The sequence below is a fragment of the Gorilla gorilla genome, chromosome 15 (assembly GCF_029281585.2).
Source record: "Gorilla gorilla gorilla isolate KB3781 chromosome 15, NHGRI_mGorGor1-v2.1_pri, whole genome shotgun sequence".
Classification (NCBI taxonomy): Eukaryota; Metazoa; Chordata; class Mammalia; order Primates; family Hominidae; genus Gorilla; species Gorilla gorilla.
Window position 1 is genome coordinate 53,130,483 of NC_073239.2, and position 144,179 is coordinate 53,274,661.

Here is a 144,179-nt window from a genome sequence, read left to right on the forward strand (position 1 = left end):
CCATTCCAATCCATTCCATTCTACTCTGGTTGATTCCATTCCATTCCATTCCATTCCATTCCATTCCCTTCCATTCCATTCCATTCGGTTCCTTTCGATTCCATTCGATTCCATTCCATTTCACTCAATTCCATTCCGTTCCGTTCCGTTCCGTTCCGTTCTATTCAGGTTGATTCCATTCTATTCCACTCCATTCCATTCGATTCCACTCGATTCCATTCGATTCCATTCCATTCCATTCCATTCCATTCCATTCTATTCTATTGAATTCCATTCCATTCCATTCCATTCCATTCCATTCCATTCCATTCCATTCTACTCGGGTTGATTCCATTCCCTTCCATTCCATTCCATTCCATTCCATTGAATTCCATTCCATTCCACTCCATTCCTTTCCATTCCATTCCATTCCATTCCATTCCGTTCTACTCGGGTTGATTCCATTCCCTTCCATTCCATTCCATTCCATTCCATTCCATTCCATTCCATTCCATTCGATTCCATTCCATTCCATTCGATTCCATTCCATTCCATTCCATTCCATTCCATTCCATTCCATTACAATCCATTCCATTGTTCTCGGGTTGATTCCATTCCATTTCATTCCATTCCATTCTATTCCATTGAATTCCATTCCATTCCATTCCATTCCATTCCATTCCGTTCCGTTCCGTTCCGTTCCATTCCATTCCATTCCATTCCATTCCATTCCATTCCATTCCATTCGATTCCATTCGATTCCATTCGATTCCATTCCATTACATAACATTCCATTACATTCCATTCCATTCCATTCCATTCCATTCCTTTCCATTCCATTCCATTCCGTTCTACTCGTGTTGATTCCATTCCAGTCCATTCCATTCCATTCCATTCCATTATATTCCATTGAATTCCATTCCATTCCATTCCATTCCATTCCATTCCATTCCATTCCATTCCATTCCATTCCATTCCGTTCTACTCGGGTTGATTCCATTCCATTCCACCCCATTCCATTCCATTCCATTCCATTCCATTCCATTCCATTCCATTCCATTCCATTCCATTCGATTCCATTCCATTCCATTCCATTCCATTCCATTCCATTCCATTCATTCCGTTCCATTCCATTCGATTCCATTCGATTCCATTCGATTCCATTCCATTCCATTCCATTCCATTCATTCCATTCCATTCCATTCCATTCCATTCCTTTCCATTCCAATCCATTCCGTTCTACTCGGGTTGATTCCATTCCATTCCATTCCATTGCATTCCATTCCATTCCATTCCATTCGATTCAATTCCATTCCATTCCATTCTATTCCATTCCATTCCATTCTATTCCATTGAATTCCATTCCATTCCATTCCATTCCATTCCATTCCATTCCATTCCATTCCATTCCGTTCCATTCCATTCCATTCCATTCCATTCCGTTCTACTCGGGTTGATTCCATTCCATTCCATTCCATTCCATTCCATTCCATTCAATTCCATTCCATTCGATTCCATTCCGTTCCATTCCATTCCATTCCATTCCATTCCATTCCACTCCATTCCATCCGATTCCATTCTATTCCATTCCATTCCATTCTATTCCATTCCATTCCATTTCATTCTATTCCATTGAATTCCATTCCATTCCATTCCATTCCATTCCAATCCACTCCATTCTACTCGGGTTGATTCCATTCCATTCCATTCCATTCCATTCCATTCCATTCCATTCCGTTCCATTCCATTCCATTGCATTCCATTCCATTCCATTCCTTTCGATACCATTCCATTCCATTCCATTTAATTCCATTCCATTCGAATCAATTCCATTCCATTCCATTCCATTCCATTCCATTCCATTCCATTCCATTCCATTCCATCCCATTCCATTCCATTCCGTTCAACTCGGGTTCATTCCATTCCATTCCATTCCATTCCATTGAATTCCTTTCCATTCCATTCCATTCCATTCCATTCCATTCCATTCCATTCCATTCCAATCCATTCCATTCTACTCTGGTTGATTCCATTCCATTCCATTCCATTCCATTCAATTCCCTTCCATTCCATTCCATTCGGTTCCTTTCGATTCCATTCGATTCCATTCCATTTCACTCAATTCCATTCCGTTCCGTTCCGTTCCGTTCCGTTCTATTCAGGTTGATTCCATTCTATTCCACTCCATTCCATTCGATTCCATTCGATTCCATTCGATTCCATTCCATTCCATTCCATTCCATTCCATTCTATTCTATTGAATTCCATTCCATTCCATTCCATTCCATTCCAATCCATTCCATTCTACTCGGGTTGATTCCATTCCATTCCATTCCATTCCATTCCATTCCATTCCATTCCCTTCTTTCCATTCCATTCGGTGCCATTCGATTCCATTCGATTCCATTCCATTTCACTCCATTCCATTCGGTTCCGTTCCATTCCGTTCCGTTCCGTTCCGTTCCGTTCCATTCCTTTCCGTTCTACTCGGGTTGATTCCATTCTATTCCACTCCATTCCATTCGATTTCATTCGATTCCATTCGATTCCATTCCATTCGATTCCATTCCATTCCATTCCATTCCATTTCATTTTTTCCATTGAACTCCATTCCATTCCATTCCATTCCACTCCATTCCAATCCATTCCAATCTTCACGGGTTGATTCCATTCCATTCCATTCCATTCGATTCCATTCCATTCCATTCCATTCCATTCCATTCCATTCCATTCCATTCCATTCCATTCGATTCTATTGCATTCCATTCCATTCCATTCCATTCCATTCCATTTCATTTTTTCCATTGAATTCCATTCCATTCCATTCCATTCCATTCCAATCCATTCCAATCTACTCGGGTTGATTCCATTCCATTCCATTCCATTCCATTCCATTCGATTCCATCCCATTCCATTCCATTCCATTCCGTTCGATTCCATTCCATTCCATTCGATTCCATTCGATTCCATTCGATTCCATTCCATTACATAACATTCCATTACATTCCATTCCATTCCATTCCATTCCATTCCTTTCCATTTTATTCCATTAAGTTCTACTCGTGTTGATTCCATTCCAATCCATTCCATTCCATTCCATTCCATTATATTCCATTGAATTCCATTCCATTCCATTCCATTCCATTCCATTCCATTCCATTCCATTCCATTCCATTCCGTTCTACTCGGGTTGATTACATTCCATTCCCCTCCATTCCATTCCATTCCATTCCATTCCATTCGATTCCATTCCATTCCATTCCATTCGATTCCATTCCATTCCATTCCATTCCATTCCATTCCATTCCATTCCATTCCATTCCGTTCCATTCCATTCGATTCCATTCGATTCCATTCGATTCCATTCCATTCCATTCCATTCCATTCATTCCATTCCATTCCATTCCATTCCTTTCCATTCCAATCCATTCCGTTCTACTCGGGTTGATTCCATTCCATTCCATTCCATTCGATTCAATTCCATTCCATTCCATTCTATTCCATTCCATTCCATTCTATTCCATTGAATTCCATTCCATTCCATTCCATTCCATTCCATTCCATTCCATTCCATTCCATTCCATTCCATTCAGTTCTACTCGGGTTGATTCCATTCCATTCCATTCCATTCCATTCCATTCCATTCCATTCCATTCGATTCCATTCCATTCCATTCCATTCCATTCCATTCCATTCCATTCCACTCCATTCCATCCGATTCCATTCTATTCCATTCCATTCCATTCTATTCCATTCCATTCCATTTCATTCTATTCCATTGAATTCCATTCCATTCCATTCCATTCCATTCCAATCCACTCCATTCTACTCGGGTTGATTCCATTCCATTCCATTCCATTCCATTCCATTCCATTCCATTCCATTCCATTCCATTGCATTCCATTCCATTCCATTCCTTTCGATACCATTCCATTCCATTCCATTTCATTCCATTCCATTCGAATCAATTCCATTCCATTCGATTCCATTCCATTCCATTCCATTCCATTCCATTCCATTCCATTCCATTTCATTTTTTCCATTGAATTCCATTCCATTCCATTTCATTCCATTCCAATCCATTCCATTCTACTCTGGTTGATTCCATTCCATTCCATTCCATTCCATTCCATTCCCTTCCATTCCATTCCATTCGGTTCCTTACGATTCCATTCGATTCCATTCCATTTCACTCAATTCCATTCCGTTCCGTTCCGTTCCATTCCGTTCTATTCAGGTTGATTCCATTCTATTCCACTCCATTCCATTCGATTCCATTCGATTCCATTCGATTCCATTCCATTCCATTCCATTCCATTCCATTCTATTCTATTGAATTCCATTCCATTCCATTCCATTCCATTCCATTCCATTCCAATCCATTCCATTCTACTCGGGTTGATTCCATTCCATTCCTTTCCATTCCATTCCCTTCTTTCCATTCCATTCGGTGCCATTCGATTCCATTCGATTCCATTCCATTTCACTCCATTCCATTCGGTTCCGTTCCGTTCCGTTCCGTTCCGTTCCGTTCCGTTCCATTCCATTCCGTTCTACTCGGGTTGATTCCATTCTATTCCACTCCATTCCATTCGATTTCATTCGATTCCATTCGATTCCATTCCAATCCATTCCATTCCATTCCATTCCATTCCATTTCATTTTTTCCATTGAATTCCATTCCATTCCATTCCATTCCACTCCATTCCAATCCATTCCAATCTTCTCGGGTTGATTCCATTCCATTCCATTCCATTCGATTCCATTCCATTCCATTCCATTCCATTCCATTCCATTCCATTCCATTCCATTCGATTCTATTGCATTCCATTCCATTCCATTCCATTCCATTCCATTCCATTCCATTCCATTTTTTCCATTGAATTGCATTCCATTCCATTCCATTCCATTCCAATCCATTCCAATCTACTCGGGTTGATTCCATTCCATTCCATTCCATTCCATTCCATTCCATTCCATTCCATTCCATTCCATTCCATTCCATTCCATTCGATTCCATTCCATTCCATTCCATTCCATTCCATTCCATTCCATTCGATTCCATTCCATTCCATTCCATTCCATTGCATTCCATTCGATTCCATTCGATTCCATTCCATTCCGTTCTACTCGGGTTGATTCCATTCCATTCCATTCCATTCCATTCCATTCCATTCCATTCCATTCCATTCGATTCCATTCCATTCCATTCCATTCCATTCCATTCCATTCCATTCCATTCCATTACAATCCATTCCATTCTTGTCGGGTTGATTCCATTCCATTTCATTCCATTCCATTCTATTCCATAGAATTCCATTCCATTCCATTCCATTCCATTCCATTCCATTCCATTCCGTTCCATTCCATTCGATTCCATTCCATTCCATTCCATTCCATTCGATTCCATTCGATTCCATTCGATTCCATTCCATTCCATTACATTCCATTACATTACATTCCATTCCATTCCATTCCATTCCATTCCATTCCTTTCCATTCCGTTCTACTAGTGTTGACTCCATTCCAATCCATTCCACTCCATTCCATTCCATTCCATTCCATTCTATTCCATTATATTCCATTGAATTCCATTCCATTCCATTCCATTCGGTTCAATTCCATTCCATTCCATTCTATTCCATTCCATTCCATTCTATTCCATTGAATTCCATTCCATTCCATTCCATTCCATTCCATTCCATTCCATTCCATTCCATTCCATTCCATTCTACTCGGGTTGATTCCATTCCATTCCATTCCATTCCATTCCATTCCATTCCATTTCATTCCAGTCCATTGCATTCGATTCCATTCGATTCCATTCCATTTCATTGCATTCCATTCCATTCCATTCCATTCCATTCCATTCCATTCCATTCCATTCCATTTCATTCCGTTCCATTCCTTTCTAGTCGGGTTGATTCCATTCCATTCCATTCCATTACATTCTATTCCATTGAATTCCATTCCATTCCATTCCATTCCATTCCATTCCATTCCACTCCATTCCATTCCATTCCATTCCATTCCATTCCATTCCATTCCTTTCCATTCCATTCCATTCCGTTCTACTCGGGTTGATTCCATTCCATTCCATTCCATTCCATAGAATTCCATTCCATTCCATTCCATTCCATTCCATTCCATTCCATTCCATTCCGTTCTACTCGTGTTGATTCCATTCCATTCCATTCCATTCCATTCCATTCCATTCCATTCCATTCCATTCCATTCCATTCCACTCAATTCCATTCCATTCCATTCCATTCCATTCCATTCCATTCCATTCCATTCCATTCCATTCCATTCCATTCCGTTCTACTCGGGTTGATTACATTCTATTCCATTCCATTCCATTCGATTCCATTCAATTCCATTCGATTCCATTCCATTCCATTCCATTCCATTCCATTGAATTCCATTCCATTCCATTCCATTCCATTCCATTCCATTCCATTCCATTCCCTTCTACTCGGGTTGATTCCATTCCATTCCATTCCATTCCATTCCATTCCATTCCATTCCATTCCATTCCATTCCATTCGATTCCATTCGATTCCATTCGATTCCATTCCATTCCATTCCATTCCATTCCATTCCATTCCAATCCATTACATTCTACTAGGGTTGATTCCATTCCATTCCAGTCCATTCCATTCCATTCCGTTCCATTCCATTCCATTCGGTTCCATTCGATTCCATTCGATTCCATTCCATTTCACTCCATTCCATTCCGTTCCGTTGCATTCCGTTCCGTTCCGTTCCATTCCGTTCCATTCCATTCCGTTCTACTCGAGTTGATTCCATTCTCTTCCACTCCATTCCATTCGACTCCATTCTATTCCATTCGATTCCATTCCATTCCATTCCATTCCATTCCATTCCATTCCATTCCATTCCATTTCATTCTATTCCATTGAATTCCATTCCATTCCATTCCATTCCATTCGATTCCATTCGATTCCATTCGATTCCATTCCATTCCATTCCATTCCATTCCATTCCATTCCATTCCATTCTATTCCATTGAATTCCATTCCATTCCATTCCATTCCATTCCTTTCCATTCCATTCTATTCCATTGAATTCCATTCCATTCCATTCCATTCCAATCCATTCCATTCTACTCGGGTTGATTCCATTCCATTCCATTCCATTCCATTCCACTCCATTCCATTCCATTCCATTCCATTCCATTCCATTCCATTCCATTCCATTCCATTCGATTCCATTCCATTCCATTCCATTCCATTCCATTCCATTCCATTCCGTTCCATTCCATTCCATTCGATTCCATTCGATTCCATTCGATTCCATTCCATTCCATTCCATTCCATTCATTCCATTCCATTCCATTCCATTCCATTCCTTTCCATTCCAATCCATTCCGTTCTACTCGGGTTGATTCCATTCCATTCCATTCCATTGCATTCCATTCCATTCCATTCCATTCGATTCAATTCCATTCCATTCCATTCTATTCCATTCCATTCCATTCTATTCCATTGAATTCCATTCCATTCCATTCCATTCCATTCCATTCCATTCCATTCCATTCCATTCCATTCCATTCCGTTCTACTCGGGTTGATTCCATTCCATTCCATTCCATTCCATTCCATTCCATTCAATTCCATTCCATTCGATTCCATTCCGTTCCATTCCATTCCATTCCATTCCATTCCATTCCACTCCATTCCATCCGATTCCATTCTATTCCATTCCATTCCATTCTATTCCATTCCATTGCATTTCATTCTATTCCATTGAATTCCATTCCATTCCATTCCATTCCATTCCAATCCACTCCATTCTACTCGGGTTGATTCCATTCCATTCCATTCCATTCCATTCCATTCCATTCCGTTCCATTCCATTCCATTGCATTCCATTCCATTCCATTCCTTTCGATACCATTCCATTCCATTCCATTTCATTCCATTCCATTCGAATCAATTCCATTCCATTCCATTCCATTCCATTCCATTCCATTCCATTCCATTCCATTCCATCCCATTCCATTCCATTCCGTTCAACTCGGGTTCATTCCATTCCATTCCATTCCATTCCATTCCATTCCATTGAATTCCATTCCATTCCATTCCATTCCATTCCATTCCATTCCATTCCATTCCATTCCATTCTATTCCATTCCATTCCATTCCATTCCATTCCAATCCATTCCATTCTACTCTGGTTGATTCCATTCTATTCCATTCCATTCCATTCCATTCCCTTCCATTCCATTCCATTCGGTTCCTTTCGATTCCATTCGATTCCATTCCATTTCACTCAATTCCATTCCGTTCCGTTCCGTTCCGTTCCGTTCTATTCAGGTTGATTCCATTCTATTCCACTCCATTCCATTCGATTCCATTCGATTCCATTCGATTCCATTCCATTCCATTCCATTCCATTCCATTCCATTCCATTCCCTTCTTTCCATTCCATTCGGTGCCATTCGATTCCATCGATTCCATTCCATTTCACTCCATTCCATTCGGATCCGTTCCGTTCCGTTCCGTTCCGTTCCGTTCCGTTCCATTCCATTCCGTTCTACTCGGGTTGATTCCATTCAATTCCACTCCATTCCATTCGATTCCATTCGGTTCCATTCGATTCCATTCCATTCCATTCCATTCCATTCCATTCCATTCCATTTCATTTTTTCCATTGAATTCCATTCCATTCCATTCCATTCCATTCCATTCCAATCCATTCCAATCTACTCGGGTTGATTCCATTCCATTCCATTCCATTCCATTCCATTCCATTCCATTCCATTCCATTCGATTCCATTCCATTCCATTCCATTCCATTCGATTCCATTCCATTCCATTCCATTCCATTCCATTCCATTCCATTCCATTCCATTCGATTCCATTCGATTCCATTCCATTCCATTCCATTCCATTCCATTCCATTCCATTTCATTTTTTCCATTGAATTCCATTCCATTCCATTCCATTCCATTCCAATCCATTCCAATCTACTCGGGTTGATTCCATTCCTTTCCATTCCATTCCATTCCATTCCATTCCATTCCATTCCATACCATTCCATTCAATTCCATTCGATTCCATTCGATTCCATTCGTTTCCATTCCATTCCATTCCATTCCATTCCATTCCATTCCATTCCATTCCATTCCATTCTATTCCATTGAATTCCATTCCATTCCATTCCATTCCATTCCATTCCATTCCATTCCATTCCCTTCCATTCCGTTCTACTCGGGTTGATTCCATTCCATTCCATTCCATTCCATTCCATTCCATTCGATTCCATTCGATTCCATTCCATTCCATTCCGTTCCATTCCATTCCATTCCAATCCATTCTATTCTACTCGGGTTGATTCCATTCCATTCCATTCCATTCCATTCCATTCCATTCCCTTCCATTCCATTCCATTCCATTCCATTCGATTCCATTCGATTCCATTCCATTTCACTCCATTCCGCTCCTTTCCGTTCCGTTCCATTCCGTTCCGTTCCATTCCATTCCTTTCTACTCGGGTTGATTCCATTCTATTCCACTCCATTCCATTCGATTCCATTCGATTCCATTCGATTCCAGTCCATTCCATTCCATTCCATTCCATTCCATTCCATTTCATTCCATTCCATTCCATTCCATGCCATTCCTTTCCATTCCATTCCATTCCATTCCATTCCGTTCTACTCGGGTTGATTCCATTCCATTCCATTCCATTCCATTCCATTCCATTCCATTCCATTCGATTCAATTCCATTCCTTTCCATTCTATTCCATTCCATTCCATTCCATTCCATTGAATTCCATTCCATTCCATTCCATTCCATTCCATTCCATTCCATTCCATTCCATTCAATTCCATTCCATTCCATTCCATTCCATTCCATTCCATTCCTTTCTACTCGGGTTGATTCCATTCCATTCCATTCCATTCCATTCCATTCCATTCGTTTCCATTCCATTCCATTCCATTCAATTCCATTCCATTCCATTCCATTCTATTCCATTGAATTCCATTCCATTCCATTCCATTCCATTCCATTCCATTCCCTTAAATTCCGTTCTACTCGGGTTGATTCCATTCCATTCCATTCCATTCCATTCGATTCCATTCGATTCCATTCGATTCCATTCCATTCCATTCCATTCCATTCCATTCCATTCCATTCCATTCCATTCCAATCCATTCTATTCTACTCGGGTTGATTCCATTCCATTCCATTCCATTCCATTCCATTCCATTCCATTCCCTTCCATTCCATTCCATTCGGTTCCATTCGATTCCATTCGATTCCATTCCATTTCACTCCATTCCGCTCCTTTCCGTTCCGTTCCATTCCGTTCCGTTCCATTCCATTCCTTTCTACTCGGGTTGATTCCATTCTATTCCACTCCATTCCATTCGATTGCATTCGATTCCATTCGATTCCATTCCATTCCATTCCATTCCATTCCATTTCATTCCATTCCATTCCATTCCATGCCATTCCATTCCATTCCATTCCATTCCATTCCGTTCTACTCGGGTTTATTCCATTCCATTCCATTCCGTTCCATTCCATTCCATTTCTTTGAATTCCATTCCATTCCATTCCATTCCATTCCGTTCTACTCGGGTTGATTCCATTCCATTCCATTCCATTCCATTCCATTCCATTCCATTCCATTCCATTCCATTCCATTTCATTCTATTCCATTGAATTCCATTCCATTCCATTCCATTCCATTCCAATCCATTCCATTCTACTCGGGTTGATTCCATTCCATTCCATTCCATTCCATTCCATTCCATTCCATTCCATTCCATTCCATTCCATTCCATTCCATTCCGTTCTACTCGTGTTCATTCCATTCAATTCCATTCCATTCCATTCTATTCCATTGAATTCCATTCCATTCCATTCCATTCCATTCCATTCCATTCCATTCCATTCCATTCCGTTCTACTCGGGTTGATTCCATTCCCTTCCATTCCATTCCATTCCATTCCATTTAATTCCATTCCATTCCATTCCATTCCTTTCCATTCCATTCCATTCCGTTCCACTCGGGTTGATTCCATTCCATTCCATTCCATTCCATTCCATTCCATTCCATTCCATTCCATTCCATTCCATTACAATCCATTCCATTCTTCTCGGGTTGATTCCATTCCATTTCATTCCATTCCATTCTATTCCATGGAATTCCATTCCATTCCATTCCATTCCATTCCATTCCATTCCATTCCATTCCATTCCATTCCCTTCCATTCCTTTCTACTCGGGTTGATTCCATTCCAATCCATTCCATTCCATTCCTTTCCATTCGATTCCATTCGATTCCATTCCATTCCATTCCATGCCATTCCATTCCATTCCATTCCATTCCATTCCATTCCGTTCTACTCGGGTTGATTCCATTCCATTCCATTCCATTCCATTCCATTCCATTCCATTCGACTCAATTCCATTCCTTTCCATTCTATTCCATTCCATTCCATTCCATTCCATTGAATTCCATTCCATTCCATTCCATTCCATTCCATTCCATTCCATTCCATTCTATTCCATTCCATTCCATTCCATTCCATTCCATTCCATTCCATTCCATTCCTTTCTACTCGGGTTGATTCCATTCCATTCCATTCCATTCCATTCCATTCCATTCCCTTCCATTCCATTCCATTCGGTTCCATTCGATTCCATTCGATTCCATTCCATTTCACTCCATTCCGCTCCTTTCCGTTCCGTTCCATTCCGTTCCGTTCCATTCCATTCCTTTCTACTCGGGTTGATTCCATTCTATTCCACTCCATTCCATTCGATTGCATTCGATTCCATTCGATTCCATTCCATTCCATTCCATTCCATTCCATTTCATTCCATTCCATTCCATTCCATGCCATTCCATTCCATTCCATTCCATTCCATTCCGTTCTACTCGGGTTGATTCCATTCCATTCCATTCCGTTCCATTCCATTCCATTTCTTTGAATTCCATTCCATTCCATTCCATTCCATTCCGTTCTACTCGGGTTGATTCCATTCCATTCCATTCCATTCCATTCCATTCCATTCCATTCCAGTCCATTCCATTCCATTCCATTTCATTCTATTCCATTGAATTCCATTCCATTCCATTCCATTCCATTCCAATCCATTCCATTCTACTCGGGTTGATTCCATTCCATTCCATTCCATTCCATTCCATTCCATTCCATTCCATTCCATTCCATTCCATTCCGTTCTACTCGTGTTCATTCCATTCAATTCCATTCCATTCCATTCTATTCCATTGAATTCCATTCCATTCCATTCCATTCCATTCCATTCCATTCCATTCCATTCCATTCCGTTCTACTCGGGTTGATTCCATTCCCTTCCATTCCATTCCATTCCATTCCATTTAATTCCATTCCATTCCATTCCATTCCTTTCCATTCCATTCCATTCCGTTCCACTCGGGTTGATTCCATTCCATTCCATTCCATTCCATTCCATTCCATTCCATTCCATTCCATTCCATTCCATTCCATTCCATTACAGTCCATTCCATTCTTCTCGGGTTGATTCCATTCCATTTCATTCCATTCCATTCTATTCCATGGAATTCCATTCCATTCCATTCCATTCCATTCCATTCCATTCCATTCCATTCCGTTCCATTCCATTCGATTCCATTCCATTCCATTCCCTTCCATTCGATTCCATTCGATTCCATTCGATTCCATTCCATTCCATTCCATTCCATTCCATTCCATTCCATTCCATTCCATTCCATTCCATTCCTTTCCATTCCATTCCATTCCGTTCTACTCGTGTTGATTCCATTCCAATCCATTCCATTCCATTCCATTCCATTCCATTCCATTCCATTCCATTCCATTCCATTCCATTATATTCCATTGAATTCCATTCCATTCCATTCCATTCCATTCCATTATATTCCATTGAATTCCATTCCATTCCATTCCATTCCATTCCATTCCATTCCATTCCATTCCATTCCATTCCCTTCCATTCCATTCCATTCGGTTCCATTCGATTCCATTCGATTCCATTCCATTTCACTCCATTCCGCTCCTTTCCGTTCCGTTCCATTCCGTTCCGTTCCATTCCATTCCTTTCTACTCGGGTTGATTCCATTCTATTCCACTCCATTCCATTCGATTGCATTCGATTCCATTCGATTCCATTCCATTCCATTCCATTCCATTCCATTTCATTCCATTCCATTCCATTCCATGCCATTCCATTCCATTCCATTCCATTCCATTCCGTTCTACTCGGGTTTATTCCATTCCATTCCATTCCGTTCCATTCCATTCCATTTCTTTGAATTCCATTCCATTCCATTCCATTCCATTCCGTTCTACTCGGGTTGATTCCATTCCATTCCATTCCATTCCATTCCATTCCATTCCATTCCATTCCATTCCATTCCATTTCATTCTATTCCATTGAATTCCATTCCATTCCATTCCATTCCATTCCAATCCATTCCATTCTACTCGGGTTGATTCCATTCCATTCCATTCCATTCCATTCCATTCCATTCCATTCCATTCCATTCCATTCCATTCCATTCCGTTCTACTCGTGTTCATTCCATTCAATTCCATTCCATTCCATTCTATTCCATTGAATTCCATTCCATTCCATTCCATTCCATTCCATTCCATTCCATTCCATTCCATTCCGTTCTACTCGGGTTGATTCCATTCCCTTCCATTCCATTCCATTCCATTCCATTTAATTCCATTCCATTCCATTCCATTCCTTTCCATTCCATTCCATTCCGTTCCACTCGGGTTGATTCCATTCCATTCCATTCCATTCCATTCCATTCCATTCCATTCCATTCCATTCCATTCCATTACAATCCATTCCATTCTTCTCGGGTTGATTCCATTCCATTTCATTCCATTCCATTCTATTCCATGGAATTCCATTCCATTCCATTCCATTCCATTCCATTCCATTCCATTCCATTCCATTCCATTCCCTTCCATTCCTTTCTACTCGGGTTGATTCCATTCCAATCCATTCCATTCCATTCCTTTCCATTCGATTCCATTCGATTCCATTCCATTCCATTCCATGCCATTCCATTCCATTCCATTCCATTCCATTCCATTCCGTTCTACTCGGGTTGATTCCATTCCATTCCATTCCATTCCATTCCATTCCATTCCATTCGATTCAATTCCATTCCTTTCCATTCTATTCCATTCCATTCCATTCCATTCCATTGAATTCCATTCCATTCCATTCCATTCCATTCCATTCCATTCCATTCCATTCTATTCCATTCCATTCCATTCCATTCCATTCCATTCCATTCCATTCCATTCCATTCCATTCCTTTCTACTCGGGTTGATTCCATTCCATTCCATTCCATTCCATTCCATTCCATTCCCTTCCATTCCATTCCATTCGGTTCCATTCGATTCCATTCGATTCCATTCCATTTCACTCCATTCCGCTCCTTTCCGTTCCGTTCCATTCCGTTCCGTTCCATTCCATTCCTTTCTACTCGGGTTGATTCCATTCTATTCCACTCCATTCCATTCGATTGCATTCGATTCCATTCGATTCCATTCCATTCCATTCCATTCCATTCCATTTCATTCCATTCCATTCCATTCCATGCCATTCCATTCCATTCCATTCCATTCCATTCCGTTCTACTCGGGTTGATTCCATTCCATTCCATTCCGTTCCATTCCATTCCATTTCTTTGAATTCCATTCCATTCCATTCCATTCCATTCCGTTCTACTCGGGTTGATTCCATTCCATTCCATTCCATTCCATTCCATTCCATTCCATTCCAGTCCATTCCATTCCATTCCATTTCATTCTATTCCATTGAATTCCATTCCATTCCATTCCATTCCATTCCAATCCATTCCATTCTACTCGGGTTGATTCCATTCCATTCCATTCCATTCCATTCCATTCCATTCCATTCCATTCCATTCCATTCCATTCCGTTCTACTCGTGTTCATTCCATTCAATTCCATTCCATTCCATTCTATTCCATTGAATTCCATTCCATTCCATTCCATTCCATTCCATTCCATTCCATTCCATTCCATTCCGTTCTACTCGGGTTGATTCCATTCCCTTCCATTCCATTCCATTCCATTCCATTTAATTCCATTCCATTCCATTCCATTCCTTTCCATTCCATTCCATTCCGTTCCACTCGGGTTGATTCCATTCCATTCCATTCCATTCCATTCCATTCCATTCCATTCCATTCCATTCCATTCCATTCCATTCCATTACAGTCCATTCCATTCTTCTCGGGTTGATTCCATTCCATTTCATTCCATTCCATTCTATTCCATGGAATTCCATTCCATTCCATTCCATTCCATTCCATTCCATTCCATTCCATTCCGTTCCATTCCATTCGATTCCATTCCATTCCATTCCCTTCCATTCGATTCCATTCGATTCCATTCGATTCCATTCCATTCCATTCCATTCCATTCCATTCCATTCCATTCCATTCCATTCCATTCCTTTCCATTCCATTCCATTCCGTTCTACTCGTGTTGATTCCATTCCAATCCATTCCATTCCATTCCATTCCATTCCATTCCATTCCATTCCATTCCATTCCATTCCATTCCATTCCATTATATTCCATTGAATTCCATTCCATTCCATTCCATTCCATTCCATTATATTCCATTGAATTCCATTCCATTCCATTCCATTCCATTCCATTCCATTCCATTCCATTCCATTCCTTTCCATTCCCTTCCATTCTATTCTATTGAATTACGTTCCATTCCATTCCATTCCATTCCTATCCATTCCATTCTACTCGGGTTGATTCCATTCCATTCCATTCCATTCCATTCCATTCCATTCCATTCAATTCCATTCCATTCCATTCCATTCCAATCCATTCCATTCTACTCGGGTTGATTCCATTCCATTCCATTCCATTCCATTCCATTTCATTCCAGTCCATTCCATTCGATTCCATTCCATTCCATTCCATTGCATTCCATTCCATTCCATTCCATTCCATTCCATTCCATTCCTTTCTACTCGAGGTGATTCCATTCCATTCCATTCCATTCCATTCCATTCCATTGAATTCCATTCCATTCCATTCCATTCCATTCCATTCCATTCCATTCCATTCCGTTCTACTCGGGTTGATTCCATTCGATTCCATTCCTTTCCATTCCATTCCATTCCCTTCCTTTCCATTCCCTTCCATTCTCTTCTATTTGATTACATTCCATTCCATTCCATTCCATTCCTATCCATTCCATTCTACTCGGGTTGATTCCATTCCATTCCATTCCATTCCATTCCATTCCATTCCATTCCATTCCATTCCATTCCATTCCATTCCATTCCGTTCTACTCGGGTTCATTCCATTCCATTCCATTCCATTCCATTCCATTCCATTGCATTCCATTATATTCCATTCCATTCCATTCCGTTCTACTCGGGTTGATTCCATTCCATTCCATTCCATTCCATTCGATTCCATTCGGTTCCATTCGATTCCATTCCATTCCATTCCATTCCATTCCATTCCATTCCATTTCATTTTTTCCATTGAATTCCATTCCATTCCATTCCATTCCATTCCATTCCAATCCATTCCAATCTACTCGGGTTGATTCCATTCCATTCCATTCCATTCCATTCCATTCCATTCCATTCCATTCCATTCCATTCCATTCGATTCCATTCCATTCCATTCCATTCCATTCCATTCCATTCCATTCCATTCCATTCCATTCCATTCCATTCCATTCGATTCCATTCGATTCCATTCCATTCCATTCCATTCCATTCCATTCCATTCCATTTCATTTTTTCCATTGAATTCCATTCCATTCCATTCCATTCCATTCCAATCCATTCCAATCTACTCGGGTTGATTCCATTCCTTTCCATTCCATTCCATTCCATTCCATTCCATTCCATTCCATTCCATTCAATTCCATTCGATTCCATTCGATTCCATTCGTTTCCATTCCATTCCATTCCATTCCATTCCATTCCATTCCATTCCATTCCATTCTATTCCATTGAATTCCATTCCATTCCATTCCATTCCATTCCATTCCATTCCATTCCATTCCCTTCCATTCCGTTCTACTCGGGTTGATTCCATTCCATTCCATTCCATTCCATTCCATTCCATTCGATTCCATTCGATTCCATTCCATTCCATTCCATTCCATTCCATTCCATTCCAATCCATTCTATTCTACTCGGGTTGATTCCATTCCATTCCATTCCATTCCATTCCATTCCATTCCCTTCCATTCCATTCCATTCCATTCCATTCCATTCGATTCCATTCGATTCCATTCCATTTCACTCCATTCCGCTCCTTTCCGTTCCATTCCATTCCGTTCCGTTCCATTCCATTCCTTTCTACTCGGGTTGATTCCATTCTATTCCACTCCATTCCATTCGATTCCATTCGATTCCATTCGATTCCAGTCCATTCCATTCCATTCCATTCCATTCCATTTCATTCCATTCCATTACATTCCATGCCATTCCTTTCCATTCCATTCCATTCCATTCCATTCCGTTCTACTCGGGTTGATTCCATTCCATTCCATTCCATTCCATTCCATTCCATTCCATTCCATTCCATTCGATTCAATTCCATTCCTTTCCATTCTATTCCATTCCATTCCATTCCATTCCATTGAATTCCATTCCATTCCATTCCATTCCATTCCATTCCATTCCATTCCATTCCATTCCATTCCATTCCATTCCATTCCATTCCATTCCATTCCATTCCATTCCATTCCATTCCATTCCATTCCATTCCATTCCATTCCATTCCTTTCTACTCGGGTTGATTCCTTTCCATTCCATTCCATTCCATTCCATTCCATTCGTTTCCATTCCATTCCATTCCATTCAATTCCATTCCATTCCATTCCATTCTATTCCATTGAATTCCATTCCATTCCATTCCATTCCATTCCATTCCATTCCCTTAAATTCCGTTCTACTCGGGTTGATTCCATTCCATTCCATTCCATTCCATTCGATTCCATTCGATTCCATTCGATTCCATTCCATTCCATTCCATTCCATTCCATTCCATTCCATTCCAATCCATTCTATTCTACTCGGGTTGATTCCATTCCATTCCATTCCATTCCATTCCATTCCATTCCGTTCCCTTCCATTCCATTCCATTCGGTTCCATTCGATTCCATTCGATTCCATTCCATTTCACTCCATTCCGCTCCTTTCCGTTCCGTTCCATTCCGTTCCGTTCCATTCCATTCCTTTCTACTCGGGTTGATTCCATTCTATTCCACTCCATTCCATTCGATTGCATTCGATTCCATTCGATTCCATTCCATTCCATTCCATTCCATTCCATTTCATTCCATTCCATTCCATTCCATGCCATTCCATTCCATTCCATTCCATTCCATTCCGTTCTACTCGGGTTTATTCCATTCCATTCCATTCCGTTCCATTCCATTCCATTTCTTTGAATTCCATTCCATTCCATTCCATTCCATTCCGTTCTACTCGGGTTGATTCCATTCCATTCCATTCCATTCCATTCCATTCCATTCCATTCCATTCCATTCCATTCCATTTCATTCTATTCCATTGAATTCCATTCCATTCCATTCCATTCCATTCCAATCCATTCCATTCTACTCGGGTTGATTCCATTCCATTCCATTCCATTCCATTCCATTCCATTCCATTCCATTCCATTCCATTCCATTCCATTCCGTTCTACTCGTGTTCATTCCATTCAATTCCATTCCATTCCATTCTATTCCATTGAATTCCATTCCATTCCATTCCATTCCATTCCATTCCATTCCATTCCGTTCTACTCGGGTTGATTCCATTCCCTTCCATTCCATTCCATTCCATTCCATTTAATTCCATTCCATTCCATTCCATTCCTTTCCATTCCATTCCATTCCGTTCCACTCGGGTTGATTCCATTCCATTCCATTCCATTCCATTCCATTCCATTCCATTCCATTCCATTCCATTCCATTACAATCCATTCCATTCTTCTCGGGTTGATTCCATTCCATTTCATTCCATTCCATTCTATTCCATTGAATTCCATTCCATTCCATTCCATTCCATTCCATTCCATTCCATTCCATTCCATTCCATTCCCTTCCATTCCTTTCTACTCGGGTTGATTCCATTCCATTCCATTCCATTCCATTCCATTCCATTCGATTCCATTCGATTCCATTCCATTCCATTCCATGCCATTCCATTCCATTCCATTCCATTCCATTCCATTCCGTTCTACTCGGGTTGATTCCATTCCATTCCATTCCATTCCATTCCATTCCATTCCATTCGATTCAATTCCATTCCTTTCCATTCTATTCCATTCCATTCCATTCCATTCCATTGAATTCCATTCCATTCCATTCCATTCCATTCCATTCCATTCCATTCCATTCCATTCCATTCCATTCCATTCCATTCCATTCCATTCCATTCCATTCCTTTCTACTCGGGTTGATTCCATTCCATTCCATTCCATTCCATTCCATTCCATTCCCTTCCATTCCATTCCATTCGGTTCCATTCGATTCCATTCGATTCCATTCCATTTCACTCCATTCCGCTCCTTTCCGTTCCGTTCCATTCCGTTCCGTTCCATTCCATTCCTTTCTACTCGGGTTGATTCCATTCTATTCCACTCCATTCCATTCGATTGCATTCGATTCCATTCGATTCCATTCCATTCCATTCCATTCCATTCCATTTCATTCCATTCCATTCCATTCCATGCCATTCCATTCCATTCCATTCCATTCCATTCCGTTCTACTCGGGTTGATTCCATTCCATTCCATTCCGTTCCATTCCATTCCATTTCTTTGAATTCCATTCCATTCCATTCCATTCCATTCCGTTCTACTCGGGTTGATTCCATTCCATTCCATTCCATTCCATTCCATTCCATTCCATTCCATTCCATTCCATTCCATTCCATTTCATTCTATTCCATTGAATTCCATTCCATTCCATTCCATTCCATTCCAATCCATTCCATTCTACTCGGGTTGATTCCATTCCATTCCATTCCATTCCATTCCATTCCATTCCATTCCATTCCATTCCATTCCGTTCTACTCGTGTTCATTCCATTCAATTCCATTCCATTCCATTCTATTCCATTGAATTCCATTCCATTCCATTCCATTCCATTCCATTCCATTCCATTCCATTCCATTCCGTTCTACTCGGGTTGATTCCATTCCCTTCCATTCCATTCCATTCCATTCCATTTAATTCCATTCCATTCCATTCCATTCCTTTCCATTCCATTCCATTCCGTTCCACTCGGGTTGATTCCATTCCATTCCATTCCATTCCATTCCATTCCATTCCATTCCATTCCATTCCATTCCATTCCATTCCAATCCATTCCATTCTTCTCGGGTTGATTCCATTCCATTTCATTCCATTCCATTCTATTCCATGGAATTCCATTCCATTCCATTCCATTCCATTCCATTCCATTCCATTCCATTCCATTCCATTCCGTTCCATTCCATTCGATTCCATTCCATTCCATTCCCTTCCATTCGATTCCATTCGATTCCATTCGATTCCATTCCATTCCATTCCATTCCATTCCATTCCATTCCATTCCATTCCATTCCTTTCCATTCCATTCCATTCCGTTCTACTCGTGTTGATTCCATTCCAATCCATTCCATTCCATTCCATTCCATTCCATTCCATTCCATTCCATTCCATTCCATTCCATTCCATTCCATTCCATTATATTCCATTGAATTCCATTCCATTCCATTCCATTCCATTCCATTATATTCCATTGAATTCCATTCCATTCCATTCCATTCCATTCCATTCCATTCCATTCCATTCCATTCCATTCCTTTCCATTCCCTTCCATTCTATTCTATTGAATTACGTTCCATTCCATTCCATTCCATTCCTATCCATTCCATTCTACTCGGGTTGATTCCATTCCATTCCATTCCATTCCATTCCATTCCATTCCATTCCATTCCATTCAATTCCATTCCATTCCATTCCAATCCATTCCATTCTACTCGGGTTGATTCCATTCCATTCCATTCCATTCCATTCCATTCCATTCCATTTCATTCCAGTCCATTCCATTCGATTCCATTCCATTCCATTCCATTGCATTGCATTCCATTCCATTCCATTCCATTCCATTCCATTCCTTTCTACTCGAGGTGATTCCATTCCATTCCATTCCATTCCATTCCATTCCATTGAATTCCATTCCATTCCATTCCATTCCATTCCATTCCATTCCATTCCATTCCATTCCATTCCATTCCATTACAATCCATTCCATTCTTCTCGGGTTGATTCCATTCCATTTCATTCCATTCCATTCTATTCCATTGAATTCCATTCCATTCCATTCCATTCCATTCCATTCCATTCCATTCCATTCCATTCCATTCCCTTCCATTCCTTTCTACTCGGGTTGATTCCATTCCATTCCATTCCATTCCATTCCATTCCATTCGATTCCATTCGATTCCATTCCATTCCATTCCATGCCACTCCATTCCATTCCATTCCATTCCATTCCATTCCGTTCTACTCGGGTTGATTCCATTCCATTCCATTCCATTCCATTCCATTCCATTCCATTCGATTCAATTCCATTCCTTTCCATTCTATTCCATTCCATTCCATTCCATTCCATTGAATTCCATTCCATTCCATTCCATTCCATTCCATTCCATTCCATTCCATTCCATTCCATTCCATTCCATTCCATTCCATTCCATTCCATTCCTTTCTACTCGGGTTGATTCCATTCCATTCCATTCCATTCCATTCCATTCCATTCCCTTCCATTCCATTCCATTCGGTTCCATTCGATTCCATTCGATTCCATTCCATTTCACTCCATTCCGCTCCTTTCCGTTCCGTTCCATTCCGTTCCGTTCCATTCCATTCCTTTCTACTCGGGTTGATTCCATTCTATTCCACTCCATTCCATTCGATTGCATTCGATTCCATTCGATTCCATTCCATTCCATTCCATTCCATTCCATTTCATTCCATTCCATTCCATTCCATGCCATTCCATTCCATTCCATTCCATTCCATTCCGTTCTACTCGGTTTGATTCCATTCCATTCCATTCCGTTCCATTCCATTCCATTTCTTTGAATTCCATTCCATTCCATTCCATTCCATTCCGTTCTACTCGGGTTGATTCCATTCCATTCCATTCCATTCCATTCCATTCCATTCCATTCCATTCCATTCCATTCCATTCCATTTCATTCTATTCCATTGAATTCCATTCCATTCCATTCCATTCCATTCCAATCCATTCCATTCTACTCGGGTTGATTCCATTCCATTCCATTCCATTCCATTCCATTCCATTCCATTCCATTCCATTCCATTCCATTCCATTCCGTTCTACTCGTGTTCATTCCATTCAATTCCATTCCATTCCATTCTATTCCATTGAATTCCATTCCATTCCATTCCATTCCATTCCATTCCATTCCATTCCATTCCATTCCGTTCTACTCGGGTTGATTCCATTCCCTTCCATTCCATTCCATTCCATTCCATTTAATTCCATTCCATTCCATTCCATTCCTTTCCATTCCATTCCATTCCGTTCCACTCGGGTTGATTCCATTCCATTCCATTCCATTCCATTCCATTCCATTCCATTCCATTCCATTCCATTCCATTCCATTCCATTCCATTACAATCCATTCCATTCTTCTCGGGTTGATTCCATTCCATTTCATTCCATTCCATTCTATTCCATGGAATTCCATTCCATTCCATTCCATTCCATTCCATTCCATTCCATTCCATTCCATTCCATTCCGTTCCATTCCATTCGATTCCATTCCATTCCATTCCCTTCCATTCGATTCCATTCGATTCCATTCGATTCCATTCCATTCCATTCCATTCCATTCCATTCCATTCCATTCCATTCCATTCCTTTCCATTCCATTCCATTCCGTTCTACTCGTGTTGATTCCATTCCAATCCATTCCATTCCATTCCATTCCATTCCATTCCATTCCATTCCATTCCATTCCATTCCATTATATTCCATTGAATTCCATTCCATTCCATTCCATTCCATTCCATTATATTCCATTGAATTCCATTCCATTCCATTCCATTCCATTCCATTCCATTCCATTCCATTCCATTCCATTCCTTTCCATTCCCTTCCATTCTATTCTATTGAATTACGTTCCATTCCATTCCATTCCATTCCTATCCATTCCATTCTACTCGGGTTGATTCCATTCCATTCCATTCCATTCCATTCCATTCCATTCCATTCAATTCCATTCCATTCCATTCCATTCCAATCCATTCCATTCTACTCGGGTTGATTCCATTCCATTCCATTCCATTCCATTCCATTCCATTTCATTCCAGTCCATTCCATTCGATTCCATTCCATTCCATTCCATTGCATTGCATTCCATTCCATTCCATTCCATTCCATTCCATTCCTTTCTACTCGAGGTGATTCCATTCCATTCCATTCCATTCCATTCCATTCCATTGAATTCCATTCCATTCCATTCCATTCCATTCCATTCCATTCCATTCCATTCCGTTCTACTCGGGTTGATTCCATTCGATTCCATTCCTTTCCATTCCATTCCATTCCCTTCCTTTCCATTCCCTTCCATTCTCTTCTATTTGATTACATTCCATTCCATTCCATTCCATTCCTATCCATTCCATTCTACTCGGGTTGATTCCATTCCATTCCATTCCATTCCATTCCATTCCATTCCATTCCATTCCATTCCATTCCATTCCGTTCTACTCGGGTTCATTCCATTCCATTCCATTCCATTCCATTCCATTCCATTGCATTCCATTATATTCCATTCCATTCCATTCCGTTCTACTCGGGTTGATTCCATTCCATTCCATTCCATTCCATTCGATTCCATTCGATTCCATTCGATTCCATTCCATTCCATTCCATTCCATTCCATTCCATTCCAATCCATTCTATTCTACTGGGGTTGATTCCATTCCGTTCCATTCCATTCCATTCCATTCCATTCGAATCAATTCCATTCCATTCCATTCCATTCCATTCCATTCCATTCTTTCCGTTCTACTCGGGTTGATTCCATTCCATTCCATTCCATTCCATTCGATTCCATTCGATTCCATTCGATTCCATTCCATTCCACTCCATTCCATTCCATTCCAATCCATTCCATTCTACTCGGGTTGATTCCATTCCATTCCATTCCATTCCATTCCATTCCATTCCATTCCCTTCTTTCCATTCCATTCGGTGCCATTCGATTCCATTCGATTCCATTCCATTTCACTCCATTCCATTCGGTTCCGTTCCGTTCCGTTCCGTTCCGTTCCGTTCCGTTCCATTCCATTCCGTTCTACTCGGGTTGATTCCATTCTATTCCACTCCATTCCATACGATTCCATTCGATTCCATTCGATTCCATTCCATTCCATTCCATTGCATTCCATTCCATTCCATTCCATTCCATTCGATTCCAATCGATTCCATTCCATTCCATTCCATTCCATTCGATTCCATTCCATTCCGTTCCATTCCATTGCGTTCCATTCCATTCGATTCCATTCGATTCCATTCCATTCCATTCCATTCCATTTCATTTTTTCCATTGAATTCCATTCCATTCCTTTCCATTCCATTCCAATCCATTCCAATCTACTCGGGTTGATTCCATTCCTTTCCATTCCATTCCATTCCATTCCATTCCATTCTTTCCGTTCTACTCGGGTTGATTCCATTCCATTCCATTCCATTCCATTCGATTCCATTCGATTCCATTCGATTCCATTCCATTCCACTCCATTCCATTCCATTCCAATCCATTCCATTCTACTCGGGTTGATTCCATTCCATTCCATTCCATTCCATTCCATTCCCTTCTTTCCATTCCATTCGGTGCCATTCGATTCCATTCGATTCCATTCCATTTCACTCCATTCCATTCGGTTCCGTTCCGTTCCGTTCCGTTCCGTTCCGTTCCGTTCCGTTCCATTCCATTCCGTTCTACTCGGGTTGATTCCATTCTATTCCACTCCATTCCATACGATTCCATTCGATTCCATTCGATTCCTTTCCATTCCATTCCATTCCATTCCATTCCATTCCATTCCATTCCATTCCATTCCATTCCATTCGATTCCATTCCAATCCATTCCAATCCATTCCATTCCATTTCATTTTTTCCATTGAATTCCATTCCATTCCTTTCCATTCCATTCCAATCCATTCCAATCTACTCGGGTTGATTCCATTCCTTTCCATTCCATTCCATTCCATTCCATTCCATTCCATTCCATTCGATTCCATTCGATTCCATTCGATTCCATTCCATTCCATTCCATTCCATTCCATTCAATTCCATTCCATTCCATTCCGTTCTACTCGGGTTCATTCCATTCCATTCCATTCCATTCCATTCTATTCCATTGAATTCCATTCCATTGAATTGCATTCCATTCCATTCCATTCCATTCCATTCCATTCCGTTCTACTCGGGTTGATTCCATTCCATTCCATTCCATTCCATTCCATTCCATTCCATTCCAGTCCATTCCATTCTACTCGGGTTGATTCCATTCCATTCCATTCCATTCCATTGCATTCCATTCCCTTCCATTAAATTCCATTCGGTTCCATTCGATTCCATTTGATTCCATTCCGTTTCACTCCATTCCATTCTGTTCCGTTCCGTTCCGTTCCGTTCCGTTCCGTTCTATTCGGGTTGATTCCATTCTATTCCACTCCATTCCATTCGATTCCATTCGATTCCCTTCGATTCCATTCCATTCCATTCCTTTCCATTCCTTTCCATTCCCTTCCATTCTGTTCTATTGAATTACATTCCATTCCATTCCATTCCATTCCTACCCATTCCATTCTACTTGTGTTGATTCCATTCCATTCCATTCCTTTCCATTCCATTCCATTAAATTCCATTCCATTCCATTCCATTCCATTCCATTACATTACATTCCGTTCTACTCGGGTTCATTCCATTCCATTCCATTCCATTCCATTCCATTCCATTCCATTCCATTCCGTTCTACTCGCGTCCATTCCATTCCTTTGCATTCCATTCGATTCCATTCCATTCCATTCGATTCCAATCCATTCCATTCCATTCCAATCCATTCCATTCTACTCGGGTTGATTCCATTGCATTCCATTCCATTCCATTCCATTCCATTCCATTCCATTCCATTCCATTTCATTCCAGTCCATTCCATTCGATTCCATTCCATTCCATTCCATTTCATTGCATTCCATTCCATTCCATTCCATTCCATTCCATTCCTTTCTACTCGAGTTGATTCCATTCTATTCCATTCCATTCCATTCGATTCCATTCAATTCCATTCTATTCCATTCCATTCCATTCCATTCTATTCCATTCCATTCCATTCCATTCCATTGAATTCCATTGCATTCCATTCCATTCCATTCCATTCCATTCCATTCCATTCCATTCCATTCCATTCCATTCCATTCCATTCCGTTCTACTCGGGTTGATTCCATTCCATTCCATTCCATTCCATTCCATTCCATTCCATTCCATTCGATTCCATTCGATTCCATTCGATTCCATTCCATTCCATTCCATTCCATTCCATTCCATTCCATTTCATTTTTTCCATTGAATTCCATTCCATTCCATTTCATTCCATTCCAATCCATTCCAATCTACTCGGGTTGATTCCGTTCTATTCCATTCCATTGCATTCCATTCCATTCCATTCCATTCCATTCGATTCCATTCGATTCGATTCCATTCCATTCCATTCCATTCCATTCCATTCCATTCCATTCCATTCCATTCCATTCGATTCCGTTCGATTCCATTCCATTCCATTCCATTCCATTCCATTCCATTCCGTTCTAATCGGGTTGATCCCATTCGATTCCATTCCTTTCCATTCCATTCCATTCCATTCCTTTCCATTCCCTTCCATTCTCTTCTATTGAATAACATTCCATTCCATTCCATTCCATTCCTATCCATTCCATTCTACACGGGTTGATTCCATTCCATTCCATTCCATTCCATTCCATTCCATTCCATTCCATTCCATTCCATTCCATTACATTCCAGTCCATTCTATTCGATTCCATTCCATTCCATTCCATTTCATTGCATTCCATTCCATTCCATTCCATTCCATTCCATTCCGTTCTACTCGGGTTGATTCCATTCCATTCCATTCCATTCCATTCGATTCCATTCGATTCCATTCGATTCCATTCCATTCCATTACATTATATTCCATTCCATTCCAATCCATTCCATTCTACTCGGGTTGATTCCATTCCATTCCATTCCATTCCATTCCATTCCCTTCCATTCCATTCCATTCGGTTCCATTTGATTCCATTCGATTCCATTCCATTCCATTCCAATCCATTCCATTCTACTCGGGTTGATTCCATTCCATTCCATTCCAGTCCATTCCATTCCTTTCCATTTCATTCCAGTCCATTCCATTCGATTCCATTCCATTCCTTTCCAATTCATTGCATTCCATTCCATTCCATTCCATTCCATTCCATTCCATTCCATTCCATTCCATTCCATTCCATTCCATTCCATTCCTTTCTACTCGGGTTGATTCCATTCTATTCCATTCCATTCCATTCAATTCCATTCGATTCCATTCGATTCCATTCCATTCCATTCCATTCCATTCCATTCTAGTCCATTGAATTCCATTCCATTCCATTCCATTCCATTCCATTCCATTCCATTCCATTCCATTCCATTCCATTCAATTCCATTCCATTCCATTCCGTTCCATTCCATTCCGTTCTACTCGGGTTGATTCCATTCCACTCCATTCCATTCCATTCGATTCCATTCGATTCCATTCGATTCCATTCCATTCCATTCCATTCCATTCCATTCCAATCCATTCTATTCTACTCGGGTTGATTCCATTCCATTCCATTCCATTCCATTCCATTCCATTCCATTCCCTTCCATTCCATTCCATTCGGTTCCATTCGAGTCCATTCGATACCATTCCATTTCACTCCATTCCATTCCTTTCCGTTCCGTTCCATTCCGTTCCGTTCTATTCCATTCCTTTCTACTCGGGTTGATTCCATTGTATTCCACTCCATTCCATTCGATTCCATTCGATTCCTTTCGATTCCATTCCATTCCATTCCATTCCATTCCATTCCATTCCATTTCATTCCATTCCATTCCATGCCATTCCATTCCATTCCATTCCATTCCATTCCGTTCTACTCGGGTTGATTCCATTCCATTCCATTCCGTTCCATTCCATTCCATTTCTTTGAATTCCATTCCATTCCATTCCATTCCATTCCGTTCTACTCGGGTTGATTCCATTCCATTCCATTCCATTCCATTCCATTCCATTCCATTCCATTCCATTCCAATCCATTCCATTCTACTCGGGTTGATTCCATTCCATTCCATTCAATTCCATTCCATTCCATTCCATTCCATTCCATTCCATTCCATTTCATTCTATTCCATTGAATTCCATTCCATTCCATTCCATTCCATTCCAATCCATTCCATTCTACTCGGGTTGATTCCATTCCATTCCATTCCATTCCATTCCATTCCATTCCATTCCATTCCGTTCCATTCCATTCCATTCCATTCCATTCAATTCCATTCCATTCCATTCCGTTCTACTCTGGTTCATTCCATTCCATTCCATTCCATTCCATTCCATTCTATTCCATTGAATTCCATTCCATTCCATTCCATTCCATTCCATTCCATTCCATTCCATTCTACTCGGGTTGATTCCATTCCCTTCCATTCCATTCCATTCCATTCCATTGAATTCCATTCCATTCCACTCCATTCCTTTCCATTCCATTCCATTCCATTCCATTCCGTTCTACTCGGGTTGATTCCATTCCATTCCATTCCATTCCTTTCCATTCCATTCCATTCCATTCCATTCCATTCCATTCGATTCCATTCCATTCCATTCCATTCCATTCCATTCCATTCCATTACAATCCATTCCATTGTTCTCGGGTTGATTCCATTCCATTTCATTCCATTCCATTCTATTCCATTGAATTCCATTCCATTCCATTCCATTCCATTCCATTCCGTTCGGTTCCATTCCGTTCCATTCCATTCCATTCCATTCCATTCCATTCCATTCCATTCCATTCGATTCCATTCGATTCCATTCGATTCCATTCCATTACATAACATTCCATTACATTCCATTCCATTCCATTCCATTCCATTCCTTTCCATTCCATTCCATTCCGTTCTACTCGTGTTGATTCCATTCCAATCCATTCCATTCCATTCCATTCCATTATATTCCATTGAATTCCATTCCATTCCATTCCATTCCATTCCATTCCATTCCATTCCATTCCATTCCATTCCATTCCATTCCATTCCATTCCATTCCATTCCATTCCATTCCATTCCATTCCGTTCTACTCGGGTTGATTCCATTCCATTCCACTCCATTCCATTCCATTCCATTCCATTCCATTCCATTCCATTCCATTCCATTCCATTCGATTCCATTCCATTCCATGCCATTCCATTCCATTCCATTCCATTCCATTCCATTCCGTTCCATTCCATTCGATTCCATTCGATTCCATTCGATTCCATTCCATTCCATTCCATTCCATTCATTCCATTCCATTCCATTCCATTCCATTCCTTTCCATTCCAATCCATTCGGTTCTACTCGGGTTGATTCCATTCCATTCCATTCCATTGCATTCCATTCCATTCCATTCCATTCGATTCAATTCCATTCCATTCCATTCTATTCCATTCCATTCCATTCTATTCCATTGAATTCCATTCCATTCCATTGCATTCCATTCCATTCCATTCCATTCCATTCCATTCCATTCCATTCCATTCCATTCCGTTCTACTCGGGTTGATTCCATTCCATTCCATTCCATTCCATTCCATTCCATTCAATTCCATTCCATTCGATTCCATTCCGTTCCATTCCATTCCATTCCATTCCATTCCATTCCACTCCATTCCATCCGATTCCATTCTATTCCATTCCATTCCATTCTATTCCATTCCATTCCATTTCATTCTATTCCATTGAATTCCATTCCATTCCATTCCATTCCATTCCAATCCACTCCATTCTACTCGGGTTGATTCCATTCCATTCCATTCCCTTCCATTCCATTCCATTCGGTTCCTTTCGATTCCATTCGATTCCATTCCATTTCACTCAATTCCATTCCGTTCCGTTCCGTTCCGTTCCGTTCTATTCAGGTTGATTCCATTCTATTCCACTCCATTCCATTCGATTCCATTCGATTCCATTCGATTCCATTCCATTCCATTCCATTCCATTCCATTCTATTCTATTGAATTCCATTCCATTCCATTCCATTCCATTCCATTCCAATCCATTCCATTCTACTCGGGTTGATTCCATTCCATTCCATTCCATTCCATTCCATTCCATTCGATTCCATTCGATTCCATTCGATTCCATTCCATTCCATTCCATTCCATTCATTCCATTCCATTCCATTCCATTCCTTTCCATTCCAATCAATTCCGTTCTACTCGGGTTGATTCCATTCCATTCCACTCCATTCCATTCCATTCCATTCCATTCCATTCCATTCCATTCCATTCCATTCCATTCCATTCCATTCCATTCCATTCCATTCCATTCCGTTCCATTCCATTCGATTCCATTCGATTCCATTCGATTCCATTCCATTCCATTCCATTCCATTCATTCCATTCCATTCCATTCCATTCCTTTCCATTCCAATCAATTCCGTTCTACTCGGGTTGATTCCATTCCATTCCATTCCATTGCATTCCATTCCATTCCATTCCATTCGATTCAATTCCATTCCATTCCATTCTATTCCATTCCATTCCATTCTATTCCATTGAATTCCATTCCATTCCCTTCCATTCCATTCCATTCCATTCCATTCCATTCCATTCCATTCCATTCCATTCCATTCCGTTCTACTCGGGTTGATTCCATTCCATTCCATTCCATTCCATTCCATTCCATTCCATTCGATTCCATTCCATTCCATTCCATTCCATTCCATTCCATTCCATTCCATTCCATTCCACTCCATTCCATCCGATTCCATTCTATTCCATTCCATTCCATTCTATTCCATTCCATTCCATTTCATTCTATTCCATTGAATTCCATTCCATTCCATTCCATTCCATTCCAATCCACTCCATTCTACTCGGGTTGATTCCATTCCATTCCATTCCATTCCATTCCATTCCATTCCATTGCATTCCATTCCATTCCATTCCTTTCGATACCATTCCATTCCATTCCATTTCATTCCATTCCATTCGAATCAATTCCATTCCATTCCATTCCATTCCATTCCATTCCATTCCATTCCATTCCATCCCATTCCATTCTATTCCGTTCAACTCGGGTTCATTCCATTCCATTCCATTCCATTCCATGGAATTCCATTCCATTCCATTCCATTCCATTCCATTCCATTCCATTCCATTCCATTCCATTCCATTCCATTCCATTCCATTCTATTCCATTCCATTCCATTCCATTCCATTCCATTCCATTCCAATCCATTCCATTCTACTCTGGTTGATTCCATTCCATTCCATTCCATTCCATTCCATTCCCTTCCATTCCATTCCATTCGGTTCCTTTCGATTCCATTCGATTCCATTCCATTTCACTCAATTCCATTCCGTTCCGTTCCGTTCCGTTCCGTTCTATTCAGGTTGATTCCATTCTATTCCACTCCATTCCATTTGATTCCACTCGATTCCATTCGATTCCATTCCATTCCATTCCATTCCATTCCATTCTATTCTATTGAATTCCATTCCATTCCATTCCATTCCATTCCATTCCATTCCATTCCATTCTACTCGGGTTGATTCCATTCCCTTCCATTCCATTCCATTCCATTCCATTGAATTCCATTCCATTCCACTCCATTCCTTTCCATTCCATTCCATTCCATTCCATTCCGTTCTACTCGGGTTGATTCCATTCCATTCCATTCCATTCCATTCCATTCCATTCCATTCCATTCCATTCCATTCGATTCCATTCCATTCCATTCGATTCCATTCCATTCCATTCCATTCCATTCCATTCCATTCCATTACAATCCATTCCATTGTTCTCGGGTTGATTCCATTCCATTTCATTCCATTCCATTCTATTCCATTGAATTCCATTCCATTCCATTCCATTCCATTCCATTCCGTTCCGTTCCGTTCCGTTCCATTCCATTCCATTCCATTCCATTCCATTCCATTCCATTCCATTCGATTCCATTCGATTCCATTCGATTCCATTCCATTACATAACATTCCATTACATTCCATTCCATTCCATTCCATTCCATTCCTTTCCATTCCATTCCATTCCGTTCTACTCGTGTTGATTCCATTCCAGTCCATTCCATTCCATTCCATTCCATTATATTCCATTGAATTCCATTCCATTCCATTCCATTCCATTCCATTCCATTCCATTCCATTCCATTCCATTCCATTCCATTCCGTTCTACTCGGGTTGATTCCATTCCATTCCACTCCATTCCATTCCATTCCATTCCATTCCATTCCATTCCATTCCATTCCATTCCATTCCATTCGATTCCATTCCATTCCATTCCATTCCATTCCATTCCATTCCATTCCATTCATTCCGTTCCATTCCATTCGATTCCATTCGATTCCATTCGATTCCATTCCATTCCATTCCATTCCATTCATTCCATTCCATTCCATTCCATTCCATTCCTTTCCATTCCAATCCATTCCGTTCTACTCGGGTTGATTCCATTCCATTCCATTCCATTGCATTCCATTCCATTCCATTCCATTCGATTCAATTCCATTCCATTCCATTCTATTCCATTCCATTCCATTCTATTCCATTGAATTCCATTCCATTCCATTCCATTCCATTCCATTCCATTCCATTCCGTTCCATTCCATTCCATTCCATTCCATTCCGTTCTACTCGGGTTGATTCCATTCCATTCCATTCCATTCCATTCCATTCCATTCCATTCAATTCCATTCCATTCGATTCCATTCCGTTCCATTCCATTCCATTCCATTCCATTCCATTCCACTCCATTCCATCCGATTCCATTCTATTCCATTCCATTCCATTCTATTCCATTCCATTCCATTTCATTCTATTCCATTGAATTCCATTCCATTCCATTCCATTCCATTCCAATCCACTCAATTCTACTCGGGTTGATTCCATTCCATTCCATTCCATTCCATTCCATTCCATTCCATTCCATTCCGTTCCATTCCATTCCATTGCATTCCATTCCATTCCATTCCTTTCGATACCATTCCATTCCATTCCATTTAATTCCATTCCATTCGAATCAATTCCATTCCATTCCATTCCATTCCATTCCATTCCATTCCATTCCATTCCATTCCATCCCATTCCATTCCATTCCGTTCAACTCGGGTTCATTCCATTCCATTCCATTCCATTCCATTGAATTCCTTTCCATTCCATTCCATTCCATTCCATTCCATTCCATTCCATTCCATTCCAATCCATTCCATTCTACTCTGGTTGATTCCATTCCATTCCATTCCATTCCATTCAATTCCCTTCCATTCCATTCCATTCGGTTCCTTTCGATTCCATTCGATTCCATTCCATTTCACTCAATTCCATTCCGTTCCGTTCCGTTCCGTTCCGTTCTATTCAGGTTGATTCCATTCTATTCCACTCCATTCCATTCGATTCCATTCGATTCCATTCGATTCCATTCCATTCCATTCCATTCCATTCCATTCTATTCTATTGAATTCCATTCCATTCCATTCCATTCCATTCCAATCCATTCCATTCTACTCGGGTTGATTCCATTCCATTCCATTCCATTCCATTCCATTCCATTCCATTCCCTTCTTTCCATTCCATTCGGTGCCATTCGATTCCATTCGATTCCATTCCATTTCACTCCATTCCATTCGGTTCCGTTCCGTTCCGTTCCGTTCCGTTCCGTTCCGTTCCATTCCTTTCCGTTCTACTCGGGTTGATTCCATTCTATTCCACTCCATTCCATTCGATTTCATTCGATTCCATTCGATTCCATTCCATTCGATTCCATTCCATTCCATTCCATTCCTTTTCATTTTTTCCATTGAACTCCATTCCATTCCATTCCATTCCACTCCATTCCAATCCATTCCAATCTTCACGGGTTGATTCCATTCCATTCCATTCCATTCGATTCCATTCCATTCCATTCCATTCCATTCCATTCCATTCCATTCCATTCCATTCCATTCGATTCTATTGCATTCCATTCCATTCCATTCCATTCCATTCCATTTCATTTTTTCCATTGAATTCCATTCCATTCCATTCCATTCCATTCCAATCCATTCCAATCTACTCGGGTTGATTCCATTCCATTCCATTCCATTCCATTCCATTCGATTCCATCCCATTCCATTCCATTCCATTCCGTTCGATTCCATTCCATTCCATTCGATTCCATTCGATTCCATTCGATTCCATTCCATTACATAACATTCCATTACATTCCATTCCATTCCATTCCATTCCATTCCTTTCCATTTTATTCCATTAAGTTCTACTCGTGTTGATTCCATTCCAATCCATTCCATTCCATTCCATTCCATTATATTCCATTGAATTCCATTCCATTCCATTCCATTCCATTCCATTCCATTCCATTCCATTCCATTCCATTCCGTTCTACTCGGGTTGATTACATTCCATTCCCCTCCATTCCATTCCATTCCATTCCATTCCATTCCATTCCATTCCATTCCATTCGATTCCATTCCATTCCATTCCATTCCATTCCATTCCATTCCATTCCATTCCATTCCGTTCCATTCCATTCGATTCCATTCGATTCCATTCGATTCCATTCCATTCCATTCCATTCCATTCATTCCATTCCATTCCATTCCATTCCTTTCCATTCCAATCCATTCCGTTCTACTCGGGTTGATTCCATTCCATTCCATTCCATTCGATTCAATTCCATTCCATTCCATTCTATTCCATTCCATTCCATTCTATTCCATTGAATTCCATTCCATTCCATTCCATTCCATTCCATTCCATTCCATTCCATTCCATTCCATTCCATTCAGTTCTACTCGGGTTGATTCCATTCCATTCCATTCCATTCCATTCCATTCCATTCCATTCCATTCGATTCCATTCCATTCCATTCCATTCCATTCCATTCCATTCCATTCCACTCCATTCCATCCGATTCCATTCTATTCCATTCCATTCCATTCTATTCCATTCCATTCCATTTCATTCTATTCCATTGAATTCCATTCCATTCCATTCCATTCCATTCCAATCCACTCCATTCTACTCGGGTTGATTCCATTCCATTCCATTCCATTCCATTCCATTCCATTCCATTCCATTCCATTCCATTGCATTCCATTCCATTCCATTCCTTTCGATACCATTCCATTCCATTCCATTTCATTCCATTCCATTCGAATCAATTCCATTCCATTCGATTCCATTCCATTCCATTCCATTCCATTCCATTCCATTCCATTTCATTTTTTCCATTGAATTCCATTCCATTCCATTTCATTCCATTCCAATCCATTCCATTCTACTCTGGTTGATTCCATTCCATTCCATTCCATTCCATTCCATTCCCTTCCATTCCATTCCATTCGGTTCCTTACGATTCCATTCGATTCCATTCCATTTCACTCAATTCCATTCCGTTCCGTTCCGTTCCATTCCGTTCTATTCAGGTTGATTCCATTCTATTCCACTCCATTCCATTCGATTCCATTCGATTCCATTCGATTCCATTCCATTCCATTCCATTCCATTCCATTCTATTCTATTGAATTCCATTCCATTCCATTCCATTCCATTCCATTCCAATCCATTCCATTCTACTCGGGTTGATTCCATTCCATTCCTTTCCATTCCATTCCCTTCTTTCCATTCCATTCGGTGCCATTCGATTCCATTCGATTCCATTCCATTTCACTCCATTCCATTCGGTTCCGTTCCGTTCCGTTCCGTTCCGTTCCGTTCCGTTCCATTCCATTCCGTTCTACTCGGGTTGATTCCATTCTATTCCACTCCATTCCATTCGATTTCATTCGATTCCATTCGATTCCATTCCAATCCATTCCATTCCATTCCATTCCATTCCATTTCATTTTTTCCATTGAATTCCATTCCATTCCATTCCATTCCACTCCATTCCAATCCATTCCAATCTTCTCGGGTTGATTCCATTCCATTCCATTCCATTCGATTCCATTCCATTCCATTCCATTCCATTCCATTCCATTCCATTCCATTCCATTCGATTCTATTGCATTCCATTCCATTCCATTCCATTCCATTCCATTCCATTCCATTCCATTTTTTCCATTGAATTGCATTCCATTCCATTCCATTCCATTCCAATCCATTCCAATCTACTCGGGTTGATTCCATTCCATTCCATTCCATTCCATTCCATTCCATTCCATTCCATTCCATTCCATTCCATTCGATTCCATTCCATTCCATTCCATTCCATTCCATTCCATTCCATTCGATTCCATTCCATTCCATTCCATTCCATTGCATTCCATTCGATTCCATTCGATTCCATTCCATTCCGTTCTACTCGGGTTGATTCCATTCCATTCCATTCCATTCCATTCCATTCCATTCCATTCCATTCCATTCGATTCCATTCCATTCCATTCCATTCCATTCCATTCCATTCCATTCCATTCCATTACAATCCATTCCATTCTTGTCGGGTTGATTCCATTCCATTTCATTCCATTCCATTCTATTCCATAGAATTCCATTCCATTCCATTCCATTCCATTCCATTCCATTCCATTCCGTTCCATTCCATTCGATTCCATTCCATTCCATTCCATTCCATTCGATTCCATTCGATTCCATTCGATTCCATTCCATTCCATTACATTCCATTACATTACATTCCATTCCATTCCATTCCATTCCATTCCATTCCTTTCCATTCCGTTCTACTAGTGTTGACTCCATTCCAATCCATTCCATTCCATTCCATTCCATTCCATTCCATTCTATTCCATTATATTCCATTGAATTCCATTCCATTCCATTCCATTCGGTTCAATTCCATTCCATTCCATTCTATTCCATTCCATTCCATTCTATTCCATTGAATTCCATTCCATTCCATTCCATTCCATTCCATTCCATTCCATTCCATTCCATTCCATTCCATTCCATTCTACTCGGGTTGATTCCATTCCATTCCATTCCATTCCATTCCATTCCATTCCATTTCATTCCAGTCCATTGCATTCGATTCCATTCGATTCCATTCCATTTCATTGCATTCCATTCCATTCCATTCCATTCCATTCCATTCCATTCCATTCCATTCCATTTCATTCCGTTCCATTCCTTTCTAGTCGGGTTGATTCCATTCCATTCCATTCCATTACATTCTATTCCATTGAATTCCATTCCATTCCATTCCATTCCATTCCATTCCATTCCACTCCATTCCATTCCATTCCATTCCGTTCTACTCGGGTTGATTCCATTCCATTCCATTCCATTCCATAGAATTCCATTCCATTCCATTCCATTCCATTCCATTCCATTCCATTCCATTCCGTTCTACTCGTGTTGATTCCATTCCATTCCATTCCATTCCATTCCATTCCATTCCATTCCATTCCATTCCATTCCATTCCATTCCACTCAATTCCATTCCATTCCATTCCATTCCATTCCATTCCATTCCATTCCATTCCATTCCATTCCATTCCATTCCGTTCTACTCGGGTTGATTACATTCTATTCCATTCCATTCCATTCGATTCCATTCAATTCCATTCGATTCCATTCCATTCCATTCCATTCCATTCCATTGAATTCCATTCCATTCCATTCCATTCCATTCCATTCCATTCCATTCCATTCCCTTCTACTCGGGTTGATTCCATTCCATTCCATTCCATTCCATTCCATTCCATTCCATTCCATTCCATTCCATTCCATTCGATTCCATTCGATTCCATTCGATTCCATTCCATTCCATTCCATTCCATTCCATTCCATTCCAATCCATTACATTCTACTAGGGTTGATTCCATTCCATTCCAGTCCATTCCATTCCATTCCGTTCCATTCCATTCCATTCGGTTCCATTCGATTCCATTCGATTCCATTCCATTTCACTCCATTCCATTCCGTTCCGTTGCATTCCGTTCCGTTCCGTTCCATTCCGTTCCATTCCATTCCGTTCTACTCGAGTTGATTCCATTCTCTTCCACTCCATTCCATTCGACTCCATTCTATTCCATTCGATTCCATTCCATTCCATTCCATTCCATTCCATTCCATTCCATTCCATTCCATTCCATTTCATTCTATTCCATTGAATTCCATTCCATTCCATTCCATTCCATTCGATTCCATTCGATTCCATTCGATTCCATTCCATTCCATTCCATTCCATTCCATTCCATTCCATTCCATTCTATTCCATTGAATTCCATTCCATTCCATTCCATTCCATTCCTTTCCATTCCATTCTATTCCATTGAATTCCATTCCATTCCATTCCATTCCAATCCATTCCATTCTACTCGGGTTGATTCCATTCCATTCCATTCCATTCCATTCCACTCCATTCCATTCCATTCCATTCCATTCCATTCCATTCCATTCCATTCCATTCCATTCGATTCCATTCCATTCCATTCCATTCCATTCCATTCCATTCCATTCCATTCCATTCCATTCGATTCCATTCGATTCCATTCGATTCCATTCCATTCCATTCCATTCCATTCATTCCATTCCATTCCATTCCATTCCATTCCTTTCCATTCCAATCCATTCCGTTCTACTCGGGTTGATTCCATTCCATTCCATTCCATTGCATTCCATTCCATTCCATTCCATTCGATTCAATTCCATTCCATTCCATTCTATTCCATTCCATTCCATTCTATTCCATTGAATTCCATTCCATTCCATTCCATTCCATTCCATTCCATTCCATTCCATTCCATTCCATTCCATTCCGTTCTACTCGGGTTGATTCCATTCCATTCCATTCCATTCCATTCCATTCCATTCAATTCCATTCCATTCGATTCCATTCCGTTCCATTCCATTCCATTCCATTCCATTCCATTCCACTCCATTCCATCCGATTCCATTCTATTCCATTCCATTCCATTCTATTCCATTCCATTGCATTTCATTCTATTCCATTGAATTCCATTCCATTCCATTCCATTCCATTCCAATCCACTCCATTCTACTCGGGTTGATTCCATTCCATTCCATTCCATTCCATTCCATTCCATTCCGTTCCATTCCATTCCATTGCATTCCATTCCATTCCATTCCTTTCGATACCATTCCATTCCATTCCATTTCATTCCATTCCATTCGAATCAATTCCATTCCATTCCATTCCATTCCATTCCATTCCATTCCATTCCATTCCATTCCATCCCATTCCATTCCATTCCGTTCAACTCGGGTTCATTCCATTCCATTCCATTCCATTCCATTCCATTCCATTGAATTCCATTCCATTCCATTCCATTCCATTCCATTCCATTCCATTCCATTCCATTCTATTCCATTCCATTCCATTCCATTCCATTCCAATCCATTCCATTCTACTCTGGTTGATTCCATTCTATTCCATTCCATTCCATTCCATTCCCTTCCATTCCATTCCATTCGGTTCCTTTCGATTCCATTCGATTCCATTCCATTTCACTCAATTCCATTCCGTTCCGTTCCGTTCCGTTCCGTTCTATTCAGGTTGATTCCATTCTATTCCACTCCATTCCATTCGATTCCATTCGATTCCATTCGATTCCATTCCATTCCATTCCATTCCATTCCATTCCATTCTATTCTATTGAATTCCATTCCATTCCATTCCATTCCATTCCAATCCATTCCATTCTACTCGGGTTGATTCCATTCCATTCCACTCCATTCCATTCCATTCCATTCCATTCCCTTCTTTCCATTCCATTCGGTGCCATTCGATTCCATTCGATTCCATTCCATTTCACTCCATTCCATTCGGTTCCGTTCCGTTCCGTTCCGTTCCGTTCCGTTCCGTTCCGTTCCATTCCTTTCCGTTCTACTCGGGTTGATTCCATTCTATTCCACTCCATTCCATTCGATTTCATTCGATTCCATTCGATTCCATTCCATTCCATTACATTCCATTCCATTCCATTTCATTTTTTCCATTGAATTCCATTCCATTCCATTCCATTCCACTCCATTCCAATCCATTCCAATCTTCACGGGTTGATTCCATTCCATTCCATTCCATTCCATTCCATTCCATTCCATTCCATTCGATTCTATTGCATTCCATTCCATTCCATTCCATTCCATTCCATTCCATTCCATTTCATTTTTTCCATTGAATTCCATTCCATTCCATTCCATTCCATTCCAATCCATTCCAATCTACTCGGGTTGATTCCATTCCATTCCATTCCATTCCATTCCATTCCATTCGATTCCATTCCATTCCATTCCATTCCATTCCATTCGATTCCATTCGATTCCATTCCATTCCATTCCATTCCATTCGATTCCATTCCATTCCATTCCATTCCATTGCATTCCATTCGATTCCATTCGATTCCATTCCATTCCGTTCTACTCGGGTTGATTCCATTCCATTCCATTCCATTCCATTCCATTCCATTCCGTTCCGTTCCATTCCATTCCATTCCATTCCATTCCATTCCATTCCATTCGATTCCATTCGATTCCATTCCATTACATAACATTCCATTCCATTCCATTCCATTCCATTCCATTCCATTCCTTTCCATTCCATTCCATTCCTTTCTACTCGTGTTGATTCCCTTCCAATCCATTCCATTCCATTCCATTCCATTATATTCCATTGAATTCCATTCCATTCCATTCCATTCCATTCCATTCCATTCCATTCCATTCCATTCCATTCCGTTCTACTCGGGTTGATTCCATTCCATTCCACTCCATTCCATTCCATTCCATTCCATTCCATTCCATTCCATTCCATTCCATTCGATTCCATTCCATTCCATTCCATTCCATTCCATTCCATTCCATTCCATTCCGTTCCATTCCATTCGATTCCATTCGATTCCATTCGATTCCATTCCATTCCATTCCATTCCATTCCATTCATTCCATTCCATTCCATTCCATTCCTTTCCATTCCAATCCATTCCGTTCTACTCGGGTTGATTCCATTCCATTCCATTCCATTGCTTTCCATTCCATTCCATTCCATTCGATTCAATTCCATTCCATTCCATTCTATTCCATTCCATTCCATTCTATTCCATTGAATTCCATTCCATTCCATTACATTCCATTCCATTCCATTCCATTCCATTCCATTCCGTTCTACTCGGGTTGATTCCATTACGTTCCATTCCATTCCATTCCATTCCATTCCATTCCATTCGATTCCATTCCATTCCATTCCATTCCATTCCATTCCATTCCATTCCACTCCATTCCATCCGATTCCATTCTATTCCATTCCATTCCATTCTATTCCATTCCATTCCATTTCATTCTATTCCATTGAATTCCATTCCATTCCATTCCATTCCATTCCAATCCACTCCATTCTACTCGGCTTGATTCCATTCCATTCCATTCCATTCCATTCCATTCCATTCCATTCCATTCCATTCCATTGCATTCCATTCCATTCCATTCCTTTCGATACCATTCCATTCCATTCCATTTCATTCCATTCCATTCGAATCAATTCCATTCCATTCCATTCCATTCCATTCCATTCCATTCCATTCCATTCCATTCCATTCCATTCCATCCCATTCCATTCCATCCCATTCCATTCCATTCCGTTCAACTCGGGTTCATTCCATTCCATTCCATTCCGTTCCATTCCATTGAATTCCATTCCATTCCATTCCATCCCATTCCATTCCATTCCATTCCATTCCATTCCATTCCATTCCATTCCATTCCATTCTATTCCATTCCATTCCATTCCATTCCATTCCATTCCATTCCAATCCATTCCATTCTACTCTGGTTGATTCCATTCCATTCCATTCCATTCCATTCCCTTCCATTCCATTCCATTCGGTTCCTTTCGATTCCATTCGATTCCATTCCATTTCACTCAATTCCATTCCGTTCCGTTCCGTTCCGTTCCGTTCTATTCAAGTTGATTCCATTCTATTCCACTCCATTCCATTCGATTCCATTCGATTCCATTCGATTCCATTCCATTCCATTCCATTCCATTCTATTCTATTGAATTCCATTCCATTCCATTCCATTCCATTCCATTCCAATCCATTCCATTCTACTCGGGTTGATTCCATTCCATTCCATTCCATTCCATTCCATTCCATTCCCTTCTTTCCATTCCATTCGGTGCCATTCGATTCCATTCGATTCCATTCCATTTCACTCCATTCCATTCGGTTCCGTTCCGTTCCGTTCCGTTCCGTTCCGTTCCGTTCCATTCCATTCCGTTCTACTCGGGTTGATTCCATTCTATTCCACTCCATTCCATTCGATTTCATTCGATTCCATTCGATTCCATTCCATTCCATTCCATTCCATTCCCTTCCATTCCATTTCATTTTTTCCATTGAATTCCATTCCATTCCATTCCATTCCACTCCATTCCAATCCATTCCAATCTTCTCGGGTTGATTCCATTCCATTCCATTCCATTCGATTCCATTCCATTCCATTCCATTCCATTCCATTCCATTCCATTCCATTCCATTTCATTTTTTCCATTGAATTGCATTCCATTCCATTCCATTCCATTCCAATCCATTCCAATCTACTCGGGTTGATTCCATTCCATTCCATTCCATTCCATTCCATTCCATTCCATTCCATTCCATTCCATTCCATTCCATTCGATTCCATTCGATTCCATTCCATTCCATTCCATTCCATTCGATTCCATTCCATTCCATTCCATTCCATTGCATTCCATTCGATTCCATTCGATTCCATTCCATTCCGTTCTACTTGGGTTGATTCCATTCCATTCCATTCCATTCCATTCCATTCCATTCCATTCCATTCCATTCCATTCGATTCCATTCCATTCGATTCCATTCCATTCCAATCCATTCCATTCCATTCCATTACAATCCATTCCATTCTTGTCCGGTTGATTCCATTCCATTTCATTCCATTCCATTCTATTCCATAGAATTCCATTCCATTGCATTCCATTCCATTCCATTCCATTCCATTCCGTTCCATTCCATTCGATTCCATTCCATTCCATTCCATTCCTTTCGATTCCATTCGATTCCATTCGATTCCATTCCATTCCATTACATTCCACTACATTCCATTCCATTCCATTCCATTCCATTCCATTCCATTCCATTCCTTTCCATTCCGTTCTACTCGTGTTGACTCCATTCCAATCCATTCCATTCCATTCCATTCCATTCCATTCCATTCCATTCCATTATATTCCATTGAATTCCATTCCATTCCATTCCATTCCATTCCATTCCATTCCATTCCATTCCATTCCATTCCATTCCATTCGATTCAATTCCATTCCATTCCATTCTATTCCATTCCATTCCATTCTATTCCATTGAATTCCATTCCATTCCATTCCATTCCATTCCATTCCATTCCATTCCATTCCGTTCTACTCGGGTTGATTCCATTCCATTCCATTCCATTCGATTCCATTCCATTCCATTCCATTCCATTCGATTCCATTCCATTCCATTCCATTCCATTCCACTCCATTCCATCTGATTCCATTCTATTCCATTCCATTCCTTTCAATTCCATTCCATTCCATTTCATTATATTCCATTGAATTCCATTCCATTCCATTCCATTCCATTCCATTCCATTCCATTCCATTCCATCCCATTCCTTTCCATTCCGTTCAACTCGGGTTCATTCCATTCCATTCCATTCCGTTCCATTCCATTGAATTCCATTCCATTCCATTCCATCCCATTCCATTCCATTCCATTCCATTCCATTCCATTCCATTCCATTCCATTCCATTCCATTCTATTCCATTCCATTCCATTCCATTCCATTCCATTCCAATCCATTCCATTCTACTCTGGTTGATTCCATTCCATTCCATTCCATTCCATTCCCTTCCATTCCATTCCATTCGGTTCCTTTCGATTCCATTCGATTCCATTCCATTTCACTCAATTCCATTCCGTTCCGTTCCGTTCCGTTCCGTTCTATTCAGGTTGATTCCATTCTATTCCACTCCATTCCATTCGATTCCATTCGATTCCATTCGATTCCATTCCATTCCATTCCATTCCATTCCATTCTATTCTATTGAATTCCATTCCATTCCATTCCATTCCATTCCATTCCAATCCATTCCATTCTACTCGGGTTGATTCCATTCCATTCCATTCCATTCCATTCCATTCCCTTCTTTCCATTCCATTCGGTGCCATTCGATTCCATTCGATTCCATTCCATTTCACTCCATTCCATTCGGTTCCGTTCCGTTCCGTTCCGTTCCGTTCCGTTCCGTTCCATTCCATTCCGTTCTACTCGGGTTGATTCCATTCTATTCCACTCCATTCCATTCGATTTCATTCGATTCCATTCGATTCCATTCCATTCCATTCCATTCCATTCCCTTCCATTCCATTTCATTTTTTCCATTGAATTCCATTCCATTCCATTCCATTCCACTCCATTCCAATCCATTCCAATCTTCTCGGGTTGATTCCATTCCATTCCATTCCATTCGATTCCATTCCATTCCATTCCATTCCATTCCATTCCATTCCATTCCATTCCAATCCATTCCAATCTACTCGGGTTGATTCCATTCCATTCCATTCCATTCCATTCCATTCCATTCCATTCCATTCCATTCCATTCCATTCCATTCGATTCCATTCGATTCCATTCCATTCCATTCCATTCCATTCGATTCCATTCCATTCCATTCCATTCCATTGCATTCCATTCGATTCCATTTGATTCCATTCCATTCCGTTCTACTTGGGTTGATTCCATTCCATTCCATTCCATTCCATTCCATTCCATTCCATTCGATTCCATTCCATTCGATTCCATTCCATTCCATTCCATTCCTTTCCATTCCATTACAATCCATTCCATTCTTGTCCGGTTGATTCCATTCCATTTCATTCCATTCCATTCTATTCCATAGAATTCCATTCCATTGCATTCCATTCCATTCCATTCCATTCCATTCCGTTCCATTCCATTCGATTCCATTCCATTCCATTCCATTCCATTCGATTCCATTCGATTCCATTCGATTCCATTCCATTCCATTACATTCCATTACATTCCATTCCATTCCATTCCATTCCATTCCATTCCATTCCATTCCTTTCCATTCCTTTCTACTCGTGTTGACTCCATTCCAATCCATTCCATTCCATTCCATTCCATTCCATTCCATTCCATTCCATTCGATTCAATTCCATTCCATTCCATTCGATTCAATTCCATTCCATTCCATTCCATTCCATTCCATTCCATTCTATTCCATTGAATTCCATTCCATTCCATTCCATTCCATTCCATTCCATTCCATTCCATTCCATTCCGTTCTACTCGGGTTGATTCCATTCCATTCCATTCCATTCGATTCCATTCCATTCCATTCCATTCCATTCCATTCCATTCTATTCCATTCCATTCCATTCCATTCCACTCCATTCCATCTGATTCCATTCTATTCCATTCCATTCCTTTCAATTCCATTCCATTCCATTTCATTATATTCCATTGAATTCCATTCCATTCCATTCCATTCCATTCCAATCCACTCCATTCTACTCGGGTTGATTCCATTCCATTCCATTCCATTCCGTTCCATTCCATTCCATTCCATTGCATTCCATTCCATTCCATTCCTTTCGATACCATTCCATTCCATTCCATTCCATTCCATTCCATTCCATTCCGTTCTACTCGGGTTGATTCCATTCCATTCAATTCCATTCCATTCCATTCCATTCCATTCCATTGTATTCCATTCCATTCCATTCCATTCCATTCCAATGCATTCCATTCCATTCCATTCCATTCCATTCCATTCCATTCCGTTCTACTCGGGTTGATTCCATTCAATTCCATTCCATTCCATTCCATTCCATTCCATTCCCTTCCATTCCATTCCATTCTGTTCCATTCCACTCCATTTGATTCCATTCCATTTCACTCCATTAAATTCCGTTCCGTTCCGTTGCGTTCCGTTCCGTTCCGTTCCGTTCTATTCGTGTTGATTCCACTCTATTCCACTCCATTCCATTCGATTCCATTCGATTCCATTCGATTCCATTCCATTCCATTCCATTCCATTCCATTCCTTTCCATTCCCCTCCATTCCATTCTATTGAATTACATTCCATTCCATTCCATTCCATTCCTATCCATTCCATTCTACTCGGGTTGATTCCATTCCATTCCATTCCATTCCATTCCATTCCATTCCATTCCATTCCGTTCTACTAGGGTTCATTCCATTCCATTCCATTCCATTCCATTCCATTCCATTCCATTCCGTTCTACTCGCGTCCATTCCATTCATTTCCTTTCCTTTCGATTCCATTCCATTCCATTCGATTCCATTCCATTCCATTCCATTCCAATCCATTCCATTCTACTCGGGTTGATTCCATTCCATTCCATTCCATTCCATTCCATTCAATTCCATTCCATTCCATTTCATTCCAGTCCATTCCATTCGATTCCATTCGATTCCATTCCATTTCATTTCATTCCATTCCATTCCATTCCATTCCATTCCATTCCATTCCATTCCATTTCATTCCGTTCCATTCCTTTCTACTCGGGTTGATTCCATTCCATTCCATTCCATTCCATTCTATTCCATTGAATTCCATTCCATTCCATTCCATTCCATTCCAATCCATTCCATTCCATTCCATTCCATTCCATTCCATTCCATTCCATTCCATTCCATTCCATTCCGTTCCATTCCATGGAATTCCATTCCATTCCATTCCATTCCATTCCATTCCATTCCATTCCTTTCCATTCCATGGAATTCCATTCTACTCGGGTTGATTCCATTCCATTCCATTCCATTCCATAGAATTCCATTCCATTCCATTCCATTCCATTCCATTCCATTCCGTTCTACTCGTGTTGATTCCATTCCATTCCATTCCATTCCATTCCATTCCATTCGATTCCATTCCATTCCATTCCATTCCATTCCACTCAATTCCATTCCATTCCATTCCATTCCATTCCATTCCGTTCCATTCCGTTCCATTCCATTCCGTTCTACTCGAGTTGATTCCATTCTCTTCCACTCCATTCCATTCGACTCCATTCTATTCCATTCGATTCCATTCCATTCCATTCCATTCCATTCCATTCCATTCCATTCCATTTCATTCTATTCCATTGAATTCCATTCCATTCCATTCCATTCCATTCCAATCCATTCCATTCTACTTGTGTTGATTCCATTCCATTCCATTCCATTCCATTCCATTCCATTCCATTCCATTCCATTCCATTCCAATCCATTCGATTCCATTCCACTCCATTCCATTCCATTCCATTCCATTCCATTCCATTCCATTCCATTCCATTCCATTCCATTCCATTCCATTCCTTTCCGTTCCATTCGATTCCATTCCGTTCCATTCCATTCCATTCGATTCCATTCGATTAAATTCCATTCCATTCCATTCCATTCCATTCCATTCCATTCCATTCCATTCCATTCCATTCCTTTCGATTCAATTCCATTCCATTCCATTCCATTTCATTCCATTCCATTCCGTTCTACTCCGGTTCATTCCATTCCATTCCATTCCATTCCATTCCATTCCGTTCTACTCGGGTCCATTCCGTTCCATTCCATTCCATTCCATTGCATTGCATTTGATTCCATTCCATTCCATTCCAATCCATTCCATTCTACTCGGGTTTATTCCAATCCATTCCATTCCATTCAATTCCATTCCATTCCCTTCCATTCCATTGCATTCAGTTCCTTTCGATTCCATTCGATTCCATTCCATTTCACTCCATTCCATTCCGTTCCGTTCCGTTCCGTTCCGTTCCGTTCTATTCGGGTTGATTCCATTCTATTCCACTCCATTCCATTCGATTCCATTCGATTCCATTCGATTCCATTCCATTCCATTAAATTCCATTCCATTCCATTCCATTCCATTCTATTCTATTGAATTCCATTCCATTCCATTCCTTTCCATTCCATTCCATTCCGTTCCCTTCTTTCCATTCCATTCGGTTCCGTTCGATTCCATTCGATTCCATTCCATTTCACTCCATTCCGTTCCGTTCCGTTCCGTTCCGTTCCGTTCCGTTCCGTTCCATTCCATTCCATTCTACTCGGGTTGATTCCATTCTATTCCACTCCATTCCATTCGATTCCATTCGATTCCATTCGATCCTATTCCATTCCATTCCATTCCATTCCATTTCATTTTTTCCATTGAATTCCATTCCATTCCATTTCATTCCATTCCAATCCATTCCAATCTACTCGGGTTGATTCCATTCCATTCCATTCCATTCCATTCCATTCCATTCCATTCCTTCCATTTCATTCAGTTCGATTCGATTCCATTCCATTCCATTCCATTCGATTCCATTCCATTCCATTCCATTCCATTCCATTCCATTCCATTCCATTCCATTCGATTCCATTCGATTCCATTCCATTCCATTCCATTCCATTCAATTCAATTCAATTCCATTCCATTCCGTTCTACTCGGGTTCATTGCATTCCATTCCATTCCATTCCATTCCATTCTATTCCATTGAATTCCATTCCATAGAATTCCATTCCATTCCATTCCATTCCATTCCATTCCATTCCATTCCATTCCATTCCATTCTACTCGGGTTGATTCCATTCCATTCCATTCCATTCCATTCCATTCCATTCCATTCCAGTCCATTCCATTCTACTCGGGTTGATTCCATTCCATTCCATTCCATTCCATTGCATTCCATTCCCTTCCATTCCATTCCATTCGGTTCCATTCGATTCCATTTGATTCCATTCCATTTCACTCCATTCCATTCCGTTCCGTTCCGTTCCGTTCCGTTCTATTCGGGTTGATTCCATTCTATTCCACTCCATTCCGTTCGATTCCATTCGATTCCATTCGATTCCATTCCATTCCATTAGATTCCATTCCATTCCTTTCCATTCCCTTCCATTCTATTCTATTGAATTACATTCCATTCCATTCCATTCCATTCCTACCCATTCCATTCTACTCGGGTTGATTCCATTCCATTCCATTCCTTTCCATTCCATTCCATTAAATTCCATTCCATTCCATTCCATTCCATTCCATTCCATTCCATTCCGTTCTACTCGGTTTCATTCCATTCCATTCCATTCCATTCCATTCCATTCCATTCCACTCCATTCCATTCCATTCCATTCCATTCCATTCCATTCCGTTCTACTCGCGTCCATTCCATTCCTTTCCATTCCATTCGATTCCATTCCATTCCATTCGATTCCATTCCATTCCATTCCATTCCAATCCATTCCATTCTACTCGGGTTGGTTCCATTCAATTCCATTCCATTCCATTCCATTCCATTCCATTCCATTCCATTCCATTCCATTCCATTCCATTCCATTCCATTCCATTTCATTCCAGTCCATTCCATTCGATTCCATTCCATTCCATTCCATTTCATTGCATTCCATTCCATTCCATTCCATTCCATTCCATTCCATTCCATTCCATTCCATTCCATTCCATTCCATTCCTTTCTACTCGAGTTGATTCCATTCCATTCCATTCCATTCCATTCCATTCTATTCCATTGAATTCCATTCCATTCCATTCCATTCCATTCCATTCCATTCCACTCCACTCCACTCCATTCCATTCCATTCCATTCCATTCCATTCCATTCCATTCCATTCCATTCCATTCCATTCCATTCCATTCCGTTTTACTCGGGTTGATTCCATTCCATTCCATTCCATTCCATTCCATTCCATTCCATAGGATTCCATTCCATTCCATTCCATTCCATTCCATTCCATTCCATTCCATTCCATTCCATTCCATTCCATTCCATTCCGTTCTACTCGGGTTGATTCCATTCCATTCCATTCCATTCCATTCCATTCCATTCCATTCCATTCCATTCCATTCCATTCCATTCCATTCCATTCCATTCGATTCCATTCCATTCCATTCCATTATATTCCATTCCATTCCAATCCATTCCATTGTACTCGGGTTGATTCCATTCCATTCCATTCCATTCCATTCCATTCCCTTCCATTCCATTCCATTCGGTTCCATTTGATTCCATTCGATTCCATTCCATTCCATTCCAATCCATTCCATTCTACTCGTGTTGATTCCATTCCATTCCATTCCAGTCTATTCCATTCCTTTCCATTTCATTCCAGTCCATTCCATTCGATTCCATTCCATTCCATTCGATTCCTTTCTACTCGGGTTGATTCCATTCTATTCCATTCCATTCCATTCGGTTCCATTCCATTCCATTCGATTCCTTTCTACTCGGGTTGATTCCATTCTATTCTATTCCATTCCATTCGATTCCATTCGATTCCATTCCATTCCATTCCATTCCATTCCATTCCATTCCATTCCATTCCATTCCATTCTATTCCATTGAATTCCATTCCATTCCATGCCATTCCATTCCGTTCCATTCCATTCCATTCCATTCCATTCCATTCCATTCCATTCCATTCCGTTCTACTCGGGTTGATTCCATTCCATTCCATTCCATTCGATTCCATTCGATTCCATTCGATTCCATTCCATTCCATTCCATTCCATTCCATTCCATTCCAATCCATTCCATTCTACTCGGGTTGATTCCATTCCGTTCCATTCCATTCCCTTCCATTCGATTCCATTCGGTTCCATTCGATTCCATTCGATTCCATTCCATTCCATTCCATTCCATTCCATTCCATTCCATTCCATTCCATTCCAATCCATTCCATTCTACTCGGGTTGATTCCATTCCATTCCATTCCATTCCATTCCACTCCCTTCCATTCCATTCCATTCGATTCCATTCGATTCCATTCGATTCCATTCCATTCCATTCCATTCCATTCCATTCCATTCCATTCCATTCCTTTCCATTCCATTCCACTCCGTTCTACTCGTGTTGATTCCATTCCAATCCATTCCATTCCATTCCATTCCATTCCATTCCATTCCATTCCATTATATTCCATTGAATTCCATTCCATTCCATTCCATTCCATTCCATTCCATTCCATTCCATTCCATTCCATTCCATTCCATTGCATTCCATTCCATTCCATTCCATTCCATTCCATTCCATTCCATTCCATTCCATTCCATTCCATTCCATTCCATTCAACTCCATTCCATTCCATTCCGTTCTACTCGGGTTCATTCCATTCCATTCCATTCCATTCTATTCCATTGAATTCCATTCCATTGAATTCCATTCCATTCCATTCCATTCCATTCCATTCCATTCCATTCCATTCCGTTCTACTCGGGTTGATTCCATTCCATTCCATTCCATTCCATTCCATTCCATTCCATTCCAGTCCATTCCATTCTACTCGGGTTGATTCCATTCCATTCCATTCCATTCCATTGCATTCCATTCCCTTCCATTCCATTCCATTCGGTTCCGTTCGATTCCATTTGATTCCATTCCATTTCACTCCATTCCATTCCGTTCCGTTCCGTTCCGTTCCGTTCCGTTCTATTCGGGTTGATTCCATTCTATTCCACTCCATTCCGTTCGATTCCATTCGATTCCATTCGATTCCATTCCATTCCATTCCATTCCATTCCATTCCATTCCATTCCATTCCATTCCATTCCATTCCATTCCGTTCTACTCGGGTTGATTCCATTCCATTCCATTCCATTCCATTCCATCCCATTCCATTCCATTCCATTCCATTCGATTCCATTACATTCCATTCCATTCCATTCCATTCCATTCCATTCCACTCAATTCCATCCGATTCCATTCTATTCCATTCCATTCCATTCTATTCCATTCCATTCCATTTCATTCTATTCCATTGAATTCCATTCCATTCCATTCCATTCCATTCCAATCCACTCCATTCTACTCGGGTTGATTCCATTCCATTCCATTCCATTCCATTCCATTCCATTCCATTCCATTGCATTCCATTCCATTCCATTCCTTTCGATACCATTCCATTCCATTCCATTTCATTCCATTCCATTCGAATCAATTCCATTCCATTCCATTCCATTCCATTCCATTCCGTTCCATTCCATTCCATCCCATTCCATTCCATTCCGTTCAACTCGGGTTCATTCCATTCCATTCCATTCCATTCCATTCCATTCCATTGAATTCCATTCCATTCCATTCCATTCCATTCCATTCCATTCCATTCCATTCCATTCTATTCCATTCCATTCCATTCCATTCCATTCCATTCCAATCCATTCCATTCTACTCTGGTTGATTCTATTCCATTCCATTCCATTCCATTCCATGCCCTTCCATTCCATTCCATTCGGTTCCTTTCGATTCCATTCGATTCCATTCCATTTCACTCAATTCCATTCCGTTCCGTTCCGTTCCGTTCCGTTCTATTCAGGTTGATTCCATTCTATTCCACTCCATTCCATTCGATTCCATTCGATTCCATTCGATTCCATTCCATTCCATTCCATTCCATTCCATTCTATTCTATTGAATTCCATTCCATTCCATTCCATTCCATTCCAATCCATTCCATTCTACTCGGGATGATTCCATTCCATTCCATTCCATTCCATTCCATTCCATTCCATTCCCTTCTTTCCATTCCATTCGGTGCCATTCGATTCCATTCGATTCCACTCCATTTCACTCCATTCCATTCGGTTCCGATCCGTTCCATTCCGTTCCGTTCCGTTCCATTCCATTCCGTTCTACTCGGGTTGATTCCATTCTATTCCACTCCATTCCATTCGATTTCATTCGATTCCATTCGATTCCATTCCATTCGATTCCTTTCCATTCCATTCCATTCCATTTCATTTTTTCCATTGAATTCCATTCCATTCCATTCCATTCCACTCCATTCCAATCCATTCCAATCTTCTCGGGTTGATTCCATTCCATTCCATTCCATTCGATTCCATTCCATTCGATTCCATTCCATTCCATTCCATTCCATTCCATTCCATTCCATTCCATTCCATTCGATTCTATTGCATTCCATTCCATTCCATTCCATTCCATTCCATTCCATTTCATTTTTTCCATTGAATTCCATTCCATTCCATTCCAATCCATTCCAATCTACTCGGGTTGATTCCATTCCATTCCATTCCATTCCATTCCATTCCATTCCATTCCATTCCATTCCATTCCATTCGATTCCATTCGATTCCATTCCATTCCATTCCATTCCATTCGATTCCATTCCATTCCATTCCATTCCGTTGCATTCCATTCGATTCCATTCGATTCCATTCCATTCCGTTCTACTCGGGTTGATTCCATTCCATTCCATTCCATTCCATTCCATTCCTTTCCATTCAATTCGATTCCATTCCATTCCATTCCATTCCATTCCATTCCATTCCTTTCCATTCCATTACAATCCATTCCATTCTTGTCGGGTTGATTCCATTCCATTTCATTCCATTCCATTCTATTCCATAGAATTCAATTCCATTCCATTCCATAGAATTCCATTCCATTCCATTCCATTCCATTCCATTCCATTCCATTCCATTCCGTTCCATTCCATTCGATTCCATTCCATTCCATTCCATTCCATTCGATTCCATTCGATTCCATTTCATTCCATTACATTCCATTCCATTCCTTTCCATTCCATTCCATTCCATTCCATTCCATTCCATTCCTTTCCATTCCGTTCTACTCGTGTTGACTCCATTCAAATCCATTCCATTCCATTCCATTCCATTCCATTCCATTCCATTCCATTCCATTCCATTCCATTATATTCCATAGAATTCCATTCCATTCCATTCCATTCCATTCCATTCCATTCCATTCCATTCCATTCGATTCAATTCCATTCCATTCCATTCTATTCCATTCCATTCCATTCTATTCCATTGAATTCCATTCCATTCCATTCCATTCCATACCATTCCATTCCATTCCATTCCATTCCATTCCATTCCATTCCATTCCGTTCTACTCGGGTTGATTCCATTCCATTCCATTCCATTCCATTCCATTCCATTCCATTCCATTCCATTCGATTCCATTCCATTCCATTCCATTCCTTTCCACTCCATTCCATCTGATTCCATTCTATTCCATTCCATTCCTTTCAATTCCATTCCATTCCATTTCATTATATTCCATTGAATTCCATTCCATTCCATTCCATTCCATTCCAATCCACTCCATTCTACTCGGGTTGATTCCATTCCATTCCATTCCATTCCATTCCATTCCATTCCATTCCATTCCATTCCATTCCTTTGCATTCCATTCCATTCCATTCCTTTCGATACCATTCCATTCCATTCCATTCCATTCCATTCCATTCGAATCAATTCCATTCCATTCCATTCCATTCCATTCCATTCCATTCCATTCAATTCCATTCCGTTCTACTCGGGTTGATTCCATTCCATTCAATTCCATTCCATTCCATTGTATTCCATTCCATTCCATTCCATTCCATTCCAATGCATTCCATTCCATTCCATTCCATTCCATTCCATTCCATTCCGTTCTACTCGGGTTGATTCCATTCAATTCCATTCCATTCCATTCCATTCCATTCCATTCCATTCCCTTCCATTCCATTCCATTCTGTTCCATTCCACTCCATTTGATTCCATTCCATTTCACTCCATTAAATTCCGTTACGTTCCGTTCCGTTCCGTTCCGTTCCGTTCCGTTCTATTCGGGTTGATTCCACTCAATTCCACTCCATTCCATTCGATTCCATTCGATTCCATTCGATTCCATTCCATTCCATTCCATTCCATTCCATTCCTTTCCATTCCCCTCCATTCCATTCTATTGAATTACATTCCATTCCATTCAATTCCATTCCTATCCATTCCATTCTACTCGGGTTGATTCCATTCCATTCCATTCCATTCCATTCCATTCCATTCCATTCCATTCAATTCCATTCCGTTCTACCAGGGTTCATTCCATTCCATTCCATTCCATTCCATTCCATTCCATTCCATTCCGTTCTACTCGCGTCCATTCCATTCCTTTCCATTCCTTTCGATTCCATTCCATTCCATTCGATTCCATTCCATTCCATTCCATTCCAATCCATTCCATTCTACTCGGGTTGATTCCATTCCATTCCATTCCATTCCATTCCATTTCATTCCAGTCCATTCCATTCGATTCCATTCGATTCCATTCCATTTCATTGCATTCCATTCCATTCCATTCCATTCCATTCCATTCCATTCCATTCCATTTCATTCCGTTCCATTCCTTTCTACTCGGGTTGATTCCATTCCATTCCATTCCATTCCATTCTATTCCATTGAATTCCATTCCATTCCATTCCATTCCATTCCATTCCATTCCATTCCACTCCATTCCATTCCATTCCATTCCATTCCATTCCATTCCATTCCATTCCATTCCATTCCATTCCGTTCCATTCCATTGAATTCCATTCCATTCCATTCCATTCCATTCCATTCCATTCCATTCCATTCCTTTCCATTCCATTCCATTCCGTTCTACTCGGGTTGATTCCATTCCATTCCATAGAATTCCATTCCATTCCATTCCATTCCATTCCATTCCATTCCATTCCATTCCATTCCATTCCATTCCATTCCGTTCTACTCGTGTTGATTCCATTCCATTCCATTCCATTCCATTCAATTCCATTCGATTCCATTCCATTCTATTCCATTCCATTCCTTTCAATTCCATTCCATTCCATTTCATTATATTCCATTGAATTCCATTCCATTCCATTCCATTCCATTCCAATCCACTCCATTCTACTCGGGTTGATTCCTTTCCATTCCATTCCATTCCATTCCATTCCATTCCATTCCATTCCATTGCATTCCATTCCATTCCATTCCTTTCGATACCATTCCATTCCATTCCATTCCATTCCATTCCATTCGAATCAATTCCATTCCATTCCATTCCATTCCATTCCATTCCATTCCATTCAATTCCATTCCGTTCTACTCGGGTTGATTCCATTCCATTCAATTCCATTCCATTCCATTCCATTCCATTCCATTCCATTGTATTCCATTCCATTTCATTCCATTCCATTCCAATGCATTCTATTCCATTCCATTCCATTCCATTCCATTCCATTCCATTCCATTCCGTTCTACTCGGGTTGATTCCATTCAATTCCATTCCATTCCATTCCATTCCATTCCATTCCATTCCATTCCCTTCCATTCCATTCCATTCTGTTCCATTCCACTCCATTTGATTACATTCCATTTCACTCCATTAAATTCCGTTCCGTTCCGTTCCGTTCCGTTCCGTTCCGTTCCGTTCTATTCGGATTGATTCCACTGTATTCCACTCCATTCCATTCGATTCCATTCGATTCCATTCGATTCCATTACATTCCATTCCATTCCATTCCATTCCTTTCCATTCCCCTCCATTCCATTCTATTGAATTACATTCCATTCCATTCCATTCCATTCCTATCCATTCTATTCTACTCGGGTTGATTCCATTAAATTCCATTCCATTCCATTCCATTCCATTCCATTCCATTCCATTCAATTCCATTCCGTTCTACTAGGGTTCATTCCATTCCATTCCATTCCATTCCATTCCATTCCATTCCATTCCATTCCATTCCATTCCATTCCATTCCGTTCTACTCGCGTCCATTCCATTCCTTTCCATTCCTTTCGATTCCATTCCATTCCATTCGATTCCATTCCATTCCATTCCATTCCAATCCATTCCATTGTACTCGGGTTGATTCCATTCCATTCCATTCCATTCCATTCCATTCCCTTCCATTCCATTCCATTCGGTTCCATTTGATTCCATTCGATTCCATTCCATTCCATTCCAATCCATTCCATTCTACTCGTGTTGATTCCATTCCATTCCATTCCAGTCTATTCCATTCCTTTCCATTTCATTCCAGTCCATTCCATTCGATTCCATTCCATTCCATTCGATTCCTTTCTACTCGGGTTGATTCCATTCTATTCCATTCCATTCCATTCGGTTCCATTCCATTCCATTCGATTCCTTTCTACTCGGGTTGATTCCATTCTATTCCATTCCATTCCATTCGATTCCATTCGATTCCATTCGATTCCATTCCATTCCATTCCATTCCATTCCATTCCATTCCATTCCATTCCATTCTATTCCATTGAATTCCATTCCATTCCATGCCATTCCATTCCGTTCCATTCCATTGCATTCCATTCCATTCCATTCCATTCCATTCCGTTCTACTCGGGTTGATTCCATTCCATTCCATTCCATTCGATTCCATTCGATTCCATTCGATTCCATTCCATTCCATTCCATTCCATTCCATTCCATTCCAATCCATTCCATTCTACTCGGGTTGATTCCATTCCATTCCATTCCATTCCCTTCCATTCGATTCCATTCCGTTCCATTCGATTCCATTCGATTCCATTCCATTCCATTCCATTCCATTCCATTCCACTCCATTCCAATCCAATCAATTCCATTCTACTCGGGTTGATTCCATTCCATTCCATTCCATTCCATTCCACTCCCTTCCATTCCATTCCATTCTATTCCATTCGATTCCATTCGATTCCATTCCATTCCATTCCATTCCATTCCATTCCATTCCTTTCCATTCCATTCCATTCCGTTCTACTCGTGTTGATTCCATTCCAATCCATTCCATTCCATTCCATTCCATTCCATTCCATTCCATTCCATTATATTCCATTGAATTCCATTCCATTCCATTCCATTCCATTCCATTCCATTCCATTCCATTCCATTCCATTCCATTCCATTCCATTGCATTCCATTCCATTCCATTCCATTCCATTCCATTGCATTCCATTCCATTCCATTCAACTCCATTCCATTCCATTCCGTTCTACTCGTGTTCATTCCATTCCATTCCATTCCATTCTATTCCATTGAATTCCATTCCATTGAATTCCATTCCATTCCATTCCATTCCATTCCATTCCATTCCATTCCATTCCGTTCTACTGGGGTTGATTCCATTCCATTCCATTCCATTCCATTCCATTCCATTCCATTCCATTCCAGTCCATTCCATTCTACTCGGGTTGATTCCATTCCATTCCATTCCATTCCATTGCATTCCATTCCCTTCCATTCCATTCCATTCGGTTCCGTTCGATTCCATTTGATTCCATTCCATTTCACTCCATTCCATTCCGTTCCGTTCCGTTCCGTTCCGTTCCGTTCTATTCGGGTTGATTCCATTCTATTCCACTCCATTCCGTTCGATTCCATTCGATTCCATTCGATTCCATTCCATTCCATTCCATTCCATTCCATTCCATTCCATTCCATTCCGTTCTACTCGGGTTGATCCCATTCGATTCCATTCCTTTCCATTCCATTCCATTCCATTCCTTTCCATTCCCTTCCATTCTCTTCTATTGAATAACATTCCATTCCATTCCATTCCATTCCTATCCATTCCATTCTACACGGGTTGATTCCATTCCATTCCATTCCATTCCATTCCATTCCATTCCATTCCATTCCATTCCATTCCATTCCATTCCATTCCATTCCATTCCATTCCGTTCTACTCGGGTTCATTCCATTCCATTCCATTCCATTCCATTCCATTCCATTCCATTCCATTCCGTTCTTCTCGCGTCCTTTCCGTTCCTTTCCATTCCATTCGATACCATTCCATTCCATTCGATTCCATTCCATTCCATTCCATTCCAATCCATTCCATTCTACTCGGGTTGATTCCATTCCATTCCATTCCATTCCATTCCATTCCATTCCATTCCATTCCATTCCATTCCATTCCATTCCATTACATTCCAGTCCATTCTATTCGATTCCATTCCATTCCATTCCATTTCATTGCATTCCATTCCATTCCATTCCATTCCATTCCATTCCGTTCTACTCGGGTTGATTCCATTCCATTCCATTCCATTCCATTCGATTCCATTCGATTCCATTCGATTCCATTCCATTCCATTACATTATATTCCATTCCATTCCAATCCATTCCATTCTACTCGGGTTGATTCCATTCCATTCCATTCCATTCCATTCCATTCCATTCCATTCCATTCCATTCGGTTCCATTTGATTCCATTCGATTCCATTCCATTCCATTCCAATCCATTCCATTCTACTCGGGTTGATTCCATTCCATTCCATTCCAGTCCATTCCATTCCTTTCCATTTCATTCCAGTCCATTCCATTCGATTCCATTCCATTCCTTTCCAATTCATTGCATTCCATTCCATTCCATTCCATTCCATTCCATTCCATTCCATTCCATTCCATTCCATTCCATTCCATTCCATTCCATTCCTTTCTACTCGGGTTGATTCCATTCTATTCCATTCCATTCCATTCAATTCCATTCGATTCCATTCGATTCCATTCCATTCCATTCCATTCCATTCCATTCTAGTCCATTGAATTCCATTCCATTCCATTCCATTCCATTCCATTCCATTCCATTCCATTCCATTCAATTCCATTCCATTCCATTCCGTTCCATTCCATTCCGTTCTACTCGGGTTGATTCCATTCCACTCCATTCCATTCCATTCCATTCCATTCCATTCCATTCGGTTCCATTCGAGTCCATTCGATACCATTCCATTTCACTCCATTCCATTCCTTTCCGTTCCGTTCCATTCCGTTCCGTTCTATTCCATTCCTTTCTACTCGGGTTGATTCCATTGTATTCCACTCCATTCCATTCGATTCCATTCGATTCCTTTCGATTCCATTCCATTCCATTCCATTCCATTCCATTCCATTCCATTCCATTTCATTCCATTCCATTCCATGCCATTCCATTCCATTCCATTCCATTCCATTCCGTTCTACTCGGGTTGATTCCATTCCATTCCATTCCGTTCCATTCCATTCCATTTCTTTGAATTCCATTCCATTCCATTCCATTCCATTCCGTTCTACTCGGGTTGATTCCATTCCATTCCATTCCATTCCATTCCATTCCATTCCATTCCATTCCATTCCAATCCATTCCATTCTACTCGGGTTGATTCCATTCCATTCCATTCAATTCCATTCCATTCCATTCCATTCCATTCCATTCCATTCCATTTCATTCTATTCCATTGAATTCCATTCCATTCCATTCCATTCCATTCCAATCCATTCCATTCTACTCGGGTTGATTCCATTCCATTCCATTCCATTCCATTCCATTCCATTCCATTCCGTTCCATTCCATTCCATTCCATTCCATTCAATTCCATTCCATTCCATTCCGTTCTACTCGGGTTCATTCCATTCCATTCCATTCCATTCCATTCCATTCTATTCCATTGAATTCCATTCCATTCCATTCCATTCCATTCCATTCCATTCCATTCCATTCTACTCGGGTTGATTCCATTCCCTTCCATTCCATTCCATTCCATTCCATTGAATTCCATTCCATTCCACTCCATTCCTTTCCATTCCATTCCATTCCATTCCATTCCGTTCTACTCGGGTTGATTCCATTCCATTCCATTCCATTCCTTTCCATTCCCTTCCATTCCATTCCATTCCATTCGATTCCATTCCATTCCATTCCATTCCATTCCATTCCATTCCATTACAATCCATTCCATTGTTCTCGGGTTGATTCCATTCCATTTCATTCCATTCCATTCTATTCCATTGAATTCCATTCCATTCCATTCCATTCCATTCCATTCCGTTCGGTTCCATTCCGTTCCATTCCATTCCATTCCATTCCATTCCATTCCATTCCATTCCATTCCATTCGATTCCATTCGATTCCATTCGATTCCATTCCATTACATAACATTCCATTACATTCCATTCCATTCCATTCCATTCCATTCCTTTCCATTCCATTCCATTCCGTTCTACTCGTGTTGATTCCATTCCAATCCATTCCATTCCATTCCATTCCATTATATTCCATTGAATTCCATTCCATTCCATTCCATTCCATTCCATTCCATTCCATTCCATTCCATTCCATTCCATTCCGTTCTACTCGGGTTGATTCCATTCCATTCCACTCCATTCCATTCCATTCCATTCCATTCCATTCCATTCCATTCCATTCCATTCCATTCCATTCCGTTCCATTCCGTTCCATTCCATTCGATTCCATTCGATTCCATTCGATTCCATTCCATTCCATTCCATTCCATTCATTCCATTCCATTCCATTCCATTCCATTCCATTCCTTTCCATTCCAATCCATTCGGTTCTACTCGGGTTGATTCCATTCCATTCCATTCCATTGCATTCCATTCCATTCCATTCCATTCGATTCAATTCCATTCCATTCCATTCTATTCCATTCCATTCCATTCTATTCCATTGAATTCCATTCCATTCCATTCCATTCCATTCCATTCCATTCCATTCCATTCCATTCCATTCCATTCCATTCCATTCCATTCCATTCCATTCCATTCCATTCCGTTCTACTCGGGTTGATTCCATTCCATTCCATTCCATTCCATTCCATTCCATTCCATTCAATTCCATTCCATTCGATTCCATTCCGTTCCATTCCATTCCATTCCATTCCATTCCATTCCACTCCATTCCATCCGATTCCATTCTATTCCATTCCATTCCATTCTATTCCATTCCATTCCATTTCATTCTATTCCATTGAATTCCATTCCATTCCATTCCATTCCATTCCAATCCACTCCATTCTACTCGGGTTGATTCCATTCCATTCCATTCCATTCCATTCCATTCCATTCCATTCCGTTCCATTCCATTCCATTGCATTCCATTCCATTCCATTCCTTTCGATACCATTCCATTCCATTCCATTTCATTCCATTCCATTCGAATCAATTCCATTCCATTCCATTCCATTCCATTCCATTCCATTCCATTCCATTCCATCCCATTCCATTCCATTCCGTTCAACTCGGGTTCATTCCATTCCATTCCATTCCATTCCATTCCATTCCACTGAATTCCATTCCATTCCATTGAATTCCATTCCATTCCATTCCATTCCATTCCATTCCATTCCATTCCATTCCATTCCATTCCAATCCATTCCATTCTACTCTGGTTGATTCCATTCCATTCCATTCCATTCCATTCCATTCCATTCCCTTCCATTCCATTCCATTCGGTTCCTTTCGATTCCATTCGATTCCATTCCATTTCACTCAATTCCATTCCGTTCCGTTCCGTTCCGTTCCGTTCTATTCAGGTTGATTCCATTCTATTCCACTCCATTCCATTCGATTCCATTCGATTCCATTCGATTCCATTCCATTCCATTCCATTCCATTCCATTCTATTCTATTGAATTCCATTCCATTCCATTCCATTCCATTCCATTCCAATCCATTCCATTCTACTCGGGTTGATTCCATTCCATTCCATTCCATTCCATTCCATTCCATTCCATTCCCTTCTTTCCATTCCATTCGGTGCCATTCGATTCCATTCGATTCCATTCCATTTCACTCCATTCCATTCGGTTCCGTTCCGTTCCGTTCCGTTCCGTTCCATTCCGTTCCATTCCTTTCCGTTCTACTCGGGTTGATTCCATTCTATTCCACTCCATTCCATTCGATTTCATTCGATTCCATTCGATTCCATTCCATTCGATTCCATTCCATTCCATTCCATTCCATTTCATTTTTTCCATTGAATTCCATTCCATTCCATTCCATTCCACTCCATTCCAATCCATTCCAATCTTCACGGGTTGATTCCATTCCATTCCATTCCATTCGATTCCATTCCATTCCATTCCATTCCATTCCATTCCATTCCATTCCATTCCATTCGATTCTATTGCATTCCATTCCATTCCATTCCATTCCATTCCATTTCATTTTTTCCATTGAATTCCATTCCATTCCATTCCATTCCATTCCAATCCATTCCAATCTACTCGGGTTGATTCCATTCCATTCCATTCCATTCCATTCCATTCGATTCCATTCCATTCCATTCCATTCCATTCCATTCCATTCGATTCCATTCGATTCCATTCCATTCCATTCCATTCCATTCGATTCCATTCCATTCCATTCCATTCCATTGCATTCCATTCGATTCCATTCGATTCCATTCCATTCCGTTCTACTCGGGTTGATTCCATTCCATTCCATTCCATTCCATTCCATTCCATTCCGTTCCATTCCATTCCATTCCATTCCATTCCATTCCATTCCATTCCATTCGATTCCATTCGATTCCATTCGATTCCATTCCATTACATAATATTCCATTCCATTCCATTCCATTCCATTCCTTTCCATTCCATTCCATTCCGTTCTACTCGTGTTGATTCCATTCCAATCCATTCCATTCCATTCCATTCCATTATATTCCATTGAATTCCATTCCATTCCATTCCATTCCATTCCATTCCATTCCATTCCATTCCATTCCATTCCATTCCATTCCATTCCATTCCGTTCTACTCGGGTTGATTCCATTCCATTCCACTCCATTCCATTCCATTCCATTCCATTCCATTCCATTCCATTCGATTCCATTCCATTCCATTCCATTCCATTCCATTCCATTCCATTCCATTCCGTTCCATTCCATTCGATTCCATTCGATTCCATTCGATTCCATTCCATTCCATTCCATTCCATTCATTCCATTCCATTCCATTCCATTCCTTTCCATTCCAATCCATTCCGTTCTACTCGGGTTGTTTCCATTCCATTCCATTCCATTGCATTCCATTCCATTCCATTCCATTCGATTCAATTCCATTCCATTCCATTCTATTCCATTCCATTCCATTCTATTCCATTGAATTCCATTCCATTCCCTTCCATTCCATTCCATTCCATTCCATTCCATTCCATTCCATTCCATTCCATTCCATTCCGTTCTACTCGGGTTGATTCCATTCCATTCCATTCCATTCCATTCCATTCCATTCCATTCCATTCGATTCCATTCCATTCCATTCCATTCCATTCCATTCCATTCCATTCCACTCCATTCCATCCGATTCCATTCTATTCCATTCCATTCCATTCTATTCCATTCCATTCCATTTCATTCTATTCCATTGAATTCCATTCCATTCCATTCCATTCCATTCCAATCCACTCCATTCTACTCGGGTTGATTCCATTCCATTCCATTCCATTCCATTCCATTCCATTCCATTCCATTCCATTGCATTCCATTCCATTCCATTCCTTTCGATACCATTCCATTCCATTCCATTTCATTCCATTCCATTCGAATCAATTCCATTCCATTCCATTCCATTCCATTCCATTCCATTCCATTCCATTCCATCCCATTCCATTCCATTCCGTTCAACTCGGGTTCATTCCATTCCATTCCATTCCATTCCATTCCATTGAATTCCATTCCATTCCATTCCATTCCATTCCATTCCATTCCATTCCATTCCATTCCATTCCATCCCATTCCATTCCATTCCGTTCAACTCGGGTTCATTCCATTCCATTCCATTCCATTCCATTCCATTGAATTCCATTCCATTCCATTCCATTCCATTCCATTCCATTCCATTCCATTCCATTCCATTCCATTCCATTCCAATCCATTCCATTCTACACTGGTTGATTCCATTCCATTCCATTCCATTCCATTCCATTCCCTTCCATTCCATTCCATTCGGTTCCTTTCGATTCCATTCGATTCCATTCCATTTCACTCAATTCCATTCCGTTCCGTTCCGTTCCGTTCCGTTCTATTCAGGTTGAATCCATTCTATTCCACTCCATTCCATTCGATTCCACTCGATTCCATTCGATTCCATTCCATTCCATTCCATTCCATTCCATTCTATTCTATTGAATTCCATTCCATTCCATTCCATTCCATTCCATTCCATTCCATTCCATTCTACTCGGGTTGATTCCATTCCCTTCCATTCCATTCCATTCCATTCCATTGAATTCCATTCCATTCCACTCCATTCCTTTCCATTCCATTCCATTCCATTCCATTCCGTTCTACTCGGGTTGATTCCATTCCATTCCATTCCATTCCATTCCATTCCATTCCATTCCATTCCATTCCATTCCATTCCATTCCATTCGATTCCATTCCATTCCATTCGATTCCATTCCATTCCATTCCATTCCATTCCATTCCATTCCATTCCATTCCATTACAATCCATTCCATTGTTCTCGGGTTGATTCCATTCCATTTCATTCCATTCCATTCTATTCCATTGAATTCCATTCCATTCCATTCCATTCCATTCCATTCCGTTCCGTTCCGTTCCGTTCCATTCCATTCCATTCCATTCCATTCCATTCCATTCCATTCCATTCGATTCCATTCGATTCCATTCGATTCCATTCCATTACATAACATTCCATTACATTCCATTCCATTCCATTCCATTCCATTCCTTTCCATTCCATTCCATTCCGTTCTACTCGTGTTGATTCCATTCCAGTCCATTCCATTCCATTCCATTCCATTATATTCCATTGAATTCCATTCCATTCCATTCCATTCCATTCCATTCCATTCCATTCCATTCCATTCCATTCCATTCCATTCCATTCCGTTCTACTCGGGTTGATTCCATTCCATTCCACTCCATTCCATTCCATTCCATTCCATTCCATTCCATTCCATTCCATTCCATTCCATTCCATTCGATTCCATTCCATTCCATTCCATTCCATTCCATTCCATTCCATTCCATTCCATTCCGTTCCATTCCATTCGATTCCATTCGATTCCATTCGATTCCATTCCATTCCATTCCATTCCATTCATTCCATTCCATTCCATTCCATTCCATTCCTTTCCATTCCAATCCATTCCGTTCTACTCGGGTTGATTCCATTCCATTCCATTCCATTGCATTCCATTCCATTCCATTCCATTCGATTCAATTCCATTCCATTCCATTCTATTCCATTCCATTCCATTCTATTCCATTGAATTCCATTCCATTCCATTCCATTCCATTCCATTCCATTCCATTCCATTCCGTTCCATTCCATTCCATTCCATTCCATTCCGTTCTACTCGGGTTGATTCCATTCCATTCCATTCCATTCCATTCCATTCCATTCAATTCCATTCCATTCGATTCCATTCCGTTCCATTCCATTCCATTCCATTCCATTCCATTCCACTCCATTCCATCCGATTCCATTCTATTCCATTCCATTCCATTCTATTCCATTCCATTCCATTTCATTCTATTCCATTGAATTCCATTCCATTCCATTCCATTCCATTCCAATCCACTCCATTCTACTCGGGTTGATTCCATTCCATTCCATTCCATTCCATTCCATTCCATTCCGTTCCATTCCATTCCATTGCATTCCATTCCATTCCATTCCTTTCGATACCATTCCATTCCATTCCATTTAATTCCATTCCATTCGAATCAATTCCATTCCATTCCATTGCATTCCATTCCATTCCATTCCATTCCATTCCATTCCATCCCATTCCATTCCATTCCGTTCAACTCGGGTTCATTCCATTCCATTCCATTCCATTCCATAGAATTCCATTCCATTCCATTCCATTCCATTCCATTCCATTCCATTCCATTCCATTCCAATCCATTCCATTCTACTCTGGTTGATTCCATTCCATTCCATTCCATTCCATTCAATTCCCTTCCATTCCATTCCATTCGGTTCCTTTCGATTCCATTCGATTCCATTCCATTTCACTCAATTCCATTCCGTTCCGTTCCGTTCCGTTCCGTTCTATTCAGGTTGATTCCATTCTATTCCACTCCATTCCATTCGATTCCATTCGATTCCATTCGATTCCATTCCATTCCATTCCATTCCATTCCATTCTATTCTATTGAATTCCATTCCATTCCATTCCATTCCATTCCAATCCATTCCACTCTACTCGGGTTGATTCCATTCCATTCCATTCCATTCCATTCCATTCCATTCCCTTCTTTCCATTCCATTCGGTGCCATTCGATTCCATTCGATTCCATTCCATTTCACTCCATTCCATTCGGTTCCGTTCCGTTCCGTTCCGTTCCGTTCCGTTCCATTCCTTTCCGTTCTACTCGGGTTGATTCCATTCTATTCCACTCCATTCCATTCGGTTTCATTCGATTCCATTCGATTCCATTCCATTCGATTCCATTCCATTCCATTCCATTCCATTTCATTTTTTCCATTGAACTCCATTCCATTCCATTCCATTCCACTCCATTCCAATCCATTCCAATCTTCACGGGTTGATTCCATTCCATTCCATTCCATTCGATTCCATTCCATTCCATTCCATTCCATTCCATTCCATTCCATTCCATTCCATTCGATTCTATTGCATTCCATTCCATTCCATTCCATTCCATTCCATTTCATTTTTTCCATTGAATTCCATTCCATTCCATTCCATTCCATTCCAATCCATTCCAATCTACTCGGGTTGATTCCATTCCATTCCATTCCATTCCATTCCATTCGATTCCATTCCATTCCATTCCATTCCATTCCATTCGATTCCATTCCATTCCATTCGATTCCATTCGATTCCATTCGATTCCATTCCATTACATAACATTCCATTCCATTCCATTCCATTCCATTCCATTCCATTCCTTTCCATTTTATTCCATTAAGTTCTACTCGTGTTGATTCCATTCCAATCCATTCCATTCCATTCCATTCCATTATATTCCATTGAATTCCATTCCATTCCATTCCATTCCATTCCATTCCATTCCATTCCATTCCATTCCATTCCATTCCGTTCTACTCGGGTTGATTCCATTCCATTCCCCTCCATTCCATTCCATTCCATTCCATTCCATTCCATTCCATTCCATTCGATTCCATTCCATTCCATTCCATTCCATTCCATTCCATTCCATTCCATTCCATTCCATTCCATTCCATTCGATTCCATTCGATTCCATTCGATTCCATTCCATTCCATTCCATTCCATTCATTCCATTCCATTCCATTCCATTCCTTTCCATTCCAATCCATTCCGTTCTACTCTGGTTGATTCCATTCCATTCCATTCCATTCGATTCTATTCCATTCCATTCCATTCTATTCCATTCCATTCCATTCTATTCCATTGAATTCCATTCCATTCCATTCCATTCCATTCCATTCCATTCCATTCCATTCCATTCCATTCAGTTCTACTCGGGTTGATTCCATTCCATTCCATTCCATTCCATTCCATTCCATTCCATTCCATTCGATTCCATTCCATTCCATTCCATTCCATTCCATTCCATTCCATTCCACTCCATTCCATCCGATTCCATTCTATTCCATTCCATTCCATTCTATTCCATTCCATTCCATTTCATTCTATTCCATTGAATTCCATTCCATTCCATTCCATTCCATTCCAATCCACTCCATTCTACTCGGGTTGATTCCATTCCATTCCATTCCATTCCATTCCATTCCATTCCATTCCATTCCATTCCATTCCATTGCATTCCATTCCATTCCATTCCTTTCGATACCATTCCATTCCATTCCATTTCATTCCATTCCATTCGAATCAATTCCATTCCATTCGATTCCATTCCATTCCATTCCATTCCATTCCATTCCATTCCATTCCATTCCATTCCATTTCATTTTTTCCATTGAATTCCATTCCATTCCATTTCATTCCATTCCAATCCATTCCATTCTACTCTGGTTGATTCCATTCCATTCCATTCCATTCCATTCCATTCCCTTCCATTCCATTCCATTCGGTTCCTTTCGATTCCATTCGATTCCATTCCATTTCACTCAATTCCATTCTGTTCCGTTCCGTTCCGTTCCGTTCTATTCAGGTTGATTCCATTCTATTCCACTCCATTCCATTCGATTCCATTCGATTCCATTCGATTCCATTCCATTCCATTCCATTCCATTCCATTCTATTCTATTGAATTCCATTCCATTCCATTCCATTCCATTCCATTCCAATCCATTCCATTCTACTCGGGTTGATTCCATTCCATTCCTTTCCATTCCATTCCCTTCCTTCCATTCCATTCGGTGCCATTCGATTCCATTCGATTCCATTCCATTTCACTCCATTCCATTCGGTTCCGTTCCGTTCCGTTCCGTTCCGTTCCGTTCCGTTCCATTCCATTCCGTTCTACTCGGGTTGATTCCATTCTATTCCACTCCATTCCATTCGATTTCATTCGATTCCATTCGATTCCATTCCAATCCATTCCATTCCATTCCATTCCATTCCATTTCATTTTTTCCATTGAATTCCATTCCATTCCATTCCATTCCACTCCATTCCAATCCATTCCAATCTTCTCGGGTTGATTCCATTCCATTCGATTCCATTCGATTCCATTCCATTCCATTCCATTCCATTCCATTCCATTCCATTCCATTCCATTCCATTCCATTCGATTCTATTGCATTCCATTCCATTCCATTCCATTCCATTCCATTCCATTCCATTCCATTTTTTCCATTGAATTGCATTCCATTCCATTCCATTCCATTCCAATCCATTCCAATCTACTCGGGTTGATTCCATTCCATTCCATTCCATTCCATTCCATTCCATTCCATTCCATTCCATTCCATTCCATTCGATTCCATTCCATTCCATTCCATTCCATTCCATTCCATTCCATTCGATTCCATTCCATTCCATTCCATTCCATTGCATTCCATTCGATTCCATTCGATTCCATTCCATTCCGTTCTACTCGGGTTGATTCCATTCCATTCCATTCCATTCCATTCCATTCCATTCCATTCCATTCCATTCGATTCCATTCCATTCCATTCCATTCCATTCCATTCCATTCCATTCCATTCCATTACAATCCATTCCATTCTTGTCGGGTTGATTCCATTCCATTTCATTCCATTCCATTCTATTCCATAGAATTCCATTCCATTCCATTCCATTCCATTCCATTCCATTCCATTCCGTTCCATTCCATTCGATTCCATTCCATTCCATTCCATTCCATTCGATTCCATTCGATTCCATTCGATTCCATTCCATTCCATTCCATTCCATTACATTACATTCCATTCCATTCCATTCCATTCCATTCCATTCCTTTCCATTCCGTTCTACTAGTGTTGACTCCATTCCAATCCATTCCATTCCATTCCATTCCATTCCATTCCATTCTATTCCATTATATTCCATTGAATTCCATTCCATTCCATTCCATTCGGTTCAATTCCATTCCATTCCATTCTATTCCATTCCATTCCATTCTATTCCATTGAATTCCATTCCATTCCATTCCATTCCATTCCGTTCTACTCGGGTTGATTCCATTCCATTCCATTCCATTCCATTCCATTCCATTCCATTTCATTCCAGTCCATTGCATTCGATTCCATTCGATTCCATTCCATTTCATTGCATTCCATTCCATTCCATTCCATTCCATTCCATTCCATTCCATTCCATTCCATTCCATTTCATTCCGTTCCATTCCTTTCTACTCGGGTTGATTCCATTCCATTCCATTCCATTCCATTCTATTCCATTGAATTCCATTCCATTCCATTCCATTCCATTCCATTCCACTCCATTCCATTCCATTCCATTCCATTCCATTCCATTCCATTCCATTCCATTCCATTCCATTCCATGGAATTCCATTCCATTCCATTCCATTCCATTTCATTCCATTCCATTCCATTCCATTCCTTTCCATTCCATTCCATTCCGTTCTACTCGGGTTGATTCCATTCCATTCCATTCCATTCCATAGAATTCCATTCCATTCCATTCCATTCCATTCCATTCCATTCCATTCCATTCCATTCCGTTCTACTCGTGTTGATTCCATTCCATTCCATTCCATTCCATTCCATTCGATTCCATTCCATTCCATTCCATTCCATTCCACTCAATTCCATTCCATTCCATTCCATTCCATTCCATTCCATTCCATTCCATTCCATTCCGTTCTACTCGGGTTGATTACATTCTATTCCATTCCATTCCATTCGATTCCATTCAATTCCATTCGATTCCATTCCATTCCATTCCACTCCATTCCATTGAATTCCATTCCATTCCATTCCATTCCATTCCATTCCATTCCATTCCATTCCCTTCTACTCGGGTTGATTCCATTCCATTCCATTCCATTCCATTCCATTCCATTCCATTCCATTCCATTCCATTCCATTCCATTCGATTCCATTCGATTCCATTCCATTCCATTCCATTCCATTCCATTCCATTCCAATCCATTACATTCTACTAGGGTTGATTCCATTCCATTCCAGTCCATTCCATTCCATTCCGTTCCATTCCATTCCATTCGGTTCCATTCGATTCCATTCGATTCCATTCCATTTCACTCCATTCCATTCCGTTCCGTTGCATTCCGTTCCGTTCCGTTCCATTCCGTTCCATTCCATTCCTTTCTACTCGAGTTGATTCCATTGTCTTCCACTCCATTCCATTCGACTCCATTCTATTCCATTCGATTCCATTCCATTCCATTCCATTCCATTCCATTCCATTCCATTCCATTCCATTTCATTCTATTCCATTGAATTCCATTCCATTCCATTCCATTCCATTCGATTCCATTCGATTCCATTCGATTCCATTCCATTCCATTCCATTCCATTCCATTCCATTCCATTCTATTCCATTGAATTCCATTCCATTCCATTCCATTCCATTCCTTTCCATTCCATTCTATTCCATTGAATTCCATTCCATTCCATTCCATTCCAATCCATTCCATTCTACTCGGGTTGATTCCATTCCATTCCATTCCATTCCATTCCACTCCATTCCATTCCATTCCATTCCATTCCATTCCATTCCATTCCATTCCATTCCATTCGATTCCATTCCATTCCATTCCATTCCATTCCATTCCATTCCATTCCATTCCATTCCATTCCATTCGATTCCATTCGATTCCATTCGATTCCATTCCATTCCATTCCATTCCATTCATTCCATTCCATTCCATTCCATTCCATTCCTTTCCATTCCAATCCATTCCGTTCTACTCGGGTTGATTCCATTCCATTCCATTCCATTGCATTCCATTCCATTCCATTCCATTCGATTCAATTCCATTCCATTCCATTCTATTCCATTCCATTCCATTCTATTCCATTGAATTCCATTCCATTCCATTCCATTCCATTCCATTCCATTCCATTCCATTCCATTCCATTCCATTCCGTTCTACTCGGGTTGATTCCATTCCATTCCATTCCATTCCATTCCATTCCATTCAATTCCATTCCATTCGATTCCATTCCGTTCCATTCCATTCCATTCCATTCCATTCCATTCCATTCCATTCCACTCCATTCCATCCGATTCCATTCTATTCCATTCCATTCCATTCTATTCCATTCCATTGCATTTCATTCTATTCCATTGAATTCCATTCCATTCCATTCCATTCCATTCCAATCCACTCCATTCTACTCGGGTTGATTCCATTCCATTCCATTCCATTCCATTCCATTCCATTCCGTTCCATTCCATTCCATTGCATTCCATTCCATTCCATTCCTTTCGATACCATTCCATTCCATTCCATTTCATTCCATTCCATTCGAATCAATTCCATTCCATTCCATTCCATTCCATTCCATTCCATTCCATTCCATTCCATCCCATTCCATTCCATTCCGTTCAACTCGGGTTCATTCCATTCCATTCCATTCCATTCCATTCCATTGAATTCCATTCCATTCCATTCCATTCCATTCCATTCCATTCCATTCTATTCCATTCCATTCCATTCCATTCCATTCCAATCCATTCCATTCTACTCTGGTTGATTCCATTCTATTCCATTCCATTCCATTCCATTCCCTTCCATTCCATTCCATTCGGTTCCTTTCGATTCCATTCGATTCCATTCCATTTCACTCAATTCCATTCCGTTCCGTTCCGTTCCGTTCCGTTCTATTCAGGTTGATTCCATTCTATTCCACTCCATTCCATTCGATTCCATTCGATTCCATTCGATTCCATTCCATTCCATTCCATTCCATTCCATTCTATTCTATTGAATTCCATTCCATTCCATTCCATTCCATTCCAATCCATTCCATTCTACTCGGGTTGATTCCATTCCATTCCATTCCATTCCATTCCATTCCATTCCATTCCCTTCTTTCCATTCCATTCGGTGCCATTCGATTCCATTCGATTCCATTCCATTTCACTCCATTCCATTCGGTTCCGTTCCGTTCCGTTCCGTTCCATTCCTTTCCGTTCTACTCGGGTTGATTCCATTCTATTCCACTCCATTCCATTCGATTTCATTCGATTCCATTCGATTCCATTCCATTCCATTCCATTCCATTCCATTCCATTTCATTTTTTCCATTGAATTCCATTCCATTCCATTCCATTCCACTCCATTCCAATCCATTCCAATCTTCACGGGTTGATTCCATTCCATTCCATTCCATTCCATTCCATTCCATTCGATTCTATTGCATTCCATTGCATTCCATTCCATTCCATTCCATTCCATTCCATTTCATTTTTTCCATTGAATTCCATTCCATTCCATTCCATTCCATTCCAATCCATTCCAATCTACTCGGGTTGATTCCATTCCATTCCATTCCATTCCATTCGATTCGATTCCATTCCATTCCATTCCATTCCATTCCATTCGATTCCATTCGATTCCATTCCATTCCATTCCATTCCATTCGATTCCATTCCATTCCATTCCATTCCATTGCATTCCATTCGATTCCATTCGATTCCATTCCATTCCGTTCTACTCGGGTTGATTCCATTCCATTCCATTCCATTCCATTCCATTCCATTCCGTTCCGTTCCATTCCATTCCATTCCATTCCATTCCATTCCATTCCATTCGATTCCATTCGATTCCATTCCATTACATAACATTCCATTCCATTCCATTCCATTCCATTCCATTCCATTCCTTTCCATTCCATTCCATTCCTTTCTACTCGTGTTGATTCCATTCCAATCCATTCCATTCCATTCCATTCCATTATATTCCATTGAATTCCATTCCATTCCATTCCATTCCATTCCATTCCATTCCATTCCATTCCATTCCATTCCATTCCGTTCTACTCGGGTTGATTCCATTCCATTCCACTCCATTCCATTCCATTCCATTCCATTCCATTCCATTCCATTCCATTCCATTCCATTCCATTCGATTCCATTCCATTCCATTCCATTCCATTCCATTCCATTCCATTCCATTCCGTTCCATTCCATTCGATTCCATTCGATTCCATTCCATTCCATTCCATTCCATTCATTCCATTCCATTCCATTCCATTCCTTTCCATTCCAATCCATTCCGTTCTACTCGGGTTGATTCCATTCCATTCCATTCCATTGCTTTCCATTCCATTCCATTCCATTCGATTCAATTCCATTCCATTCCATTCTATTCCATTCCATTCCATTCTATTCCATTGAATTCCATTCCATTCCTTTACATTCCATTCCATTCCATTCCATTCCATTCCATTCCGTTCTACTCGGGTTGATTCCATTCCGTTCCATTCCATTCCATTCCATTCCATTCCATTCCATTCGATTCCATTCCATTCCATTCCATTCCATTCCATTCCATTCCATTCCACTCCATTCCATCCGATTCCATTCTATTCCATTCCATTCCATTCTATTCCATTCCATTCCATTTCATTCTATTCCATTGAATTCCATTCCATTCCATTCCATTCCATTCCAATCCACTCCATTCTACTCGGCTTGATTCCATTCCATTCCATTCCATTCCATTCCATTCCATTCCATTCCATTCCATTCCATTGCATTCCATTCCATTCCATTCCTTTCGATACCATTCCATTCCATTCCATTTCATTCCATTCCATTCGAATCAATTCCATTCCATTCCATTCCATTCCATTCCATTCCATTCCATTCCATTCCATTCCATTCCATCCCATTCCATTCCATTCCGTTCAACTCGGGTTCATTCCATTCCATTCCATTCCGTTCCATTCCATTGAATTCCATTCCATTCCATTCCATCCCATTCCATTCCATTCCATTCCATTCCATTCCATTCCATTCCATTCCATTCCATTCTATTCCATTCCATTCCATTCCATTCCATTCCATTCCAATCCATTCCATTCTACTCTGGTTGATTCCATTCCATTCCATTCCATTCCATTCCCTTCCATTCCATTCCATTCGGTTCCTTTCGATTCCATTCGATTCCGTTCCATTTCACTCAATTCCATTCCGTTCCGTTCCGTTCCGTTCCGTTCTATTCAGGTTGATTCCATTCTATTCCACTCCATTCCATTCGATTCCATTCGATTCCATTCGATTCCATTCCATTCCATTCCATTCCATTCCATTCTATTCTATTGAATTCCATTCCATTCCATTCCATTCCATTCCATTCCAATCCATTCCATTCTACTCGGGTTGATTCCATTCCATTCCATTCCATTCCATTCCCTTCTTTCCATTCCATTCGGTGCCATTCGATTCCATTCGATTCCATTCCATTTCACTCCATTCCATTTGGTTCCGTTCCGTTCCGTTCCGTTCCGTTCCGTTCCGTTCCATTCCATTCCGTTCTACTCGGGTTGATTCCATTCTATTCCACTCCATTCCATTCGATTTCATTCGATTCCATTCGATTCCATTCCATTCCATTCCATTCCATTCCCTTCCATTCCATTTCATTTTTTCCATTGAATTCCATTCCATTCCGTTCCATTCCACTCCATTCCAATCCATTCCAATCTTCTCGGGTTGATTCCATTCCATTCCATTCCATTCGATTCCATTCCATTCCATTCCATTCCATTCCATTCCATCCCATTCCATTCCATTTCATTTTTTCCATTGAATTGCATTCCATTCCATTCCATTCCATTCCAATCCATTCCAATCTACTCGGGTTGATTCCATTCCATTCCATTCCATTCCATTCCATTCCATTCCATTCCATTCCATTCCATTCCATTCCATTCGATTCCATTCGATTCCATTCCATTCCATTCCATTCCATTCGATTCCATTCCATTCCATTCCATTCCATTGCATTCCATTCGATTCCATTCGATTCCATTCCATTCCGTTCTACTTGGGTTGATTCCATTCCATTCCATTCCATTCCATTCCATTCCATTCCATTCCATTCGATTCCATTCCATTCGATTCCATTCCATTCCATTCCATTCCATTCCATTCCATTACAATCCATTCCATTCTTGTCCGGTTGATTCCATTCCATTTCATTCCATTCCATTCTATTCCATAGAATTCCATTCCATTGCATTCCATTCCATTCCTTTCCATTCCATTCCGTTCCATTCCATTCGATTCCATTCCATTCCATTCCATTCCATTCGATTCCATTCGATTCCATTCGATTCCATTCCATTCCATTACATTCCATTCCATTCCATTCCATTCCATTCCATTCCATTCCATTCCATTCCATTCCTTTCCATTCCGTTCTACTCGTGTTGACTCCATTCCAATCCATTCCATTCCATTCCATTCCATTCCATTCCATTCCATTCCATTCCATTCCATTATATTCCATTGAATTCCATTCCATTCCATTCCATTCCATTCCATTCCATTCCATTCCATTCGATTCAATTCCATTCCATTCCATTCTATTCCATTCCTTTCCATTCTATTCCATTGAATTCCATTCCATTCCATTCCATTCCATTCCATTCCATTCCATTCCATTCCGTTCTACTCGGGTTGATTCCATTCCATTCCATTCCATTCGATTCCATTCCATTCCATTCCATTCCATTCGATTCCATTCCATTCCATTCCATTCCATTCCACTCCATTCCATCTGATTCCATTCTATTCCATTCCATTCCTTTCAATTCCATTCCATTCCATTTCATTATATTCCATTGAATTCCATTCCATTCCATTCCATTCCATTCCATTCCATTCCATTCCATCCCATTCCATTCCATTCCGTTCAACGCGGGTTCATTCCATTCCATTCCATTCCGTTCCATTCCATTGAATTCCATTCCATTCCATTCCATCCCATTCCATTCCATTCCATTCCATTCCATTCCATTCCATTCCATTCCATTCCATTCTATTCCATTCCATTCCATTCCATTCCATTCCATTCCAATCCATTCCATTCTACTCTGGTTGATTCCATTCCATTCCATTCCATTCCATTCCCTTCCATTCCATTCCATTCGGTTCCTTTCGATTCCATTCGATTCCATTCCATTTCACTCAATTCCATTCCGTTCCGTTCCGTTCCGTTCCGTTCTATTCAGGTTGATTCCATTCTATTCCACTCCATTCCATTCGATTCCATTCGATTCCATTCGATTCCATTCCATTCCATTCCATTCCATTCCATTCTATTCTATTGAATTCCATTCCATTCCATTCCATTCCATTCCATTCCAATCCATTCCATTCTACTCGGGTTGATTCCATTCCATTCCATTCCATTCCATTCCATTCCATTCCATTCCCTTCTTTCCATTCCATTCGGTGCCATTCGATTCCATTCGATTCCATTCCATTTCACTCCATTCCATTCGGTTCCGTTCCGTTCCGTTCCGTTCCGTTCCGTTCCGTTCCATTCCATTCCGTTCTACTCGGGTTGATTCCATTCTATTCCACTCCATTCCATTCGATTTCATTCGATTCCATTCGATTCCATTCCATTCCATTCCATTCCATTCCCTTCCATTCCATTTCATTTTTTCCATTGAATTCCATTCCATTCCATTCCATTCCACTCCATTCCAATCCATTCCAATCTTCTCGGGTTGATTCCATTCCATTCCATTCCATTCGATTCCATTCCATTCCATTCCATTCCATTCCATTCCATTCCATTCCATTTCATTTTTTCCATTGAATTGCATTCCATTCCATTCCATTCCATTCCAATCCATTCCAATCTACTCGGGTTGATTCCATTCCATTCCATTCCATTCCATTCCATTCCATTCCATTCCATTCCATTCCATTCCATTCCATTCGATTCCATTCGATTCCATTCCATTCCATTCCATTCCATTCCATTCCATTCCATTCCATTCCATTCCATTGCATTCCATTCGATTCCATTCGATTCCATTCCATTCCGTTCTACTTGGGTTGATTCCATTCCATTCCATTCCATTCCATTCCATTCCATTCCATTCCATTCGATTCCATTCCATTCGATTCCATTCCATTCCATTCCATTCCTTTCCATTCCATTACAATCCATTCCATTCTTGTCCGGTTGATTCCATTCCATTTCATTCCATTCCATTCTATTCCATAGAATTCCATTCCATTGCATTCCATTCCATTCCATTCCATTCCATTCCGTTCCATTCCATTCGATTCCATTCCATTCCATTCCATTCCATTCGATTCCATTCGATTCCATTCGATTCCATTCCATTCCATTCCATTCCATTCCATTCCATTCCATTCCATTCCATTCCATTCCATTCCATTCCATTCCTTTCCATTCCGTTCTACTCGTGTTGACTCCATTCCAATCCATTCCATTCCATTCCATTCCATTCCATTCCATTCCATTCCATTCCATTATATTCCATTGAATTCCATTCCATTCCATTCCATTCCATTCCATTCCATTCCATTCCATTCCATTCGATTCAATTCCATTCCATTCCATTCTATTCCATTCCATTCCATTCTATTCCATTGAATTCCATTCCATTCCATTCCATTCCATTCCATTCCATTCCATTCCATTCCATTCCGTTCTACTCGGGTTGATTCCATTCCATTCCATTCCATTCGATTCCATTCCATTCCATTCCATTCCATTCCATTCCATTCCACTCCATTCCATCTGATTCCATTCTATTCCATTCCATTCCTTTCAATTCCATTCCATTCCATTTCATTATATTCCATTGAATTCCATTCCATTCCATTCCATTCCATTCCAATCCACTCCATTCTACTCGGGTTGATTCCATTCCATTCCATTCCATTCCATTCCATTCCATTCCATTCCATTGCATTCCATTCCATTCCATTCCTTTCGATACCATTCCATTCCATTCCATTCCATTCCATTCCATTCGAATCAATTCCATTCCATTCCATTCCATTCCATTCCATTCCATTCCGTTCTACTCGGGTTGATTCCATTCCATTCAATTCCATTCCATTCCATTCCATTCCATTCCATTGTATTCCATTCCATTCCATTCCATTCCATTCCAGTGCATTCCATTCCATTCCATTCCATTCCATTCCATTCCATTCCGTTCTACTCGGGTTGATTCCATTCAATTCCATTCCATTCCATTCCATTCCATTCCATTCCCTTCCATTCCATTCCATTCTGTACCATTCCACTCCATTTGATTCCATTCCATTTCACTCCATTAAATTCCGTTCCGTTCCGTTGCGTTCCGTTCCGTTCCGTTCCGTTCTATTCGTGTTGATTCCACTCTATTCCACTCCATTCCATTCGATTCCATTCGATTCCATTCGATTCCATTCCATTCCATTCCATTCCATTCCATTCCATTCCTTTCCATTCCCCTCCATTCCATTCTATTGAATTACATTCCATTCCATTCCATTCCATTCCTATCCATTCCATTCTACTCGGGTTGATTCCATTCCATTCCATTCCATTCCATTCCATTCCATTCCATTCCATTCCATTCCGTTCTACTAGGGTTCATTCCATTCCATTCCATTCCATTCCATTCCATTCCATTCCATTCCGTTCTACTCGCGTCCATTCCTTCATTTCCTTTCCTTTCGATTCCATTCCATTCCATTCGATTCCATTCCATTCCATTCCATTCCAATCCATTCCATTCTACTCGGGTTGATTCCATTCCATTCCATTCCATTCCATTCCATTCAATTCCATTCCATTCCATTTCATTCCAGTCCATTCCATTCGATTCCATTCGATTCCATTCCATTTCATTTCATTCCATTCCATTCCATTCCATTCCATTCCATTCCATTCCATTTCATTCCGTTCCATTCCTTTCTACTCGGGTTGATTCCATTCCATTCCATTCCATTCCATTCTATTCCATTGAATTCCATTCCATTCCATTCCATTCCATTCCAATCCATTCCATTCCATTCCATTCCATTCCATTCCATTCCATTCCATTCCATTCCGTTCCATTCCATGGAATTCCATTCCATTCCATTCCATTCCATTCCATTCCATTCCATTCCTTTCCATTCCATGGAATTCCATTCTACTCGGGTTGATTCCATTCCATTCCATTCCATTCCATAGAATTCCATTCCATTCCATTCCATTCCATTCCATTCCATTCCATTCCGTTCTACTCGTGTTGATTCCATTCCATTCCATTCCATTCCATTCCATTCCATTCGATTCCATTCCATTCCATTCCATTCCATTCCATTCTGTACCATTCCACTCCATTTGATTCCATTCCATTTCACTCCATTAAATTCCGTTCCGTTCCGTTGCGTTCCGTTCCGTTCCGTTCCGTTCTATTCGTGTTGATTCCACTCTATTCCACTCCATTCCATTCGATTCCATTCGATTCCATTCGATTCCATTCCATTCCATTCCATTCCATTCCATTCCATTCCTTTCCATTCCCCTCCATTCCATTCTATTGAATTACATTCCATTCCATTCCATTCCATTCCTATCCATTCCATTCTACTCGGGTTGATTCCATTCCATTCCATTCCATTCCATTCCATTCCATTCCATTCCATTCCATTCCGTTCTACTAGGGTTCATTCCATTCCATTCCATTCCATTCCATTCCATTCCATTCCATTCCGTTCTACTCGCGTCCATTCCTTCATTTCCTTTCCTTTCGATTCCATTCCATTCCATTCGATTCCATTCCATTCCATTCCATTCCAATCCATTCCATTCTACTCGGGTTGATTCCATTCCATTCCATTCCATTCCATTCCATTCAATTCCATTCCATTCCATTTCATTCCAGTCCATTCCATTCGATTCCATTCGATTCCATTCCATTTCATTTCATTCCATTCCATTCCATTCCATTCCATTCCATTCCATTCCATTTCATTCCGTTCCATTCCTTTCTACTCGGGTTGATTCCATTCCATTCCATTCCATTCCATTCTATTCCATTGAATTCCATTCCATTCCATTCCATTCCATTCCAATCCATTCCATTCCATTCCATTCCATTCCATTCCATTCCATTCCATTCCATTCCGTTCCATTCCATGGAATTCCATTCCATTCCATTCCATTCCATTCCATTCCATTCCATTCCTTTCCATTCCATGGAATTCCATTCTACTCGGGTTGATTCCATTCCATTCCATTCCATTCCATAGAATTCCATTCCATTCCATTCCATTCCATTCCATTCCATTCCATTCCGTTCTACTCGTGTTGATTCCATTCCATTCCATTCCATTCCATTCCATTCCATTCGATTCCATTCCATTCCATTCCATTCCATTCCACTCAATTCCATTCCATTCCATTCCATTCCATTCCATTCCATTCCATTCCATTCCATTCCATTCCATTCCGTTCTACTCGGGTTGATTACATTCTATTCCATTCCATTCCATTCGATTCCATTCAATTCCATTCGATTCCATTCCATTCCATTCCATTCCATTCCATTCCATTCCATTGAATTCCATTCCATTCCATTCCATTCCATTCCATTCCATTGAATTCCATTCCATTCCATTCCATTCCATTCCATTCCATTCCATTCCATTCCCTTCTACTCGGGTTGATTCCATTCCATTCCATTCCATTCCATTCCATTCCATTCCATTCCATTAGATTCCATTCGATTCCATTCGATTCCATTCCATTCCATTCCATTCCATTCCATTCCATTGCAATCCATTACATTCTACTAGGGTTGATTCCATTCCATTCCAGTCCATTCCATTCCATTCCGTTCCATTCCATTCCATTCGGTTCCATTCGATTCCATTCGATTCCATTCCATTTCACTCCATTCCATTCCGTTCCGTTCCATTCCGTTCCGTTCCGTTCCATTCCGTTCCATTCCATTCCGTTCTTCTCGAGTTGATTCCATTCTCTTCCACTCCATTCCATTCGACTCCATTCTATTCCATTCGATTCCATTCCATTCCATTCCATTCCATTCCATTCCATTCCATTTCATTCCATTCCATTTCATTCTATTCCATTGAATTCCATTCCATTCCATTCCATTCCATTCCAATCCATTCCATTCTACTTGTGTTGATTCCATTCCATTCCATTCCATTCCATTCCATTCCATTCCATTCCATTCCATTCCAATCCATTCGATTCCATTCCACTCCATTCCATTCCATTCCATTCCATTCCATTCCATTCCATTCCATTCCATTCCATTCCATTCCTTTCCGTTCCATTCGATTCCATTCCGTTCCATTCCATTCCATTCGATTCCATTCGATTAAATTCCATTCCATTCCATTCCATTCCATTCCATTCCATTCCATTCCATTCCATTCCATTCCTTTCGATTCAATTCCATTCCATTCCATTCCATTTCATTCCATTCCATTCCGTTCTACTCCGGTTCATTCCATTCCATTCCATTCCATTCCATTCCATTCCGTTCTACTCGGGTCCATTCCGTTCCATTCCATTCCATTCCATTGCATTGCATTTGATTCCATTCCATTCCATTCCAATCCATTCCATTCTACTCGGGTTTATTCCAATCCATTCCATTCCATTCAATTCCATTCCATTCCCTTCCATTCCATTGCATTCAGTTCCTTTCGATTCCATTCGATTCCATTCCATTTCACTCCATTCCATTCCATTCGATTCCATTCGATTCCATTCGATTCCATTCCATTACATAACATTCCATTACATTCCATTCCATTCCATTCCATTCCATTCCTTTCCATTCCATTCCATTCCGTTCTACTCGTGTTGATTCCATTCCAGTCCATTCCATTCCATTCCATTCCATTATATTCCATTGAATTCCATTCCATTCCATTCCATTCCATTCCATTCCATTCCATTCCATTCCATTCCATTCCATTCCGTTCTACTCGGGTTGATTCCATTCCATTCCACTCCATTCCATTCCATTCCATTCCATTCCATTCCATTCCATTCCATTCCATTCGATTCCATTCCATTCCATTCCATTCCATTCCATTCCATTCCATTCCATTCCGTTCCATTCCGTTCCATTCCATTCGATTCCATTCGATTCCATTCGATTCCATTCCATTCCATTCCATTCCATTCATTCCATTCCATTCCATTCCATTCCATTCCTTTCCATTCCAATCCATTCCGTTCTACTCGGGTTGATTCCATTCCATTCCATTCCATTGCATTCCATTCCATTCCATTCCATTCGATTCAATTCCATTCCATTCCATTATATTCCATTCCATTCCATTCTATTCCATTGAATTCCATTCCATTCCATTCCATTCCATTCCATTCCATTCCATTCCATTCCATTCCGTTCCATTCCATTCCATTCCATTCCATTCCGTTCTACTCGGGTTGATTCCATTCCATTCCATTCCATTCCATTCCATTCCATTCAATTCCATTCCATTCGATTCCATTCCGTTCCATTCCATTCCATTCCATTCCATTCCATTCCACTCCATTCCATCCGATTCCATTCTATTCCATTCCATTCCATTCTATTCCATTCCATTCCATTTCATTCTATTCCATTGAATTCCATTCCATTCCATTCCATTCCATTCCAATCCACTCCATTCTACTCGGGTTGATTCCATTCCATTCCATTCCATTCCATTCCATTCCATTCCGTTCCATTCCATTCCATTGCATTCCATTCCATTCCATTCCTTTCGATACCATTCCATTCCATTCCATTTAATTCCATTCCATTCGAATCAATTCCATTCCATTCCATTGCATTCCATTCCATTCCATTCCATTCCATTCCATTCCATCCCATTCCATTCCATTCCGTTCAACTCGGGTTCATTCCATTCCATTCCATTCCATTCCATTGAATTCCATTCCATTCCATTCCATTCCATTCCATTCCATTCCATTCCATTCCATTCCAATCCATTCCATTCTACTCTGGTTGATTCCATTCCATTCCATTCCATTCCATTCAATTCCCTTCCATTCCATTCCATTCGGTTCCTTTCGATTCCATTCGATTCCATTCCATTTCACTCAATTCCATTCCGTTCCGTTCCGTTCCGTTCCGTTCTATTCAGGTTGATTCCATTCTATTCCACTCCATTCCATTCGATTCCATTCGATTCCATTCGATTCCATTCCATTCCATTCCATTCCATTCCATTCTATTCTATTGAATTCCATTCCATTCCATTCCATTCCATTCCAATCCATTCCATTCTACTCGGGTTGATTCCATTCCATTCCATTCCATTCCATTCCATTCCATTCCCTTCTTTCCATTCCATTCGGTGCCATTCGATTCCATTCGATTCCATTCCATTTCACTCCATTCCATTCGGTTCCGTTCCGTTCCGTTCCGTTCCGTTCCGTTCCATTCCTTTCCGTTCTACTCGGGTTGATTCCATTCTATTCCACTCCATTCCATTCGATTTCATTCGATTCCATTCGATTCCATTCCATTCGATTCCATTCCATTCCATTCCATTCCATTTCATTTTTTCCATTGAACTCCATTCCATTCCATTCCATTCCACTCCATTCCAATCCATTCCAATCTTCACGGGTTGATTCCATTCCATTCCATTCCATTCGATTCCATTCCATTCCATTCCATTCCATTCCATTCCATTCCATTCCATTCCATTCCATTCGATTCTATTGCATTCCATTCCATTCCATTCCATTCCATTCCATTTCATTTTTTCCATTGAATTCCATTCCATTCCATTCCATTCCATTCCAATCCATTCCAATCTACTCGGGTTGATTCCATTCCATTCCATTCCATTCCATTCCATTCGATTCCATTCCATTCCATTCCATTCCATTCGATTCCATTCCATTCCATTCGATTCCATTCGATTCCATTCGATTCCATTCCATTACATAACATTCCATTCCATTCCATTCCATTCCATTCCATTCCATTCCTTTCCATTTTATTCCATTAAGTTCTACTCGTGTTGATTCCATTCCAATCCATTCCATTCCATTCCATTCCATTATATTCCATTGAATTCCATTCCATTCCATTCCATTCCATTCCATTCCATTCCATTCCATTCCATTCCATTCCATTCCGTTCTACTCGGGTTGATTCCATTCCATTCCCCTCCATTCCATTCCATTCCATTCCATTCCATTCCATTCCATTCCATTCCATTCGATTCCATTCCATTCCATTCCATTCCATTCCATTCCATTCCATTCCATTCCATTCCATTCCATTCGATTCCATTCGATTCCATTCGATTCCATTCCATTCCATTCCATTCCATTCATTCCATTCCATTCCATTCCATTCCTTTCCATTCCAATCCATTCCGTTCTACTCTGGTTGATTCCATTCCATTCCATTCCATTTGATTCTATTCCATTCCATTCCATTCTATTCCATTCCATTCCATTCTATTCCATTGAATTCCATTCCATTCCATTCCATTCCATTCCATTCCATTCCATTCCATTCCATTCCATTCAGTTCTACTCGGGTTGATTCCATTCCATTCCATTCCATTCCATTCCATTCCATTCCATTCCATTCGATTCCATTCCATTCCATTCCATTCCATTCCATTCCATTCCATTCCACTCCATTCCATCCGATTCCATTCTATTCCATTCCATTCCATTCTATTCCATTCCATTCCATTTCATTCTATTCCATTGAATTCCATTCCATTCCATTCCATTCCATTCCAATCCACTCCATTCTACTCGGGTTGATTCCATTCCATTCCATTCCATTCCATTCCATTCCATTCCATTCCATTCCATTCCATTGCATTCCATTCCATTCCATTCCTTTCGATACCATTCCATTCCATTCCATTTCATTCCATTCCATTCGAATCAATTCCATTCCATTCGATTCCATTCCATTCCATTCCATTCCATTCCATTCCATTCCATTCCATTTCATTTTTTCCATTGAATTCCATTCCATTCCATTTCATTCCATTCCAATCCATTCCATTCTACTCTGGTTGATTCCATTCCATTCCATTCCATTCCATTCCATTCCCTTCCATTCCATTCCATTCGGTTCCTTTCGATTCCATTCGATTCCATTCCATTTCACTCAATTCCATTCCGTTCCGTTCCGTTCCGTTCCGTTCTATTCAGGTTGATTCCATTCTATTCCACTCCATTCCATTCGATTCCATTCGATTCCATTCGATTCCATTCCATTCCATTCCATTCCATTCCATTCTATTCTATTGAATTCCATTCCATTCCATTCCATTCCATTCCATTCCAATCCATTCCATTCTACTCGGGTTGATTCCATTCCATTCCTTTCCATTCCATTCCCTTCCTTCCATTCCATTCGGTGCCATTCGATTCCATTCGATTCCATTCCATTTCACTCCATTCCATTCGGTTCCGTTCCGTTCCGTTCCGTTCCGTTCCGTTCCGTTCCATTCCATTCCGTTCTACTCGGGTTGATTCCATTCTATTCCACTCCATTCCATTCGATTTCATTCGATTCCATTCGATTCCATTCCAATCCATTCCATTCCATTCCATTCCATTCCATTTCATTTTTTCCATTGAATTCCATTCCATTCCATTCCATTCCACTCCATTCCAATCCATTCCAATCTTCTCGGGTTGATTCCATTCCATTCGATTCCATTCGATTCCATTCCATTCCATTCCATTCCATTCCATTCCATTCCATTCCATTCCATTCCATTCCATTCCATTCGATTCTATTGCATTCCATTCCATTCCATTCCATTCCATTCCATTCCATTCCATTCCATTTTTTCCATTGAATTGCATTCCATTCCATTCCATTCCATTCCAATCCATTCCAATCTACTCGGGTTGATTCCATTCCATTCCATTCCATTCCATTCCATTCCATTCCATTCCATTCCATTCCATTCCATTCCATTCCATTCCATTCGATTCCATTCCATTCCATTCCACTCCATTCCATTCCATTCCATTCGATTCCATTCCATTCCATTCCATTCCATTGCATTCCATTCGATTCCATTCGATTCCATTCCATTCCGTTCTACTCGGGTTGATTCCATTCCATTCCATTCCATTCCATTCCATTCCATTCCATTCCATTCCATTCGATTCCATTCCATTCCATTCCATTCCATTCCATTCCATTCCATTCCATTCCATTACAATCCATTCCATTCTTGTCGGGTTGATTCCATTCCATTTCATTCCATTCCATTCTATTCCATAGAATTCCATTCCATTCCATTCCATTCCATTCCATTCCATTCCATTCCGTTCCATTCCATTCGATTCCATTCCATTCCATTCCATTCCATTCGATTCCATTCGATTCCATTCGATTCCATTCCATTCCATTCCATTCCATTACATTCCATTCCATTCCATTCCATTCCATTCCATTCCATTCCTTTCCATTCCGTTCTACTAGTGTTGACTCCATTCCAATCCATTCCATTCCATTCCATTCAATTCCATTCCATTCTATTCCATTATATTCCATTGAATTCCATTCCATTCCATTCCATTCGGTTCAATTCCATTCCATTCCATTCTATTCCATTCCATTCCATTCTATTCCATTGAATTCCATTCCATTCCATTCCATTCCATTCCATTCCATTCCATTCCATTCCATTCCATTCCATTCCATTCCATTCCGTTCTACTCGGGTTGATTCCATTCCATTCCATTCCATTCCATTCCATTCCATTCCATTTCATTCCAGTCCATTGCATTCGATTCCATTCGATTCCATTCCATTTCATTGCATTCCATTCCATTCCATTCCATTCCATTCCATTCCATTCCATTCCATTCCATTTCATTCCGTTCCATTCCTTTCTACTCGGGTTGATTCCATTCCATTCCATTCCATTCCATTCTATTCCATTGAATTCCATTCCATTCCATTCCATTCCACTCCATTCCATTCCATTCCATTCCATTCCATTCCATTCCATTCCATTCCATTCCATTCCATGGAATTCCATTCCATTCCATTCCATTCCATTCCATTCCATTCCATTCCATTCCATTCCATTCCTTTCCATTCCATTCCATTCCGTTCTACTCGGGTTGATTCCATTCCATTCCATTCCATTCCATAGAATTCCATTCCATTCCATTCCATTCCATTCCATTCCATTCCATTCCATTCCGTTCTACTCGTGTTGATTCCATTCCATTCCATTCCATTCCATTCCATTCGATTCCATTCCATTCCATTCCATTCCATTCCACTCAATTCCATTCCATTCCATTCCATTCCATTCCATTCCATTCCATTCCATTCCATTCCATTCCATTCCATTCCGTTCTACTCGGGTTGATTACATTCTATTCCATTCCATTCCATTCCATTCCATTCAATTCCATTCGATTCCATTCCATTCCATTCCACTCCATTCCATTGAATTCCATTCCATTCCATTCCATTCCATTCCATTCCACTCCATTCCCTTCTACTCGGGTTGATTCCATTCCATTCCATTCCATTCCATTCCATTCCATTCCATTCCATTCCATTCCATTCCATTCCATTCCATTCGATTCCATTCGATTCCATTCCATTCCATTCCATTCCATTCCATTCCATTCCAATCCATTACATTCTACTAGGGTTGATTCCATTCCATTCCAGTCCATTCCATTCCATTCCGTTCCATTCCATTCCATTCGGTTCCATTCGATTCCATTCGATTCCATTCCATTTCACTCCATTCCATTCCGTTCCGTTGCATTCCGTTCCGTTCCGTTCCATGCCGTTCCATTCCATTCCGTTCTACTCGAGTTGATTCCATTCTCTTCCACTCCATTCCATTCGACTCCATTCTATTCCATTCGATTCCATTCCATTCCATTCCATTCCATTCCATTCCATTCCATTCCATTCCATTTCATTCTATTCCATTGAATTCCATTCCATTCCATTCCATTCCATTCGATTCCATTCGATTCCATTCGATTCCATTCCATTCCATTCCATTCCATTCCATTCCATTCCATTCTATTCCATTGAATTCCATTCCATTCCATTCCATTCCATTCCTTTCCATTCCATTCTATTCCATTGAATTCCATTCCATTCCATTCCATTCCAATCCATTCCATTCTACTCGGGTTGATTCCATTCCATTCCATTCCATTCCATTCCACTCCATTCCATTCCATTCCATTCCATTCCACTCCATTCCATTCCATTTCATTCCATTCCATTCCATTCCATTCCATTCCATTCCATTCGATTCCATTCCATTCCATTCCATTCCATTCCATTCCATTCCATTCCATTCCATTCGATTCCATTCGATTCCATTCGATTCCATTCCATTCCATTCCATTCCATTCATTCCATTCCATTCCATTCCATTCCATTCCTTTCCATTCCAATCCATTCCGTTCTACTCGGGTTGATTCCATTCCATTCCATTCCATTGCATTCCATTCCATTCCATTCCATTCGATTCAATTCCATTCCATTCCATTCTATTCCATTCCATTCCATTCTATTCCATTGAATTCCATTCCATTCCATTCCATTCCATTCCATTCCATTCCATTCCATTCCATTCCATTCCATTCCATTCCGTTCTACTCGGGTTGATTCCATTCCATTCCATTCCATTCCATTCCATTCCATTCAATTCCATTCCATTCGATTCCATTCCGTTCCATTCCATTCCATTCCATTCCATTCCATTCCATTCCACTCCATTCCATCCGATTCCATTCTATTCCATTCCATTCCATTCTATTCCATTCCATTGCATTTCATTCTATTCCATTGAATTCCATTCCATTCCATTCCATTCCATTCCAATCCACTCCATTCTACTCGGGTTGATTCCATTCCATTCCATTCCATTCCATTCCATTCCATTCCGTTCCATTCCATTCCATTGCATTCCATTCCATTCCATTCCTTTCGATACCATTCCATTCCATTCCATTTCATTCCATTCCATTCGAATCAATTCCATTCCATTCCATTCCATTCCATTCCATTCCATTCCATTCCATTCCATCCCATTCCATTCCATTCCGTTCAACTCGGGTTCATTCCATTCCATTCCATTCCATTCCATTCCATTGAATTCCATTCCATTCCATTCCATTCCATTCCATTCCATTCCATTCCATTCCATTCCATTCCATTCTATTCCATTCCATTCCATTCCATTCCATTCCAATCCATTCCATTCTACTCTGGTTGATTCCATTCTATTCCATTCCATTCCATTCCATTCCCTTCCATTCCATTCCATTCGGTTCCTTTCGATTCCATTCGATTCCATTCCATTTCACTCAATTCCATTCCGTTCCGTTCCGTTCCGTTCCGTTCTATTCAGGTTGATTCCATTCTATTCCACTCCATTCCATTCGATTCCATTCGATTCCATTCGATTCCATTCCATTCCATTCCATTCCATTCCATTCTATTCTATTGAATTCCATTCCATTCCATTCCATTCCATTCCAATCCATTCCATTCTACTCGGGTTGATTCCATTCCATTCCATTCCATTCCATTCCATTCCATTCCATTCCCTTCTTTCCATTCCATTCGGTGCCATTCGATTCCATTCGATTCCATTCCATTTCACTCCATTCCATTCGGTTCCGTTCCGTTCCGTTCCGTTCCATTCCTTTCCGTTCTACTCGGGTTGATTCCATTCTATTCCACTCCATTCCATTCGATTTCATTCGATTCCATTCGATTCCATTCCATTCCATTCCATTCCATTCCATTCCATTTCATTTTTTCCATTGAATTCCATTCCATTCCATTCCATTCCACTCCATTCCAATCCATTCCAATCTTCACGGGTTGATTCCATTCCATTCCATTCCATTCCATTCCATTCCATTCGATTCTATTGCATTCCATTCCATTCCATTCCATTCCATTCCATTCCATTCCATTTCATTTTTTCCATTGAATTCCATTCCATTCCATTCCATTCCATTCCAATCCATTCCAATCTACTCGGGTTGATTCCATTCCATTCCATTCCATTCCATTCCATTCGATTCCATTCCATTCCATTCCATTCCATTCCATTCGATTCCATTCGATTCCATTCCATTCCATTCCATTCCATTCGATTCCATTCCATTCCATTCCATTCCATTGCATTCCATTCGATTCCATTCGATTCCATTCCATTCCGTTCTACTCGGGTTGATTCCATTCCATTCCATTCCATTCCATTCCATTCCATTCCGTTCCGTTCCATTCCATTCCATTCCATTCCGTTCCGTTCCATTCCATTCCATTCGATTCCATTCGATTCCATTCCATTCCATTCGATTCCATTCGATTCCATTCCATTACATAACATTCCATTCCATTCCATTCCATTCCATTCCATTCCATTCCATTCCTTTCCATTCCATTCCATTCCTTTCTACTCGTGTTGATTCCATTCCAATCCATTCCATTCCATTCCATTCCATTATATTCCATTGAATTCCATTCCATTCCATTCCATTCCATTCCATTCCATTCCATTCCATTCCATTCCATTCCATTCCATTCCGTTCTACTCGGGTTGATTCCATTCCATTCCACTCCATTCCATTCCATTCCATTCCATTCCATTCCATTCCATTCCATTCCATTCGATTCCATTCCATTCCATTCCATTCCATTCCATTCCATTCCATTCCATTCCATTCCGTTCCATTCCATTCGATTCCATTCGATTCCATTCGATTCCATTCCATTCCATTCCATTCCATTCATTCCATTCCATTCCATTCCATTCCTTTCCATTCCAATCCATTCCGTTCTACTCGGGTTGATTCCATTCCATTCCATTCCATTGCTTTCCATTCCATTCCATTCCATTCGATTCAATTCCATTCCATTCCATTCTATTCCATTCCATTCCATTCTATTCCATTGAATTCCATTCCATTCCATTCCATTACATTCCATTCCATTCCATTCCATTCCATTCCGTTCTACTCGGGTTGATTCCATTCCGTTCCATTCCATTCCATTCCATTCCATTCCATTCCATTCGATTCCATTCCATTCCATTCCATTCCATTCCATTCCATTCCATTCCACTCCATTCCATCCGATTCCATTCTATTCCATTCCATTCCATTCTATTCCATTCCATTCCATTTCATTCTATTCCATTGAATTCCATTCCATTCCATTCCATTCCATTCCAATCCACTCCATTCTACTCGGCTTGATTCCATTCCATTCCATTCCATTCCATTCCATTCCATTCCATTCCATTCCATTCCATTGCATTCCATTCCATTCCATTCCTTTCGATACCATTCCATTCCATTCCATTTCATTCCATTCCATTCGAATCAATTCCATTCCATTCCATTCCATTCCATTCCATTCCATTCCATTCCATTCCATTCCATTCCATTCCATCCCATTCCATTCCATTCCGTTCAACTCGGGTTCATTCCATTCCATTCCATTCCGTTCCATTCCATTGAATTCCATTCCATTCCATTCCATCCCATTCCATTCCATTCCATTCCATTCCATTCCATTCCATTCCATTCTATTCCATTCCATTCCATTCCATTCCATTCCATTCCAATCCATTCCATTCTACTCTGGTTGATTCCATTCCATTCCATTCCATTCCATTCCCTTCCATTCCATTCCATTCGGTTCCTTTCGATTCCATTCGATTCGATTCCATTTCACTCAATTCCATTCCGTTCCGTTCCGTTCCGTTCCGTTCTATTCAGGTTGATTCCATTCTATTCCACTCCATTCCATTCGATTCCATTCGATTCCATTCGATTCCATTCCATTCCATTCCATTCCATTCCATTCTATTCTATTGAATTCCATTCCATTCCATTCCATTCCATTCCATTCCATTCCAATCCATTCCATTCCATTCCAATCCATTCCATTCTACTCGGGTTGATTCCATTCCATTCCATTCCATTCCATTCCATTCCATTCCCTTCTTTCCATTCCATTCGGTGCCATTCGATTCCATTCGATTCCATTCCATTTCACTCCATTCCATTTGGTTCCGTTCCGTTCCGTTCCGTTCCGTTCCGTTCCGTTCCATTCCATTCCGTTCTACTCGGGTTGATTCCATTCTATTCCACTCCATTCCATTCGATTTCATTCGATTCCATTGGATTCCATTCCATTCCATTCCATTCCATTCCCTTCCATTCCATTTCATTTTTTCCATTGAATTCCATTCCATTCCATTCCATTCCACTCCATTCCAATCCATTCCAATCTTCTCGGGTTGATTCCATTCCATTCCATTCCATTCGATTCCATTCCATTCCATTCCATTCCATTCCATTCCATTCCATTCCATTCCATTTCATTTTTTCCATTGAATTGCATTCCATTCCATTCCATTCCATTCCAATCCATTCCAATCTACTCGGGTTGATTCCATTCCATTCCATTCCATTCCATTCCATTCCATTCCATTCCATTCCATTCCATTCCATTCCATTCCATTCCATTCCATTCCATTCCATTCGATTCCATTCGATTCCATTCCATTCCATTCCATTCCATTCGATTCCATTCCATTCCATTCCATTCCATTGCATTCCATTCGATTCCATTCGATTCCATTCCATTCCATTCTACTTGGGTTGATTCCATTCCATTCCATTCCATTCCATTCCATTCCATTCCATTCCATTCGATTCCATTCCATTCGATTCCATTCCATTCCATTCCATTCCATTCCATTCCATTACAATCCATTCCATTCTTGTCCGGTTGATTCCATTCCATTTCATTCCATTCCATTCTATTCCATAGAATTCCATTCCATTGCATTCCATTCCATTCCATTCCATTCCATTCCGTTCCATTCCATTCGATTCCATTCCATTCCATTCCATTCCATTCGATTCCATTCGATTCCATTCGATTCCATTCCATTCCATTACATTCCATTACATTCCATTCCATTCCATTCCATTCCATTCCATTCCATTCCATTCCTTTCCATTCCGTTCTACTCGTGTTGACTCCATTCCAATCCATTCCATTCCATTCCATTCCATTCCATTCCATTCCATTCCATTCCATTCCATTATATTCCATTGAATTCCATTCCATTCCATTCCATTCCATTCCATTCCATTCCATTCCATTCCATTCGATTCAATTCCATTCCATTCCATTCTATTCCATTCCTTTCCATTCTATTCCATTGAATTCCATTCCATTCCATTCCATTCCATTCCATTCCATTCCATTCCATTCCGTTCTACTCGGGTTGATTCCATTCCATTCCATTCCATTCGATTCCATTCCATTCCATTCCATTCCATTCGATTCCATTCCATTCCATTCCATTCCATTCCACTCCATTCCATCTGATTCCATTCTATTCCATTCCATTCCTTTCAATTCCATTCCATTCCATTTCATTATATTCCATTGAATTCCATTCCATTCCATTCCATTCCATTCCATTCCATTCCATTCCATCCCATTCCATTCCATTCCGTTCAACGCGGGTTCATTCCATTCCATTCCATTCCGTTCCATTCCATTGAATTCCATTCCATTCCATTCCATCCCATTCCATTCCATTCCATTCCATTCCATTCCATTCCATTCCATTCCATTCTATTCCATTCCATTCCATTCCATTCCATTCCATTCCAATCCATTCCATTCTACTGTGGTTGATTCCATTCCATTCCATTCCATTCCATTCCCTTCCATTCCATTCCATTCGGTTCCTTTCGATTCCATTCGATTCCATTCCATTTCACTCAATTCCATTCCGTTCCGTTCCGTTCCGTTCCGTTCTATTCAGGTTGATTCCATTCTATTCCACTCCATTCCATTCGATTCCATTCGATTCCATTCGATTCCATTCCATTCCATTCCATTCCATTCCATTCTATTCTATTGAATTCCATTCCATTCCATTCCATTCCATTCCATTCCAATCCATTCCATTCTACTCGGGTTGATTCCATTCCATTCCATTCCATTCCATTCCATTCCATTCCATTCCCTTCTTTCCATTCCATTCGGTGCCATTCGATTCCATTCGATTCCATTCCATTTCACTCCATTCCATTCGGTTCCGTTCCGTTCCGTTCCGTTCCGTTCCGTTCCGTTCCATTCCATTCCGTTCTACTCGGGTTGATTCCATTCTATTCCACTCCATTCCATTCGATTTCATTCGATTCCATTCGATTCCATTCCATTCCATTCCATTCCATTCCCTTCCATTCCATTTCATTTTTTCCATTGAATTCCATTCCATTCCATTCCATTCCACTCCATTCCAATCCATTCCAATCTTCTCGGGTTGATTCCATTCCATTCCATTCCATTCGATTCCATTCCATTCCATTCCATTCCATTCCATTCCATTCCATTCCATTCCATTTCATTTTTTCCATTGAATTGCATTCCATTCCATTCCATTCCATTCCAATCCATTCCAATCTACTCGGGTTGATTCCATTCCATTCCATTCCATTCCATTCCATTCCATTCCATTCCATTCCATTCCATTCCATTCGATTCCATTCGATTCCATTCCATTCCATTCCATTCCATTCGATTCCATTCCATTCCATTCCATTCCATTGCATTCCATTCGATTCCATTCGATTCCATTCCATTCCGTTCTACTTGGGTTGATTCCATTCCATTCCATTCCATTCCATTCCATTCCATTCCATTCCATTCGATTCCATTCCATTCGATTCCATTCCATTCCATTCCATTCCTTTCCATTCCATTACAATCCATTCCATTCTTGTCCGGTTGATTCCATTCCATTTCATTCCATTCCATTCTATTCCATAGAATTCCATTCCATTGCATTCCATTCCATTCAATTCCATTCCATTCCGTTCCATTCCATTCGATTCCATTCCATTCCATTCCATTCCATTCGATTCCATTCGATTCCATTCGATTCCATTCCATTCCATTCCATTCCATTCCATTCCATTCCATTCCATTCCATTCCATTCCATTCCATTCCTTTCCATTCCGTTCTACTCGTGTTGACTCCATTCCAATCCATTCCATTCCATTCCATTCCATTCCATTCCATTCCATTCCATTCCATTATATTCCATTGAATTCCATTCCATTCCATTCCATTCCATTCCATTCCATTCCTTTCCATTCCATTCGATTCAATTCCATTCCATTCCATTCTATTCCATTCCATTCCATTCTATTCCATTGAATTCCATTCCATTCCATTCCATTCCATTCCATTCCATTCCATTCCATTCCATTCCATTCCGTTCTACTCGGGTTGATTCCATTCCATTCCATTCCATTCGATTCCATTCCATTCCATTCCATTCCATTCCATTCCATTCCATTCCACTCCATTCCATCTGATTCCATTCTATTCCATTCCATTCCTTTCAATTCCATTCCATTCCATTTCATTATATTCCATTGAATTCCATTCCATTCCATTCCATTCCATTCCAATCCACTCCATTCTACTCGGGTTGATTCCATTCCATTCCATTCCATTCCATTCCATTCCATTCCATTCCATTGCATTCCATTCCATTCCATTCCTTTCGATACCATTCCATTCCATTCCATTCCATTCCATTCCATTCGAATCAATTCCATTCCATTCCATTCCATTCCATTCCATTCCATTCCGTTCTACTCGAGTTGATTCCATTCCATTCAATTCCATTCCATTCCATTCCATTCCATTCCATTGTATTCCATTCCATTCCATTCCATTCCATTCCAGTGCATTCCATTCCATTCCATTCCATTCCATTCCATTCCATTCCGTTCTACTCGGGTTGATTCCATTCAATTCCATTCCATTCCATTCCATTCCATTCCATTCCCTTCCATTCCATTCCATTCTGTTCCATTCCACTCCATTTGATTCCATTCCATTTCACTCCATTAAATTCCGTTCCGTTCCGTTGCGTTCCGTTCCGTTCCGTTCCGTTCTATTCGTGTTGATTCCACTCTATTCCACTCCATTCCATTCGATTCCATTCGATTCCATTCGATTCCATTCCATTCCATTCCATTCCATTCCATTCCTTTCCATTCCCCTCCATTCCATTCTATTGAATTACATTCCATTCCATTCCATTCCATTCCTATCCATTCCATTCTACTCGGGTTGATTCCATTCCATTCCATTCCATTCCATTCCATTCCATTCCATTCCATTCCGTTCTACTAGGGTTCATTCCATTCCATTCCATTCCATTCCATTCCATTCCATTCCATTCCATTCCGTTCTACTCGCGTCCATTCCTTTCATTTCCTTTCCTTTCGATTCCATTCCATTCCATTCGATTCCATTCCATTCCATTCCATTCCAATCCATTCCATTCTAATCGGGTTGATTCCATTCCATTCCATTCCATTCCATTCCATTCAATTCCATTCCATTCCATTTCATTCCAGTCCACTCCATTCCATCTGATTCCATTCTATTCCATTCCATTCCTTTCAATTCCATTCCATTCCATTTCATTATATTCCATTGAATTCCATTCCATTCCATTCCATTCCATTCCATTCCATTCCATTCCATCCCATTCCATTCCATTCCGTTCAACGCGGGTTCATTCCATTCCATTCCATTCCGTTCCATTCCATTGAATTCCATTCCATTCCATTCCATCCCATTCCATTCCATTCCATTCCATTCCATTCCATTCCATTCCATTCCATTCTATTCCATTCCATTCCATTCCATTCCATTCCATTCCAATCCATTCCATTCTACTGTGGTTGATTCCATTCCATTCCATTCCATTCCATTCCCTTCCATTCCATTCCATTCGGTTCCTTTCGATTCCATTCGATTCCATTCCATTTCACTCAATTCCATTCCGTTCCGTTCCGTTCCGTTCCGTTCTATTCAGGTTGATTCCATTCTATTCCACTCCATTCCATTCGATTCCATTCGATTCCATTCGATTCCATTCCATTCCATTCCATTCCATTCCATTCTATTCTATTGAATTCCATTCCATTCCATTCCATTCCATTCCATTCCAATCCATTCCATTCTACTCGGGTTGATTCCATTCCATTCCATTCCATTCCATTCCATTCCATTCCATTCCCTTCTTTCCATTCCATTCGGTGCCATTCGATTCCATTCGATTCCATTCCATTTCACTCCATTCCATTCGGTTCCGTTCCGTTCCGTTCCGTTCCGTTCCGTTCCGTTCCATTCCATTCCGTTCTACTCGGGTTGATTCCATTCTATTCCACTCCATTCCATTCGATTTCATTCGATTCCATTCGATTCCATTCCATTCCATTCCATTCCATTCCCTTCCATTCCATTTCATTTTTTCCATTGAATTCCATTCCATTCCATTCCATTCCACTCCATTCCAATCCATTCCAATCTTCTCGGGTTGATTCCATTCCATTCCATTCCATTCGATTCCATTCCATTCCATTCCATTCCATTCCATTCCATTCCATTCCATTCCATTTCATTTTTTCCATTGAATTGCATTCCATTCCATTCCATTCCATTCCAATCCATTCCAATCTACTCGGGTTGATTCCATTCCATTCCATTCCATTCCATTCCATTCCATTCCATTCCATTCCATTCCATTCCATTCGATTCCATTCGATTCCATTCCATTCCATTCCATTCCATTCGATTCCATTCCATTCCATTCCATTCCATTGCATTCCATTCGATTCCATTCGATTCCATTCCATTCCGTTCTACTTGGGTTGATTCCATTCCATTCCATTCCATTCCATTCCATTCCATTCCATTCCATTCGATTCCATTCCATTCGATTCCATTCCATTCCATTCCATTCCTTTCCATTCCATTACAATCCATTCCATTCTTGTCCGGTTGATTCCATTCCATTTCATTCCATTCCATTCTATTCCATAGAATTCCATTCCATTGCATTCCATTCCATTCCATTCCATTCCATTCCGTTCCATTCCATTCGATTCCATTCCATTCCATTCCATTCCATTCGATTCCATTCGATTCCATTCGATTCCATTCCATTCCATTCCATTCCATTCCATTCCATTCCATTCCATTCCATTCCATTCCATTCCATTCCTTTCCATTCCGTTCTACTCGTGTTGACTCCATTCCAATCCATTCCATTCCATTCCATTCCATTCCATTCCATTCCATTCCATTCCATTATATTCCATTGAATTCCATTCCATTCCATTCCATTCCATTCCATTCCATTCCTTTCCATTCCATTCGATTCAATTCCATTCCATTCCATTCTATTCCATTCCATTCCATTCTATTCCATTGAATTCCATTCCATTCCATTCCATTCCATTCCATTCCATTCCATTCCATTCCATTCCATTCCGTTCTACTCGGGTTGATTCCATTCCATTCCATTCCATTCGATTCCATTCCATTCCATTCCATTCCATTCCATTCCATTCCATTCCATTCCACTCCATTCCATCTGATTCCATTCTATTCCATTCCATTCCTTTCAATTCCATTCCATTCCATTTCATTATATTCCATTGAATTCCATTCCATTCCATTCCATTCCATTCCAATCCACTCCATTCTACTCGGGTTGATTCCATTCCATTCCATTCCATTCCATTCCATTCCATTCCATTCCATTGCATTCCATTCCATTCCATTCCTTTCGATACCATTCCATTCCATTCCATTCCATTCCATTCCATTCGAATCAATTCCATTCCATTCCATTCCATTCCATTCCATTCCATTCCGTTCTACTCGAGTTGATTCCATTCCATTCAATTCCATTCCATTCCATTCCATTCCATTCCATTGTATTCCATTCCATTCCATTCCATTCCATTCCAGTGCATTCCATTCCATTCCATTCCATTCCATTCCATTCCATTCCGTTCTACTCGGGTTGATTCCATTCAATTCCATTCCATTCCATTCCATTCCATTCCATTCCCTTCCATTCCATTCCATTCTGTTCCATTCCACTCCATTTGATTCCATTCCATTTCACTCCATTAAATTCCGTTCCGTTCCGTTGCGTTCCGTTCCGTTCCGTTCCGTTCTATTCGTGTTGATTCCACTCTATTCCACTCCATTCCATTCGATTCCATTCGATTCCATTCGATTCCATTCCATTCCATTCCATTCCATTCCATTCCTTTCCATTCCCCTCCATTCCATTCTATTGAATTACTTTCCATTCCATTCCATTCCATTCCTATCCATTCCATTCTACTCGGGTTGATTCCATTCCATTCCATTCCATTCCATTCCATTCCATTCCATTCCATTCCGTTCTACTAGGGTTCATTCCATTCCATTCCATTCCATTCCATTCCATTCCATTCCATTCCATTCCGTTCTACTCGCGTCCATTCCTTTCATTTCCTTTCCTTTCGATTCCATTCCATTCCATTCGATTCCATTCCATTCCATTCCATTCCAATCCATTCCATTCTAATCGGGTTGATTCCATTCCATTCCATTCCATTCCATTCCATTCAATTCCATTCCATTCCATTTCATTCCAGTCCATTCCATTCGATTCCATTCGATTCCATTCCATTTCATTTCATTCCATTCCATTCCATTCCATTCCATTCCATTCCATTCCATTTCATTCCGTTCCATTCCTTTCTACTCGGGTTGATTCCATTCCATTCCATTCCATTCCATTCTATTCCATTGAATTCCATTCCATTCCATTCCATTCCATTCCAATCCATTCCATTCCATTCCATTCCATTCCATTCCATTCCATTCCATTCCATTCCGTTCCATTCCATGGAATTCCATTCCATTCCATTCCATTCCATTCCATTCCATTCCATTCCTTTCCATTCCATGGAATTCCATTCTACTCGGGTTGATTCCATTCCATTCCATTCCATTCCATAGAATTCCATTCCATTCCATTCCATTCCATTCCATTCCATTCCGTTCTACTCGTGTTGATTCCATTCCATTCCATTCCATTCCATTCCATTCCATTCGATTCCATTCCATTCCATTCCATTCCATTCCACTCAATTCCATTCCATTCCATTCCATTCCATTCCATTCCATTCCATTCCATTCCATTCCATTCCGTTCTACTCGGGTTGATTACATTCTATTCCATTCCATTCCATTCGATTCCATTCAATTCCATTCGATTCCATTCCATTCCATTCCATTCCATTCCATTCCATTCCATTGAATTCCATTCCATTCCATTCCATTCCATTCCATTCCATTGAATTCCATTCCATTCCATTCCATTCCATTCCATTCCATTCCATTCCATTCCCTTCTACTCGGGTTGATTCCATTCCATTCCATTCCATTCCATTCCATTCCATTCCATTCCATTCCATTCCATTCCATTAGATTCCATTCGATTCCATTCGATTCCATTCCATTCCATTCCATTCCATTCCATTCCATTGCAATCCATTACATTCTACTAGGGTTGATTCCATTCCATTCCAGTCCATTCCATTCCATTCCGTTCCATTCCATTCCATTCGGTTCCATTCGATTCCATTCGATTCCATTCTATTTCACTCCATTCCATTCCGTTCCGTTCCATTCCGTTCCGTTCCGTTCCATTCCGTTCCATTCCATTCCGTTCTTCTCGAGTTGATTCCATTCTCTTCCACTCCATTCCATTCGACTCCATTCTATTCCATTCGATTCCATTCCATTCCATTCCATTCCATTCCATTCCATTCCATTCCATTTCATTCTATTCCATTGAATTCCATTCCATTCCATTCCATTCCATTCCATTCCAATCCATTCCATTCTACTTGTGTTGATTCCATTCCATTCCATTCCATTCCATTCCATTCCATTCCATTCCATTCCATTCCATTCCAATCCATTCGATTCCATTCCACTCCATTCCATTCCATTCCATTCCATTCCATTCCATTCCATTCCATTCCATTCCATTCCATTCCTTTCCGTTCCATTCGATTCCATTCCGTTCCATTCCATTCCATTCGATTCCATTCGATTAAATTCCATTCCATTCCATTCCATTCCATTCCATTCCATTCCATTCCATTCCATTCCTTTCGATTCAATTCCATTCCATTCCATTCCATTTCATTCCATTCCATTCCGTTCTACTCCGGTTCATTCCATTCCATTCCATTCCATTCCATTCCATTCCGTTCTACTCGGGTCCATTCCGTTCCATTCCATTCCATTCCATTGCATTGCATTTGATTCCATTCCATTCCATTCCAATCCATTCCATTCTACTCGGGTTTATTCCAATCCATTCCATTCCATTCAATTCCATTCCATTCCCTTCCATTCCATTGCATTCAGTTCCTTTCGATTCCATTCGATTCCATTCCATTTCACTCCATTCCATTCCGTTCCGTTCCGTTCCGTTCCGTTCCGTTCTATTCGGGTTGATTCCATTCTATTCCACTCCATTCCATTCGATTCCATTCGATTCCATTCGATTCCATTCCATTCCATTAAATTCCATTCCATTCCATTCCATTCCATTCTATTCTATTGAATTCCATTCCATTCCATTCCTTTCCATTCCATTCCATTCCGTTCCCTTCTTTCCATTCCATTCGGTTCCGTTCGATTCCATTCGATTCCATTCCATTTCACTCCATTCCGCTCCGTTCCGTTCCGTTCCGTTCCGTTCCGTTCCGTTCCATTCCATTCCATTCTACTCGGGTTGATTCCATTCTATTCCACTCCATTCCATTCGATTCCATTCGATTCCATTCGATCCTATTCCATTCCATTCCATTCCATTCCATTTCATTTTTTCCATTGAATTCCATTCCATTCCATTTCATTCCATTCCAATCCATTCCAATCTACTCGGGTTGATTCCATTCCATTCCATTCCATTCCATTCCATTCCATTCCATTCCTTCCATTTCATTCAGTTCGATTCGATTCCATTCCATTCCATTCCATTCGATTCCATTCCATTCCATTCCATTCCATTCCATTCCATTCCATTCGATTCCATTCGATTCCATTCCATTCCATTCCATTCCATTCAATTCAATTCAATTCCATTCCATTCCGTTCTACTCGGGTTCATTGCATTGCATTCCATTCCATTCCATTCCATTCTATTCCATTGAATTCCATTCCATAGAATTCCATTCCATTCCATTCCATTCCATTCCATTCCATTCCATTCCATTCCATTCCATTCTACTCGGGTTGATTCCATTCCATTCCATTCCATTCCATTCCATTCCATTCCATTCCAGTCCATTCCATTCTACTCGGGTTGATTCCATTCCATTCCATTCCATTCCATTGCATTCCATTCCCTTCCATTCCATTCCATTCGGTTCCATTCGATTCCATTTGATTCCATTCCATTTCACTCCATTCCATTCCGTTCCGTTCCGTTCCGTTCCGTTCTATTCGGGTTGATTCCATTCTATTCCACTCCATTCCGTTCGATTCCATTCGATTCCATTCGATTCCATTCCATTCCATTAGATTCCATTCCATTCCTTTCCATTCCCTTCCATTCTATTCTATTGAATTACATTCCATTCCATTCCATTCCATTCCTACCCATTCCATTCTACTCGGGTTGATTCCATTCCATTCCATTCCTTTCCATTCCATTCCATTAAATTCCATTCCATTCCATTCCATTCCATTCCATTCCATTCCATTCCGTTCTACTCGGTTTCATTCCATTCCATTCCATTCCATTCCATTCCATTCCATTCCACTCCATTCCATTCCATTCCATTCCATTCCATTCCATTCCGTTCTACTCGCGTCCATTCCATTCCTTTCCATTCCATTCGATTCCATTCCATTCCATTCGATTCCATTCCATTCCATTCCATTCCAATCCATTCCATTCTACTCGGGTTGATTCCATTCAATTCCATTCCATTCCATTCCATTCCATTCCATTCCATTCCATTCCATTCCATTCCATTCCATTCCATTCCATTCCATTCCATTTCATTCCAGTCCATTCCATTCGATTCCATTCCATTCCATTCCATTTCATTGCATTCCATTCCATTCCATTCCATTCCATTCCATTCCATTCCATTCCATTCCTTTCTACTCGAGTTGATTCCATTCCATTCCATTCCATTCCATTCTATTCCATTGAATTCCATTCCATTCCATTCCATTCCATTCCATTCCATTCCATTCCATTCCATTCCATTCCATTCCATTCCATTCCATTCCGTTCTACTCGGGTTGATTCCATTCCATTCCATTCCATTCCATTCCATTCCATTCCATAGGATTCCATTCCATTCCATTCCATTCCATTCCATTCCATTCCATTCCATTCCATTCCATTCCATTCCGTTCTACTCGGGTTGATTCCATTCCATTCCATTCCATTCCATTCCATTCCATTCCATTCCATTCCATTCCATTCCATTCCATTCGATTCCATTCCATTCCATTCCATTATATTCCATTCCATTCCAATCCATTCCATTGTACTCGGGTTGATTCCATTCCATTCCATTCCATTCCATTCCATTCCCTTCCATTCCATTCCATTCGGTTCCATTTGATTCCATTCGATTCCATTCCATTCCATTCCAATCCATTCCATTCTACTCGTGTTGATTCCGTTCCATTCCATTCCAGTCTATTCCATTCCTTTCCATTTCATTCCAGTCCATTCCATTCGATTCCATTCCATTCCATTCGATTCCTTTCTACTCGGGTTGATTCCATTCTATTCCATTCCATTCCATTCGGTTCCATTCCATTCCATTCGATTCCTTTCTACTCGGGTTGATTCCATTCTATTCCATTCCATTCCATTCGATTCCATTCGATTCCATTCCATTCCATTCCATTCCATTCCATTCCATTCCATTCCATTCCATTCCATTCCATTCCATTCCATTCCATTCAACTCCATTCCATTCCATTCCGTTCTACTCGGGTTCATTCCATTCCATTCCATTCCATTCTATTCCATTGAATTCCATTCCATTGAATTCCATTCCATTCCATTCCATTCCATTCCATTCCATTCCATTCCATTCCGTTCTACTCGGGTTGATTCCATTCCATTCCATTCCATTCCATTCCATTCCATTCCAGTCCATTCCATTCTACTCGGGTTGATTCCATTCCATTCCATTCCATTCCATTGCATTCCATTCCCTTCCATTCCATTCCATTCGGTTCCGTTCGATTCCATTTGATTCCATTCCATTTCACTCCATTCCATTCCGTTCCGTTCCGTTCCGTTCCGTTCCGTTCTATTCGGGTTGATTCCATTCTATTCCACTCCATTCCGTTCGATTCCATTCGATTCCATTCGATTCCATTCCATTCCATTCCATTCCATTCCATTCCATTCCATTCCATTCCATTCCATTCCGTTCTACTCGGGTTGATTCCATTCCATTCCATTCCATTCCATTCCATCCCATTCCATTCCATTCCATTCCATTCGATTCCATTACATTCCATTCCATTCCATTCCATTCCATTCCATTCCACTCAATTCCATCCGATTCCATTCTATTCCATTCCATTCCATTCTATTCCATTCCATTCCATTTCATTCTATTCCATTGAATTCCATTCCATTCCATTCCATTCCATTCCAATCCACTCCATTCTACTCGGGTTGATTCCATTCCATTCCATTCCATTCCATTCCATTCCATTCCATTCCATTGCATTCCATTCCATTCCATTCCTTTCGATACCATTCCATTCCATTCCATTTCATTCCATTCCATTCGAATCAATTCCATTCCATTCCATTCCATTCCATTCCATTCCGTTCCATTCCATTCCATCCCATTCCATTCCATTCCGTTCAACTCGGGTTCATTCCATTCCATTCCATTCCATTCCATTCCATTCCATTGAATTCCATTCCATTCCATTCCATTCCATTCCATTCCATTCCATTCCATTCTATTCCATTCCATTCCATTCCATTCCATTCCATTCCAATCCATTCCATTCTACTCTGGTTGATTCCATTCCATTCCATTCCATTCCATTCCATTCCCTTCCATTCCATTCCATTCGGTTCCTTTCGATTCCATTCGATTCCATTCCATTTCACTCAATTCCATTCCGTTCCGTTCCGTTCCGTTCCGTTCTATTCAGGTTGATTCCATTCTATTCCACTCCATTCCATTCGATTCCATTCGATTCCATTCGATTCCATTCCATTCCATTCCATTCCATTCCATTCTATTCTATTGAATTCCATTCCATTCCATTCCATTCCATTCCAATCCATTCCATTCTACTCGGGATGATTCCATTCCATTCCATTCCATTCCATTCCATTCCCTTCTTTCCATTCCATTCGGTGCCATTCGATTCCATTCGATTCCACTCCATTTCACTCCATTCCATTCGGTTCCGATCCGTTCCATTCCGTTCCGTTCCGTTCCATTCCATTCCGTTCTACTCGGGTTGATTCCATTCTATTCCACTCCATTCCATTCGATTTCATTCGATTCCATTCGATTCCATTCCATTCGATTCCATTCCATTCCATTCCATTCCATTTCATTTTTTCCATTGAATTCCATTCCATTCCATTCCATTCCACTCCATTCCAATCCATTCCAATCTTCTCGGGTTGATTCCATTCCATTCCATTCCATTCGATTCCATTCCATTCGATTCCATTCCATTCCATTCCATTCCATTCCATTCCATTCCATTCCATTCGATTCTATTGCATTCCATTCCATTCCATTGCATTCCATTCCATTCCATTTCATTTTTTCCATTGAATTCCATTTCATTCCATTCCATTCCATTCCAATCCATTCCAATCTACTCGGGTTGATTCCATTCCATTCCATTCCATTCCATTCCATTCCATTCCATTCCATTCCATTCCATTCCATTCGATTCCATTCGATTCCATTCCATTCCATTCCATTCCATTCCATTCGATTCCATTCCATTCCATTCCATTCCGTTGCATTCCATTCGATTCCATTCGATTCCATTCCATTCCGTTCTACTCGGGTTGATTCCATTCCATTCCATTCCATTCCATTCCATTCCTTTCCATTCAATTCGATTCCATTCCATTCCATTCCATTCCATTCCATTCCATTCCATTCCATTCCATTACAATCCATTCCATTCTTGTCGGGTTGATTCCATTCCATTTCATTCCATTCCATTCTATTCCATAGAATTCAATTCCATTCCATTCCATAGAATTCCATTCCATTCCATTCCATTCCATTCCATTCCATTCCATTCCATTCCGTTCCATTCCATTCGATTCCATTCCATTCCATTCCATTCCATTCGATTCCATTCGATTCCATTTCATTCCATTACATTCCATTCCATTCCTTTCCATTCCATTCCATTCCATTCCATTCCATTCCATTCCTTTCCATTCCGTTCTACTCGTGTTGACTCCATTCAAATCCATTCCATTCCATTCCATTCCATTCCATTCCATTCCATTCCATTCCATTCCATTCCATTATATTCCATAGAATTCCATTCCATTCCATTCCATTCCATTCCATTCCATTCCATTCCATTCGATTCAATTCCATTCCATTCCATTCTATTCCATTCCATTCCATTCTATTCCATTGAATTCCATTCCATTCCATTCCATTCCATACCATTCCATTCCATTCCATTCCATTCCATTCCATTCCATTCCATTCCATTCCATTCCGTTCTACTCGGGTTGATTCCATTCCATTCCATTCCATACCATTCCATTCCATTCCATTCCATTCGATTCCATTCCATTCCATTCCATTCCATTCCACTCCATTCCATCTGATTCCATTCTATTCCATTCCATTCCTTTCAATTCCATTCCATTCCATTTCATTATATTCCATTGAATTCCATTCCATTCCATTCCATTCCATTCCAATCCACTCCATTCTACTCGGGTTGATTCCATTCCATTCCATTCCATTCCATTCCATTCCATTCCATTCCATTCCATTCCTTTGCATTCCATTCCATTCCATTCCTTTCGATACCATTCCATTCCATTCCATTCCATTCCATTCCATTCGAATCAATTCCATTCCATTCCATTCCATTCCATTCCATTCCATTCCATTCCATTCAATTCCATTCCGTTCTACTCGGGTTGATTCCATTCCATTCAATTCCTTTCCATTCCATTGTATTCCATTCCATTCCATTCCATTCCATTCCAATGCATTCCATTCCATTCCATTCCATTCCATTCCATTCCATTCCGTTCTACTCGGGTTGATTCCATTCAATTCCATTCCATTCCATTCCATTCCATTCCATTCCCTTCCATTCCATTCCATTCTGTTCCATTCCACTCCATTTGATTCCATTCCATTTCACTCCATTAAATTCCGTTACGTTCCGTTCCGTTCCGTTCCGTTCCGTTCCGTTCCGTTCCGTTCTATTCGGGTTGATTCCACTCAATTCCACTCCATTCCATTCGATTCCATTCGATTCCATTCGATTCCATTCCATTCCATTCCATTCCATTCCATTCCTTTCCATTCCCCTCCATTCCATTCTATTGAATTACATTCCATTCCATTCAATTCCATTCCTATCCATTCCATTCTACTCGGGTTGATTCCATTCCATTCCATTCCATTCCATTCCATTCCATTCCATTCCATTCAATTCCATTCCGTTCTACTAGGGTTCATTCCATTCCATTCCATTCCATTCCATTCCATTCCATTCCATTCCGTTCTACTCGCGTCCATTCCATTCCTTTCCATTCCTTTCGATTCCATTCCATTCCATTCGATTCCATTCCATTCCATTCCATTCCAATCCATTCCATTCTACTCGGGTTGATTCCATTCCATTCCATTCCATTCCATTCCATTCCATTTCATTCCAGTCCATTCCATTCGATTCCATTCGATTCCATTCCATTTCATTGCATTCCATTCCATTCCATTCCATTCCATTCCATTCCATTCCATTCCATTCCATTCCATTCCATTCCATTCCGTTCTACTCGGGTCCATTCCGTTCCATTCCATTCCATTCCATTGCATTGCATTTGATTCCATTCCATTCCATTCCAATCCATTCCATTCTACTCGGGTTTATTCCAATCCATTCCATTCCATTCAATTCCATTCCATTCCCTTCCATTCCATTGCATTCAGTTCCTTTCGATTCCATTCGATTCCATTCCATTTCACTCCATTCCATTCCGTTCCGTTCCGTTCCGTTCCGTTCCGTTCTATTCGGGTTGATTCCATTCTATTCCACTCCATTCCATTCGATTCCATTCGATTCCATTCGATTCCATTCCATTCCATTAAATTCCATTCCATTCCATTCCATTCCATTCTATTCTATTGAATTCTATTCCATTCCATTCCTTTCCATTCCATTCCATTCCGTTCCCTTCTTTCCATTCCATTCGGTTCCGTTCGATTCCATTCGATTCCATTCCATTTCACTCCATTCCGCTCCGTTCCGTTCCGTTCCGTTCCGTTCCGTTCCGTTCCATTCCATTCCATTCTACTCGGGTTGATTCCATTCTATTCCACTCCATTCCATTCGATTCCATTCGATTCCATTCGATCCTATTCCATTCCATTCCATTCCATTCCATTTCATTTTTTCCATTGAATTCCATTCCATTCCATTTCATTCCATTCCAATCCATTCCAATCTACTCGGGTTGATTCCATTCCATTCCATTCCATTCCATTCCATTCCATTCCATTCCTTCCATTTCATTCAGTTCGATTCGATTCCATTCCATTCCATTCCATTCGATTCCATTCCATTCCATTCCATTCCATTCCATTCCATTCCATTCCATTCGATTCCATTCGATTCCATTCCATTCCATTCCATTCCATTCAATTCAATTCAATTCCATTCCATTCCGTTCTACTCGGGTTCATTGCATTGCATTCCATTCCATTCCATTCCATTCTATTCCATTGAATTCCATTCCATAGAATTCCATTCCATTCCATTCCATTCCATTCCATTCCATTCCATTCCATTCCATTCCATTCTACTCGGGTTGATTCCATTCCATTCCATTCCATTCCATTCCATTCCATTCCATTCCATTCCATTCCAGTCCATTCCATTCTACTCGGGTTGATTCCATTCCATTCCATTCCATTCCATTGCATTCCATTCCCTTCCATTCCATTCCATTCGGTTCCATTCGATTCCATTTGATTCCATTCCATTTCACTCCATTCCATTCCGTTCCGTTCCGTTCCGTTCCGTTCTATTCGGGTTGATTCCATTCTATTCCACTCCATTCCGTTCGATTCCATTCGATTCCATTCGATTCCATTCCATTCCATTAGATTCCATTCCATTCCTTTCCATTCCCTTCCATTCTATTCTATTGAATTACATTCCATTCCATTCCATTCCATTCCTACCCATTCCATTCTACTCGGGTTGATTCCATTCCATTCCATTCCTTTCCATTCCATTCCATTAAATTCCATTCCATTCCATTCCATTCCATTCCATTCCATTCCATTCCGTTCTACTCGGTTTCATTCCATTCCATTCCATTCCATTCCATTCCATTCCATTCCACTCCATTCCATTCCATTCCATTCCATTCCATTCCATTCCGTTCTACTCGCGTCCATTCCATTCCTTTCCATTCCATTCGATTCCATTCCATTCCATTCGATTCCATTCCATTCCATTCCATTCCAATCCATTCCATTCTACTCGGGTTGATTCCATTCAATTCCATTCCATTCCATTCCATTCCATTCCATTCCATTCCATTCCATTCCATTCCATTCCATTCCATTCCATTCCATTTCATTCCAGTCCATTCCATTCGATTCCATTCCATTCCATTCCATTTCATTGCATTCCATTCCATTCCATTCCATTCCATTCCATTCCATTCCATTCCATTCCTTTCTACTCGAGTTGATTCCATTCCATTCCATTCCATTCCATTCTATTCCATTGAATTCCATTCCATTCCATTCCATTCCATTCCATTCCATTCCATTCCATTCCATTCCATTCCATTCCATTCCATTCCGTTCTACTCGGGTTGATTCCATTCCATTCCATTCCATTCCATTCCATTCCATTCCATAGGATTCCATTCCATTCCATTCCATTCCATTCCGTTCTACTCGGGTTGATTCCATTCCATTCCATTCCATTCCATTCCATTCCATTCCATTCCATTCCATTCCATTCCATTCCATTCGATTCCATTCCATTCCATTCCATTATATTCCATTCCATTCCAATCCATTCCATTGTACTCGGGTTGATTCCATTCCATTCCATTCCATTCCATTCCATTCCCTTCCATTCCATTCCATTCGGTTCCATTTGATTCCATTCGATTCCATTCCATTCCATTCCAATCCATTCCATTCTACTCGTGTTGATTCCATTCCATTCCATTCCAGTCTATTCCATTCCTTTCCATTTCATTCCAGTCCATTCCATTCGATTCCATTCCATTCCATTCGATTCCTTTCTACTCGGGTTGATTCCATTCTATTCCATTCCATTCCATTCGGTTCCATTCCATTCCATTCGATTCCTTTCTACTCGGGTTGATTCCATTCTATTCCATTCCATTCCATTCGATTCCATTCGATTCCATTCCATTCCATTCCATTCCATTCCATTCCATTCCATTCCATTCCATTCCATTCCATTCCATTCCATTCAACTCCATTCCATTCCATTCCGTTCTACTCGGGTTCATTCCATTCCATTCCATTCCATTCTATTCCATTGAATTCCATTCCATTGAATTCCATTCCATTCCATTCCATTCCATTCCATTCCATTCCATTCCATTCCGTTCTACTCGGGTTGATTCCATTCCATTCCATTCCATTCCATTCCATTCCATTCCAGTCCATTCCATTCTACTCGGGTTGATTCCATTCCATTCCATTCCATTCCATTGCATTCCATTCCCCTCCATTCCATTCCATTCGGTTCCGTTCGATTCCATTTGATTCCATTCCATTTCACTCCATTCCATTCCGTTCCGTTCCGTTCCGTTCCGTTCCGTTCTATTCGGGTTGATTCCATTCTATTCCACTCCATTCCGTTCGATTCCATTCGATTCCATTCGATTCCATTCCATTCCATTCCATTCCATTCCATTCCATTCCATTCCATTCCATTCCATTCCGTTCTACTCGGGTTGATTCCATTCCATTCCATTCCATTCCATTCCATCCCATTCCATTCCATTCCATTCCATTCGATTCCATTACATTCCATTCCATTCCATTCCATTCCATTCCATTCCACTCAATTCCATCCGATTCCATTCTATTCCATTCCATTCCATTCTATTCCATTCCATTCCATTTCATTCTATTCCATTGAATTCCATTCCATTCCATTCCATTCCATTCCAATCCACTCCATTCTACTCGGGTTGATTCCATTCCATTCCATTCCATTCCATTCCATTCCATTCCATTCCATTGCATTCCATTCCATTCCATTCCTTTCGATACCATTCCATTCCATTCCATTTCATTCCATTCCATTCGAATCAATTCCATTCCATTCCATTCCATTCCATTCCATTCCGTTCCATTCCATTCCATCCCATTCCATTCCATTCCGTTCAGCTCGGGTTCATTCCATTCCATTCCATTCCATTCCATTCCATTCCATTGAATTCCATTCCATTCCATTCCATTCCATTCCATTCCATTCCATTCCATTCCATTCTATTCCATTCCATTCCATTCCATTCCATTCCATTCCAATCCATTCCATTCTACTCTGGTTGATTCCATTCCATTCCATTCCATTCCATTCCATTCCCTTCCATTCCATTCCATTCGGTTCCTTTCGATTCCATTCGATTCCATTCCATTTCACTCAATTCCATTCCGTTCCGTTCCGTTCCGTTCCGTTCTATTCAGGTTGATTCCATTCTATTCCACTCCATTCCATTCGATTCCATTCGATTCCATTCGATTCCATTCCATTCCATTCCATTCCATTCCATTCTATTCTATTGAATTCCATTCCATTCCATTCCATTCCATTCCAATCCATTCCATTCTACTCGGGATGATTCCATTCCATTCCATTCCATTCCATTCCATTCCCTTCTTTCCATTCCATTCGGTGCCATTCGATTCCATTCGATTCCACTCCATTTCACTCCATTCCATTCGGTTCCGATCCGTTCCATTCCGTTCCGTTCCGTTCCATTCCATTCCGTTCTACTCGGGTTGATTCCATTCTATTCCACTCCATTCCATTCGATTTCATTCGATTCCATTCGATTCCATTCCATTCGATTCCATTCCATTCCATTTCATTTTTTCCATTGAATTCCATTCCATTCCATTCCATTCCACTCCATTCCAATCCATTCCAATCTTCTCGGGTTGATTCCATTCCATTCCATTCCATTCGATTCCATTCCATTCGATTCCATTCCATTCCATTCCATTCCATTCCATTCCATTCCATTCCATTCGATTCTATTGCATTCCATTCCATTCCATTCCATTCCATTCCATTCCATTTCATTTTTTCCATTGAATTCCATTCCATTCCATTCCATTCCATTCCAATCCATTCCAATCTACTCGGGTTGATTCCATTCCATTCCATTCCATTCCATTCCATTCCATTCCATTCCATTCCATTCCATTCCATTCCATTCGATTCCATTCGATTCCATTCCATTCCATTCCATTCCATTCCATTCGATTCCATTCCATTCCATTCCATTCCGTTGCATTCCATTCGATTCCATTCGATTCCATTCCATTCCGTTCTACTCGGGTTGATTCCATTCCATTCCATTCCATTCCATTCCATTCCTTTCCATTCAATTCGATTCCATTCCATTCCATTCCATTCCATTCCATTCCATTCCATTCCATTCCATTACAATCCATTCCATTCTTGTCGGGTTGATTCCATTCCATTTCATTCCATTCCATTCTATTCCATAGAATTCAATTCCATTCCATTCCATAGAATTCCATTCCATTCCATTCCATTCCATTCCATTCCATTCCATTCCATTCCGTTCCATTCCATTCGATTCCATTCCATTCCATTCCATTCCATTCGATTCCATTCGATTCCATTTCATTCCATTACATTCCATTCCATTCCTTTCCATTCCATTCCATTCCATTCCATTCCATTCCATTCCTTTCCATTCCGTTCTACTCGTGTTTACTCCATTCAAATCCATTCCATTCCATTCCATTCCATTCCATTCCATTCCATTCCATTCCATTCCATTCCATTCCATTATATTCCATAGAATTCCATTCCATTCCATTCCATTCCATTCCATTCCATTCCATTCCATTCGATTCAATTCCATTCCATTCCATTCTATTCCATTCCATTCCATTCTATTCCATTGAATTCCATTCCATTCCATTCCATTCCATACCATTCCATTCCATTCCATTCCATTCCATTCCATTCCATTCCATTCCGTTCTACTCGGGTTGATTCCATTCCATTCCATTCCATACCATTCCATTCCATTCCATTCCATTCGATTCCATTCCATTCCATTCCATTCCATTCCACTCCATTCCATCTGATTCCATTCTATTCCATTCCATTCCTTTCAATTCCATTCCATTCCATTTCATTATATTCCATTGAATTCCATTCCATTCCATTCCATTCCATTCCAATCCACTCCATTCTACTCGGGTTGATTCCATTCCATTCCATTCCATTCCATTCCATTCCATTCCATTCCATTCCATTCCTTTGCATTCCATTCCATTCCATTCCTTTCGATACCATTCCATTCCATTCCATTCCATTCCATTCCATTCGAATCAATTCCATTCCATTCCATTCCATTCCATTCCATTCCATTCCATTCCATTCAATTCCATTCCGTTCTACTCGGGTTGATTCCATTCCATTCAATTCCTTTCCATTCCATTGTATTCCATTCCATTCCATTCCATTCCATTCCAATGCATTCCATTCCATTCCATTCCATTCCATTCCATTCCATTCCGTTCTACTCGGGTTGATTCCATTCAATTCCATTCCATTCCATTCCATTCCATTCCATTCCCTTCCATTCCATTCCATTCTGTTCCATTCCACTCCATTTGATTCCATTCCATTTCACTCCATTAAATTCCGTTACGTTCCGTTCCGTTCCGTTCCGTTCCGTTCCGTTCCGTTCCGTTCTATTCGGGTTGATTCCACTCAATTCCACTCCATTCCATTCGATTCCATTCGATTCCATTCGATTCCATTCCATTCCATTCCATTCCATTCCATTCCTTTCCATTCCCCTCCATTCCATTCTATTGAATTACATTCCATTCCATTCAATTCCATTCCTATCCATTCCATTCTACTCGGGTTGATTCCATTCCATTCCATTCCATTCCATTCCATTCCATTCCATTCCATTCAATTCCATTCCGTTCTACTAGGGTTCATTCCATTCCATTCCATTCCATTCCATTCCATTCCATTCCATTCCGTTCTACTCGCGTCCATTCCATTCCTTTCCATTCCTTTCGATTCCATTCCATTCCATTCGATTCCATTCCATTCCATTCCATTCCAATCCATTCCATTCTACTCGGGTTGATTCCATTCCATTCCATTCCATTCCATTCCATTCCATTTCATTCCAGTCCATTCCATTCGATTCCATTCGATTCCATTCCATTTCATTGCATTCCATTCCATTCCATTCCATTCCATTCCATTCCATTCCATTCCATTCCATTTCATTCCGTTCCATTCCTTTCTACTCGGGTTGATTCCATTCCATTCCATTCCATTCCATTCTATTCCATTGAATTCCATTCCATTCCATTCCATTCCATTCCATTCCATTCCACTCCATTCCATTCCATTCCATTCCATTCCATTCCATTCCATTCCATTCCATTCCATTCCATTCCGTTCCATTCCATTGAATTCCATTCCATTCCATTCCATTCCATTCCATTCCATTCCATTCCTTTCCATTCCATTCCATTCCGTTCTACTCGGGTTGATTCCATTCCATTCCATAGAATTCCATTCCATTCCATTCCATTCCATTCCATTCCATTCCATTCCATTCCATTCCATTCCATTCCATTCCGTTCTACTCGTGTTGATTCCATTCCATTCCATTCCATTCCATTCCATTCCATTCGATTCCATTCCATTCTATTCCATTCCATTCCTTTCAATTCCATTCCATTCCATTTCATTATATTCCATTGAATTCCATTCCATTCCATTCCATTCCATTCCAATCCACTCCATTCTACTCGGTTTGATTCCTTTCCATTCCATTCCATTCCATTCCATTCCATTCCATTCCATTCCATTCCATTCCATTCCATTCCTTTCGATACCATTCCATTCCATTCCATTCCATTCCATTCCATTCGAATCAATTCCATTCCATTCCATTCCATTCCATTCCATTCCATTCCATTCCATTCCGTTCTACTCGGGTTGATTCCATTCCATTCAATTCCATTCCATTCCATTCCATTCCATTCCATTCCATTGTATTCCATTCCATTCCATTCCATTCCATTCCAATGCATTCCATTCCATTCCATTCCATTCCATTCCATTCCATTCCATTCCGTTCTACTCGGGTTGATTCCATTCAATTCCATTCCATTCCATTCCATTCCATTCCATTCCATTCCATTCCCTTCCATTCCATTCCATTCTGTTCCATTCCACTCCATTTGATTACATTCCATTTCACTCCATTAAATTCCGTTCCGTTCCGTTCCGTTCCGTTCCGTTCCGTTCTATTCGGATTGATTCCACTCTATTCCACTCCATTCCATTCGATTCCATTCGATTCCATTCGATTCCATTACATTCCATTCCATTCCATTCCATTCCTTTCCATTCCCCTCCATTCCATTCTATTGAATTACATTCCATTCCATTCCATTCCATTCCTATCCATTCCATTCTACTCGGGTTGATTCCATTCCATTCCATTCCATTCCATTCCATTCCATTCCATTCCATTCCATTCCATTCCATTCCATTCCATTCAATTCCATTCCGTTCTACTAGGGTTCATTCCATTCCATTCCATTCCATTCCATTCCATTCCATTCCATTCCATTCCATTCCATTCCATTCCATTCCATTCCGTTCTACTCGCGTCCATTCCATTCCTTTCCATTCCTTTCGATTCCATTCCATTCCATTCGATTCCATTCCATTCCATTCCATTCCAATCCATTCCATTGTACTCGGGTTGATTCCATTCCATTCCATTCCATTCCATTCCATTCCCTTCCATTCCATTCCATTCGGTTCCATTTGATTCCATTCGATTCCATTCCATTCCATTCCAATCCATTCCATTCTACTCGTGTTGATTCCATTCCATTCCATTCCAGTCTATTCCATTCCTTTCCATTTCATTCCAGTCCATTCCATTCGATTCCATTCCATTCCATTCGATTCCTTTCTACTCGGGTTGATTCCATTCTATTCCATTCCATTCCATTCGGTTCCATTCCATTCCATTCGATTCCTTTCTACTCGGGTTGATTCCATTCTATTCCATTCCATTCCATTCGATTCCATTCGATTCCATTCGATTCCATTCCATTCCATTCCATTCCATTCCATTCCATTCTATTCCATTGAATTCCATTCCATTCCATGCCATTCCATTCCGTTCCATTCCATTGCATTCCATTCCATTCCATTCCATTCCATTCCATTCCGTTCTACTCGGGTTGATTCCATTCCATTCCATTCCATTCGATTCCATTCGATTCCATTCGATTCCATTCCATTCCATTCCATTCCATTCCATTCCATTCCAATCCATTCCATTCTACTCGGGTTGATTCCATTCCATTCCATTCCATTCCCTTCCATTCGATTCCATTCCGTTCCATTCGATTCCATTCGATTCCATTCCATTCCATTCCATTCCATTCCATTCCATTCCATTCCAATCCAATCAATTCCATTCTACTCGGGTTGATTCCATTCCATTCCATTCCATTCCATTCCACTCCCTTCCATTCCATTCCATTCTATTCCATTCGATTCCATTCGATTCCATTCCATTCCATTCCATTCCATTCCATTCCATTCCATTCCATTCCATTCCTTTCCATTCCATTCCATTCCGTTCTACTCGTGTTGATTCCATTCCAATCCATTCCATTCCATTCCATTCCATTCCATTCCATTCCATTCCATTATATTCCATTGAATTCCATTCCATTCCATTCCATTCCATTCCATTCCATTCCATTCCATTCCATTCCATTCCATTGCATTCCATTCCATTCCATTCCATTCCATTCCATTCCATTCCATTCCATTCCATTCAACTCCATTCCATTCCATTCCGTTCTACTCGTGTTCATTCCATTCCATTCCATTCCATTCCATTCTATTCCATTGAATTCCATTCCATTGAATTCCATTCCATTCCATTCCATTCCATTCCATTCCATTCCATTCCATTCCATTCCATTCCGTTCTACTGGGGTTGATTCCATTCCATTCCATTCCATTCCATTCCATTCCATTCCAGTCCATTCCATTCTACTCGGGTTGATTCCATTCCATTCCATTCCATTCCATTGCATTCCATTCCCTTCCATTCCATTCCATTCGGTTCCGTTCGATTCCATTTGATTCCATTCCATTTCACTCCATTCCATTCCGTTCCGTTCCGTTCCGTTCCGTTCCGTTCTATTCGGGTTGATTCCATTCTATTCCACTCCATTCCGTTCGATTCCATTCGATTCCATTCGATTCCATTCCATTCCATTCCATTCCATTCCATTCCATTCCATTCCATTCCGTTCTACTCGGGTTGATTCCATTCCATTCCATTCCATTCCATTCCATTCCATTCCATTCCATTCGATTCCATTCCATTCCATTCCATTCCATTCCATTCCATTCCATTCCACTCAATTCCATCCGATTCCATTCTATTCCATTCCATTCCATTCTATTCCATTCCATTCCATTTCATTCTATTCCATTGAATTCCATTCCATTCCATTCCATTCCATTCCAATCCACTCCATTCTACTCGGGTTGATTCCATTCCATTCCATTCCATTCCATTCCATTCCATTCCATTCCATTGCATTCCATTCCATTCCATTCCTTTTGATACCATTCCATTCCATTCCATTTCATTCCATTCCATTCGAATCAATTCCATTCCATTCCATTCCATTCCATTCCATTCCATTCCATTCCATTCCATCCCATTCCATTCCATTCCGTTCAACTCGGGTTCATTCCATTCCATTCCATTCCATTCCATTCCATTGAATTCCATTCCATTCCATTCCATTCCATTCCATTCCATTCCATTCCATTCCATTCCATTCCATTCCATTCCATTCCATTCCATTCCATTCTATTCCATTCCATTCCATTCCATTCCATTCCATTCCAATCCATTCCATTCTACTCTGGTTGATTCCATTCCATTCCATTCCATTCCATTCCATTCCCTTCCATTCCATTCCATTCGGTTCCTTTCGATTCCATTCGATTCCCTTCCATTTCACTCAATTCCATTCCGTTCCGTTCCGTTCCGTTCCGTTCTATTCAGGTTGATTCCATTCTATTCCACTCCATTCCATTCGATTCCATTCGATTCCATTCGATTCCATTCCATTCCATTCCATTCCATTCCATTCCATTCTATTCTATTGAATTCCATTCCATTCCATTCCATTCCATTCCAATCCATTCCATTCTACTCGGGTTGATTCCATTCCATTCCATTCCATTCCATTCCATTCCATTCCATTCCCTTCTTTCCATTCCATTCGGTGCCATTCGATTCCATTCGATTCCATTCCATTTCACTCCATTCCATTCGGTTCCGTTCCGTTCCATTCCGTTCCTTTCCGTTCCATTCCATTCCGTTCTACTCGGGTTGATTCCATTCTATTCCACTCCATTCCATTCGATTTCATTCGATTCCATTCGATTCCATTCCATTCGATTCCATTCCATTCCATTCCATTCCATTTCATTTTTTCCATTGAATTCCATTCCATTCCATTCCATTCCACTCCATTCCAATCCATTCCAATCTTCTCGGGTTGATTCCATTCCATTCCATTCCATTCGATTCCATTCCATTCCATTCCATTCCATTCCATTCCATTCCATTCCATTCCATTCCATTCCATTCCGTTCTACTCGGGTTGATTCCATTCCATTCCATTCCATTCCATTCCATTCCATTCCATTCCATTCCATTCGATTCCATTCCATTCCATTCCATTCCATTCCACTCCATTCCATCTGATTCCATTCTATTCCATTCCATTCCTTTCAATTCCATTCCATTCCATTTCATTATATTCCATTGAATTCCATTCCATTCCATTCCATTCCATTCCAATCCACTCCATTCTACTCGGGTTGATTCCATTCCATTCCATTCCATTCCATTCCATTCCATTCCATTCCATTCCATTCCATTCCTTTGCATTCCATTCCATTCCATTCCTTTCGATACCATTCCATTCCATTCCATTCCATTCCATTCCATTCGAATCAATTCCATTCCATTCCATTCCATTCCATTCCATTCCATTCCATTCAATTCCATTCCGTTCTACTCGGGTTGATTCCATTCCATTCAATTCCATTCCATTCCATTGTATTCCATTCCATTCCATTCCATTCCATTCCAATGCATTCCATTCCATTCCATTCCATTCCATTCCATTCCATTCCGTTCTACTCGGGTTGATTCCATTCAATTCCATTCCATTCCATTCCATTCCATTCCATTCCCTTCCATTCCATTCCATTCTGTTCCATTCCACTCCATTTGATTCCATTCCATTTCACTCCATTAAATTCCGTTACGTTCCGTTCCGTTCCGTTCCGTTCCGTTCCGTTCCGTTCTATTCGGGTTGATTCCACTCAATTCCACTCCATTCCATTCGATTCCATTCGATTCCATTCGATTCCATTCCATTCCATTCCATTCCATTCCATTCCTTTCCATTCCCCTCCATTCCATTCTATTGAATTACATTCCATTCCATTCAATTCCATTCCTATCCATTCCATTCTACTCGGGTTGATTCCATTCCATTCCATTCCATTCCATTCCATTCCATTCCATTCCATTCAATTCCATTCCGTTCTACTAGGGTTCATTCCATTCCATTCCATTCCATTCCATTCCATTCCATTCCATTCCGTTCTACTCGCGTCCATTCCATTCCTTTCCATTCCTTTCGATTCCATTCCATTCCATTCGATTCCATTCCATTCCATTCCATTCCAATCCATTCCATTCTACTCGGGTTGATTCCATTCCATTCCATTCCATTCCATTCCATTCCATTTCATTCCAGTCCATTCCATTCGATTCCATTCGATTCCATTCCATTTCATTGCATTCCATTCCATTCCATTCCATTCCATTCCATTCCATTCCATTCCATTCCATTCCATTTCATTCCGTTCCATTCCTTTCTACTCGGGTTGATTCCATTCCATTCCATTCCATTCCATTCTATTCCATTGAATTCCATTCCATTCCATTCCATTCCATGCCATTCCATTCCACTCCATTCCATTCCATTCCATTCCATTCCATTCCATTCCATTCCATTCCATTCCATTCCGTTCCATTCCATTGAATTCCATTCCATTCCATTCCATTCCATTCCATTCCATTCCATTCCATTCCTTTCCATTCCATTCCATTCCATTCTACTCGGGTTGATTCCATTCCATTCCATAGAATTCCATTCCATTCCATTCCATTCCATTCCATTCCATTCCATTCCATTCCATTCCATTCCATTCCATTCCATTCCGTTCTACTCGTGTTGATTCCATTCCATTCCATTCCATTCCATTCCATTCCATTCGATTCCATTCCATTCTATTCCATTCCATTCCTTTCAATTCCATTCCATTCCATTTCATTATATTCCATTGAATTCCATTCCATTCCATTCCATTCCATTCCAATCCACTCCATTCTACTGGGGTTGATTCCTTTCCATTCCATTCCGTTCCATTCCATTCCATTCCATTCCATTCCATTCCATTCCATTGCATTCCATTCCATTCCATTCCTTTCGATACCATTCCATTCCATTCCATTCCATTCCATTCCATTCGAATCAATTCCATTCCATTCCATTCCATTCCATTCCATTCCATTCAATTCCATTCCGTTCTACTCGGGTTGATTCCATTCCATTCAATTCCATTCCATTCCATTCCATTCCATTCCATTCCATTGTATTCCATTCCATTCCATTCCATTCCATTCCAATGCATTCCATTCCATTCCATTCCATTCCATTCCATTCCATTCCATTCCGTTCTACTCGGGTTGATTCCATTCAATTCCATTCCATTCCATTCCATTCCATTCCATTCCATTCCATTCCCTTCCATTCCATTCCATTCTGTTCCATTCCACTCCATTTGATTACATTCCATTTCACTCCATTAAATTCCGTTCCGTTCCGTTCCGTTCCGTTCCGTTCCGTTCCGTTCTATTCGGATTGATTCCACTCTATTCCACTCCATTCCATTCGATTCCATTCGATTCCATTCGATTCCATTACATTCCATTCCATTCCATTCCATTCCTTTCCATTCCCCTCCATTCCATTCTTTTGAATTACATTCCATTCCATTCCATTCCATTCCTATCCATTCCATTCTACTCGGGTTGATTCCATTCCATTCCATTCCATTCCATTCCATTCCATTCCATTCCTTTCCATTCAATTCCATTCCGTTCTACTAGGGTTCATTCCATTCCATTCCATTCCATTCCATTCCATTCCATTCCATTCCATTCCATTCCATTCCATTCCGTTCTACTCGCGTCCATTCCATTCCTTTCCATTCCTTTCGATTCCATTCCATTCCATTCGATTCCATTCCATTCCATTCCATTCCAATCCATTCCATTGTACTCGGGTTGATTCCATTCCATTCCATTCCATTCCATTCCATTCCCTTCCATTCCATTCCATTCGGTTCCATTTGATTCCATTCGATTCCATTCCATTCCATTCCAATCCATTCCATTCTACTCGTGTTGATTCCATTCCATTCCATTCCAGTCTATTCCATTCCTTTCCATTTCATTCCAGTCCATTCCATTCGATTCCATTCCATTCCATTCGATTCCTTTCTACTCGGGTTGATTCCATTCTATTCCATTCCATTCCATTCGGTTCCATTCCATTCCATTCGATTCCTTTCTACTCGGGTTGATTCCATTCTATTCCATTCCATTCCATTCGATTCCATTCGATTCCATTCGATTCCATTCCATTCCATTCCATTCCATTCCATTCCATTCCATTCTATTCCATTGAATTCCATTCCATTCCATGCCATTCCATTCCGTTCCATTCCATTGCATTCCATTCCATTCCATTCCATTCCATTCCGTTCTACTCGGGTTGATTCCATTCCATTCCATTCCATTCGATTCCATTCGATTCCATTCGATTCCATTCCATTCCATTCCATTCCATTCCATTCCATTCCAATCCATTCCATTCTACTCGGGTTGATTCCATTCCATTCCATTCCATTCCCTTCCATTCGATTCCATTCCGTTCCATTCGATTCCATTCGATTCCATTCCATTCCATTCCATTCCATTCCATTCCATTCCATTCCAATCCAATCAATTCCATTCTACTCGGGTTGATTCCATTCCATTCCATTCCATTCCATTCCACTCCCTTCCATTCCATTCCATTCTATTCCATTCGATTCCATTCGATTCCATTCCATTCCATTCCATTCCATTCCATTCCATTCCATTCCATTCCTTTCCATTCCATTCCATTCCGTTCTACTCGTGTTGATTCCATTCAAATCCATTCCATTCCATTCCATTCCATTCCATTCCATTCCATTCCATTATATTCCATTGAATTCCATTCCATTCCATTCCATTCCATTCCATTCCATTCCATTCCATTCCATTCCATTCCATTCCATTGCATTCCATTCCATTCCATTCCATTCCATTCCATTCCATTCCATTCCATTCCATTCAACTCCATTCCATTCCATTCCGTTCTACTCGTGTTCATTCCATTCCATTCCATTCCATTCTATTCCATTGAATTCCATTCCATTGAATTCCATTCCATTCCATTCCATTCCATTCCATTCCATTCCATTCCATTCCGTTCTACTGGGGTTGATTCCATTCCATTCCATTCCATTCCATTCCATTCCATTCCATTCCAGTCCATTCCATTCTACTCGGGTTGATTCCATTCCATTCCATTCCATTCCATTGCATTCCATTCCCTTCCATTCCATTCCATTCGGTTCCGTTCGATTCCATTTGATTCCATTCCATTTCACTCCATTCCATTCCGTTCCGTTCCGTTCCGTTCCGTTCCGTTCTATTCGGGTTGATTCCATTCTATTCCACTCCATTCCGTTCGATTCCATTCGATTCCATTCGATTCCATTCCATTCCATTCCATTCCATTCCATTCCATTCCATTCCGTTCCGTTCTACTCGGGTTGATTCCATTCCATTCCATTCCATTCCATTCCATTCCATTCCATTCCATTCCATTCGATTCCATTCCATTCCATTCCATTCCATTCCATTCCATTCCATTCCATTCCACTCAATTCCATCCGATTCCATTCTATTCCATTCCATTCCATTCTATTCCATTCCATTCCATTTCATTCTATTCCATTGAATTCCATTCCATTCCATTCCATTCCATTCCAATCCACTCCATTCTACTCGGGTTGATTCCATTCCATTCCATTCCATTCCATTGCATTCCATTCCATTCCATTCCTTTCGATACCATTCCATTCCATTCCATTTCATTCCATTCCATTCGAATCAATTCCATTCCATTCCATTCCATTCCATTCCATTCCATTCCATTCCATTCCATCCTATTCCATTCCATTCCGTTCAACTCGGGTTCATTCCATTCCATTCCATTCCATTCCATTCCATTGAATTCCATTCCATTCCATTCCATTCCATTCCATTCCATTCCATTCCATTCCATTCCATTCCATTCCATTCTATTCCATTCCATTCCATTCCATTCCATTCCATTCCAATCCATTCCATTCTACTCTGGTTGATTCCATTCCATTCCATTCCATTCCATTCCATTCCCTTCCATTCCATTCCATTCGGTTCCTTTCGATTCCATTCGATTCCATTCCATTTCACTCAATTCCATTCCGTTCCGTTCCGTTCCGTTCCGTTCTATTCAGGTTGATTCCATTCTATTCCACTCCATTCCATTCGATTCCATTCGATTCCATTCGATTCCATTCCATTCCATTCCATTCCATTCCATTCTATTCTATTGAATTCCATTCCATTCCATTCAATTCCATTCCAATCCATTCCATTCTACTCGGGTTGATTCCATTCCATTCCATTCCATTCCATTCCATTCCATTCCATTCCCTTCTTTCCATTCCATTCGGTGCCATTCGATTCCATTCGATTCCATTCCATTTCACTCCATTCCATTCGGTTCCGTTCCGTTCCATTCCGTTCCGTTCCGTTCCATTCCATTCCGTTCTACTCGGGTTGATTCCATTCTATTCCACTCCATTCCATTCGATTTCATTCGATTCCATTCGATTCCATTCCATTCGATTCCATTCCATTCCATTCCATTCCATTTCATTTTTTCCATTGAATTCCATTCCATTCCATTCCATTCCACTCCATTCCAATCCATTCCAATCTTCTCGGGTTGATTCCATTCCATTCCATTCCATTCGATTCCATTCCATTCCATTCCATTCCATTCCATTCCATTCCATTCCATTCCATTCGATTCTATTGCATTCCATTCCATTCCATTCCATTCCATTCCGTTCCATTCCATTCCATTTCATTTTTTCCATTGAATTCCATTCCATTCCATTCCATTCCATTCCAATCCATTCCAATCTACTCGGGTTCATTCCATTCCATTCCATTCCATTCCATTCCATTCCATTCCATTCGATTCCATTCCATTCCATTCCATTCCATTCCATTCGATTCCATTCGATTCCATTCCATTCCATTCCATTCCATTCGATTCCATTCCATTCCATTCCATTCCGTTGCATTCCATTCGATTCCATTCGATTCCATTCCATTCCGTTCTACTCGGGTTGATTCCATTCCATTCCATTCCATTCCATTCCATTCGATTCCATTCGATTCCATTCCATTCCATTCCATTCCATTCCATTCCATTCCATTCCATTCCATTCCATTCCATTCCATTCCATTCCATTCCATTACAATCCATTCCATTCTTGTCGGGTTGATTCCATTCCATTTCATTCCATTCCATTCTATTCCATAGAATTCAATTCCATTCCATTCCATAGAATTCCATTCCATTCCATTCCATTCCTTTCGATACCATTCCATTCCATTCCATTCCATTCCATTCCATTCGAATCAATTCCATTCCATTCCATTCCATTCCATTCCATTCCATTCCATCCCATTCCATTCCATTCCGTTCAGCTCGGGTTCATTCCATTCCATTCCAATCCATTCCATTCTATTCCATTGAATTCCATTCCATTCCATTCCATTCCATTCCATTCCATTCCATTCCATTCCATTCCATTCCATTCCATTCCAATCCATTCCATTCTACTCGGGTTGATTCCATTCCATTCCCTTCCATTCCATTCCATTCGGTTCCTTTCGATTCCATTCGATTCCATTCCATTTCACTCAATTCCATTCCGTTCCGTTCCGTTCCATTCCGTTCCATTCAATTCAGGTTGATTCCATTCTATTCCACTCCATTCCATTCGATTCCATTCGATTCCATTCGATTCCATTCCATTCCATTCCATTCCATTCCATTCCATTCCATTCTATTCTATTGAATTCCATTCCATTCCACTCCATTCCATTCAATTCCAATCCATTCCATTCTACTCGGGTTGATTCCATTCCATTCCATTCCATTCCATTCCACTCCATTCCCTTCTTTCCATTGCATTCGGTGCCATTCGATTCCATTCGATTCCATTCCATTTCACTCCATTCCGTTCCGTTCCGTTCCGTTCCGTTCCATTCCATTCCGTTCTACTCGGGTTGATTCCATTCTATTCCACTCCATTCCATTCGATTCCATTCGATTCCATTCGATTCCATTCCATTCCATTCCATTCCATTCCATTCCATTCCATTTCATTTTTTCCATTGAATTCCATTCCATTCCATTCCAATCCATTCCAATCTACTCGGGTTTATTCCATTCCTTTCCATTCCATTCCATTCCATTCCATTCCATTCCATTCCATTCCATTCCATTCCATTCCATTCGATTCCATTCGATTCGATTCCATTCCATTCCATTCCATTCGATTCCATTCCATTCCATTCCATTCCATTCCATTCCATTCCATTCGATTCCATTCGATTCCATTCCATTCCATTCCATTCCATTCCATTCCATTTCATTTTTTCCATTGAATTCCATTCCATTCCATTCCATTCCATTCCAATCCATTCCAATCTACTCGGGTTGATTCCATTCCTTTCCATTCCATTCCATTCCATTCCATTCCATTCCATTCAATTCCATTCCATACGATTCCATTCGATTCCATTCGATTCCATTCCATTCCATTGCATTCCATTCCATTCCATTCCATTCCATTCCATTCCATTCGATTCCATTCCATTCCATTCCATTCCATTCCATTCCATTCCATTCCATTCCATTCCATTCCTTTCACCTCGGGTTGATTCCATTCCATTCCATTCCATTCCATTCGATTCCATTCGATTCCATTCGTTTCCATTCCATTCCATTCCATTCCATTCCATTCCATTCCATTCCATTCTATTCCATTGAATTCCATTCCATTCCATTCCATTCCATTCCATTCCATTCCATTCCATTCCATTCCATTCCCTTCCATTCCGTTCTACTCGGGTTGATTCCATTCCATTCCATTCCATTCCATTCGATTCCATTCGATTCCATTCGATTCCATTCAATTCCATTCCATTCCATTCCATTCCATTCCATTCCAATCCATTCTATTCTACTCGGGTTGATTCCATTCCATTCCATTCCATTCCATTCCATTCCATTCCCTTCCATTCCATTCCATTCGATTCCATTCGATTCCATTCGATTCCATTCCATTTCACTCCATTCCGCTCCTTTCCGTTCCGTTCCATTCCGTTCCGTTCCATTCCATTCCTTTCTACTCGGGTTGATTCCATTCTATTCCACTCCATTCCATTCGATTCCATTCGATTCCATTCGATTCCATTCCATTCCATTCCATTCCATTCCTTTCCATTTCATTCCATTCCATTCCATTCCATGCCATTCCATTCCATTCCATTCCATTCCATTCCGTTCCAATCCATTCGATTCTACCCGGGTTGATTCCATTCCATTCCATTCCATTCCATTCCATTCCATTCCATTCCATTCCATTCCATCCCATTTCATTCTATTCCATTGAATTCCATTCCAATCCATTCCATTCTACTCGGGTTGATTCCATTCCATTGAATTCCATTCCATTCCATTCCATTCCATTCCATTCCATTCCATTCCATTCCGTTCTACTCGGGTTGATTCCATTCCATTCCATTCCATTCCATTCCATTCCATTCCATTCCATTCCATTCCATTCGATTCCATTCCATTCCATTCGATTCCATTCCATTCCATTCCATTCCATTCCATTCCATTCCATTTCATTTTTTCCATTGAATTCCATTCCATTCCATTTCATTCCATTCCAATCCATTCCAATCTACTCGGGTTGATTCCATTCCATTCCATTCCATTCCATTCCATTCCATTCCATTCCATTCCATTCCATTCCATTCCATTCGATTCCATTCCATTCCATTCCATTCCATTCCATTCCATTCCATTCCATTCCATTCCATTCGATTCCATTCGATTCCATTCCATTCCAATCCATTCCATTCCATTCCATTCCATTCCATTCCATTCTACTCGGGTTCATTCCATTCCATTCCATTCCATTCCATTCCTTTCTATTCCATTGAATTCCATTCCATTGAATTCCATTCCATTGAATTCCATTCCATTCCATTCCATTCCATTCCGTTCTACTCGGGTTGATTCCATTCCATTCCATTCCATTCCATTCCATTCCATTCCATTCCATTCCGTTCTACTCGGGTTGATTCCATTCCATTCCATTCCATTACATTCCATTCCATTCCATTCCATTCCATTCCATTCCAGTCCATTCCATTCTACTCGGGTTGATTCCATTCCATTCCATTCCGTTCCATTCCATTCCATTTCTTTGAATTCCATTCCATTCCATTCCATTCCATTCCATTCCGTTCTACTCGGGTTGATTCCATTCCATTCCATTCCATTCCATTCCATTCCATTCCATTCCATTCCATTCCATTCCATTCCATTGAATTCCATTCCATTCCATTCCATTCCATTCCAATCCATTCCATTCTACTCGGGTTGATTCCATTCCATTCCATTCCATTCCATTCCATTCCAATCCATTCCATTCCATTCCATTCCGTTCTACTCGGGTTCATTCCATTCCATTCCATTCCATTCCATTCTATTCCATTGAATTCCATTCCATTCCATTCCATTCCATTCCATTCCATTCCATTCCATTCCGTTCTACTCGGGTTGATTCCATTCCCTTCCATTCCATTCCATTCCATTCCATTTAATTCCATTCCATTCCATTCCATTCCTTTCCATTCCATTCCATTCCGTTCTACTCGGGTTGATTCCATTCCATTCCATTCCATTCCATTCCATTCCATTCCATTCCATTCCATTCCATTCCATTCCATTCGATTCCATTCCATTCCATTCCATTCCATTCCATTCCATTCCATTCCATTACAATCCATTCCATTCTTCTCGGGTTGATTCCATTCCATTTCATTCCATTCCATTCTATTCCATTGAATTCCATTCCATTCCATTCCATTCCATTCCATTCCATTCCATTCCATTCCATTCCATTCCGTTCCATTCCATTCGATTCCATTCCATTCCGTTCCATTCCATTCGATTCCATTCGATTCCATTCGATTCCATTCCATTCCATTCGATTCCATTCGATTCCATTCGATTCCATTCGATTCCATTCCATTCCATTCCATTCCATTCCATTCCATTCCATTCCATTCCATTCCTTTCCATTCCATTCCATTCGGTTCTATTCGTGTTGATTCCATTCCAATCCATTCCATTCCATTCCATTCCATTCCATTCCATTCCATTCCATTCCAGTCCATTTCATTCCATTATATTCCATTGAATTCCATTCCATTCCATTCCATTCCATTCCATTCCATTCCATTCCATTCCATTATATTCCTTTGAATTCCATTCCATTCCATTCCATTCCATTCCATTCCATTCCATTCCATTCCGTTCTACTCGGGTTGATTCCATTCCATTCCATTCCAATCCATTCCTTTCCATTCCATTCCATTCGATTCCATTCCATTCCATTCCATTCCATTCGATTCCATTCCATTCCTTTCCATTCCGTTCCATTCCATTCGATTCCATTCGATTCCATTCGATTCCATTCCTTTCCATTCCATTCCATTCATTCCATTCCATTCCATTCCATTCCTTTCCATTCCAATCCATTCCGTTCTACTCGGTTTGATTCCATTCCATTCCTTTCCATTCCATTCCATTCCATTCAATTCCATTCCATTCGATTCAATTCCATTCCTTTCCATTCTATTCCATTCCATTCCATTCTATTCCATTGAATTCCCTTCCATTCCATTCCATTCCATTCCATTCCATTCCATTCCATTCCATTCCATTCGATTCCATTCCATTCCATTCCATTCCATTCCATTCCATTCCATTCCATTCCTTTCCATTCCTTTCTACTCGGGTTGATTCCATTCCATTCCATTCCATTCCATTAGATTCCATTCGATTCCATTCGTTTCCATTCCATTCCATTCCATTCCATTCCATTCCATTCCATTCCATTCTATTCCATTGAATCCGTTCCATTCCATTCCATTCCATTCCATTCCATTCCATTCCCTTCCATTCCGTTCTACTCGGGTTGATTCCATTCCATTCCATTCCATTCCATTCGATTCCATTCGATTCCATTCGATTCCATTCCATTCCATTCCATTCCATTCCATTCCATTCCATTCCATTGCAATCCATTCTATTCTACTCGGGTTGATTCCATTCCATTCCATTCCATTCCATTCCATTCCATTCCATTCACTTCCATTCCATTCCATTCGGTTCCATTCGATTCCATTCGATTCCATTCCATTTCACTCCATTCCGCTCCTTTCCGTTCCGTTCCATTCCGTTCCGTTCCATTCCATTCCTTTCTACTCGGGTTGATTCCGTTCTATTCCACTCCATTCCATTCGACTCCATTCGATTCCATTCGATTCCATTCCATTCCATTCCATTCCATTCCATTCCATTCCGTTCTACTCGGGTTGATTCCATTCCATTCCATTCTGTTCCATTCCATTCCATTTCTTTGAATTCCATTCCATTCCATTCTATTCCATTCCGTTCTACTCGGGTTGATTCCATTCCATTCCATTCCATTCCATTCCATTCCATTCCATTCCATTGCATTCCATTTCATTCTATTCCATTGAATTCCATTCCATTCCATTCCATTCCATTCCAATCCATTCCATTCTACTCGGGTTGATTCCATTCCATTCCATTCCATTCCATTCCATTCCATTCCATTCCGTTCCATTCCATTCCATTCCGTTCTACTCGGGTTCATTCCATTCCATTCCATTCCATTCCATTCTATTCCATTGAATTCCATTCCATTCCATTCCATTCCATTCCATTCCATTCCATTCCATTCCATTCCATTCCGTTCAACTCGGGTTGATTCCATTCCCTTCCATTCCATTCCATTCCATTCCATTCCATTTAATTCCATTCCATTCCATTCCATTCCTTTCCATTCCATTCCATTCCGTTCTTCTCGGGTTGATTCCATTCCATTCCATTCCATTCCATTCCATTCCATTCCATTCCATTCCATTCCATTCCATTCCATTCCATTCCATTCCATTACAATCCATTCCATTCTTCTCGGGTTGATTCCATTCCATTTCATTCCATTCCATTCTATTCCATTGAATTCCATTCCATTCCATTCCATTCCATTCCATTCCATTCCATTCCATTCCATTCCGTTCCATTCCATTCCATTCCGTTCCATTCCATTCGATTCCATTCCATTCCATTCCATTCCATTCGATTCCATTCGATTCCATTCGATTCCATTCCATTCCATTCCATTCCATTCCATTCCATTCCATTCCATTCCATTCCTTTCCATTCCATTCCATTCCGTTCTACTCGTGTTGATTCCATTCCAATCCATTCCATTCCATTCCATTCCATTCCATTCCATTCCATTCCATTCCATTCCATTCCATTATATTCCATTGAATTCCATTCCATTCCATTCCATTCCATTCCATTATATTCCATTGAATTCCATTCCAATCCATTCCATTCCATTCCATTCCATTCCATTCCATTCCATTCCGTTCTATTCGGGTTGATTCCATTCCATTCCATTCCATTCCATTCCATTCCATTCCATTCCTTTCCATTCCATTCCATTCGATTCCATTCCATTCCATTCCATTCCATTCGATTCCATTCCATTCCATTCCATTCCATTCCATTCCATTCGATTCCATTCGATTCCATTCGATTCCATTCCATTCCATTCCATTCCATTCCTTTCATTCCATTCCCTTCCATTCCATTCCTTTCCATTCCAATCCATTCCGTTCTACTCGGGTTGATTCCATTCCATTCCATTCCATTCCATTCCATTCCATTCCATTCCATTCCATTCCATTCCATTCGATTCAATTCCATTCCATTCCATTCTATTCCATTCCATTCCATTCTATTCCATTGAATTCCATTCCATTCCATTCCTTTCCATTCCATTCCATTCCATTCCATTCCATTCCATTCGATTCCATTCCATTCCATTCCACTCCATTCCATTCCATTCCACTCCATTCCATCCGATTCCATTCTATTCCATTCCATTCCATTCAATTCCATTCCATTCCATTTCATTCTATTCCATTGAATTCCATTCCATTCCATTCCATTCCATTCCAATCCACTCCATTCTACTCGGGTTGATTCCATTCCATTCCATTCCATTCCATTCCATTCCATTCCTTTCCACTCCATTCCATTGCATTCCATTCCATTCCATTCCTTTCGATACCATTCCATTCCATTCCATTCCATTCCATTCCATTCGAATCAATTCCATTCCATTCCATTCCATTCCATTCCATTCCATTCCATTCCATTCCATTCCATCCCATTCCATTCCATTCCGTTCAGCTCGGGTTCATTCCATTCCATTCCATTCCATTCTATTCTATTGAATTCCATTCCATTCCATTCCATTCCATTCCATTCCATTCCATTCCATTCCATTCCAATCCATTCCATTCTACTCGGGTTGATTCCATTCCATTCCATTCCATTCCATTCCATTCCCTTCCATTCCATTCCATTCGGTTCCTTTCGATTCCATTCGATTCCATTCCATTTCACTCAATTCCATTCCGTTCCGTTCCGTTCCATTCCGTTCCATTCAATTCAGGTTGATTCCATTCTATTCCACTCCATTCCATTCGATTCCATTCGATTCCATTCGATTCCATTCCATTCCATTCCATTCCATTCCATTCCATTCTATTCTATTGAATTCCATTCCATTCCACTCCATTCCATTCAATTCCAATCCATTCCATTCTACTCGGGTTGATTCCATTCCATTCCATTCCATTCCATTCCATTCCATTCCATTCCCTTCTTTCCATTGCATTCGGTGCCTTTCGATTCCATTCGATTCCATTCCATTTCACTCCATTCCATTCGGTTCCGTTCCGTTCCGTTCCGTTCCGTTCCATTCCATTCCGTTCTACTCGGGTTGATTCCATTCTATTCCACTCCATTCCATTCGATTCCATTCGATTCCATTCGATTCCATTCCATTCCATTCCATTCCATTCCATTCCATTTCATTTTTTCCATTGAATTCCATTCCATTCCATTCCATTCCAATCCATTCCAATCTACTCGGGTTGATTCCATTCCTTTCCATTCCATTCCATTCCATTCCATTCCATTCCATTCCATTCCATTCGATTCCATTCGATTCCATTCCATTCCATTCCATTCCATTCCATTCCATTCCATTCCATTCCATTCCATTCCATTCCATTCCATTCCATTCGATTCCATTCGATTCCATTCCATTCCATTCCATTCCATTCCATTCCATTTCATTTTTTCCATTGAATTCCATTCCATTCCATTCCATTCCATTCCAATCCATTCCAATCTACTCGGGTTGATTCCATTCCTTTCCATTCCATTCCATTCCATTCCATTCCATTCCATTCCATTCCATTCCATTCGATTCCGTTCTACTCGGGTTGATTCCATTCCATTCCATTCCATTCCATTCCATTCCATTCCATTCCATTCCATTCGATTCCATTCCGTTCTACTCTGGTTGATTCCATTCCATTCCATTCGATTCCATTCCATTCCATTCCATTCCATTCCATTCCATTCCATTTCATTTTTTCCATTGAATTCCATTCCATTCCATTTCATTCCATTCCAATCCATTCCAATCTACTCGGGTTGATTCCATTCCATTCCATTCCATTCCATTCCATTCCATTCCATTCCATTCCATTCGATTCGATTCCATTCCATTCCATTCCATTCCATTCCATTCCATTCCATTCCACTCCATTCCATTCCATTCCGTTCGATTCCATTCCATTCCATTCCATTCCATTCCATTCCATTCCATTCCATTCTACTCGGGTTCATTCCATTCCATTCCATTCCATTCCATTCCATTCTATTCCATTGAATTCCATTCCATTGAATTCCATTCCATTGAATTCCATTCCATTCCATTCCATACCATTCCGTCCTACTCGGGTTGATTCCATTCCATTCCATTCCATTCCATTCCATTCCATTCCATTCCATTCCATTCCATTCCATTCCGTTCTACTCGGGTTGATTCCATTCCATTCCATTCCATTCCATTCCATTCCATTCCATTCCATTCCATTCCATTCCGTTCTACTCGGGTTGATTCCATTCCATTTCATTCCATTCCATTCTATTCCATTGAATTCCATTCCATTCCATTCCATTCCATTCCATTCCATTCCATTCCATTCCGTTCCGTTCCATTCCATTCCATTCCGTTCCATTCCATTCCGTTCCATTCCATTCCATTCCATTCCATTCGATTCCATTCCATTCCATTCCATTCCATTCCATTCCATTCCATTCCATTCCATTCCATTCCATTCCATTCCATTCCGTTCTACTCGGGTTTATTCCATTCCATTCCATTCCATTCCATTCCATTCCATTCCATTCCATTCCTTTCCATTCCATTCCATTCGATTCCATTCCATTCCATTCCATTCCATTCGATTCCATTCCATTCCATTCCATTCCATTCCATTCCATTCGATTCCATTCGATTCCATTCGATTCCATTCCATTCCATTCCATTCCATTCCATTCATTCCATTCCATTCCATTCCATTCCATTCCTTTCCATTCCAATCCATTCCGTTCTACTCGGGTTGATTCCATTCCATTCCATTCCATTCCATTCCATTCCATTCCATTCCATTCCATTCCATTCGATTCAATTCCATTCCATTCCATTCTATTCCATTCCATTCCATTCTATTCCATTGAATTCCATTCCATTCCATTCCTTTCCATTCCATTCCATACCATTCCATTCCATTCCATTCGATTCCATTCTATTCCATTCCACTCCATTCCATTCCATTCCACTCCATTCCATCCGATTCCATTCTATTCCATTCCATTCCATTCAATTCCATTCCATTCCAATTCATTCTATTCCATTGAATTCCATTCCATTCCATTCCATTCCATTCCAATCCACTCCATTCTACTCGGGTTGATTCCATTCCATTCCATTCCATTCCATTCCATTCCATTCCTTTCCATTCCATTCCATTGCATTCCATTCCATTCCATTCCTTTCGATACCATTCCATTCCATTCCATTCCATTCCATTCCATTCCAATCCACTCCATTCTACTCGGGTTGATTCCATTCCATTCCATTCCATTCCATTCCATTCCATTCCATTCCTTTCCATTCCATTCCATTGCATTCCATTCCATTCCATTCCTTTCGATACCATTCCATTCCATTCCATTCCATTCCATTCCATTCCATTCCATTCCATTCCATTCCATTCCATTCCAATCCATTCCATTCTACTCGGGTTGATTCCATTCCATTCCCTTCCATTCCATTCCATTCGGTTCCTTTCGATTCCATTCGATTCCATTCCATTTCACTCAATTCCATTCCGTTCCGTTCCGTTCCATTCCGTTCCATTCAATTCAGGTTGATTCCATTCTATTCCACTCCATTCCATTCGATTCCATTCGATTCCATTCGATTCCATTCCATTCCATTCCATTCCATTCCATTCCATTCTATTCTATTGAATTCCATTCCATTCCACTCCATTCCATTCAATTCCAATCCATTCCATTCTACTCGGGTTGATTCCATTCCATTCCATTCCATTCCATTCCATTCCATTCCCTTCTTTCCATTGCATTCGGTGCCATTCGATTCCATTCGATTCCATTCCATTTCACTCCATTCCATTCGGTTCCGTGCCGTTCCGTTCCGTTCCGTTCCGTTCCGTTCCGTTCCATTCCATTCCGTTCTACTCGGGTTGATTCCATTCTATTCCACTCCATTCCATTCGATTCCAATCGATTCCATTCGATTCCATTCCATTCCTTTCCATTCCATTCCATTCCATTCCATTCCATTCCATTCCATTCGATTCCATTCGATTCCATTCCATTCCATTCCATTCCATTCGATTCCATTCCATTCCATTCCATTCCATTCCATTCCATTCGATTCCATTCGATTCCATTCCATTCCATTCCATTCCATTCCATTCCATTTCATTTTTTCCATTGAATTCCATTCCATTCAATTCCAATCCATTCCAATCTACTCGGGTTGATTCCATTCCTTTCCATTCCATTCCATTCCATTCCATTCCATTCCATTCCATTCAATTCCCTTCCATACGATTCCATTCGATTCCATTCGATTCCATTCCATTCCATTGCATTCCCTTCCATTCCATTGCATTCCATTCCATTCGATTCCATTCCATTCCATTCCATTCCATTCCATTCCATTCCATTCCATTCCATTCCATTCCTTTCACCTCGGGTTGATTCCATTCCATTCCATTCCATTCCATTCGATTCCATTCGATTCCATTCGTTTCCATTCCATTCCATTCCATTCCATTCCATTCCATTCCATTCCATTCCATTCCATTGAATTCCATTCCATTCCATTCCATTCCATTCCATTCCATTCCATTCCATTCCATTCCATTCCCTTCCATTCCGTTCTACTCGGGTTGATTCCATTCCATTCCATTCCATTCCATTCCATTCCATTCGATTCCATTCGATTCCATTCCATTCCATTCCATTCCGTTCCATTCCATTCCATTCCATTCCATTCCAATCCATTCTATTCTACTCGGTTTGATTCCATTCCATTACATTCCATTCCATTCCATTCCATTCCCTTCCATTCCATTGCATTCGATTCCATTCGATTCCATTCGATTCCATTCCATTTCACTCCATTCCGCTCCTTTCCGTTCCGTTCCATTCCGTTCCGTTCCATTCCATTCCTTTCTACTCGGGTTGATTCCATTCTATTGCACTCCATTCCATTCGATTCCATTCGATTCCATTCGATTCCATTCCATTCCATTCCATTCCATTCCTTTCCATTTCATTCCATTCCATTCCATTCCATGCCATTCCATTCCATTCCATTCCATTCCATTCCGTTCCAATCCATTCGATTCTACCCGGGTTGATTCCATTCCATTCCATTCCATTCCATTCCATTCCATTCCATTCCATTCCATTCCATTCCATTCCATTCCAATCCATTCCATTCTACTCGGGTTGATTCCATTCCATTCCATTCCATTCCATTCCATTCCATTCCATTTCATTCCAGTCCATTCCATTCGATTCCATTCCATTCCATTGCATTGCATTCCATTCCATTCCATTCCATTCCATTCCATTCCATTCCATTCCATTCCTTTCTACTCGAGGTGATTCCATTCCATTCCATTCCATTCCATTCTATTCCATTGAATTCCATTCCATTCCATTCCATTCCATTCCATTCCATTCCTTTCTACTCGGGTTGATTCCATTCGATTCCATTCCTTTCCATTCCATTCCATTCCATTCCTTTCCATTCCCTTCCATTCTCTTCTATTTGATTCCATTCCATTCCATTCCATTCCATTCCTATCCATTCCATTCTACTCGGGTTGATTCCATTCCATTCCATTCCATTCCATTCCATTCCATTCCATTCCATTCCATTTCATTCCATTCCATTCCATTCCATTCCGTTCTACTCGGGTTGATTCCATTCCATTCCATTCCGTTCCATTCCATTCCATTTCTTTGAATTCCATTCCATTCCATTCCATTCCATTCCGTTCTACTCGGGTTGATTCCATTCCATTCCATTCCATTCCATTCCATTCCATTCCATTCCATTCCATTCCATTCCATTTCATTCTATTCCATTGAATTCCATTCCATTCCATTCCATTCCATTCCAATCCATTCCATTCTACTCGGGTTGATTCCATTCCATTCCATTCCATTCCATTCCATTCCAATCCATTCCATTCCATTCCATTCCGTTCTACTCGGGTTCATTCCATTCCATTCCATTCCATTCCATTCTATTCCATTGAATTCCATTCCATTCCATTCCATTCAATTCCATTCCATTCCATTCCATTCAATTCCATTCCATTCCATTCCATTCCATTCCGTTCTACTCGGGTTGATTCCATTCCATTCCATTCCATTCCTTTCCATTCCATTCCATTCCGTTCTACTCGGGTTGATTCCATTCCATTGCATTCCATTCCATTCCATTCCATTCCATTCGATTCCATTCCATTCCATTCCATTCCATACCATTCCATTCCATTCCATTCCATTACAATCCATTCCATTCTTCTCGGGTTGATTCCATTCCATTTCATTCCATTCCATTCTATTCCATTGAATTCCATTCCATTCCATTCCATTCCATTCCATTCCATTCCATTCCATTCCATTCCATTCCATTCCATTCCGTTCCGTTCCATTCCATTCGATTCCATTCCGTTCCATTCCATTCCATTCGATTCCATTCGATTCCATTCGATTCCATTCCATTCCATTCGATTCCATTCGATTCCATTCGATTCCATTCGATTCCATTCCATTCCATTACATTCCATTACATTCCATTCCATTCCATTCCATTCCATTCCATTCCTTTCCATTCCATTCCATTCCGTTCTATTCGTGTTGATTCCATTCCAATCCATTCCATTCCATTCCATTCCATTCCATTCCATTCCATTCCATTCCATTCCATTCCAGTCCATTCCATTCCATTATATTCCATTGAATTCCATTCCATTCCATTCCATTCCATTCCATTCCATTATATTCCATTGAATTCCATTCCATTCCATTCCATTCCATTCCATTCCATTCCATTCCGTTCTACTCGGGTTGATTCCATTCCATTCCATTCCATTCCGTTCCATTCCATTCCATTCCATTCCTTTCCATTCCATTCCATTCGATTCCATTCCATTCCATTCCATTCCATTCGATTCCATTCCATTCCTTTCCATTCCGTTCCATTCCATTCGATTCCATTCGATTCCATTCGATTCCATTCCTTTCCATTCCATTCCATTCATTCCATTCCATTCCATTCCATTCCTTTCCATTCCAATCCATTCCGTTCTACTCGGGTTGATTCCATTCCATTCCATTCCATTCCATTCCATTCCATTCCATTCCATTCCATTCGATTCAATTCCATTCCTTTCCATTCTATTCCATTCCATTCCATTCTATTCCATTGAATTCCATTCCATTCCATTCCATTCCATTCCATTCCATTCCATTCCATTCCATTCCATTCCATTCGATTCCATTCCATTCCATTCCATTCCATTCCATTCCATTCCATTCCATTCCATTCCATTCCTTTCTACTCGGGTTGATTCCATTCCATTCCATTCCATTCCATTCGATTCCATTCGATTCCATTCGTTTCCATTCCATTCCATTCCATTCCATTCCATTCCATTCCATTCAATTCTATTCCATTGAATCCATTCCATTCCATTCCATTCCATTCCATTCCATTCCATTCCATTCCCTTCCATTCCGTTCTACTCGGGTTGATTCCATTCCATTCCATTCCATTCCATTCGATTCCATTCGATTCCATTCCATTCCATTCCATTCCATTCCATTCCATTCCATTCCATTCCATTCCATTCCATTGCAATCCATTCTATTCTACTCGGGTTGATTCCATTCCATTCCATTCCATTCCATTCCATTCCATTCCCTTCCATTCCATTCCATTCGGTTCCATTCGATTCCATTCGATTCCATTCCATTTCACTCCATTCCGCTCCTTTCCGTTCCGTTCCATTCCGTTCCGTTCCATTCCATTCCTTTCTACTCGGGTTGATTCCGTTCTATTCCACTCCATTCCATTCGACTCCATTCGATTCAATTCGATTCCATTCCATTCCATTCCATTCCATTCCATTCCATTCCATTCCGTTCTACTCGGGTTGATTCCATTCCATTCCATTCCGTTCCATTCCATTCCATTTCTTTGAATTCCATTCCATTCCATTCCATTCCATTCCGTTCTACTCGGGTTGATTCCATTCCATTCCATTCCATTCCATTCCATTCCATTCCATTCCATTCCATTCCATTCCATTCCATTTCATTCTATTCCATTGAATTCCATTCCATTCCATTCCATTCCATTCCAATCCATTCCATTCTACTCGGGTTGATTCCATTCCATTCCATTCCATTCCATTCCATTCCATTCCATTCCATTCCATTCCATTCCGTTCTACTCGGGTTCATTACATTCCATTCCATTCCATTCCATTCTATTCCATTGAATTCCATTCCATTCCATTCCATTCCATTCCATTCCATTCCATTCCATTCCATTCCATTCCATTCCATTCCGTTCAACTCGGGTTGATTCCATTCCCTTCCATTCCATTCCATTCCATTCCATTCCATTTAATTCCATTCCATTCCATTCCATTCCTTTCCATTCCATTCCATTCCTTTCTACTCGGGTTGATTCCATTCCATTCCATTCCATTCCATTCCATTCCATTCCATTCCATTCCATTCGATTCCATTCCATTCCATTCCATTCCATTCCATTCCATTCCATTCCATTACAATCCATTCCATTCTTCTCGGGTTGATTCCATTCCATTTCATTCCATTCCATTCTATTCCATTGAATTCCATTCCATTCCATTCCATTCCATTCCATTCCATTCCATTCCATTCCATTCCATTCCGTTCCGTTCCATTCCATTCCATTCCGTTCCATTCCATTCGATTCCATTCCATTCCATTCCATTCCATTCGATTCCATTCGATTGCATTCGATTCCATTCCATTACATTCCATTCCATTCCATTCCATTCCATTCCATTCCATTCCATTCCATTCCATTCCATTCCATTCCATTCCGTTCTACTCGTGTTGATTCCATTCCAATCCATTCCATTCCATTCCATTCCATTCCATTCCATTCCATTCCATTCCATTATATTCCATTGAATTCCATTCCAATCCATTCCATTCCATTCCATTCCATTCCATACCATTCCATTCCATTCCATTCCGTTCTACTCGGGTTGATTCCATTCCATTCCATTCCATTCCATTCCATTCCATTCCATTCCTTTCCATTCCATTCCATTCCATTCCATTCCATTCCATTCCATTCCATTCCATTCCATTCCATTCCATTCCATTCCATTCCATTCGATTCCATTCGATTCCATTCGATTCCATTCCATTCCATTCCATTCCATTCCATTCCATTCCATTCATTCCATTCCATTCCATTCCATTCCTTTCCATTCCAATCCATTCCGTTCTACTCGGGTTGATTCCATTCCATTCCATTCCATTCCATTCCATTCCATTCCATTCCATTCCATTCCATTCGATTCAATTCCATTCCATTCCATTCTATTCCATTCCATTCCATTCTATTCCATTGAATTCCATTCCATTCCATTCCTTTCCATTCCATTCCATTCCATTCCATTCCATTCCATTCGATTCCATTCCATTCCATTCCACTCCATTCCATTCCATTCCACTCCATTCCATCCGATTCCATTCTATTCCATTCCATTCCATTCAATTCCATTCCATTCCATTTCCTTCTATTCCATTGAATTCCATTCCATTCCATTCCATTCCATTCCAATCCACTCCATTCTACTCGGGTTGATTCCATTCCATTCCATTCCATTCCATTCCATTCCATTCCATTCCTTTCCATTCCATTCCATTGCATTCCATTCCATTCCATTCCTTTCGATACCATTCCATTCCATTCCATTCCATTCCATTCCATTCGAATCAATTCCATTCGATTCCATTCCATTCCATTCCATTCCGTTGCATTCCATTCGATTCCATTCGATTCCATTCCATTCCGTTCTACTCGGGTTGATTCCATTCCATTCCATTCCATTCCATTCCATTCCTTTCCATTCAATTCGATTCCATTCCATTCCATTCCATTCCATTCCATTCCATTCCATTCCATTCCATTCCATTACAATCCATTCCATTCTTGTCGGGTTGATTCCATTCCATTTCATTCCATTCCATTCTATTCCATAGAATTCAATTCCATTCCATTCCATAGAATTCCATTCCATTCCATTCCATTCCATTCCATTCCATTCCATTCCATTCCGTTCCATTCCATTCGATTCCATTCCATTCCATTCCATTCCATTCGATTCCATTCGATTCCATTTCATTCCATTACATTCCATTCCATTCCTTTCCATTCCATTCCATTCCATTCCATTCCATTCCATTCCATTCCTTTCCATTCCGTTCTACTCGTGTTGACTCCATTCAAATCCATTCCATTCCATTCCATTCCATTCCATTCCATTCCATTCCATTCCATTCCATTCCATTCCATTCCATTATATTCCATAGAATTCCATTCCATTCCATTCCATTCCATTCCATTCCATTCCATTCCATTCCATTCCATTCGATTCAATTCCATTCCATTCCATTCTATTCCATTCCATTCCATTCTATTCCATTGAATTCCATTCCATTCCATTCCATTCCATACCATTCCATTCCATTCCATTCCATTCCATTCCATTCCATTCCATTCCGTTCTACTCGGGTTGATTCCATTCCATTCCATTCCATTCCATTCCATTCCATTCCATTCCATTCCATTCCATTCGATTCCATTCCATTCCATTCCATTCCATTCCACTCCATTCCATCTGATTCCATTCTATTCCATTCCATTCCTTTCAATTCCATTCCATTCCATTTCATTATATTCCATTGAATTCCATTCCATTCCATTCCATTCCATTCCATTCCATTCCATTCCATCCCATTTCATTCTATTCCATTGAATTCCATTCCATTCCATTCCATTCCATTCCAATC